General features: G+C 45.6%; 5 protein-coding genes across 9 annotated transcripts; 4 read left to right on the forward strand and 1 right to left on the reverse strand.

Annotated features, from left to right (window-relative positions):
- Positions 1-34,539: 34,539 nt before the first annotated feature.
- On the forward strand, positions 34,540-36,397 carry LOC130387939 (uncharacterized protein K02A2.6-like). Its single transcript, XM_056597230.1, has 2 exons — positions 34,540-35,719; positions 36,393-36,397. The coding sequence occupies exons 1-2, from the start codon at positions 34,540-34,542 to the stop codon at positions 36,395-36,397; spliced, it is 1,185 nt and encodes a 394-aa protein (XP_056453205.1).
- A 12,997-nt stretch (positions 36,398-49,394) lies between these two features.
- On the forward strand, positions 49,395-89,114 carry LOC130388167 (protein FAM110B-like). Its single transcript, XM_056597536.1, has 4 exons — positions 49,395-51,268; positions 81,112-81,737; positions 82,418-82,830; positions 83,161-89,114. Exons 2-4 carry the CDS (start codon positions 81,615-81,617, stop codon positions 84,062-84,064), a joined length of 1,440 nt encoding a protein of 479 aa, XP_056453511.1. The 5' UTR covers positions 49,395-51,268; positions 81,112-81,614; the 3' UTR covers positions 84,065-89,114.
- Positions 89,115-89,200: 86 nt separating this feature from the next.
- atg10 (ATG10 autophagy related 10 homolog (S. cerevisiae)) lies at positions 89,201-99,206 on the forward strand. Of its 4 annotated transcripts, none has more exons than XM_056597537.1 (8): positions 89,201-89,370; positions 89,961-90,067; positions 90,343-90,462; positions 91,874-92,036; positions 92,277-92,374; positions 96,257-96,354; positions 96,524-96,691; positions 97,960-99,203. In XM_056597537.1, exons 2-7 carry the CDS (start codon positions 89,963-89,965, stop codon positions 96,630-96,632), a joined length of 693 nt encoding a protein of 230 aa, XP_056453512.1. In that variant the 5' UTR covers positions 89,201-89,370; positions 89,961-89,962; the 3' UTR covers positions 96,633-96,691; positions 97,960-99,203. The 4 variants fall into 4 exon arrangements, with proteins under 4 accessions (XP_056453512.1, XP_056453515.1, XP_056453514.1 ...); XM_056597540.1 differs by having other exon boundaries at positions 89,263-89,370; positions 92,280-92,374; positions 97,960-99,206; XM_056597539.1 differs by lacking the exon at positions 97,960-99,203 and adding an exon at positions 97,276-97,952 and having other exon boundaries at positions 89,264-89,370.
- A 10,427-nt stretch (positions 99,207-109,633) lies between these two features.
- Positions 109,634-120,578, forward strand: cnpy1 (canopy FGF signaling regulator 1). 2 transcript variants are annotated; one of them, XM_056596963.1, is made up of 7 exons: positions 109,634-109,843; positions 110,269-110,327; positions 110,444-110,546; positions 110,795-110,910; positions 116,124-116,336; positions 117,109-117,205; positions 117,421-120,578. In XM_056596963.1, the coding sequence occupies exons 3-7, from the start codon at positions 110,453-110,455 to the stop codon at positions 117,459-117,461; spliced, it is 561 nt and encodes a 186-aa protein (XP_056452938.1). In that variant the 5' UTR covers positions 109,634-109,843; positions 110,269-110,327; positions 110,444-110,452; the 3' UTR covers positions 117,462-120,578. The 2 variants fall into 2 exon arrangements, with proteins under 2 accessions (XP_056452938.1, XP_056452939.1); XM_056596964.1 differs by lacking the exon at positions 110,269-110,327 and having other exon boundaries at positions 109,640-109,843; positions 117,421-120,577.
- A 3,403-nt stretch (positions 120,579-123,981) lies between these two features.
- Positions 123,982-127,067, reverse strand: LOC130388273 (homeobox protein engrailed-1-B-like). Its single transcript, XM_056597703.1, has 2 exons — positions 126,305-127,067; positions 123,982-124,474 (listed from the first exon to the last, which is right to left on the reverse strand). Exons 1-2 carry the CDS (start codon positions 126,861-126,863, stop codon positions 124,155-124,157), a joined length of 879 nt encoding a protein of 292 aa, XP_056453678.1. The 5' UTR covers positions 126,864-127,067; the 3' UTR covers positions 123,982-124,154.
- Between the last annotated feature and the right edge of the window lie 17,112 nt (positions 127,068-144,179).

Raw genomic sequence — 144,179 nt, forward strand, 5'->3', positions numbered from 1 at the left:
TTCCTTTTTTTTTTTAAATGTGTTTTTGATAGGCTATACATTATTTTAATATGTGGGTGTTGTGTGTGTTTTTATTTTCATATTCTAATGGTATATTTTTGATACGCTATGCAGCCACAGGTCAATGATGAACATGTGCAAGGTGGGGGTGTGGCTATGGAGACTGCTGATTTAAAGGCTTGTACAACCGGACCCCACTGGCTTCACGAGTATGCCGTCTATCTGACCGGATTGAAATCTGACCCTTCCTACACACCGGCGAGGACAGGAGTGGAGGTGGACACTGCTATGAGAGATGACGGATGGCCTGTATCAACACAGATCAGTTTAAACCCTGCATCGCTGGCCTGTTCTGCGATTTACCACGGGGCTCTGTGTGGTAGCCATCATCAGCCATCAGAAACAAGCGGTCTGCTGGGGATGCCAGTGTGATTGCCCAAGTCAACGACGCCATTCATGCCTGCAGGGAGCGTCACATCATCACTACGAATCCCACTACCAGTACATTTGTGTTATCCTGGACAGACACCCCTTTCCTGTTACTTTTAGAAACTGTTTTAAAGAAGACTACAGGGTGACTGTGTCCCCCGGAAAAAATCTATGGCGTGGTCGAATCTTATCTATGTGATTTAATAGGCAATACCTATGATACCGAAAAACTGGATTCACTGCACCGCCCGAAGGAGTGTCCGATGAACATCTGCTTCTGATACATGAAGCCATACAAATGTGGCGTCCTACATTGTCATTTGGCAAACCAAAGCTGGTTGGTGGTGGGTGGCGTTTATAATGGGGGTGTTGTTTTCTTATGCCTATGATGCGGATAGCAAGATTGTATCAGATAGACTATCCGTTTTGATGTATGCTGCCAGTAGTTAATACTTACCACCACTTGGGCAGGTTTTTGAAAACATCAACTTCCGGTTGGGGGGAGGGGGGGCGGGGTGGTGTTAATGACGGCACTTCCGGTTGGTGTTGTGGGTGTGTACCTCAAATAGTTTAAAAAGGGGTGAGACGCCTGCTGTAGGGCCATAGCATTCAACAGATTGTCGTCAGTGTTCTTTTCGTTCAAACATGGACTACATCAGAAGATACCCAAGGATCAAACAGCGCTAACTGGATGTATAGGGACCCTCGCACCCTGTCGCCACTGTCTTCTCCCGCCAAGGCACTACTCTGCATCGAGCATTGTGGACGGTGAAAGCAGTTGTCTGAGGGTATGTCCTGGCTTTAGTACACCGGTGTCTAACTATGTCAATAGGTGTGGTGATGAGGCAACTGCTAAATGCTCCGCTCAAAAAGTCGAGGCCTGTTCCAGGATTGAGAGGGACCTGATGCTGGGGATTCATTCACACACGTTGGCGAATACGGCTTGGAGTACGTAATATCGCGGGTCGATGGATGGATATTTTGAGAGTTAAAGATTGTGCTACAGAGTGGCGGTTGAACGTTCATGAGTGGAATTTTTCTTTGAGAATTTTATGCCCCATGCTAGACGGTGTCAGGGGCACTGGCATGTAGGAACCCATGTATTCACATGGACTTTTCAGCATGAATCGAGGATTCATCGCACTGGATGCAAACCATCATACAAAGAGACCCAGGAGAGTTCATTTTTTTCCGACGCGGGTTTGTGATACAGACGCGCTACCACAGCACTGCTATGTATGCATTTGCATCCGGTAGATTCCTCTACCAACAGTGGTTAAAAGCTGCTGATTATTTTGATAATGTCTTTTTCATACAGTGGGCTGATTTGTCATCACTACGTGGAATTTTTGCAGAGATTGATTCATTGGTTAAGACGAATGAAGAGCCAGGGCGACATCTGATGAATACAGAATGCGCCTGTTTGAGCCGACTGGTGATGATGAGGGGTATATGGTGTGTTTGAGTATGTTTAGGGCTATGTTAGCACTAGAAAATGTCTTAGAGGTATAAGAAAGTGGGCTACATGCTAGTATTACTAAGTGTGTTTTTGATAGGTTGTTTATAATATGCGCATTGTGTGTTTTTGTTTTTGTTCATATTCTAATGGTATATTCTGATACGCTATGCAGCACAGGACAATGATGAACATGTGGAAGGTGGGGGGTGTGGCTATGGAGACTGCTGATTTAAAGGCTGTACAACCCGGACCCCACTGGCTTCACGAGTATGCCGTCTATCTGACCGGATTGAATCTGACCTTCCTACACACCGGCGAGGACAGTGAGCTGGAGGTGGACACAGCTATGAGAGATGACGGATGGCCTGTATCAACACAGATCCGTTTAAACCCTCCATCGCTGGCTGTTCTGCGATTTACCACGGGGCTCTGTGTGGTAGCCATCATCAGCCATCAGAAGCAAGCGGTCTGCTGGGGATGCCAGTGTGATTGTCCAAGTCAACGAAGCCATTCATGCCTGCAGGGAGCGTCACGTCATCACTACGAATCCCACTACCAGGACATTTGTGTTATCCTGGACAGACACCCCTCTTCTGTTACTTTTAGAAACTGTTTTAAAGAAGACTACAGGGTTGACTGTGTCCCCCGGAAAAATCTATGGGGTGGTACGAATCTTATCTATATGTGATTTAATAGGCAATACCTATGATACCGAAAAACTGGATTCACTGACCGCCGAAGGAGTGTCCGATGAACATCTGCTTCTGATACATGAAGCCATACAAATGTGGCGTCCTACATTGTCATTTGGCAAACCAAAGCCTGGTGGTGGTGGGTGGCGTTTATAATGGGGGTGTTGTTTTCTTATGCCTATGATGCGGATAGCAAGATTGTATCAGATAGACTATCCGTTTTGATGTATGCTGCCATAGAAAATGATACGTATGCCCAACATAATGCTTATATCAAATGTACGTATAAGGGTTGGAATGATCTGGTCATGAAATTCTTGTATGATAAACCTACTGATCAAATGTTAGCTGAAGTATTTACCCATTTCCCCGATGGTGACTGTTTTACCGTCGGACATGTCATGTGTATATGTGCTTTTGTATCGGATGTCTTGAAGCTGAATAATGCCTCAAACGCCGAGGGTATTAGAACTGCTAGAATGATGGCTTGTATAATGGTGCAGAAAAATAAAACTTCATGTAAACTTTATCTGAGATTTGTTTTGAGCGGACAGACATTTTAAATAAAAGGATGGATAACTCTGAGCAGTGTTTCAGTATTCATTTTTGTCGCAGACATACGACATGGATAAACGGCTGCATAAGACTTATTATGATCCCTCCGGACCAGGGGGTTACGGCGGCATCAATAAACTAAGAACGGCCCTCGCGCATAGTGAGGGTGCAGTACCTCCACTAAAATATATCAAGAAATGGCTGCTGAAGCAGGATCCCTACACCCTGCATGTACCTGCACCGATACATTTCCGCAGAAATAGAGTATTGGTTAGTGGAATAGATAGACAGTTCCAGGCTGATTTAGTGGATATGGCAGAGTATGCATCCGAAAATGATGGTGTGCATTTTCTGTTGACGTGCATCGAAGTATTCTCAAAACATGCATGGGTTCGTCCGTTACCATCCAAGAGGGCTATCGACGTCGCTAAAGCTTTTGATGATATTCTCGGTGAAGGGCGTACCCCCGATAAACTGCAGACCGACGCCGGCAAAGAATTTTATAACAAGATCTTTCAGCGTTTGATGGAGCGGTACAACGTCAAACATTTCTCTACATCTAACGAGACCAAGGCCAGTATAGTGGAACGCTTCAACAGGACTCTGAAAACCCGCATGTGGAGATATTTAACAGCTGCCAACTCCAAACGATATGTGGATAAGCTACAGGACATGGTCCATGCTTATAACCATTCATATCATAGATCGATAAAAATGACCCCGGTCAACGTTGATAAAGATAATGAGAAAACAGTGTTTAATACGCTATACAAAACCACTCAAGAGCCGATGGTGGTGTTTAGATACGATGTTGGTGACACGGTTAGAATTTCAAAAGTCAGAGCTACATTTCGAAAGGGGTATGAGCAGACATTTACGGATGAATATTTTGTAATATCGCAGCGCATAGCAAGGTGTCCTCCAGTCTATAAGCTGCAAGACTATGCAGGTGCCCCTGTCCATGGAACATTTTATGAGAAAGAGCTACAAAAAGTTATAGTGTCTAAAAACAAGGTGTATAAAATAGAAAAGATTATAGATAGAAAAAGGGAGGGGTCTAAGAATCTGGTATATGTCAAATGGCTGGGCTGGCCGGAGGCATTCAATTCATGGATAGCTGAAAAGACACTAGTCGATGCATAAAGAGACATACAAGAGACATACATTCCATTATATCCAGAGTGTACGATGGATAAGGAGGTGTCTGGAGGGTTCTATGTGACTCTAGCGAGTAATGCATCGGCAGGGATCTACCCACAAAATAAGATATGGAATTTAGAACTAAATTAGCAAAATCTATACACACCAAGCAGGCCCTATGAAGTAGGCCTAATTGAAGCACAGTACCCATGCAGCTGGCATAGTTTCCTGCCGAGGACGCTACTATGACCGTTGCCAATAGTAAAACGGGTCATAGGACATCATGTCTATTAGTTGGTGGACTTTATGAGATGTTGGGCAAAATAACCTGCTGAGCACATCACATGTACATTATAAATATAGCTAACTCCTACCCCAGCCTGATCAGCACATCACATGGCAGTCACCTTACAATAGTCAACTCTTAACGCCTGATGAGCACAACACATGGCAGTCACATTCAACTTTTAAACACATAACACACACATGATAACATAGTCAGGTCGAGGCCAGAGCTAAGGCCCCATTTCTCCGCCAGGCAAATGGTAAACACTCAGACAATGCACTGTTTCATCCTCAGAACGGGAGGGCCACAAACAGGAGACTCTTGAGGCGCTCCCCCATCAGGAAGAACACGAGAAGATACACTAGGGCCTGAGAGCCAAGGTCACGCAAAGACACACAGAACCACATACGTCTCAAACGCACACACCTCACCAAGAGGAAGATACAGCATAAGAGTGTATCACACAGGGACTCTTGCCCCTTCTTCTGAAGCAGACCTTCCACGGAGGCGAAGCTCTGGACGAACCATCAGCGCTGATTAGGGACTTAGACATATTCGATTCTCTCACGCTTTATGACTCTGTATAACCGTTGCCACTTTACTTAATAAATCCAAGGTCCTCGTGCCGACAGACTTTATTACCTCTCCGTCTCATTTCATCTGGTCCAGTAACTAGACAGACCGTTTTTCCCAACAATTTGGTGACCTCCGACGTGATTTTTTCTGAATTGAACACGCAACTGGGAAACGAGAGACGGAGAGCGGCACGACCTCGGGACCCCGGAGCACCGGACCGATTCCTGCAGTCTCACCTCGCGTACGCCCAACAAAAGGTAGGCAGAACCTGTTGATAAAATCCAAACTCTGCATAGTTATATAGGAACCACATTAGGAGGTGAGACTGTGAGAGCGGTTCGCTACGGGATATCTCGTGGGGACGAATAGGACGTTGCATTCCAGCATTGCCCCATAAACCCAATTGACCCTGAACGCGTGACACATCGAATATCGGCTCGTTGCATGGTGAAAGAATACCCTCGAGACCATAGGGCCTATAAGAATCGGTCATAGTGATACAAGACTACCGATGGCCGAATAATGTATGCCTGGGCCAAGAGTGGAGCCCAGAGGGATGCCTGGGCCGCGGGTGGAACCCAGAGGGAATGAGAAGGGCCTATAAGAATCGGTCATAGTGATACAAGGACTACCGGATGGCCGAAATAATGTATGCCTGGGCCAAGAGTGGAGCCCAGAGGGATGCCTGGGCCGCGGGTGGAACCCAGAGGGAATGAGAAGGCCTATAAGAATCGGTCATAGTGATACAAGACTACCGATGGCGCGAATAATTGTATGCCTGGGCCAAGAGTGGAGCCCAGAGGGATGCCTGGGCCGCGGGTGGAACCCAGAGGGAATGAGAAGGGCCTATAAGAATCGGTCATAGTTGATACAAGACTACCGATGGCCAAGTAATGAATGTGTATTAAATAATTCTATGTGGTAAGAAGGTTAGAGTCCCTTTGCAGAGGAAACCGTATGCCTGGGGCACGAGTGACACACAGAGAGACAGTGTGTGTATGCGTGAGAGAGGCTGTGTGGTGTGTGTAATGAGGCCCAGAGAGATTGGGAGACTGTGTGTGTGTGTGGTAAGAGGCCCAGAGAGAAAGCGACGAAGTGGCTGTGTGTGTGTGTGTAAGAGGCCCAGAGAGAGAGAAAGAAAGAGAACGAGCGTATTTGTGAGCCGGTTAAATATAGAAATAAATCAATTAATGATAACCCGGCTATGTGTGCAACGCTTGCCTGCTTTGTTATGCCCAACGCTATTTTGCCGTGTCTGATGATTGTGGGTGCGGGACACAGAATGAGAAGTCTGTTGATATGTGTCTGTGTACGTCTGCGCGAAAGAGAGGAATCTGTGAGTGAATCAGTGAGTGTATGCGTGGTCCGCTCTATCTTCGCCCGTTAAAACGGGTAAAGGAAAGAATAGATAGATTGATGAATAATGAATAATGTCTCTCTGACGTATTGCTTCGGTCTATGGCTTAACCTGCGGAAATAGATAAATTGACAATGATAGATAACCTTTTACTGTGTTGCTTCAAGTTACTGTTTGACCCGTTAAAACTAAACCTAGATAAGTTGACAAGGATAAGAGATATCTCTTTTACTGTGTTTCATTGAATTACTGCTGGACCTGTCGCATAGATAAACTGCGATACTAAACAACATCTCTTTGCCGCGTGGGTTGATGGTTTAGTCTGTTGAAGCGGATTAATCAATAAGGACAGATAACGATTATTGTCTATAAGGAATATCTGGATGTATTGAATAACGTCTCTAGGCCTTGTGGTTGTTTTTTGCTTCCTCCCCCTCTGTTTTTTCCTCCTTTTTTCTCGTTCTCCTCCTCCAAGAGTGACAAGGGTTACCCCCTAGTCTCTCATCCGCTCTCGTGTGTTAGACAGGCCACACAGAGTTATAGCATCACGGCCGCCATTTTTTGAGTTCTCTCACTCAGTCCCAAGCCACACCTCCCCCTCCGCCAAATCTGGACCACTCCAGCTCTGCCCTTCCCCAACTACACCGCCCCCTGCTGGAACACTCCAGCCCTACCCTTCCTCAACTACACCGCCCCCTACTGGACCACTCCAGCCCTGCCCTTCCTCAACTACACCGCCCCCTGCTGGACCACTCCAGCCCTACCCTTCCTCAACTACACCGCCCCCTACTAGACCACTCCAGCCCTACCCTTCCTCAACTACACCGCCCCCTGCTGGACCACTCCAGCCCTACCCTTCCTCAACTACAGCGCCCCCTGCTGGACCACTCCAGCCCTACCCTTCCTCAACTACACCGCCCCCTACTGGACCACTCCGACTCTGCCCTTCCTCAACTACAGCGCCCCCTACTGGACCACTCCAGCCCTACCCTTCCTCAACTACAGCGCCCCCTGCTGGACCACTCCAGCCCTACCCTTCCTCAAACTACACCGCCCCCTACTGGACCACTCCAGCCCTACCCTTCCTCAACTACACCGCCCCCTACTGGACCACTCCAGCCCTACCCTTCCTCAACTACAGCGCCCCCTGCTGGACCACTCCGACTCTGCCCTTCCCCAACTACAGCGCCCACTGCTTGACCCCCAACTACAGCGCCCACTGCTGGACAACAACAACCCTGCCCTTCCCCAACTACATCGCCTCCAAATAGACAGCATCAATACCAATCCAACCCCGACTCTCGATCACCCCCTGTTAGAAGAATTATCCCAGTTACTAATAAAGGCAAAAAGACAAACCTCCCCGCATCCGGCCTTCAGTGCAAAGGCGTCCACAACCCCGACCACCCCCATACCAGGCTGTCGTAAGAAGAAGCGGCGAACGCGCCCACGATGTCGGACGAGCAGCGAACCAGAGCCCTGAGCTGGTTGTGCCTCAACGCTGAACCAGGGAAGATATTGAAAGGCCAAGACCGGAAGAAATGGGAGGACCGATGTGAGGTCTACATCAAAACCTGGCAGAAAGAGGGCGTGATCCGAATGGGACCCCTCGACCAGGCCGGCCGGGCCGCCATACGCGCGCACATTGGCAGCCAGTATGAGCAGGCAAAGGTCCGCCGCGACAACGCTGGAACCAAGGCGGGACGAACGGATGCACTCGAAGCCCAAGACCGGATAAAACAAAAGAGAATCTTAGTATTAAATGCATTGGCCTCTTGCCTCCTGCCCCACACCCTAAAACCAGCCCTCTCCGCCAGGAACCCCTTCCTAGCGGACCAAGAAACCCCTGCCCGACCGAACCTGATAGCCCCAGTCTATCCAACCCCTGGCCAACCAAGCCGGACAGCTCCGCTATATCCCTCCCTACCGGAGGCCGATGTGCAGGCCCGCCCACCTCCGTACTCCCTCCCCTATGCCCCGACCGACTTCCCGCCCCTGCCCACCCAGGTACCCGCAGATGGAGTAAGTGGCACCGAGATGGGTCCTACCCAGGTCCCTGCGCCCCCCCATCTCATGTACCCAGTTATCGAAATAACCCACGCCACCCCTCAGTCCCCGGTCACGGTGACCTGGCAAAGCCCCGCCCCCCTGGAACCAGAACGAGCCAAAGAAGGGACCCACTTCACAAAGAGAAACCATCCACAAAGCAAGGAAAGCCTGAAGCTGGCCACAGCTTCCGCCCCATGCCCGATGATACCAGGAAGAGCCGGACCATTGGGGCAAGAACCACCCAGCACCGAGAACTGGACACCCCCCTCCTCCAGCCCCGGCCATGCCCAGGCCCCCGAAACCAGGCCACCACTACCAGAGCAAGCCCAGTCGGAAGCAGAAAGGATGATGACGCGGATCGGCGTCCCTGGCGCCAGAGCATTGGACTTGGCCGCCTTCCTGATCAACCTATCTTCTAAAGAAGAAGAAGCAGAAGTGGCAGGAGCAACAAAAGAAATGAGGAGACACTCCGGAATTCCCCAGGGGAGACACGGAAGACACAAGGAAAGCGATGAAGAGGCCGCAGACACCTTGGAGTGGGACCCACAGGGAACAAAATGGAAAGAAGAAGCGCTGGAAAGAATGACCCACAGCATCGAGACAGAGACCCAACTCCTGTCTCGACAGATACGGGAAAGGGAAGAAGGCAGAGACCAGAGGTGGGGAAGAAGCTCAATCCACAGGACAATTGGCTCGGGCAGATCACGAGCCCGAAGTACCGAAACCCCGATCACGACCCCGGTCGCCACCAGCACTCCACAAACTGGCCCCCCGACACAAAGGAGCCAAGCCCCCAGCCGCCGGATGAACCACGACCAGGATGAGGGCCCAGAATCAATGTACCCACTAATGGAAACCCCTGCAGGACGAGCCATGTACGCTCCCTGGACCCACCGCGACCTCAAGGGACTAGTGGAAGACCTCCCCTCGCTCAAACTGGGGGCGGGCAAGTGGATCAGGAACCTCGAGCGACTGACCACAGCCGACCGGCTCACCATGGGGGACATCCGAGCGGTCCTCATGAGAGGAGAAGGACCCCGAGCAGTCAACGACGTGGAAAACGCGGCCAGAACCACCAGAGAGCCAGACGACTCCCCCTTCGACCCCTTCCGCCCCCTATGGTGGGATGCCCTGAGGGGCCTCTACCCACCCCAGAACTCAGCAGCATGCATGACCGGCCTGAAAAGAAAACCCAGTGAATCAGCGGGCGAATACCTTACAAGAGCCACTGAACGATGGAAAGACGGATTCGGAACCCTACCAGGAGCCTCCGCCGCCACCGAAGCCATGTTCCGGATCGCGGTTGAGACGGGTCTCTGCACCAAGGTCCGCAAAGGCCTCAAAACAGTGATTGGACTCGGAAGAATGAACGCCATGGACTGGGAGGAGGCCATTACACACCACGTGACCCAGGAGCAAGACCGAGAAGACGAAGACGTCAAAGAAGAACGCGACCTGAAGAAACGACTCTTGCGCATGGACGTGAAGAAAGCAACCCAGGAACACAACCGGGACAAGAAAGAGTCCAACAAAGACCACGCCTCCGAGATCATGCCCCTCGAAGTGGCCCAGCCTCCGGCCCCGCCGCCTACCCCCAACCCCTTGGTACAGCCAAGTGGACCTCCTCCGACCCAGGTGCAAGCCCCTCCCGCTCAAGCATGGGGACCCCAACCCCCGCCGTACCCGTACCCATATCCCACTACCCCCACCCCCGAACCCAGCAACACAGATGGGACCCGGGATGTACCAGAACCAACAGTCCCAATATAGAGGCGGATTCCAAATGGAGAGGAAGGAGCCGGGGCCCAAACACAAACCCTACCCAGTCCTACCCCTGCTTCGTTTGTGGGCTCATAGGGCACTGGGCGAAGGACTGCCCCCAGTCGGGACCAGCCAGGGATGCAACACGGCCAACATGATCGTCAACAGCAACCCGGTCCGCCCTACGGTAACCCTGGAAATGGATCAACGCATGCCTCAAACCCCGGAACCCCGATGTACCCTCTCTGGAGGGACCCGGGATACGACACCCAATACTGACGGGACCCGAGGACCTCGAGAGGGACCCAGGTGGTGAACCTGGGAACGGGAGCCCCAATGGTGGATGGACTTGTAAACCAGACCCCGATTCGATTCATGGTCGACACCGGAGCCACAGTCTCCACCATCGGGGACCTGAACCATGAAATCCCACCCCTCTCCACTCGAACCCTGACTACCATGGGGTTCTCGGGAATAGAAAAAACCAACCCCCTCACCACCCCCTTGCCGCTCACCATCCTGGGGCAAACCTTCTACCACTCCCTCCTATATGCCCCCGAGTGCCCCACCAACCTCATGGGTAGAGACATCCTGAGCAAAATCAACTGCCACATCAGCTGTTCCCCCGAAGGAACTTCAATGACGACAGAAGCCGACCAACCCCTCCAGATGATGCTGGTGCATGAACCCCCGCCCCTGAGCCCCCCGTCAGACGTGTATTGGATCCGGAACATGACTACCCCGGACGGACTCAAGCCCCTAGAAGAAACGTATCAAGAGTGGGCCCCCTGGATCCATCAACAGGGGGACTCCTCCCCACCGCACGACCCCCTCCACACGACCCTTAATGTCCTTCGTGACCCAGACGAAAGCTACGACGAACAATGGAGACGCACAATGGAGGGAACCGGCCAGAAGTGCTTCTATGAAGAAATGTACATCGGACCTGAGGGGGTGGCGGCCCCCACCCTTCTCACCCCAGATCAACAATACTGGTACCGTCTCAAACCCGAGTCCCGACCACACGTGACCCTGGCAGTGGCCAGGCACCACACGGCCATGAAGCTGGGGCCCATGGTCTGCCGAGCGGCTCAAGTACGAGAGTGGGCCCTCACCGATAACCCACACATACACATAGCCCCTGGCACAGGCTTGATCCGAATCTCCTTTCCCCGGACGGCCTCCTGGGGGGTGGCAGAACGAGTGGAGCGCGACCGACCGCTCGCCCCCGAGGATGTCAACACCCCCAGCCCCCTGGACGCCGAAGACCCCGACGTAAAGAACATGCTAGACGACCTCCCTCAGAAGCTCTGGGCCACCGGCGCCTACGACATGGGGTTTACCCCCCAGCACAACATCCGAATACCTCTCAAACCCGATCAAACCCCGATACACCAGCCCCAGTACAAGGTCAGACCCGAGGCAGAAGTAGGGATCGCAGCCACCATACAGGGACTCAAAAAGGCAGGAGTCCTCCGACCCTCTCAGTCCCTTTGGAACACCCCGATTCTCCCAGTAAAGAAGGCGGACGGACTCACGTGGAGGATGGCCCATGATCTCCGTCTAGTAAACGACGCCACGGAAGGACCCCCCGAGAGGGTGCCAAACCCGCAGGTGGCGCTCCACGTGGTTAACCCCGACCACCTCTGGTTCTCTGCAATAGACCTGGCCAACGCCTTTTTCTGCATCCCCCTGGACAAAGACTCACAAGACATCTTCTCTTTTACCTGGAGGGGAGAAAAACTCACCTACACCCGAATGCCACAGGGGTACCGATCGACCCCCACCATATTCAACGACTGTGTGCGGAAGGACCTCAAAGACACTGTACTTCCCGACGGAGTGGTTATGGTCCAATATGTAGACGACATCCTGCTCGCTGCGCCTACCAGACAAGCCTGTGTGAACGCCACCAAGATCCTGCTCGAGACCCTAGGGAAAGCAGGGTACAAGGTCAAGCGGCCCAAACTACAGGCTGTGCGGCCCACGGTGAAATTCCTGGGGAGGTTAATCGGAGGAGACACCAGAGACATAACCCAGGACACCCGAGAAACCATCCTGAATTACCCAAAACCCGCCACGGTTCAGCAAATGTTGGCCTTCCTGGGCCTGTGCAATTACAGCCGCCAGTACCTCCCGGAATTCACAGAACGAACGTCCGAACTCCGCCAGATGGTCACCACAGCCGGGGCCCGACACCTACGAGCTCCGCTGGAATGGGACCCAGGAAAAGACACCGCCTTCCATCAGCTGAAGCAGGCCCTCCACTCAGCCGCCGCCCTCCAAGCCCCCGACTATACGACCCCCTTCCATCTGGACGTCACACAGAGGAACGGAAATGTAGCGGCCACCCTCTGGCAGGCAAAGGCAGGCACCCGAAGGATCCTCCACTACCACAGCTCGGCCCTACCCACTCCGGGCCTAGGACTCCCTCACTGCGCCAGACATCTCATGGCCATCGCCATCGCCCTACGAAAGACACAGTTCCTCACCATGAACAACCCCACGGTGGTGCACACCACCCACGGAGTTAAGGCTGCGGTGGATAGCTCACTCTTCACCCTGTCGGCCGCCATCACCCAGATCCGGTTGACCGAGGCCCTGACAGATCCCTCGGTGAGCTACTCGACGAAAGGAGTGAATATGACCGGAGAGTATCCCGCAGACACGGACGGCACCCCCCACAACTGCACGCCTCGCATCCTGTCGGAACTCCGAGCACGACCAGACCTCCAAGGGTCACCCCTAGAAACACCCAAAGCAGTGTGGTACACCGACGGCTGCTGCTACAAGGATGCCCTGGGGACCAACATCGCCTCTTGGGCGGTGGTGGAACAGGGGCCGACAGGGGTCTGCCACACCAGACACTCGGGGATACTCCCGGAGTATCCCTCGGCCCAAAGGGCTGAACTCACGGCCATGGTCGTAGCCCTCGAAGCCGCGAAGGGCCTACGCCTCGACATTTACACCGACAGCAACTACGTGTACGAGCTCTGCCATCTCAACGCTACCCAAGCAGAAAGGCGGGGTATGCTGACCTCTACAGGGGCGCCCCTGAAGCACAGGGACCTCGTCGTCCGCCTACTCCTCGCCATCCAGCTACCAGAGTCTGTGGCCATCATCAAGTGCCAGGGCCACACAAAAGGAGACTCCCTGATCACCCGCGGTAACAACGCCGCCGATGTCCGCCGCCAAGAAGGCGGGGGGCTACACACCGCCGCTAGTCCTTTCCCTGCTGGACCCCCTAGACGGGGAGCCCTACCCGAGGAGCATGAGCGACCTCCTGATATACCTTGGCGAGATGCAAGAACACGCCGGTCCTTATGAGAAGAGCTGCTGGATCGCACGAGGATGCACTCGGGACGAATCCGAAATCTACCGCTACTCAGATGGCAAACCGGCACTCAGCTCCCGAGCTCTCTCTCTCATGGCTCGGTCACACCACTCCCGCACCCACCAGGGCACCAACGCAACAATGGAGACAATCCGGCGAGACTGGTGGCACCCCGAAATGAAAGCCAGCATCCAGGAAGTGATCAAGGACTGTCACGCCTGCCAAATACACAACCCACGCCCAACCCACAAACCCCCCAGAGGAATTTTCCCAGTTCCCCAACTACCCTTCCAAGAACTCTACATAGACTACACCGACATGGGGCCGGACAACCGCGCTCAAGGGAGACGCTACCTCCTGGTGATCGTCGATAGATTTACCAAATGGGTAGAGGCCTTCCCCACCAAACGTGAAGACAGCGCGTCCGTGGTCAAAATTTTGCTAAATGACATCATTCCCCGTTGGGGCTACCCCAAGCTACTCTGCTCGGACAACGGGTCACATTTCTCTAACGCCAAATTGCAGGAGGTAGAGGCCGCGTTAGGAATAGCACACCGGTTTGGCTCCGTCTACCATCCCCAGAGCCAGGGACTGGTGGAAAGGGCGAACCGGACTCTCAAAAGCGTGATCGCAAAGGCAGTTCACCCGGGGGACACAGGTCCCCAGCAACAACAATTGCTGCAGGAAGAGCTAGCGGGCTACGCCTCTAAGAAAAAGATGAGCTGGATAGAGGCTCTCCCATTGGCGTTGTTCAGCGTGCGCTCCCATCCTAGCTCCCGGTGCGGGCTTAGCCCCTTCGAGTTAGTGACAGGTAGGCCCATGCCCGGGCCACATTCTCCCCCCAGGGGCCCGGTACTAGACCATTATGATGAAGCCCTCTTAGAATATGTACAGGCCCTGACTCTCGCCTCCCGAGCCTTGTACACACAGGTCACCTCCCTCCCGACCCCCGCAGATCCCGACCCCGTCCTCGTTAATCCCGGGGATTGGGTCTGGGTCAGGGTCCACAAGAGACAATGCCTTCAGCCACGGTGGGAAGGCCCCTATAAGGTACTACTGGCCACCCCCTTCTCTGTCTCCCTTTCAGGAAGGAGCGGCGCCCGCTGGCACCATCTGTCTACCACCCGCAAGGCCGACAACCCGCATGACCGCACCTTGGCGACCGTTCAACGCGACCTCGCACGGCTGCACCATGAGACTACCACTGACGCCACAGGAAGCCCGGACCAGTAGACGTTGCATCATCGGCATGGTAGGAATAACCGGGGCCTTGATGGGTTTCTTCATCCTGTGGGGAATGGACTTCCATACGGCCATCCCGGAAAAGTCCTCCACCATCACGCCCCCGTCTACGACGACACAACCCTCATCGGGACCCCCAACCCAGAGTCCACACCGCCGCAGGAGACAGACACCCCTGCAAGCCGCCAAATCCCCCAGCGACCCCTGCCTCAACAAATACGGTGGGCTATCCCTAACCTATACTTATGGTTCCAGCGCCGCCTATACCTTCCTCCTATGCGACGTCGTTCCGTGCGTAGGCGGACCCGCAGCCTGGGAGAAGTACGATGCATACATCTGCGATGCTCCCAAGGGTTCCTTCGCGGGAGTCCAGGGCAACGGGGTAATGACGTCCCCGGACAACAGCCAGAGCTGGTGTCGAGGATGGGGAAATGTACTATGGATGACAGGGAGGCACCAGGGGTACTATGTGACTAATCGCTCTCAGACTCTCCACAGGCCTGACGCGACGGCCGCACTACAGGCGAAGGGCTTCCTCTCGGGAGGCAACGGCAGAATCACCCTTACCCTCAGGAACATTACCAGCAACCCGTACCAAGGATGGGGCAACCCCACATTAGGGTCGACTCGGGCGTGCGGTGTAAATACTGACTCTGCCTACTTCGTGTTCGGGGTATCCCAGTCCGGCCCGGACACGACGGCTTTGTTGAAAATAAATTTCAGAAAGGCCCCCACCACACCCACCGCACCAGCCTCCAGGGCCAACACGACAACTCCTAAACCCCCGGTCCGACCCATAATGACTCGCGACGGCCCGGTCACGATTTTTGATTTAAATTCCGTGGGGCGACTCCCCACCCACGATTCCATCGCGCTCGCGACCGGCTACGCAGACGATAATGCATGGCTTAGCTGGATTGCTGCTACGGTCCGATTCCAGGGGCTGTCCGACTGCGTAGCCTGTGCGTCAGCCCGCCCCCATCTAATCTCGACCCCAGTACTGTTCGATTTTACCAGCGACCCCATCGGCTCTCACTGCATGTTAGCTCTGTTTGTTACCCCCGAACCGGCCGGCTGCGGCCTCCTTAGCTCTCTGTTTCCACCCGGCCTTAACGACTCAATTCCCCCGGTGTACTCCCCTGGGGAGTACACCCACTCTTGCATCACCAGGGCCGGAGCGGTAAATGTTGGGGCGGTACCACCATCGTGGTGCCACTCCATCACGAACGTTACGCTTTGGCCCAACATGACCGAACCGGGCCTAGGACGCCAAGACCTATTCTGGTCCTGTGACAAATTCACCCTTAGACTTACACTCCCGGCACAATGGTCCGGAACCTGCATTATAGTGCGCCTACTTATGCCCGTCACGCTCTTTACCCGGGGTTTGCCCGGGCCCGATAACCAAACTACCTCTCGACACCGCCGCGACTCCGCTCTCACCGACCACTTTGACCTAACCAAGAACACCCCCACGTACATGGATAGCATAGGCATTCCCCGGGGCGTTCCGAACCAGTTTAAGTTAGCAGATCAGATCGCCGCGGGTTTCGAGAACATACCCCTTATCTCTGCCATATTTCCAATCACCCCCAACAAAAACGTAGATCGCATTAATTACATTCACTACAACGTCCAGCGCCTATCCAACCTGACTCGCGACGCGGTAGAAGGCTTGGCCTCACAACTGGCCGCCACCTCTCTAATGGCGTATCAAAACCGTCTAGCCCTAGACATGTTGTTAGCCGAGAAAGGGGGGGTCTGTTCGATGTTTGGGGCTCAGTGCTGCACCTTCATTCCCAACAACACGGCCCCTGACGGGTCAGTGACAAGGGCCCTGGCCGGCCTTCGAGCTCTTTCCGTCCAGATGGCAGAGGACTCTGGGATCGACAACCCCATGGAGAAATGGATGACCGACATGTTCGGCAAGTGGAAGGGCCTTCTCATGGCCGTCCTGACATCCCTGGCCTGCTTCGTCGGGATTGTGGTCTGCTGCGGGTGTTGCTGCATCCCCTGTGCCCGCACCCTCTGCTCACGCCTCATCACCACGGCCCTCGAAAAGGAGAAACAACAGCCCCCTCCCTACTCCGAAGCAGCCCCCCTCATGCCCCTTCTGGATTGCCTGGACGAGCTTCCCCTGGACGACCAGATGGTGCCTGAGTACGAGCTCGACTGTGTCTTCGCCGAGCCGGACATCTACCCGTGAGTGCTAGTGGCCTCTCCAGGTGCACGGCCCCGGCGTCCTGTTTCCACCACCGTATGCTGAAACCCCACCACGACACCCCCTTTTTTTCCCCCCCCCGCCTGTGACGTGCTAGTAACCTCTCCAGGTGGGCTGCCCCATTCCCGCATTCCCGTCCCCGCCAACGGCACCACCCCCCTCCCACCTGATGCACCCACGTCGCCCGGACCAGGGATCTGCGTTCCGGCACCAGGGGCTGCGGCCCGTTCCCTTAAGGCTTGAGGGCGCCCCTGGCTGTATTCGCTTCTGTACGCTTCACTGTTTTTAGCCGCTCCCATATCTATGCCCGCGTCTACGCAACCGACGCCGGGAACGTAAATGTTGTTGTTTATATCGCTGTCCCACTAGATGGAGCTCGGGGATACACACGGGCGAGATTCCAGGGGCCTTGATTGCCCGTTTATCAGATGAGGTCCTGAGCGCAGTTGAATAAAAGGGTCTAATGCTCAGGTGGCGCCTTGCGACCACCTGCCCGTGATGACGCTCAGGACTATTCCGTGGTTTCAGTTGTTCCCGTGCCCCGTGCCTACCCTGGATACCCCATGCGTGTGATTGCTTATTGTTACACGACCAGCTAACTCCTCCTCACATCCTTAGTGTGTGGTCATCTAGGGATGGCTTGAGGGGGATTGCCATTCGTTATCTACCTCATATCTTTCTATTATTATTACTATTACTTAGGGACACGTTTCATGGTTGCATTTCTTTCCTGTGATCATCAGTGTAGTGTTTGTGTGATTGTTGCATTTTGATATTGTTATTTTTTAATGTTAGTCTTATTGCTGCTTTTTGCTGATATTGTTTTTGTTTGGAGTTTGTTTTATTGTTGCATTTTGTTGTTGTTATTATGGTTTGGTGTTAGTTTTGTTGTGTGGCCAGCTTTGTTGTTGATTATTGTTTTTTGGTATCGTTTGATATTTGTTTTTTGTATTATGGTTTGCTTGTGGTATGTTTTTGTGTATTATCTGCTGCCAGTATTGTTGGTATTGCTGCTCGCGATGTACGGCCGGGGTGGATGCCACCCCCTAGGTGGGGTGTGTATGGCATACCCATGTCTGAAGCATGGGTGGCGTTTCTCCCACGTGGTTCCCCATACACCCGGTCCAGCGAGTTGTTTTAGTCCCATGCTCATGGTTGTTTGTTTTTATGATAATTTTGCCTTCTTTCTGTTACTTCTAAAAGTGTTATAATGATAGTCCCGCGCTGAAGTCCTATCCCTCGCATCCCTAATGAGTAAAAGTCGTCTTGCGACGACTTGAGGGGGATATGTTGGGCAAAATAACCTGCTGAGCACATCACATGTACATTATAAATATAGCTAACTCCTACCCCAGCCTGATCAGCACATCACATGGCAGTCACCTTACAATAGTCAACTCTTAACGCCTGATGAGCACAACACATGGCAGTCACATTCAACTTTTAAACACATAACACACACATGATAACATAGTCAGGTCGAGGCCAGAGCTAAGGCCCCATTTCTCCGCCAGGCAAATGGTAAACACTCAGACAATGCACTGTTTCATCCTCAGAACGGGAGGGCCACAAACAGGAGACTCTTTGAGGCGCTCCCCCATCAGGAAGAACACGAGAAGATACACTAGGGCCTGAGAGCCAAGGTCACGCAAAGACACACAGAACCACATACGTCTCAAACGCACACACCTCACCAAGAGGAAGATACAGCATAAGAGTGTGTCACACAGGGACTCTTCCCCTTCTTCTGAAGCAGACCTTCCACGGAGGCGAAGCTCTGGACGAACCATCAGCGCTGATTAGGGACTTAGACATATTCGATCTCTCACGCTTTATGACTCTGTATAACCGTTGCCACTTTACTTAATAAATCCAAGGTCCTCGTGCCGACAGACTTTATTACCTCTCCGTCTCATTTCATCTGGTCCAGTAACTAGACAGACCGTTTTTCCCAACAGGTGTCTGTCCAGGATAACACAAATGTCCTGGTAGTGGGATTCGTAGTGATGATGTGACGCTCCTTGCAGGCATGAATGGCGTCGTTGACTTGGGCAATCACACTGGCATCCCCAGCAGACCGCTTGCTTCTGATGGCTGATGATGGCTACCACACAGAGCCCCGTGGTAAATCGCAGAACAGCCAGCGATGCAGGGTTTAAACGGATCTGTGTTGATACAGGCCATCCGTCATCTCTCATAGCAGTGTCCACCTCCAGCTCACTGTCCTCTCCGATGTGTAGGAAGGTCAGATTCAATCCGGTCAGATAGACGGCATACTCGTGAAGCCAGTGGGGTCCGGGTTGTACAGCCTTTAAATCAGCAGTCTCCATAGCCACACCCCCACCTTGCACATGTTCATCATTGACCTGTGCTGCATAGCGTATCAAAAATATACCATTAGAATATGAAAATAAAAAACACACACAGCACCCACATATTAATATAAGGTATAGCCTATCAAAAACACATTTAAAAAAAAGGAAAATAAAACACCCCTAATACTACTAGTATGTACCCACCACCTTCTTATACATTGCTGACATTTTCTAATGCTAGCATAACCCTAAACATACTCAAACACACCATGTGCCCCCTCATCAAACCCAGACGACTCAAACAGGCACATTCGGCATTCATCATCAGTTGTGCTCCATGGTTCTTCATTCGTCTTAGCCATAGAATCAATCTCTGCAAAAATTCCACGTAGTGCAGACAGATCAGCCCACTGCATGAAAAAGACATTATCAAAATAATCAGCAGCTTCTAAAACACTGGTGCGTAGAGGAGAGCTACCGATGCAATGCATATCATAGCACTGTGGTAGCTCGTCTGTATCAACACCGCGTCTGAAAAAAATGAAATCCTGTGGTCTCTTCTTCGAATGATAGTTTGCATCCATGCGATGAATCCTCGATTCATACTGAAAGGTCCATTCCATGCGATGAATCCTCGTTTCATACTGAAAGGTCCAATGGAATACATGGGCTCCCCCATGCCATGTACCCTCGTCACCGTCTAGCATGGGGCATAAATTCTCCAAGAAAAAATTCCACTCGTGAACGTTCATCCGCCACTCTGTAGCACAATCTTTAACATTCAAGATAACACAGCCATCGACCCATGATATTACATACTCCAAGCCGTATTCGCCAACGTGGGTGAATGAATCCCCGACACTCCGGTCTCTCAAGCCTAAAACAGGCCTCGTTCTTTTGAGTGGAGCATTAAGCAGTACCGCATCTCCACAACTATTGGCATAGTTAGACACAGGCGTACTATCGTCGGACATACCATCAGGCATCTGGTTTTCAATGTCCTCATTGCTCGACACAGAGTCGTCCATGGCGGGTGAAGACAATGGCGACGGGGTACGAGGGCCCCTATACAACCAATAAGGACTATCTGATCTATGGGTTTCTTCTGATGAGCAGTCCATGTCGAATGAAAAGAACACTGCAGACAACTTGATGAATGCGGGGACCCTACAGCAGCCGTCGCCCCCTTTTTAAACTATGTTTATGACCCATCATAAAACGTGAACAGGAAGCGGTACCTGTGAATAGGGATCCCCCTTCACCCCCACCCCCTCCCAAACCGGACACACACACACATACACACCTCTGACTATACAGATCCCGCACCCCAGCGACCCCTACAGGTTCACCACTGGCATTACACCGTCATAAAACGTAAACAGGAAGTACCTCTGTGAATAGGGGTCCCCCTTCACCCCCACCCCCTCCCAAACCGGAAGTGAGTTCAGATAGGAATGGACCCTAACAGCATATAATATCAACTACTTCTGTTGTCTTGCACCAAACAGCACCCCGTACTGAGGAGGGAGAGAGAGCGTGTTCTCCTGAGGGAGGGAGAGAGTCACAGGGAGACACACAGTGGATATTCACATTATGGCTAATTTGTTTTAGTTTTAGTTTTGTTTTTTGTCTTCCTAGGACAACAGTTATCATTCGTGATGATGAACATCGAAGTTCATGAGGAGGTTATAAGGACAATAACGTTGATACTTTAATAGGACAACAGTGATGATAATCTAATGCAATTGGACTAAAGAAGGTGTTGCTATTAACTAAGTGATTAATATTATTTTCACACAGGAAAGAATAATTGAATAAATATGGATATGATTAAAGAAGGAGAATAATAATAAAATAAAGTAATCTTGATAAACTGTAAAAGTAGGACTACACCTATTAAAATATGGGGTATATCTCTTTGGTCAAGGATGACAGGTGGATTAGCGCTACATCTGCTGGGAAGGGATCCTACATGCTATGTTGTCAATTTGGATTCGGAAGTAGTGGGTTTACCTTTCAAATGCCACTACTGCTGCTGCAACACTTTAATAATTTTAACTCTGATAAATTACCTTTTGTTTTATAGTTTCCCTGATGTGTATCCAATACGCACACACTTGGCTGCATAGGGCAGATGGGGCTGAAGACTCTGTCTCCATCCCTCCACTTTGCGATCTATACTACCATATGGGTGGGGGTTGATTGTATTCCAGGTATGGCATCCTGCAGCGAGCCAGTATGGAAGGCTGGTTAGCCAACGACGGGTAAGATCCCACCTTGACACCCGGGACGACCTAAGGCAGGCACAGTCACGATTACTTGGCAGAGTCGCTGTGGGCACTGGCTCACTTGATCATGAAGTGACGAGCTGCAACAATCATGGGAAGTGCCGGGTGGGGTGTATGGTGGAGGAGAAACAGGAGTCAGATATGTCAGCTCTGGCAGCAGAGGTGGTCTTGGAACGGGGCATGTCGCGTTTTATTTTATTTTTATTTTATTTATTTTATTTTTTAGAAGGCCACTAACGCATGTACGTTTTTTCGGTTTAGTGCATGACTTTGGAACAGCGTGGTTTCAGGCGGCTGATGGTAAACCCACCCATATTGGGCTTTGGTTTTGGACATACTGGGTTCGATTTCCCTTCCCAAAAGATTGGTTTTAGTTTGCTGATGGTTAAGGTTAGACGTTTCGACGTTGGTTGCACCAACGGCGTTCTTAGAGTTGCTTATCATTTAATGCGCATGGTTTTGACCATTGCGCAAGGGGGGAGGTATTGAGGAGAATTAAAAAATATATAATAATAATAATAATAATTAGAAAACAAGGTTTTTCTTCACCATACTTGCAAACAATGATTGACATCCAGCTAAAATGAGTGTGAAATATATATAAAAAACAAAAAACAAAAAAAACTGTGTTCAACAGATGGGTAGAAGCAGTCCCATCGAAAGACCAAAGTGCGGCTACAGTAATCAAGTTTCGGACTAGAGAAGTCATGACAAGGTTTGGAATTCCATCAGAAATAAGCTCAGACAAAACGTTTATTCAGAGAACACTCAAACAAGTGATTCAACATTTGCATGTCAAATAAAGACTAGATTACGCCCCAATCCTCAACCACAAGGTATGGTGGAAAGAGTGAATGGGACGCTCAAGACAAAAAATTAACAACATTTGTGCAAGCACTAAATTGAATTGATGCACTACCACTGACACTAATGAGTTATCGCATGACAACTAACAGAACGACACATCTAACCCCGCATGAAATGCTTAAGGGTCGACCCATGCCTTCACTTAACATTCGAGGGTGCCAAAAGGGACTTCCATTAGAGTAATTAGAAATAGAATTAAGGAAAATATGTTTGAACATCTAACTGTTGTACATAAGTTTGTAATTCCAGCAAGAGAAACACAAAGTTCCAGGGCCGGAGGAGGAGCCAGATGCAGACACGCCCGGAGCTGACCAACCACCCAAGGATGAGGCAATCAGATTTCGCACCGGATGGGTCGGTGGCCAGGGTGCTGGCAGGGTTACAGTCCCTCAGATTAGAGTTGGCAGAGAGCTCCGGCATTAATGACCCCTTCACAGGATGGATGGAGAGCCCAATGAGCGATGGGCGCTACAGGTGCAGCAGGTGCCATCCAAGCTTACCTGGGGATCGAGTATACACCGGAGAGTTTGGACGAGGGACCACCAGAGGGGCCCGACCTGATCCGGCTGGAGAACATGGTGGGCTGCCCCATTCCCGTCCCCGCCAACGGCACCACCCCCCTCCCACCTGATGCACCCACGCCGCCCGGACCAGGGATCTGCGTTCCGGTACCAGGGGCTGCGGCCCGTTCCCTTAAGGCTTGAGGGCGCCCCTGGCTGTATTCGCTTCTGTACGCTTCACTGTTTTTAGCCGCTCCCATATCTATGCCCGCGTCTACGCAACCGACGCCGGGAACGTAAATGTTGTTGTGTATATCGCTGTCCCACTAGATGGAGCTCGGGGATACACACGGGCGAGATTCCAGGGGCCTTGATTGCCCGTTTATCAGATGAGGTCCTGAGCGCAGTTGAATAAAAGGGTCTAATGCTCAGGTGGCGCCTTGCGTCCACCTGCCCGTGATGACGCTCAGGGCTATTCCGTGGTTTCAGTTGTTCCCGTGCCCCGTGCCTACCCTGGATACCCCATGCGTGTGATTGCTTATTGTTACACGACCAGCTAACTCCTCCTCACATCCTTAGTGTGTGGTCATCTAGGGATGGGTTGAGGGGGATTGCCATTCGTTATCTACCTCATATCTTTCTATTATTATTACTATTATTTAGGGACACGTTTCATGGTTGCATTTCTTTCCTGTGATTGTTATTGTGTAGTATTTGTGTGATTGTTGCATTTTTGTTTATTGTTTACTGTTTGTTTTATTGTTGCATTTCATTGTTATTATTATGGTTTGGTGTTAGTTTTGTTGTGTGGCCAGCTTTGTTGTTGGTTGTTGTTGTTTTTTGGTATCGTTTGATATTTGTTTTTTGTATTAGTGTATGCTTGTGGTATGTTATTTTTTTTTTTTTTGTGTATTACCTGCTGCCACTTTACTTGGTATTGTCTGCTCGCGATGTAAGGCCGGGGTGGATGCCACCCCCTAAGTGGGGTGTGTATGGCATACCCATGTCTGAAGCATGGGTAGCGTTTCTCCCACGTGGTTCCCCATACACCCGGTCCAGCGAGTTGTTTTAGTCCCATGCTCATGGATGTTTGTTTTTATGATCATTTTGCCTTCTTTCTGTTATTTCTAAAAGTGTTATGATGATAGTCCCGCGCTGGAGTCCTATCCCTCGTACCCCTCATGAGTAAAAGTCGTCTTGCGACGACTTGAGGGGGATATGTTGGGCAAAATAACCTGCTGAGTACATCACATGTACATTATAAATATAGCTAACTCCTACCCTAGCCTGATGAGCACATCACATGGCAGTCACCTTACAATATAGTCAACTTTTAACACATAACACACACATGATAATATAGTCAGGTCGAGGTCAGAGCCAAGGCCCCATTTCTCCTCCAGGCAAATGGTAAACACTCAGACAATGCACCAGTCATCCTCAAGAACGGGAGAGCCACAAACAGGAGACTCTGTGAGGCTCTCCCCCGTCAGGAAGAACACAAGAAGATACACATGCATACACTAGGGCCTGGGAGGCAAGGTCAAGCAAAGACACACAGAACCATACACATCTTAAACGCACACACCTCATCGAGAGGAAGATACAGCATAAAACTGTATCACACAGGGACTCTTGGCCCTTTTCTTCTGAAGCAGACCTTCCACGGAGGCGAAGCTCTGGACGAACCATCAGCGCTGATTAGGGACTTAGACATATTCGATCTCTCACGCTTTATGACTCTGTATAACCGTTGCCACTTTACTTAATAAATCCAAGGTCCTCGTGCCGACAGACTTTATTACCTCTCCGTCTCATTTCATCTGGTCCAGTAACTAGACAGACCGTTTTTCCCAACACTAACAGCAGGTAAACACACACACACACACACACACACACACACACACACACACACACACACACACACACACACACACACACACACACACACACACACACACACACACACACTGTGGTTGAGTGACTGAAAGGTTCAATTATGTGTGAGATATGTCAACAAACTCATTGAGCCATCCTTTTTGTTTCATTAAGGCCAATTGCAGAAAGCTGCCGAGTTGAAGGACGACCAAAGTATTCTTTTGCATATAAAAGACAAAGATTGTGTGGCTCTGGAGGTGCAGTACCACAGATGCTGTTACAATCGGTACACCAGGTTTTTGACGAAGCCTGAAAAACCGGAGAAAGAACAGTAAGTTATTTTTTATATTGCATTTCCAGGAGCTACTAACTTTACATTATATAAGTAAACATTTCATCTGCATTCTGTTGTATGTGCACACAATCACAACACTTATTCATTTCTTTACTTCTCATTCATATGTGTTTTAGGAATTAGCCCATGTTTGATGTCAGCTATAAGATATTTAAGTAAACATTTCATCTGCATTCTGTTGTATGTGCACATAATCACAACACTTATTCATTTCTTTACTTCTCATTCATATGTGTTTTAGGAATGAGCCCATGTTTGATGTCAGCTATAAGATATTTTGTGAGCGGATCATTCGCCAAAGGCTGCTTGTCAACCAAGAGGTGCTCAGAATGGTCCAGCTGAGGAAGGCCTTCATTGAACTGGTGAAAGCAAATGAAGGTCTTGATGCTTCAAACTACAGGTAACTGCAATGCATTTTTCTTCAAGTCTTATTATTTGTCATGTGCAAGTCCAGCTTTACACAACCTGTGTGTGACAGGCATGAGAAACTGTTTTTAAGTCTGCTGTTGCACATACATGTGCCAGTTGGCAACCAAGAGAACAGCTGATGTGTGTGTGTGGTGTGGTTTGTGATCTTGTGTGCCTTTCTTGGGCATCTTTGCTGTTAAATGTGCTGTATGGCAGATAGGTTCTAGCCTGTAATGTCTTGTACCACCTCCACCACTCTCTGCTTTTTCATGATACTCCTGTGACTCTTAATTGTCAATGTTTTGTTGTATTGCAGACAGGATATGTTGAAGCACCCAGCTGGTGTTTCATATTCCCACCAAGCTCAACATCTGCGAGTTGGTTTTTGCAGAGACCCTGTCAACCGGTACACTCGTGGACATGCTACCTTCTCCATCAGGTGCGGAAACCACACAGTCTAGTGAGAGCCAGGAAGACAGTGAGACTGAAAAATTGACAACAAAATGGCAAACAACCCAAGAGGACGGAAGGACACTATATACAGCAGCGTTGATCTTGAAAAGACATCTTAGTGACACTCCTGGCATGTCATGCCCATGGCTTCCAACCTCTGAAAATTTGAATGTCACTGAAGCACAAACTGTTGTTCCCCTTGCGCTTTACAATCTAGTAAGATGGATTATAGGCGCCTCTGAGGAGCCAACACTGGATAATTTTGTCAACATTGCTGATGACTTGCATTTGAAATTTCTGTCTGTTTGTCAAGACATTGTGTACCTTGCTTCCAAGGGCCGTAAGCAGACACCTAAGTCCTTGACTTTAGGTTTGACTGTCCGGCATTTAACTGGATCATCCCGCCTTGTGTCACTGCTTAACAAACTGGGACATTGTGCATCATGGGACACAGTTTTGAGTCTAGACACTAGCCTTGCCCAACTGACTCTAGTAGAAGGCGGAGACAAAATTCCAAAAGGATTCTCAAAGAGGGCACCCACAATGCTTGTGTGGGATAACATTGACTTTGGGGAGGAGACTATCAGGTCGTGGAACTACTCACCATACCAATGGAATCATGCTCCAGAGTTTTGCCATCGAGCCTATGTCCACAGCAACCAGACAGCCACTAAGGAAGGGAGTTTCCTCATTCAAAGCCCCCCCCAAAATGCCTATAGCACCGTACCATCAGTCCAAAAGGCATGGGCCAGAGAACTTGCGTCACCAACAGTCAACAGCATTATGCAGAATGCACACCGACCATGTTTCAAAAGCTGAATTGGCTTATGTTTTTGTGAAGGCCACATATACGGATAGCTGTGCAATCCCAAGCTGGACAGGGTTCCATACACTGCTTCAAGGTGAAAATACTCTGCAGAAGTCAGCATTGTATTATCTGCCAGTAATTGAGGCTTCACCAACAGAGATGTCAACAGTGAACAGTATTCTGAAGCGAAGTGTCCAGATTGCTGATCAGCTAGAACTGGATCATATAGTTTTAGTGTTTGACCAGGCTATATATGCTAAGGCACAGCAAATACGCTGGAAGAATGATGACTTCACAAAACGTTTAGTGGTTAGATTAGGCGAATTCCACACATGCATGTCCTACCTGAGTATTTTAGGCAAAAGGTTTGGAGATGCAGGACTGCAAGACATCCTCATTGAGTCAGAAGTTGTTGCCCCAGGATCCATCAATGGGGTAATAAATGGGCATCACTACAATCGCAGCATGAGGGCTCATAAACTTCTCTATGAGAGTCTGCAGCGCATGAGGTTCATCAGCTTCTTGGACTCATTGCCACCACATGAGAGTGCTGTGTGCATGGATGTCATCGCTAACATGGAATGTGCCTTTCCAGACGGATTGATGGATGTTTTGAGTGGAGATAAGAGGTTTGACAGTACGTGTTCCAAATACGCTGACTTTGTTGAGAGGAAAAGTACAGAGAATGCAACATTTGCTTTCTGGAGCTCGTACATAGACATGATGCAGCTACTCCTCCTGTTTGTGAGAGCAACGCGAGAGTCAAGATGGCAACTTCACCTGGACACAGTCCGATTAATGATGCCATGGTTTTTTGCCTACGATCGAGTCAATTATGCTCGATATTTACCTGCGTACTGGCTGGAAATGGTGAATTTAACCCTCACACATCGCTCTTGCCACAGTGAGATGAATGTGAAAGGCCAATAGACTGTCCAGCGACAAAGTGTTCCTGGATTTACCTCCATTGCTTGCGACCAGGCTATTGAGCAAACACTGAACAGAGATGCCAAGACAAAAGGTGGTTGGACAGGGATGACACAAAATCGGTCTGCAGTGTATCGCTGGATACTGTCACAGCATGAACGAGCCGCTATAGCAAGACAGTGTGAATCAATGGCAGGGATATCTCCTGAGCTGAGAACTCGAAAAGACCTTGACACCACACGCATCTATGCTGATGAAAAGGCTGTGAGCAGAATTATTTCCACCATTGATTCCATGCTCAACCCTTTTGATGTATACCAAGACGGCATTGTGTGTCTTAGCTCTGGAAGAGTAGCAACAGAAGAAATCGTGAAGGATTTGCTTGTTGCCTCAGAAAAGGGTGAAAATGCTGCACAAGAATTTATTGAGCAGAGACTGTTATCAAAATCTGTTGACATATTTGCCCCCATAAAATCACAAAAACTCAAGACCTTCAAAGACCAGGTTAAGCAAAAAAAAAAATCTGCAGCAGGCAAGGAAGTGATTTTACGTGCTGACAAAAAGTTATTTTCCAGGCTCCTCATCCTTGGTCAGAGCAGAAAAGTTGAAATGAGGGAAATTCTGTCATATTCCTTGGGAACTGTGTCCTATCCATTAGCAAGTGCTGATGGTTTACTTGCCAAAACAAATAAATCCGCTCTCATGGATCTATTAGAGAACAAAGGTGGAGACTGCTTGGTTGACCAAGTTCCAGTGGATGGTGCCATTCTTTTTGATGGTATGGCAGTCATACAGGCCATGCGATCCAGCCCAGGTACATTTGGAGAGCTTGCAGAGACCATCCTTCAGAACACACTGCAACTCGCTTTTCACACTGTACACGCATTGACTTTCTCACTGACCAGTATCCACTCATCAGTATCAAAAACCTAGAACGGTCACGTAGAGCTGATGCAGGGTCACAACGCATGCAAATCTTTGGCCCAACTCAGAAAACCCCAACCCAATGGAAAAAGTTTCTCTCGGAAGGAACAAATAAGGAAGCACTTGCAGAATTCCTGTATGTTGCATGGAAAAATGCAGACCTTACAAAATTGTGCAAAAACATCTGCTTGTACATAGCACATCAAAATCAGTGTCACTGTGTGACTGTTAAGGAGGGTGTACAGTCTGTTTGTGTTGTTGAAGACCTGCAGTGTGATCATGAAGAATGTGACACAAGGGTGTTTTTACATGCACAACATGCTGCACGGGAGCATAAAGCTGTAATTATCAAGAGCTCTGACACTGATGTGGCAGTCATTGCTGTAAGTGTGCAGACAGATTTGCCATGCACTCAGTGGCGGGCCGTACTATTAGGCAAACCAGGCATTTGCCTGGAGCCCCAGGCCCCATAGAAGGTTTTTGGGGCCCCCAAAATGCCCCAATGCATATATTTTGTCCCCATATTTATTATTTTTTATAAAAATCTCTTCAAAATAGTAGCATCGGGATGTCTAATTACTCATATTTTGACGATCTTTCCGTGTGCACCCCCCTTCAGTCTGCACTACATGGACTATTCCATGTTACGCGCATCACGCTCATCACGCGTATGCAGAAATGATGTCAAATTCAAAACAGTAAGCGGTAAGAGAGAGAGAGAGAAATCGAGTGAGACATAAATCGAGTGAAACATGAAGCGATCGTACGAAAGCGGGTCACATAAAAATAAGAAGAAAGACCAAAGGCAGGACTTGCTTTTGAAAGCTGCCAAAGCTATCCAGCTTTTTTACAGCCACCGCAGTGTTAGCGGGACCGTTGGCGGCTCAAGAGCAGCCGTCAACGTCGTTTGCTGTCACGTTACTGCTCCTTTCATTCCAAGTGGCTCTGGCTCAGCCAGCAGCGATGCTAATGACGTGTGTCAACAAACTGACGGAGATGATGCACAACTGGTAGTGAATATTGCTCATTCTCCTTCTTCCACTTCGGTTATTGAAGTTGATGACAATAACGATAACAATGACTGCGAGACACATATTCTTGTGGATGACCCAGCACTCTGGCCCAAGCTGCTGTGTCTTGGGCAGGTGCACACATATTCTAGTGGATGACCCAGCACTCTGGCCCAAGGGCCGCAGATTCACAAAAGCATACTATTACATAGTAATGAAAAATGATGAGAGGGTGAACAGGTCTTGGTTAGTCTAGTGAAAGTGCAGACCGTGTTTTTTGCTTTTGTTGTTGCCTTTTTGGAAAACAAAAACAACTGAGTGAGGAAGGATTTAAACACTGGAATAACCTTGCAATGCATCTAATCAACCATGAAAGGTCTGAAGAGCACAGGAAAAATACTGATAGCTGGAAGCAGCTATCAGTAGGTTTCCAGTAGGTCACAGCATATAGCTGCTGTGACCTACTGGAAACCCTCAGGTAAATGATGACATAAGGTTAACAGTCAGTGTAATGTGTCAACATAACTAATCTTATTGTTTTGTATGTTATTCTCAATTTGTAAATAGATAATTAACATTTGCATGAAAGAAGGATAGTGACTTTTGTTCATCCCTTGTATGGAGTATCTCATTATGCGACATAAGGTACAATAAACCGGTAGATGCAGGGGCCCCTAAATTACTGTTCGCCTGGAGCCCCCAAAGGGCTAAGTTCGCCACTGCATGCACTTTATATGTTTTCACAGGGACTGGCAACAGGACACGTATCATTGACATTACCAAGGTGTCATCGGCTCTTGGAACCAGTGTGTGTTCAGCCTTGATCGGAATTCACACATTCTCTGGGTGTGACACCACAAGTGCCTTTTATGGCAAAGGAAAAATAAAGACATTTTCTGTTGCATGTGAGAAAGATGAGTACCTAAAGGCTTTTAAAAGTTGAGGTACTAACTTTAACTTGGAGCAGTCAACATTTGCATTTCTTTGCCAGTATGTATGCCACTTATATGATCAGCCAGCTGCTGATAATGTAAATGAAGCTAGGTACAAGGCTTTCTGTATGACATCATCAGCCTTGCCAGAATTATCCATTCCCCCTACCACTGATGCCCTCCATCAGCACTGCAAAAGGGCAAACTACCAGGCTGCAATAATGAGGTCCTGTCTCAAACAAAATATAAGTGCTCCATCACCTGCTGGATATGGTTGGCAAATAGAGGATGGGAACTTGCACGTCACCTGGATGACTAGAAATCCGGCCCCTGACAGTGTTTTGCATGTGATACACTGTGGCTGCAAAGGTGCCTGTGAGACAGACAGATGTTCCTGTTTTTCTGCAGGATTGTGTTGCACAGACCTATGTCGTTGCCGTAGTTGTGCCAACACAAAATAATCTGAGGAACTGGAAGATAACTGTCCTGACACTGACACTGACAGTGAGGACTGAGTGTCCCTAATCTGTTATTTCTTATTCAGTTTTGTACAGTTTTATATCATATTTCATGTTTCATAAAGAGTGTTTTTATGGTTCATTAGTGTTGTTTTCATTTGTGGAAGAATTAATTAATGAATGAATGAACAAACAGATGGTCATTGGTATAAGTACAATTACTGCCTTTTATTGATGCATGGAGGTTTATTTGTCACATACATAGAAATACTACTGTTTTTTCTGTGCGAGTGTGAAGAAAGAAAGATCAAGAAATATTTTTCATAAATAGCAAGAGGGAGTTTAAAGAGCATTGTGTGAAAAAAGGTGTAATTTATGTTTTATAGTCATTGTGTGTGTTCAGGATAAGGAATGCTTGAGGAAAGAAGCTCCTCCTCAGTCTCTCTGTTCTGGTCTTGTAGCAGCAGAGACGTTTGCCTGACCTCAGTGTTTTGAAAAGTCCATGGTCAGGATGTTAAGAATCCTTTACAATACCTTGGGCGCTGGTAGGTAAGTCTTTTCTTGTAGGTCTCCTGCAGAATATGGAGAGATGCTCTGATGATTCGGTGCTGCAGTCACAGGCTGTACAGTTCCCATACCAAGTGATGCTGTCAGGACACACAGCTGATGGGTGCGGATGCTCTGAACTTCCTCAGCTGATGTAGGAAGTACAGTCTTTGCCTTGATTTCTTCGGTGTGCTGGGTGTTCACAGTCCATGTAAGATCGTCAGTAATGTGTGTTCCCATGTATGTCAAACTTGATGTAAATGACTTAACATAAAAATAACATTATCGTATATTTGCCTCATTGTTATTCTTGGACGCGGCTATGTATACAGCACTAATTAGAATTAATTTAGCCCACTTTTGAGGATGTTCGGGTGTTTTCCTCTATCATTAACGTTGTTTCTAACCACACGGGAGCTGCCATTTTTCCATTCTGTTGTCATAAAGCAGCCTTCTCATTGGTGTAGCATGATCACGTGTCGAACCGTGGCACGGCTCCCGACAAAAATCGTATTACGCTCTGAAGTCTCTAGTTCTGCATAAAACAAAGCCACATAGACAATCGACTGGAAAATCAGCGACTTTCTTTTTTATAAGCTAAAGATTGTGTAGATGCCAGTGAGTGGAACGGGCTGAAATGAAAACCGTGTTCACCTTACGGCCTATTATCTTGAAGACGCACTACGGGACAGATTTGTCTGTGGATTAAAGACTGAAACAGTTCAGAAGCGCCTTTTAACCGAGAAGGATCTCACTTTTCAGAAAGCAGTGGATTATGCGGTGTCGGCAGAGACAGCCACACGCGACGTGCAGCAATTAAGCAGTTCACTTAAAGTGCATGCAATAAGTGCCAACAAAGGTGACCAATGCCGCAGGTGCGGGAAAATGAACCATACAGATGAAGACTGCTGGTACAAAGATCGCGACTGTTACCAGTGTGGGAGGAAAGGCCATACCAAACACATGTGTAAGAGTAAAGCCAGAAGCAGCCAAGACAGAGAATGGAGACAGAAAGGTAATACAATGAAGCGCAGTGTTAAAGACAGAAAGAAGAGAATTCATCATGTTGATGCTAGGAATGTTAGTGAAAGTGATGAGACTAAATCTGACACTGACTCTGAGTTGGGACTTTATGCCTTGTCTGAAAAAGGGAAATATTCCAGAATCTCTGTGCTGCCTAGAGTTAATGGAAAGAAAATGGAAATGGAATTGGATACTGGGGCTGCTGTGTCTTTAATTTCTTGGGAACTGTATAAAAGCAAGTTAAGTCAATTACCTCTGCAACCCACTGAGATAATGCTTAAAACTTACACTGGAGAGCCATTGGCACCAGAAGGGGTGATCAAAGTACAAGTTAAGTTAAATAAGCAGTGTGCTGTTTTGCCTTTGTACATAGTGAAAGTTGATGCACCTCCACTGTTTGGCAGAGAGTGGCTGAGAGTTATCAAACTGAATTGGAAAGACTTGAAGACAGTGCATGCCTTTGAGCAAAGAGAGAAAGACAGCTTGAAGATGGTGTTAAAGAGACACTCAGCTGTGTTCTCTACAGAGTTAGGCACACTGAAGCAGATTAAAGCCACACTGACTGTTAGACCTAACAGTATACCTAATTTCTGCCCCCCACGTAAGGTGCCCTATGCACTTCGACCTCGAGTTGAAGCCGAGCTGAAGCGCCTAACTGAGCTTGGGGTGATCTCACCATTGGAGAATAGTGAGTGGGCCACACCAGTGGTGCCAGTTATCAAGAAGGATGGCACAGTTAGACTGTGTGGCGATTTCAAGGTCACCCTCAACCAAGCTCTCTGCTTGGATAGATACCCATTACCACACATTGAAGACATTTTTGCCTCTCTAGCAGGAGGGCAACGCTTCAGTAAGTTAGACTTATCTAATGCCTATCTGCAGATGGAGGTAGAAGAGAAGTGAAGGAAGCTGCTAACTATCTCCACACAGAAAGGGCTATTCCGCTTTAATCGCTTGCCCTTTGGAGTAGCGCCATCACCTGGCTTGTTCCAAAAGGCTATGGATCAAGTACTGCTCAGACTACCTTACACACACTGTTACCTGGACGACATCCTCATCAGTGGTCCTGATGAACAGACTCACCTTAAAGCACTGGATTCAGTCCTAGGCAGGCTAGAGGAGTATGGCCTGCATCTCAAACAAGAGAAGTGCCAGTTTTTCCAGGAGTCTGTGAAATACTTGGGCCACATCATTGACGCGGCCGGGCTCCACAAATCACCGGAGAAGGTACGTGCTATTGTGGAAGCATCAGCACCACGTGATGTCAGCCGTTCGTTCCTGGGAATGCTGAACTATTATGGACGCTTCATTCCTAATGTATCCACTGTCCTTAAACCATTAAATGAACTGCTAAACAAAGGGAAGCAATGGCAGTGGACAGTAGACTGTGAATCAGCTTTCCAGAAAGCAAAAGCACTCCTAGTATCACAGGAAGTATTAACGCACTACAATCCTGAGCTGCCCCCTCGCCTTGCGTGCCATGCTTCACCATATGGGGTCGGAGCTGTGCTCTCGCACGCTATGCCTGATGGAGAGGAACGACCTATAGCTTATGCTTCACGAACACTCAGTAAGGCAGAACAAAACTATGCCCAGATAGAGAGGGAGGCGCTAGCGATAGTCTTTGGAGTTCGCAAGTTCCATCAGTACCTCTATGGTAACAAGTTTACCCTACTCACTGACCATCGCCCGCTGACCTCCATCCTGAGTCCAGTGAAAAGTACACCATCAATGGCTGCAGCCCGAATGCAGCGCTGGGCACTCCTCCTATCAGCGCATGAGTATATCATCGAATACCGTAAGGGTGCACTACATGCAAATGCAGATGGACTTTCACGCTTACCACTCTCCCACACTCATAAAGAGAAGCTAGGCGCAGTAGAGGTGTTCTACACCTCTCAGTTGGACACACTACCAGTCAGTAACACCGAGATCAAACGTGAGACCCTGTCTGACTCCACTTTATCTCGTGTCCAGGAAATTGTCTCCACTGGTCGTTGTCCATCTGCAAAGGATGCCGACGAAGAGCTGTCGCCCTATCTGTTGCGCCGGCATGACCTCACCATACAACAGGGATGCCTCATGTGGGGTATGAGAGTGATTGTGCCTCCTAAACTGCGCCCCCGGGTTCTGAAAGAGCTCCACTCAGCACATCCAGGAGTAGTGAGGATGAAGAGCTTGGCACGCAGTTATGTGTGGTGGCCCGGCGTCGACTCTCAAATTGAGCTTCACGCCAAATCCTGCCCCCCGTGTCAGAGCATACAAAAAGCACCTGGGTTAGCTCCTCTACACCCTTGGATGTGGCCATCCAGTCCTTGGGAAAGGATACATGTGGACTTTGCGGGTCCATTCGAAGGTCATATGTACCTGATCACTGTGGACGCCCATTCCAAGTGGCCTGAGGTGCATATCATGGACAGCACCACAGCCAGCAAGACCATACAAGTGCTCAGGGGACTTTTGAGTCGCCATGGAATTCCGCACATCCTTGTGAGCGACAATGGACCTCAGTTCTGTTCTGAAGAATTCAGTGCCTTCCTGAAGTCCAATGGAGTCAAACACACCCGCTCAGCGCCGTACCATCCTGCTACCAATGGCTTGGCAGAGCGTTTTGTGCGCACATTCAAACAGGCCTTAAAATCATCTAAGGGCACCGGGATGGTGCAACAACGCCTTGATACGTTCCTGCTGGCATACCGCAACATCCCCCACACCACAACAACGGAAACGCCAGCCATGTTGTTCCTTGGACGCAGGCTGTGTTCTCGTCTGGATTTCCTGAAACCCAATATTGCTGGAACAGTGCACAGATCACAGGATGCCCAACAACAACGCCGCCACCAACACTCAAAGGACAGGCAGTTTGATGTTGGGGAGCCAGTCCGTGTGCGGGACTATAGGAAGGGGGAGGAGAAGTGGACACAAGGTATTGTTGTGGAAAAGACAGGTCCAGTATCGTACAGGATAAATGTGGGAGTACCAGGGGTATGGAAACGCCATGTGGATCAGATGCTGACACGCCCCGATCCAGAGCTGCAGCAGACTGCAGTGAACCTTCCAGTACCAGAGGACTTACCCCCGAGTGATATCTGCACCACACTCCACTCTAATACACCTCACACACAGGAGCCTGACTGTCAAATTTCTCAGCACACACAATCTCCACACCAGTCCACTGACTCACCACAGACTGTGCTAACCGGTACTCCGGTAACAGAGACAATGAGACGCTATCCTGTGAGGATTACTAAACCGCCCGTACGTTACGGTGCGGAGTGACCACATTGTTTATTGTAATATAATGTTCTGAGACATATTGTTTGCAGTATAAGAAGACATCCCCTCATTATTATTTGATGTAAAAAAAAGGAAAGCTATAATCTTTTCTGTTGTGTTAAAGTAAATATCCTTTGTGTTGATTGACAGCATATCTTAGCGGGGAGGAAATGTTATGTATGAAGCTGAAGGTGCTTCGTTTATGGTGACCACTAGGTGGCACCTCTGACTTGTATAAATTCCTGTGCACAATAAACCAGCCTCGCTGAAGTTGTAGAACAAGATAAAATGTTTCTGTGTTGATCTCTGTATGGGCTGTGAAGGATAGTCACGTACAGGGAACATAACATAAACTTAATTACTTTTATTTTATTTATTGAAGGCTTGCACAGGTGAACTAGGCGATCGCCTAGGGCGGCAAATGCGTTGGGGGCGGCAAAAGTGTTGGTGGCACCCCCTGGTGGCAGCCTTAATTGATGAATACATTTTAATGAAACAAGCGTGTTTTCTAAACACGTTTCGAAATGGATTGGAGAATGGGGGATGAACAGTTATTGAATCGTAACAGACCAGCAGCAGTAACAGACCAACTGACGGATTAAAAAAAAAAAAGAAAAAAAAAAAGAATACATATATTCTCCCCTTATCACCCGCGGGCCGGATGTGACATACAGTAGGGCCGTGTCCGGCCCGCAGGCCGTAACCCTGGCATCCCTGCCTAAGGGTCTCTTATATATCAAAGGGGGTCACAAAGGACGCATGCGCATCAACCTGTGGCTCCAGCCCTGCAGGGAATGACTCAGAAAGTGCTTCATCTCGTTGCACCTCACCCAGCGGCTCGCTTGCAAGATTTTGGCCTGAAGTTCTTCCCAGACCTACACCGTAGCCATCCAACATGCATACCTGAGAATCAGGCCTCTCTTTAATAATGACAAAAAGTTACGAGAGAAATACACATTAACTTTTAGACTTTTAACCACTAGTTTTTCACCCACTCCGTATCCAGCTTGTTCCTCGCTTAAAGCACCCAGGCTACTATATGCGGCGAGCTGGGGCTCTCATGTTCTCCCCTGCGGTGTATTCCTTGTCCGCATCCCCTGCCATCCAGTTGTCATACGATTCATGCAGACTGGTTTTGAACGGCTGATTCCATGGATGTACTTTGCGTGTGCCGTGTTTTCCCGCCGATGTGGCGTAGCTGTATGGTTATGCTGTTGAGAGCTTAAATAAATGCACTATATAAGTTGACTATGAACAATTATTGAAGTTTAACATTTTGACTAGAATTTGGCGTTAAAATCGCCAAATTCTGACTTGTACATTAATGGGCAAATTTAGAATCATTAGTTGCAAAATGTTGCAAATTTGATTCTCTATGCAAAGCCCATCATGTCGATATTGCTGTTTAGTGCTGCTCTAGTTTGCACGGATTCAGGAGACCCGCAGTGAATTCAACCCGGTCCACACGACATTTGGTAGGCGCATGAGTGTTTATTTGACTACAGGCTTTTCTAATGTCTCATTTTGGCTGCTGTATGTGGTGCACTTTCCTATCCTTAACATAAACATTAACCTATTCAGTTGGCCTGCCCTGACGTGAGTCAGACATGACGATTTGTCTTTCCTTTACTTCTCAAACTACGTGACAATTGCATGTTCATCAGCCCGATTTTCAAATTTCCTCGGGAGTAACCCCCAAACCCCAGTTTTAAAAGGACTCTAGCTTCTGGGCAACAGCCCAAAATATGTGCTTAAAATACGTAACAGTTATTACTCTCGATCTGAACGAGCTAGGAATACTCAGCTGTGCCGAGCGCACGCCCCCTTGGCGATTTATGTATGCTGCTGTCGCCTTGTTGTCCGTGCGAATCATAACGTGTTGATTCGTCGACATTGGGGCAAAATGTTGGATCACTTTCAACACAGTGAGGAGCTCCAATGCGTCTATATGCAGGGTCACGGGGGGGCGGCCAAACGCCGCCCATTACGTAAAACTCTCATGTTCCTCCCCAGCCCGACAGAGAAGCATCCGTGAACACTGAGATGTGTGACGTTGCTCTGCCCAACGGCACCCCTCTCATGAGAGTTCGGGGATCGCCCCAGTGGGTCAAATCAGGGCCCACTGATAGGGGAATGGTCACCGGGTCGATGCACAGGCGAGAAAGCCATCTCTGAAGCCGCCTCATGTGAAGCAGCCCCAGCGGCACCACCGTGTGAGTGGCTGACATCATGCCCAGCAGCCTCATGACAGAGAGGGCTGTCACGACGCTGCCCAGGGAACAGCGGCGGAGGAGAGACCACAGCGTCTCCATCCTCTGCTGTGAGAGCCGTGCTCTCATTACGGCTCAATTACCAGCTTTTTTGTTTGAATAGCTGCTTCCTCCTTGTACGAGCCATCAAAAGCAGATCGTCCAAGTAGAACAGTACTCTCATTCCTGTTGCGTGCAGCGGCCGGAGAGCCGTCTCCACGCATTTGGTAAACGTTTGTGAGACGGTTGTACTGGTAGTGTGACCCTTGGAATGAGAAACGCAGGAATTTTCTGTGTTTGGGGATCACTGTGACGTGGAAGTAGGCGTCCTTCAAATCTATTGAGGTGAACCAGTCGCCCGGTTTACACACTGTAACACTCGTCTGATTGTTAATGTGAAACGGCCTCTCCGCAATGCACTGTTTGAATAGGGCTAGATCGAGAATCGGTCTCAGCCCTCCTGTTTTCATGGGTACCAGGAAATAACAGGAATAGAATCCCTGCATTTCCTCTCCCTTCGGGACTGTGGAAATCACTTTTTTTTCGCTAGAAGCTGCTGGAGCTCCGCCAAAAGTGACAGCTGTTGACCCTTGGATGACAGCGTTGTTTCCACAATCCCGTTGAATCGTGGCGGAACGGAGGTGAACTACAGGGTGTGACCCTTGCTGATCAGCCTGTCCATCCATTTGGCCATGGCACATGCGTTCAGCCATTCTGAGTAATGCTCTGAAAGTGGCTGTGCAGCCTCTTGTTGTGATGCGGCTGACATGGAAACGAGCCACGCTTGAGCCCCTGCCGCCGCGGCAAGGGGAGGGCGGGGATTACAATTTTTTCAGTGCTACGGCTCACGCCTAGGGAAAACCCAATAGCGATAGCCTTAAAAGGCGAAGCCTATGCGACATAGAACTGGCCTCTCTGTGATGGTATGGCAGAGGCAGAGCACGGCGTTGCTTTTTTGAAAAAACTTCTGAGAGTTTTCTTCTTTGGGGGCTCTTCTTCATGAGGCTGTGAAACAGTGGCCTCAGCTGCACCCTGGTCAGACAGCATTTTCTCCACCTCAGCCATGGCTCCGAGCTTGATGTCCTCAATAATTTCCTCTGCAATGTATGTCGTTTTGAACCTGGGATCCATGAGAGAAGCCATGTCCAGCAACTTGTCTGTTTCAGGGTCGGCAAATTTCTCCTTCAGATAGTCCAGGATGGAGACTTTGATCGACTTTGTCAGTGGAGTGTCATCCTCCTGAACCGCCGAGATGCTGGACTCAAAGAGATGGAGCACAGGCTTGACGTAGGACACTGTGACATAGTCTTCACCTGATAAAGCATCGGTGAATTTGACTAGGGGTTTTAGAGCCCTATGAACAGATTCAAGGACTTCCAGCTCCTGCCAATGAAGAACAAGATGCCTTGTTTTTTTGTCGGAGCCCAAGATTTTGGAAACGGCACGCTACTGCTCCAGCACCCTCTCTATCATTTTCTGGATCCCCACCTGGTAGGAGACTCGCTGATCAACTGGTGTTCAGGAATGTTCAGCTCTTGCTGAGCTTTGGCGAGGTCTCTCCTTCTCTTCCAGCTTAAAGAGAAGCTGCTCACCACCTTTTTGCATAGGCTGACAGCACGGTCTATCCGGGGGTCTTTCATACTTCTCTCTGAGATTAAAAATAAACAAACATTTTAATGTTATTATATTTGTAAAGAAATCCATAATTCAGCAACAATCATTTAGATTTTTAAATGAACTCAAACTTCAAATCGTTTTTCTTTCAATATACACATGAATATGCATTCATACACTTATTGGGGCCATATCTTTGGCCATGTAGTGTGTGACAGCGGCAGCAATTTCTTTCCATTTCTGACTTTTTTTTTTAGACGGGACTGCTTTGAAAAATGACGAGCCCAAAGTAATTTGCTTCTGGGCTGGTTGTTATTGTGTTTTATTTGATGTGGATGGAGATTGGGCCATGCGCTGTTTTTGGCATTCTTCATTTGGCAGCGGGTGGCTTTTCAAATGGTGAAATAAATTTGTGGTGCTGCTTGCTCTGGTGGCAATGGTTTTGCGGCATATTTTACATATTACCGTTTTTTGTTCCACATCTTCCTTTCTGTAGCCAAACCACTGCCAGACGACGGATCCAGTGCTATTCTTTTCGAAGCCAAATCCTCAGACTCCAACCTTTTTTCTCTCTCTCGCTGTTCTCACTCACCGGTCGCGTGTGTGACTATGTCACACACGCGACCGTCACACACGCGCGTCCATGAGAATCTCGCGGACTCGCAATGGGCGTGGGGAGAAAGTGTGTTTAATGCATATGAGTCTGTGAGGCAGAGAGCCACAGGAAAGAGCGAGTGAAGGGAACACTAACGAGTATGCAGGCGGCGGCAAAGGAACATATTACGTGCCAATTTGTATTCGATGTTCGCGACAGGGGCATTTTAAACATCTTGCGATACATCGCATATATTCGATATATCGCCCAGCCCTATCTGGAAGTATGGAGACTGTTGAACCAGTATCTACAAGCAGATCTGTGGTAAATTACTGACCATCTTTTACGTGAAGAGACACGGGACAGGTAAGACGTTGGGTCTGCGACACAGTTGGAGTGGGAACAATGCTTAAAGGGGACCTATTATGCTTTTTCGACTTTTATGACCTATAAATGTTGTTATAATGATTGATAGTCATGTTTAACCATGCACAAAAAACCATGTAGATTTTCGGGAAACTCTTCCTCTCATCTGGGCGCTTTCAGCATTCTCTGTCAATGCTCGGTTTTGTCCTATGTTCCCCGAGCGGGGAACATAGAACCCGGGAACATAGGACCCGGGGAACATAGGGATGACCCCAGCACCACTACCCAAATCCCCCCCTGGAACCGCGGAGCCGTCACATTTACATCAGCATTAAACGCAATAAACCACCAATGTGTGAAGGTAAATTGGGGTTCTAGCTCAAGCAGGCAATTTACCTTGGACCATGCGGCGGTAAAATGCGGACCGTGCAGCGGTAAAATGAACAGTAATGGGCTATGGGCGCACTCACACTAGGCTTTCTGTACATTGCCCAAGTCCGTTTCAAACCTATACCGTGCTCAAGTTCGATTGCTCCTTTTTTTCAAGTACTTATGACACTACCCGCAACACGTAAACTGATCAACACGCATTCACACATCTGTTTTTGTTGAGTATGACGCACGGTGCCGGCAACAGCGTCTCGTCATGAGACATATTAATCACAAACAACAAAACCTTTCAGTTACTTGCATGTAAACATCCTCGTAATCGGTTAGGTACCAGTCGATATGCTCCATAACCAATTCTCTGCCGTTAACCCATACATTTTGCATGACACAAACGGACACTGACAGCCACACCCACTTCCTGGGTCCCCAAGCATTTTGAACCCCGGGCAACACGAGCACCTAGAAATGCAATCATTGCCTGATTGGGATGCAGGAACATGACTGTTTGTAAGGGGGGACGGACGTTATTTGCTATGTTTAATTATAATGGTATTTTGCATTGTGCAACAGTGAACTTTATCATCAACATTCAAACTGTTAACATGTGTAATGAAGTGTGTGGTTCAATATGACTTCATTATAAAATATAAATGTATTATGGTACTTGGGTCGGTGAACCCCCATGGTAGTTGGTATCTACCATTTTAGTTAATTGGTTGGCTTTATTTAAGCCCTGTATTTTCTGGTTTCAAGGGGGTTGGTGGAGGTGTCACGTTAAAATTGTACCGGGGGCGAAAATTGTACCGGCCTACGTCTTCAGTTGTTTACATCTTGACAACCTGCCTGGCAACAAACGACGGGATCGTCTGTTGCCGGGCAGGTTGCAAAAAACTTTCGGCTCATGTTTCCAAAAGACGAAATAACATAATACAGATAACGGATCGCTAGATAACACTTGTTTTTAATTTATATTTGTATTGTATTTAATTGGTTCTTGAACATTCGCGTCCTACGTCATTTGACGCGATCGCCCGTTTCCCGGCAACAGACGATCGCGTCGTCTGTTGCTATTCGATTAAACAATTAAATACAATACAAATATAAAGTAAAAACAAGTGTTATCTAGCGATCCGTTATCTGTATAATGTTATTTCGTCTTTTGGAAACATGAGCCGAATGTTTTTTGCAACCTGCCCGGCAACAGACGATCGCGTCGTTTGTTGCCAGGCAGGTTGTCAAGATGTAAACAACTGATGACGTAGGCCGGTACAATTTTCGCCCCCGGTACAATTTTAACGTGACAGAGGCATAGAGAGACGGCTTGCTGTGAAGCTGGTACATGTTCGGTGATTCTCATGTTAATGGAACTTTGCAAGTGAGCAACCCTCTGGTTGATTTTTGGTTTTGTTTATTAAAGTATTTTGTTTGGCGTTGCCATTTCACTTTTCAAGCGTGGAAAATAAATAACAGTTTCTCACCTAACTTATGCTGCTGGCTGAATTTTTGTGGCCTACTCAAGATCTTCATTGCGTCCTAAACGGCTACATCCCGAAGTGGAAGTGAGTCGGGAGGCTCATTGTCACAGAGGCGCACGGAGCTTTTGGCCGTGATATTATCTATACAATTATATTATATACTATTTTATATATAGAGCTCCGGGAGTCGCAAACGGCAACAATCACTTTCTCCACAATGCTGCAGTTCACCACGGACTGCACTGCACTGAGTTTGCCGGTTGAACGCTGATTGGCTGTTACGGTACATATGTCACTCAGTGGCCACGATGTTGCGCGCTGATTGGCTGTCATCACGCGAAATTCACGCCAAAGTTGAAATATTTCAACTCGAACGAATTTGTCGCGCCACAAATCCTCGTGAATGCGCTCGACTGTGCAGGGCGAAAGTGTGGTGTGACAACAAAACTTGTCGCTGGTTTTCTCTAGCGAATAATTCGCCCGATACGCGTCTCTAAGTACACTTTCTATGGGATCTTGTCGCCCCGTCGCATTTGGTGTGAACGCAAGATACACTCGTTGAATTTCAGCCAATGAAAGACAGGAATGCATCACAAGTTGCAAGGGTCGCAGCTCTCGTTCAGTCAGTCACTCGTTCTTGGCTTGTAGGCTGTAGCCCAGAGTGAGCCTGAGTAGAGTGATAAATTCAGATGCAAACATACAGGTGTTTGAATCAATATGGATGTTAAAGTTGCCGAGCAACAATAAGCGAGAGGAGAGAGATGAGGCTATTATGAGGACTTCAGAGAAGAAGGATGAATTAGGTTTGGGTGGCTGGTAAATGAGGATGACATTCATTGAACAGGCTTAAAATGCTAGAACTTCAAAAGATGAGACTGTAGGGAGAGTGACTTCTGTGACGCTGAAAATCGGTTTGAATAGTAGTGTTACTTCCCCATGGTAACTCTTACCATGGCAGTGTTTCCCACTTGGGCAATTTGGCTCTTCCCTTTTTGCAGCAGGTGCACCTGATTCACCTGATAGGCCTATAAAAGGAGGTAGACATCCAGCCTTTCGGGCTCTCGCTGCCTGGGTGACAGCAGCTTCTGCTGCCAAACCCTTTTCTTCTCTATTTTGGTTTTGTTGCTCATTCTCACTACACAAGTCCAAACACACTACACATAGTTAAGCTGCCATCTACACTGATACTTCATTTCCTTGTTAGGGCCTATATTTTGAATGAATATATAGAAACTTGTTCACTGCGTGTCTCCCAATTTGTTATGTCATGCTTGAGCCATGCGGTAGTGGTGCCGAGATGATGCCTCATGAAACGTCAAAGCCTCTCAGCCAGATGAACCACCAAAGTGGTTCATGCTCGAAGCTTCAAATGAGTACGCTAGGTACATCTAGTGGTGAATGAAATTATGACAACCCAACCCAAAATGTGATTTTTGCTTCGTGTGCCGATACAACATTAAATCATTTGAGAATTGAAGTCACTTCAGTGATACATGTGTGTGAGTGTGCCATTCATAAAATGGCACAGAGCTCATGCTAGAAAATAAATCATTTGGCAAAAGTGTGTCTTAGCAGACGCTTTTATCCAAAGCGACTTACATCGGTAAATACACACATTGACACACCGACGGCAGAGTCAACCATGCAAGGCGACAGTCAGCTGTCAGGAGCAAAGTGACAGGGACACAACAACATAGAACTCCTCCTGAGCTAGGAGGAGCTGGGGATTGAACAAGCAACCTATCAGTTACAAGTCAACTGATCTACCTCCTGAGCTAAGCCGAGCCACCCTGCAAGATAACTGAGAAGGAGTTAATTGAATAGCCATTAAAGTGTTCTGGACAGTGGTTATTTAATTCTCTTTTTGGCAAACTCCATGATGAATAATGAACGTGATATTTCGATTGATATTACAGAAAATGCAATGCTCAAACTACTACGATCACAGACTAGTGGTATATTGAATATACCACAAGGTTGTGATCGTATACGGGACATCTTTATAGTCGAAATCTCCCGCCAATACTGAACCCATATTTCGAAGCAGTAGCCCGAGGCGAAGCCTCGAACGTCACACCCTACGTCATTTCGCCAACGTGAATCCTACTCGAAGCGGAGCTTCGCTGGGGGAGGAGCCGACATACTCGACACACGCCTCGATGCCTCGACGCAAAACGTAACATCACTACCATGCGGTCATAACAACAGCAAGACCACGACGGAAGGGGCGGGGTTTGCAAATGTAACCAAAACCAGCGGGGATGTTTGATTAAAAAATCCTCAGGTTGATGCCAGGTTTCAGTTTGGAGAACATCTAGTGAATTGTGTAGAACTGGGTCATATAGGATGGGGGCTTTGTTGTTTATTGATCAGTTGTTGAGGGGAGCAAAGTTGGGTAAATGACAGGGTGGTGTGAGGGGGACACGCTGAAGAGGTCTTTCTGAGGTTATCCAGGTTAACAGTGCGAGCAGGTAGAGTGGAAGGGGGGCAGTGGGAATGCTTAGTGTGGATGTTGGATACCGTATGGATGGTGGGGTTAGTGGAAAAATGTAGGTGGCTGGTCTTTTTGCGGCCGCGATGGAGATGGCGACGGCGACAGAGGTTACCAGCAGACTTAGGCCCCGTCCACACGAAGCCGATTACGTGGCGAAACCGCAAAGGTCTTGTACGGTTCGGCCTTCCGTCCACACGAAGCCGGCAAATCCGCTGACCGAAATCGTAAACTTCTGAACTCACCCCTCAAATCTACCCGGTTTCGTTTTGGATTCGTGTGGACGCCTGAATCCGACTGAAACCGTAAACCATGACGTCATCGCCACACCCCTCGACCCTCTAGCCAATGACTGCTAAGCCCGCGGAGTCTCAGAACTCACAACAACAAAGATGATGGCGGACTACAGGCTTGTAATCGTTCTGCAGCAGATCATGTCCCTTGTTGGGTTGCTAAGCCATTATTTATTGAGACTGTTGACTGATTGTTTGTTTGTGTTGTTAGTGGTTCGGGGGGCAGCCTTTATGCGCATGCTCGCCTCTTCGTCTTATTTAATTTTCTTCTGGATTTCTGTAGCAGAAGCAGCGCCCCTTATGGGCCTGGCATGTGTACTACAGCGTTTCTACAGATCTACCCGGTTTCGCTTGACTCCGTCTTTACGGAGATACTCCGAAACCGGATAGATCGAAACCGGAACGGCTTCGCCCGTTTCGGCTTCGTGTGGACGGGGCCTCAGTGGAGATAAATGCATTATGGGATAACCGGTAGTTTTTATTGAGGCAGGGAGAGTAGGGGAGGGGAATAACAAATATAAAGGAATAGGGGGACCAGCTAAATCCATTTGATATCGGGGGGGGGGGGGGGGGGGGGGTAAAGTTAGTAAAAACAGTAAAGAGCTGAGTAGTGGTTCCATTGCAGCAGTTGACAGGTGGGTTTAGTGAAACGATAGAGGCAGCTCGGAGTACAAACGGGATGATACATTTAGCTACTCATGGCACTGTTGATTGAATGATGGGGAAAGCATCCAGGGATGGGGTTATCCAGATATTGTTTATTGTCCAGGGAGTCCAATGGGGGAAAGTGTCCAGGGAGAGGATAGTCCAGGGGAAATTGGGGACACAGAGCAGAGGCAGGGCAGCTCCACCATCTAACCAACAAACCATGTGGTAATGGCTAACGCTAGCTACTCAGCAGTTAGCCAGTTAGCAGGGAGGGCTGGGCAGCTATGGACGAAGGCAGGGGAACAGAAAAACAGCAATTCAACATAGCCAACGACAGACGCTAGGAAGAAGGAAAGCAAGAAAAGAAGAGACAAAGGGAGAAACGGCAGCCAATCACAGCGCCAGCAGTGCTCGCCGACACAAACACCAGCGGTAGGTCTGTTGACCTACCGCTTCGAAATCCAGCTTGTTCTTCGGGCAGCTTGGGGTCGATCACTGGGTTTAGACATGCCAGGATAAGATGTTCAGGGCGATAACCTTAGCTCGGCGCCAGATCTTTGTTAGATTTCTGCTTGGATGTTGTCCTAGCTAAAGGACATTGGTTTCGCTTAGGAAGGCCACATAGAGGCTGTCTTCTTCCCGTTTACTTTCCCCGTACTTTCATTGAAAACAGTTTATTCAGATTCATTGCGTCGATCCTCAACCTCATCGTCATTTGCCTCGTCCTGGGTCTTCCCTGAGGTCTCCTCCCCACTGGACGTGCCGGGAACACCTCCCAAGGGAGGCGTCCAGTGGGCATCCTTAGCAAATGCTCGAACCTCCAACTGTCTCCTTTCTAAGTAAAGGGGCAGCGGCTCAGATCTGAGTTCCTCACGGATGGCTGAGCTTCTCACCCTATCCCTATGGGAGACGCCAACCACGCTCCTGAGAAAACCCATCTCGGCCGCTTGTACCAGCGATCTTGTCGTTTTGTCATCACCCATCCCTCATAACCATAGGTGAGGATAGGAGAGAATATCGACTGATAGATCGAGAGCCTTGCGGCTCAGCTCTCTTTACGTCACAACGGTGAGATAAAGCGAACGTAATATCAACCCCGCTGATCCAATTCTCCGGCCAATTCTCAGCCACAGGAGGCATACTCAGTTGGCTAAGGGCCATCTCCTCAGCCTCTGTGAGGGCTGCAGGTGGTGGACCCCCTCCAGTCTTCCGGGCATCTGCTTTTTTTTGATTTGCTAACCTGGAGGAAAATGTTACCCTAATATTCAGTAAGCGTTCTTTTGAAGACAATTTTATATATATATATATCTATACATATTTTGCCTAGGTGTAGCCTTCTAATATATCTAAATCCTATTAAATATTGGCAGTGTTGGGGTGGCTGAGAAATGTACTACTTACATTTACTGCTTAAATATAGGCCCATCACATGTTGAATATAGCTGTTAAATTAGGTAGAGCAGGAAAAACAGAATTAAACATTAAACCTGTTTGAACTATATTTTTGTACTTCATCTTCATTTGCTGCCAGGTCCTCTTGGGGCAACTACTCGGGTTCCTGCATAAATTGACACACACACACACACACACACACACACACACACACACACACACACACCACACACACACACACACACACACACACACACACACACACACACACACACACACACTTATTGAATAAGTGGAAGATATTAAACTTTTATTTTTATTTTATTAATTTATTTTGCTCACGCATTGACTTGTTCAGCTATTTCCTGCCAAGCTCTCTCGCGCGCTCTCGCTGCCGTGGCGGTGTTGCTTTTTTTTGTTAAAATGGGTAACTGCTCGGCATACGCGTTCATTAGAATTTCCAATTCCGTGGGGGGAAAAGTAAGTGGATCTACGCTTTTGTTCCATGTTTCATCATGTTATCAGAGATCCATTGATGATGGCTCTTTATAGTCAACTCAACAGGCACGCCCTCAACCCAGAGTATTCATGAGGTCGTTTACATTGACCATTTATGGTTAAAAAGGGGAGTGTACAGGGCGGAACGTGAAGCTGATTCAGCTGCGCACACTTGTAGGCACTCTTTTTTGGCGCACGCAAAACTTGGCTTTTGGGCGTACGTATACTTTTAGTAACAATCCCACGCACAGTTTTATAAATGAGATCCCAGGTCTGTCCAGAATGTTCCCCCATTCCCTGATCCAACTCACCACCAGATGGTGGTCGGTAGACAGTTCCGCCCCTCTTTTACCCGAGTGTCCAAAACACTTAGATCGGATGACATGATCACAAAATCGATCATCGAACTTCGTCCTAGGGTACCAGGTACACTAATGAGCACCCTTATGTTCGAACATGGTGTTTGTTATGGAAAATCCATGACTTACACACAAGTCCAATGACAAACGACCGTTGAAGTCTCTCAGCAGAGCTATGGAGTCCCCTATTGGAGCCCCATGCAGGACTCCATTCAGGGTCTCCAAGAAGGCTGCATACTCTGAACTGCTGTTCGGTGCATACGCACAAACAGAAGTCAGAGTTCCCTAGACGTAGGGAAGCGACCCTCTCGTCCACCTGGGTAAACTCCAACACTGCAGCACTCAGCCGGGGTTTTACGAGTAGCCCCACAGCCGCCCGGCACCTCAAGCCCCTGGCAACTCCAGAGAAGAATAGAGTCCAACCCCTATTTGTACTGTCTTGTAGGAGCCTTATAATGAGTGTATTACATGAAACATACCACACCGCATCATTATGCATCAGAGAAATTTTGGCCAGATGGACACATCAAAATTTGCATCATAAATAAGTATCCTAGAATTGTTACCCTCTACCGGCTCTTACCTCTGCCCCATCCTACGGATATACAGTGACCATAATGGCATGCAAATATATCTGATTGTGATTGGATAAACTTTGCAGGCTAATATATTTTCATTTTTATGGCTTGATCTGTCTAGAATTTTCTGTAATGCAATTAAAATTAATGTTGCCTTTTTGCAAAACACAAATGCCTACTTGCACCGTATGTTTCAGTACAGGCCACAGTAGCCATTGGAGATGATGTTCAGTTGGTCTTCAACTCCACCGCTAGAGGCTACTTAATCTACACAAATGAGCTTTAGGGCACACTCACACTAGGCCATCTGTACCATGGGGGGAGGGGGGGGGGTAGAGGTGTTGCTGCGCTGTCTCCACAGAGACAACGCAGCGATATGATCATGAGCCGAAGACGTTGAAAGATGGTGTGATTATCTACGAGAGAGACGAAGAGGAACTGTCCTCACGAGGCTTTTGTTTGGATAAAAAACAAGTGGTCAGCAAAATAAAGAATATGATGGCGTTTTTGCACTTGTAAATAGTTAATCGCGTGTGTAGCCTACAGACGTGAACTTGGTTCTTGCATGCAGGTGTCTTCAGGTGAGCACACCTGTCCAGAGTGTGCTCAGGCCATGGAATTGAACTGTACTTGAGTACGGTTGGCGTGCACACTAGCCAAACGATGTAGACTTTCGGGGCGTAGAGGTGTCAAACGGACTTGGGCACGGTACAGATGGCCTAGTGTGAGTACGCCCTTAGCCCAACGATGGCCAACAGGAAGAATAATGGGCCTCAGTATATTTTTCTTCCCAATGGCTGTTGCCACCGTTATCACTGATCCCCCCCCCCACAGTATAATAACAGCATATATTGGCATATTACCATAATGGGAGTAGCATAATAATGGAAACTGATGACGAATTAAGTAAATTAATTTAGTTAATTTGCATTTTTCCTTTTTATCAGTCCTATATTGCTTCAGACCTATAAATGACACAAACTGACTCAAACATGAGTCTGCCGACTCAGTCGGGAAGAGGGTTGGGAGAATTTATCAGGGCTGAGGGACAGCTCTGATTGTCGTGTGGTCTGTGAGTGAGTGGACACGCACACTCACATACACTCTACTATAATCTGGCGCGGGGAGGGATTTAGGAGGTATATCGGTGATTACAGTTGAAACAGCCAATGGGAAGAAACAACCGGCCCATTCCAATGAATGACTCGGATATCTGGATTTAAATGTTTATATTCAAACATACCACAGCCCACTCACCCTTTTTGCAATCCTTCTTTAATCACATGATGGACAGACCGTGCTGACTGCTGGCCATCCCATGATGGCCAGCAGTCAGTTCGATTGCATTCCGTCTTGATTGGTAAGGCCTTGGAATATCCTGAGACTTCAGTTAAAACTTGTATTGCTTGAATTATCTGATCCATATATTCACCACTTGGATATTAGAAATGTATATTGATTTAAACCAATTTTGAATATCTGCAACTTATAAATATATTAAAAGGTGCCATTGGAAAATATATATTTTAATTCATGTTTTGACACGGTAGGCCTACAACTTCAAATGCCATATTTTAATTTCAGAGGTAAATTCAATAACCAATAAATCCTGATCAACCTGGTTCATTTAAAAGGTATAATATTTAAATTTCAAGGGGTTAACATTCTCATATACAGAGTTCATTAGCTTTTAAAATTAAAAAAAATTAGAGCAATAATTTGCTTCTATACCAAAGCTGATTGGTACGACGAGACGATTTCGCCTGTATTCAGCCCATCTGTGCGGGGAATGAAACACTGGCCCTTTCAGACAGAACTAGCCCTTTAAGACAGAACGGACCCCTGCATTGACCGTCGTAGGGAATCACTCACTGGTTTACATTTGGGATATTTAGCAGACGCTTTTATCCAATGCGACTCACAATAAGTACATTTGTCATAAGAAGTGAAACAATATCGCTGTCGCCTGTCGGTACAGTAAAGATGTTCTCCGTCCCCTTATTTGTGTTGCTCAAGTAGTGTTGCCAGATTGAGCCTGATTTTCCGATCAATCTGGCAACACTGGCTGAAGCGCGCTGCAGCCAGTGTTGCCATATTGGGACCGATTTCTCGCCCAATCTGGCAACATTGTGCTAAAGTCTATTCCTGTGCATTGCAGAGCGGCTTTACCGTTAACTGGTCTGGAGTAAGATGATCAGGGCCGAGAAGATACCGCAGCATCCTCCTTTGTTTTCAGTTCCAGGGTACCAAGGTAAGCAGATCTGAAATTATTTTAGAGGACTGGCTGTCGTCATTTGAGGAATAACTGGGCGTCATTCGTCGATGACTGCACATGAACGATGTGTACCTTTCTCCTCGTTGTAATGCCTCCATGTCGACACCATGGCTATTGTTGGGATATATTGTCACATGAGCCACATTTTGCAATAATTAACTGTTCCCATGCACGGCACACAATGTGATCTGCACAAGTATCATATCGATACTGAGAGGCATCTTTCTCCTGTTGCAAAATACAGTAGACGTCATGGTACAGGTAGGACCGCCATGCTACAGAGCTCAGACATTGGCAATTCGTGTTGTGGTTTTATTTTATTTGTGGGGCTTTTTGATCCCTTTGCACCACCAGCAGTGCACACACGTACATACACATTGAGATGCGGACACATATTGCATTAGATATTTACCTGGATATAGTGTATTAAATATGTATTGGTTGCACTCAGTCTCGCTTGAGGACGTCATTTATTATGACTTTTAGGATGCAACCCCTTCTAGGGGTTTTGTATTGTCATTCCTAGTTTGTTAGTGATTTACAGCCATATTTGGGTGGTTATTCACCTTGTTTTGCAAAAAATTTGAATTCACAAGACCAATGACGTTTTGTTTCTCTCTCGCTGGCATCATTTATCACGCAATACCAGCTAAATCAAAATAGTCCTGGTCGAAGTATAGGCCTATCACTACTATTATACTTTTCTTTTTATACTGTGATTAATCTTTAAATGAAAAACGGATGCATTATCATTCCATTGCTTGACTTGCTCTACAGTAAGATAACACACAGATCGATTGACAGATGCACATGGGTTCACTTCAGGTAAACAACTGATGATAAACAGTATCTAGGTGGCTAGGCTCAATTGTAATGTTGACATTTATCATCACCAGTGCTCCTGTTAGATTATGTAGGCCTAACAGTTAATACTACCGACAGTTCATGCATCAATATAGATTAATGCAAATATGTATATTTGAGTTGTATGTTATTTAAAGTGGTATTCTTAGGAATGAAATATGTTTTAAAATTGGTTTTAAATCCGGGTTGTCGAAGTATGTAAAGGTCAACCTCCTTGGGAGTTCTTCTTGGATGCAAATATGTCAAGCCTCAATCCCCGATAAGCACAGCAACATGTTTATTTGGATAGAACATAGTTGACTGAGTGAACTGGAAAAATCAAGCCTGACAGATATTTCAACAAGATTGCTATGGCAATGAAATCAAATGATGGGATCTAATCAGATTCAGATTAGCCCCATAATCTAGTTAGTCTAGAAGTTAGTATAAAAGGGTAATTGTTCATGGTGGTCAAATTATACTTTTAAATTGTATATATGGAGGCTAATAGGGCTATGCCTTGGTTTGTATCAAATTTAGGACTCTCTTTCGTTGCATTGCTGTTGCATTCTACCCAACAGGTGTCCATAAAAAGTTTAGTATTTGGTTGAATTGTACTCAGAGGTGGGAAATACAGCAATACTTTTTTAGTTTTTATTCTTCCAACAACTTTTTACCTTTACTCCCTACATTTTAACACAAATATATGTACTGTACTTTGTGGATGACTTTAGCTTCAATGCATTTGGGGGGAATTATCGATCATTTCTTTATTTCGCATCATTGTAAAATGGCCTTCCCATCATAAAGACATATTTCAACCTAAATGGATGGGACATAGGAAAGACAAAAACACACCCTCATCAGTGCATTCAGAACACGACACACCCGTAACAAGAACAAAACAACTTAGAAACGGAGACAGACCTTTTGAATCGAGATCTAATTGTTCCTCGAAATCAGTGGCGATTACACTGCCCGTGGTAAATTGCCGTCTTGAGCTAGCACCCCAATTTACCCTCCTGGACCCTACATTGGTGGTTTCATTCTGATGTAAATGCGAATAGCCGGCTCCGCGGTTCCAGGGGCGGGACTTGGGTAGAGGTGTTGCTGCGTTGTCTAGACAGAGAAAACGCAGCGAAATCAACATGAGAAGTTCTAAACTGGAGAGACAGTGAAATCCACAAGCTGCTGAGAAAGACGCTGAGGAACTTTCCTTACGAGGCTTTTGTCGGGATAAAAAAAAAGTGGTCAGCAAAATAAAGAATATGTTAGCGTTTTCTCACTTGTAAATAGTTTATTGAGTTTGTTGCCTACACTTACACTCAGATGTATACTCATTCTTGCATGCGAGTCTCTTGAATCATAAAAAAATAAAAACATCTATAGAATGCAAATTATTCTAAAGAGATCTACTCTCCGTGCGTAGCCCCATTGAATCTAGAAAGCCCGCTCCGTGACGCCTGGGGATTTCACCCCCTCGGTTTTACACAGGCAATGCAGTGAAATTGCCGCGACCGAACCGGCTTGGCAGTGTAATAAGGCCTACTGTTTGACAGCATGTCGGTCTCAATCATTCGGCACACCGGCTTTGTGACGGCCTCAGACTGGTGCACGCTACACCCTCTCCCCCCGGCTAGCAGCAACGTGACCTTTGGTTGTGAGCCATCCTCAGACATGGAATATGCGGTACCACATTGGCTGTACCAAAAGCACTGGGGGTGCTTGTTCTTAATGTAGTACAGCATATTGCTAGCACTACTACTAAACTGAAGAGAAGCATCACACAAGTTAGATTTGACTTTGTTGCCTTTCTTGAGGAAAGTTTCGTTCAGCGCACTTCATTTTTTACCTCTTAGACTGTTATAGACCAACATGCGTAACTGGTCAAAAATATTCACGGCGGTTAGTAGGGGTGTGACGATTCACTCATCTCACGATTTGATATGATACACGATATTGGGTTCAGGATTCGATATTGTAACGATACTTTTAACAACTTGAATGAAGAAAATGTATGACTGAAAAAATATTGTCGTTGATTTTAAAGACACAAAATATGCAAAACAATGCTGTTGGCCCTATATTTCCATTTCTTATGAAATTGTAAACAAGAAACATGGTACGTACTAATCATCTTGTCATAAATGGCATTAAACAAAAGTTTTTCTTATGCTGCTTTTCCACCGACAGTACTAGCTCAACTAGCCTCGACTTGGCCCGCCTTTTTTTAGTCTCGCCTCTGTCGAGGTTCCATGAGAGCTGGACCGGTACTTTTGTGTGATGTTAACAGGCTGCTGGCCACTGATTGGCCAGAAAGTTAAGCCACTGGACGAGCGCGATGTCCGAGACTGACGACCGATACCAGATGTTCTGCCGAAAATGGAATCCCTGCCTGAAATTGCAGCCCCTCTCCGCGATGAGACACTTATCGTAGAAAGCGATATGTAAGATTTCTTCTTCTGACGAAAAGAGGGTTCATAGTTTATAGCAGTATTTATATCATGTCATCACAAGAAGAAATGCAAGATTTTATAGGCGACCCACAACATAAGATTTCCCATTCACGATAATGAACTACGAGGGCACTAAAATATGTAATAGTTGACAAGTCATACATGTATAAATGATGTGATCCTAATGAGCATGGACGAAATAAGAGAGCGCGTTCAAGCGGAGAGTGGGTGCGATTTCAGACCGGGATTCCATTTTCGGTACAACACCGGCATCTTTAAATACTAGCATCAGTGTTCAGTCAACAATAGTGATTGATTATTGAACACCGCAAGATCAGCGCTCAAGAACACGCCGTGGACTGTGACAGAGGTGGAGATGCTCCTGTGTGTAGCCCTGTTTGTTTATGTGTCTCATGGATAAGCATGCGCAGTTTCGCGCATGCATACTTTTTTAAAATGGAAACACGACGTGCCTGGAACCAAACAAAGTTGTGCCGCGCTAATTCGTGGCGAGTTCAGCTGGTACTGTCGGTGGAAAAACGGCATTAGTCTATAAATCTTTAGGGTTAGGGTAAGTGCAAACTTGTTTCCATAAATAAAGTCTGCAAAAAATATATATATATATATATCGTGATTAATTTTTTTCACCTCAACGCATTTCATCACGTTTTAATATCGTGATATTTCGTGGCACAAAATATTGTCACACCCTAGTGGTTAGCGAGGTGGTGGTTATCGAATGGGGGAATCGAAGGGTAGACGCAGACAACGGAGGTTGAATTAAACAGGTTTATTGTAGGGAGGATGTGGGCAGTAGGGAATAAACAGGAGATGGAAAAGATGGATGAAAGGCAGGCAGGGCTACTGGCAGGTAGGCAGGAAGATGAGCACACTGGGTGGATTGCAGGCAGGTACTGGGAGGGAACATCGAACACAAAATCTATTTAGAAATACAATATTCACTAATGCCGACTAATGGTTATTTACCACTATGGTTGAAACAAAAATCTGCCGTGAGGGGGTGAAGAACCGGGGTTTAAGAAGGGCAGGATGATGATGGAGATTGACGGCAGGACTGCATTTCCAACAGGTGTAGAGCTCGGTCTCCCCCTAAGAGAGGGAGACGGAGCAGAGCATCGGCTGGGTACGGGCACGGCCGTTGACTTCCCTAGGTTCAAGTTCTGACATTGAAAACTTATTTGCACATTGGGAGCGAAGTTAATGTTCATTATTAGGTGAGTGCTGCATGCAGCCCTCAACTATTGTTCTTCATAAGTTTTAAGTTTTATTCTTTCTTTCTTTCTTATTCTCTACAAACTTTGGGACCTATCTCCTTCCTCAATTTTTCATCCAGAGATTCCATTCAAATTTTAAAATATTCAGAATAGCTTGGAATCGCGCATATCTTTTCAGAATTTTTTAATATTTTATACTTTTTAAGATATTCTACTTTTAAAATATTCCCACTTATTCTACACCTCTCATGTCTCTTCACAGTACCAGACTAGAGTCAAGATCAACAGGGTCTTCTTTCCCCGCTGATTCTGCCAAGCCCGTTCCCTTGGCTGTGGTTTTGCTGGATAGTAGGTAGGGACAGTGGGAATCTCGTTCATCCATTCATAGGCGTCACTAATTAGATGACGACGCATTTGGCTATTTACGATCGGAATGAACCACACGATTCAATATCCGGCGGGAGCAACACTTCGTGCCCCGACACCTCGGAGCTGGCAGTATGTTCGACACCTAATCCTGCGCGTCTCCCACACCGGGCATGTCGACCGCATCTCAGTTCTGACTAGTCGATGCGGGTGACGGGCAGTGTGGGGCAAGTTACTTCCAAATTGTAATATATTTCATATTACTAGTTACTTGCATTTGAAAGTAATAAGTTTCTTTCCAATATTGCCTTCTGTGTAGAGTAATAAGTAATAAGTTACTTATTACTTTCACCAAAATCAACATTCAGGACAAGGCGGATGGGGGGGGGCAAACATTAAAGTCTAATGAGGTCTATATTGCATCTGCATGTAGTGTGTACTGTGTACCATGAATAGCTGAATTACAATAATGTTATGATATAGAATAATTAAACAACCAAAACCTTTACACAACAAGACACAAACTCTTTTTCTATGCCTCATTTATTAGCTCCTGAGTTACAAAGTGCAGCCACACAAACATTTAGCAAAAAAGTTGGATTCCCATGAAATCAAACATGTTAATAGTTTATACTATTTCAATAATAAAATAAAAGTGCACTTCAAGAATGACGTCTAACAGCCACCAGACAGGGCATGTTTTGTAAGTATTTTAGAACCTGAGCATATATCCTGCCCTGAAATAGCAGTAAATAGCAGTAATAAAAAAGAGCATGAGAACAGCATAAATAATGAAACACATTCAACATTTCAGTCCCACAGAGACTTTAAACTTATGCTTAGAGCCTATTAATGTTTTGGTTAGGACCAAACAACAAAGTCTTAATAGACAAAATATACCGCCAAACAAGGGCTGGAGTTTGTGTGGCTCGGATTGTAACCAAGCCCCCAGGAACACTGCATACTTCCGCAATCCACCAGTGCTCAGCGGCCAAGCCTGGTATTGCAGCTGTTTAAGCGGGCTGTGGACGGGTCCCTCAAATCATGGGGCCCAGAAGTAGATATCTCCGTTCACTCCAACACAAGTGGGTAACAGGAATGTGTCTCCGCAAAAAATGTCTGGATATCAATCAAAGGCTAATAATTACCTTCATGCCATGTCCTCAAAACGCCACCTCAAGCGTTTTATTAGCCGTTATCTCGCTGGGGAAGAGGGGTGTGCAGCTGAAAGGAGTCGTGAAACAAATGGCATCCGAGAGGGCCTAGTTCAGTGCTCCGTTAACGTGTCCGATTTTTGGACTGGTTCATCTGCTGCTCAATAACTCTCACGGTACTCTGCTTGCGATCATTGTGATTCATCATGTATTGATCCATTTATTCAAAAGATCCAAAGACAAAGAACAGGTGCATTACGGTATCATTTTATATTGTTGTTGGACCGGAGTGGGGGGATGGGCACGCATGCGTTCTATATTTCTGCATCCGGTATGTCACGGACTAGGCCACGTGTCTTGGCCCCATAACGCGGAAGCAAATCGCTCCTGTATGTTACCCTGCGCCACTGAGCAGTTTGTATATGAATGAATGGGCGGCCACTTTCCAGTCCGTGGTCCATCCTTTATTATGTCCATGACTGTAACGCGTTACCGGACTCAGTAACTGTAATAATATTACCGAAATATAGTTAGTAATGCGTTATATTACTCCGTTACTGCCTAAATGTAATATATTACGGTAACGCGTTACTTTTGCAACGCGTTACGCCCAACACTGGTGACGGATAACTGGACGAGAACCGTTATGCTTCAACCGCCCCCCTCCGCTTTTGCTAGTGGACTGTTGCATTCAGCATCGTCTAACATCGAGACTACTCTAGACCATCGAGACTACTCCAGGACAGCTGTTAGACCTCAACCACATGCCCGCCTCGTTGCAATAATCTTTGCCCCCTGCCCCCTTCTCCGGCAGTCAGGGAGCGTGACGGGTCGTAGAACATTCGGAGAAACGATAACCGGGCCCCTTTAGTACATAACCAGGGAATACAGACTCGGGAATGTGTCAGGTTTCGAATGACCCAGGGGCAGGATTATCCATTGATCCGCTACTGAAGGCAGTAAGAGAGACTGACAAGAGCCCCGAGGCTTCACCCCTCCACACCCCCCAGGTCCCTAGTCATTTCCGCCTGCACACACTTTACAAGCCGGCAGAACAGCTGGGATCGAATAAGCACTGTTCACAACATGTCTGTCACTTGCCCCTCACGATGGATTTTCCCAGCCCCCCCCCCCCCCCCCCTCACTTCCCTCCCCGCCCTCGTCCTTCCCCACCCTCCCTTCCCCCTCCTTAATGTCCCGTACCTCCCTACCCTTCTTCCATGTCTCCCGGCAACACCTCCACCCTCTGTTGGTTTCAGCGGTGCATCCGCGATCGACGCCACCATAGCCAGTACTTCGGCCCCCAGGTCGGGCTGTTTTATTCCTTTCCACGGGCATATCTCTAACCCCAAGTACTTTATGTACTCTCCCGCCGCCACCATGCTTATTCCTTCACCGCATGACCTCCATTCCGGGCATTCATTAATCCCTCCTGCCGTTCTTTTCCCTTTTGCAATGAGGAACCCTTGACATTTTGCTGGGTTAACCTTCAGGCCTGAGAGCTCGCAAAACGCCTCAAGGATACCAATATTCCTTGCCATTCCGCTCCAAGTCGTCTGCGTACGCTATTACCGCTATACTCTCCTCCCCATATTTGAATCCCCTTCCCAGGCCCTCCAGCGCCCCCAACAGCGGATCAATGGCGAGATTGGATAGTAGGGGCGAGAGGGGATCTCCCTGCTTCACCCCTATTTTCATCCCGATCTCCGGTGTGAACCCCCTTCCTGTCCTTACCCGGGTGCTGCAGCCGTGATAGCAGTCCCCGGTGAGGTCCACCACCGCGGGGTCTACCTTCCTCTCCGTGAGGACCCATTGGATATGTTTGTGAGATACTGCCAATGGTGTCCCCTTCTGCTTGCTCTTCCTCAGCAGCCCATCTATCACCAGCAGGTTCTCGGAGCACCCTTGTGCCTCCTTGAACCCTTTTTGCCTATTGCTGGTGGGACACGCGCTGGCCAATCTGCGATGCAGAATCGAGAACAGCCGCAGTACCATCGAGCCAATTGTGATTGGCCTCCAGTTGGATGGGGATTTCCTCTCCGTAGGGTCCTTCGACTTCGGTAAGAGGGTTGTACTGTTGCGCTTCAGCGCCTCCGGGATATTCATATTCACCAGGAACCCGTTTAACAACCTCGCCAGCTTCTTCCCTTTCGGATCCCACCTTACCAGGCCCACCTTCGTGATTCCATCCGGACGCGCCGCCGCCTGTCTTAATTCCTTTCTTCGTTGTCATTGTGTCGGCCGGGGTGATGGGCCTCGCCAGCAGTTTATTATCGCACGCCTGGGTCGAGCCGAACCCCCCTAGACCTCTGAACTGGTCAACCGACTCCCACTTTCCTTTAAAGTACCTGGTTACCACACTGCTCTTAATTGGACACAGCCCACTGTCGCTGCCGTCCAACACCAATCTCGCCGCCTTCCCTTTTTCCTTGTTGAAACTTCTTTGCATTACCTCAAAGTTCATCTTCATCCCGCTGGAGGGCCTGCGTCCCGTGAAACGCTTATTCCTTAACGCTTGTCCCCTCTTAGTTAACGTCCTTGTCCTCCCCACATTGCCCTCACTCCTGACGAGATCGTCCAGGATGTTCCCAGTCTCCACTTCGTCTGGAGTGAGGGTCAACCACTCCCTATCACTTCCCTTCGCCCTAGCCAGCGCTCTTTTGATGCCTGCTCGTACTGTGCTCGGTCCCGCATTGCACGGCACACTCCTTTCAACCATGAGATGCTGCTTCATCTCCCTGGTTTCCTCTTCTTGGCTCGGCCCAGCCTGGGCTCGACCCTGCCTCGCCATGTACCTGATTTTGCCCCTCACCTGCTCCTTCGTGCGCCCTGGGATCAGTACACATGCTTCGGCGAGGATGCCCCTTCTCTCTTCTCCTTCCCCCATCAACCCCCGAAGAACCGCCACTTCTACCTCAGATCACTTCCCTTTTTTACTCTCGTCCTGCTGTTTCTCACTGCGTACTTCTGCCTGTGCCACATATTCCTCCATATGGGCAGCCCTCATGTGCAGCGACAACCCCCTGTTGGTCTTGAACGCTCGCTCGCAAATGGAGCATCGTATTCCCCTCTCTGGCGCCCTTCTGGTGTTCATGCACTTTGCCACATGACATGCCATTTCGTGTCTTCCCCTTCGTGACACTCCACACCTGGCGCACAACAGGATCGTTTTATTTATCCTGTGCGCCCTCCTTAGGTGGTTCACACAACTCCCTGCTGTTTCCAGCCTATCCTCGCATAACTCACACGCCTGCCCTTTATACGGGAAGCTGATCTCCACCACCGTTCTTCTAGCGAGGCGTCCTCCTCCACCACCTGCATCGTTCCCTTCTTCGACATACCCAGGCGCTCCAATATTTTGTTGTTAGTGCGCAGCCACTTACCTCTGACGCCCATAACCATTCCATGGGACGACGTGTTCTGGATCCCTGGAAATTCCAGAGCCAATGCTCCCAAAACAGGCCTGTATTTCCTCGCCTTCTCCTCCCACGCCTACACCGCCTTCTCCTCCCTTCCATCAAACCGAACCGTCACGTCCACCACCAATAGGTCGGGCCCTTTCACGAACTCCAAGTCCGGCACTCCCATTCTCCCTGTACTCATGGTGATGTGCTTTTCCCGCATCATCCGCCATCCTTTCCGTTCCCCAACTGCCGCCAACAATGCGCACACATGGTTATGCCTGTTCATCCTGTTCAGCTTTGTCTCAGCACACCCGCCCAGTATGTGCGAGCTTGTTTCTGGTTGCGTACCGCACGCCCTACACGGGAGGGGTTAAATGTAAAGTACATTTGCCCTCATCTGCCATGCTCGAATGATATACGCCTGTTTCCAGAATCTCCTTCCTTCGATAGATAGCCACGATTTGCTTATCTTATCACCTTTGAGCAGGCTTACTCCAAACCCTTGTGGTCCCATCCTTGTCCACCTCTTGAACTCCATATCTCTCCATGGTTCAGGCCCCACAAATTAAATTTGTTCCGGGTCCAACAGGTCTTCCCGTGCCCTCTGCACGCTCTCCCTGGATCCACCCGCGGCCTTCCATTGTTTGATGAACTCCCGGGGAGTCATTACATATTTCGCCAACCCCTTTGTGGTTTGGTCGTTCGAATGGTATAGCGTTGAGATTCTCCTTGCGATGGCCACCGGCACTGCCTTGCTAAGACATGGTACAGCTAGACCTCCGTCCGCCTTCCTGCTATACAATATCCCGTTCGTTGTACCAGGGCTCAGGTGCAACCATCGCTTGATCGTCCTCCTTATCTCCATATCCGCACTACGCAAATTTGTCTGTTTTGCCGAGCAGTGCACCGCTTTATACATCAGCCTTGGCACCGCATATTCACACAGCACCTCCACCTTCTGTGTTGGCTTCAGCGGTGCATCCGCGATCGACGCCACCATGGCCAGCACTTCGGTCAGCAGGTCAGGCTGTTTTATTCCCTTCCACGGGCTAATCTCCACACCCAGGTACTTTATGTACTCCCCCGCCGCAACCATACTTATTCCTTCTCCGCACAACTTCCACTCCGGGCAGTCATTGATCCCTCCTACTGTTCTTTTCCCTTTTGCGATGAGGAAACCTTGACATTTTGCCGGGTTTACCCTCAAGCCTGAGAGCTCGTAAAACGCCTCCAGGATACCAATGTTCCTCGCCATTCCGCTCCAAGAGTCGCTGAGCAACACCAAGTCATCTGCGTAGGCTATTACCGTTATGTTCTCCTCCCCATATCTGAAGCCCCTTCCCAGACCCTCTAGCGCCCCAAGCAGCGGGTCGATAGCCAGATTGAATAGTAGGGGCGAAAGGGGATCTCCCTGCTTTACTCCGATCTTCATCCCGGTCTCTGGGGTGAACCCCCTGCCTGTCCGTACTCGGGTGCTGCAAACGTGATAACAGTGCCCGATGAGGTCTACCTTCCTCTCTGTGAGGACCCATTGGATATGCTTATGCGATACCGAATCGAATGCCTTGGCAAGATCAATGAACACCATTGCCAGTGGTGTCCCTTTCTGCTTGCTCTTCCTCAGCAGCCCATCTATTACCAGCAGGTTCTCGGAGCACCCTTGTGCCTCCTTGAACCCCTTCTGCCTGTTGCTGGTAGGACAAGCGCTGGCCAATCTGCGATGCAGAATCGAAGAGAACAGCCGAAGGACCATTGAGCTAATTGTGATAGGCCTCCAGGAGGGTTGTTCTGTTGTGCTTTAGCACCTCCAGGATATTCTTGTTCACCAGGAACCCGTTGAACAACCTTGCCAGCTTATTTCCCTTCGGATCCCACCTCACCAGGCCCACCTTCATAATACCATCCGGACCCAACGCAGAGCCCCTCTTAATTATTTTCCTCAGTTTAAGTATGTCGGCCGGGCTCATGGGCCTTTGCTAGATGTTTATTATTGCAAGCCTGGGTCCAGCTGAACCCCCCCCTAGACCCTTGAACTGGTCTTCCGACTCTCATTTTCCTCTGAAATACCTGCTTACCTCACTGCTCTTAATCGGACACAGCCCGCTGTCACTGCCGTCCAACACCAACCGCGCCACCTTCCCCTTCTCCCTGCTGAACCTTCCTTGAATGTCCTGGAAGTTCAGCCTCCTCCCGCTGGAGCCCCTGCGTCCCGTGTAACGCTTGGTCCTCAAAGTTCATCCCCTGCTCGTCAACGCCCCTGGTCTCCGCACGCTCCCCTCGTTCCTGACGAGATCGTCTAGGATGTTCCTAGTCTCCTCCTCGCTGACCCATCCATATCGCTTCCCTCCAACCTAGCCAACGCTCTCCTGACGCCTTCTCGCAAAATGCTCAGACCTGCATTGCACGGCGCACTCCTTCCCACCATTAGATGCCACTTCATCTCTCTGGTCTCCTCTTCCTGGCTCGGCCCCGCCTGGGCTCGGCCCTGCTTCGCCATATACCTGATCTTTCCTCTCACTTGCTCCTTAGTGCGCCCTGGGATCAGTGCACCTGCCTCAGCAAGAATGCCCCTTCTCTCTTCCCCTTCCCCCATCAACCCCCGAAGAACCGCCACTTCCCGCTCTTACCCTGGTCCCGCTGCCTCTCCCTGCGTACCTCCGCCTGGGCCACATACTCTTCCATATGGGCCGCTCTCATGTGTAGCGATAACCCCCTGTTGGTTTTGAAAGCCCGCTCGCACATGGAGCATCGTATCCCGAGTTCCGGCGCTCTCCTTGCATTCATGCATTTTGCCGCATGACACGCCATCTCGTGTCTCCTCTTCCGCGACACTCCACATCTGGCGCACAACAGGATCGTTCTGTTTATCCCGTGCGCCTTCCGCAGGTGACTCACACACACCCCTGCTGTTTCCAACATATCCTCGCACAGCTCGCACACCTGCTTTCTATACGGGAAGCTGATCTCCACCACCGTTCTCTTAGACAAGCGTCCTCCTCCTACACCGCCCTTGTCGAACTACATTACGTGCAGACTCTTCCGACCCCCTCCGGCCCCCGAAAAGCCCCTTCCTCAGTGTCGCTACCGCCCCCCTTCTCCCCCAGCCTTCGTGTGGCTGGCCTCACCGCGCTGGCTGGGCTCCCTGCTTGGAGGCACCCCCAACACCGTCGATCTTGCACCCTGCTGTGCTCTCCCTCCAGGTCTGGCGCCTGCCCCGGCCGCTTCCACACCGCTAGGGCAGCGCCTAGAACCCCTTGGCTCTTCCGACCAACTCCTGTTGCTACGCCCTCTCTTCCTCTGTGATCCCCGTCCAAGGTCGGGAGTCCGACTACCGACTAAGTTTTCTGAAGCAAATGTATAAATTTGATGTGTGTTGCCACGTGGGCGTGCAGAGTGCATAAAGCAAATTAAGTGTATCAAATGTATGTGCGCCGCGTGACGTGCCGTGTGCACAACGCCAGAATTAAAAAAGTTAAGAGATGGCGGAAGAGCGAAGCGCAGCGAAGTATTGAAATACTTTGCAGAAATAGGAGATCATAAGGTGAAATGTAAAATATGCCAAGCGAAATTGAGTACTACAAGTACTATGCGGCCAGGCGCGTGCCGTCCATATGGGCAGGTGGGACGGTAAACTCCCAGCAAAAGCATGCTCCCAAAAAAAATAGTTCCTCAGTAAATCATTGCTCCAAGTTTATTTTTAATAATGTGATTGTCACATTAACTATCTATAGTTTCTGTAGGCTTTCCGACTATTTTTAGTCTGTTGATATCAAATTGATGGTGGCGATTCTAGTTTAGTTTAACGAGTCATGCAATGTGGGGCAGGGGAGCTCAACAACCGCGTCCCTCCGTATGTTTCTCGCATAATCCTGCAGGCTGCAATAAGAATTGCAATCCGCGCTATAAGACGCCCACATGGTCTTAAAGTAGTCTGCCCCATGGTTATATTCTAGGACTGTTGTTTAAAATCAAATAACTCTGCCTGTATCTTTCGGCATTGAAGCCTATTTATTTATTTATTTCAGCAGGTATTAAAATGGTGTACCTGATTTCATACCTGATTTAAACAGCTGTTATTGAGAAATATCTGATTTCAAGTGTTATTGAGAGATTTGCACACATCGTCGGGCCAAGTTCCAAATCGAAGGACTGCTTGATTGGTGACTTGTATTTCTACTTTTCATGTATTTGCAATGCACTCGCTAAGCCTGATGTTAAATTGTTTTTAGATTGTTAAAATAAAAGAAAAAAAAAGAAATAACTTCCCTATAATGTCGAATTTGTCCATTGAAATTTTTGACTTTGCAGAGTTGGTGTTTCCATTGCACATAGGCTATTCTAATTAGCCCGACATCATATGACGAGTGTTGATTTCCCAACACACACACAGAAACACCCCCAGAGGCATTAGTCGATGCAATGTGATCCATAAAAAAGGCCCCTTCAGCTGTTAAGATCCAAGGCTGTTAGTTTTTTCCTATTTTCATAAACAGGCATCTGTGAGTACAGTCAAACTACTTGTTTTGCTTCTGACATTACCCTTTTTTTTCTCCTGTTTTCCCTTCTGTTATATAATCAACTTGAATCCTCAAAATCTTTTTCTTGTTCTCTCTTACACACAAAACAAACTAACCTGAATCCCTTACCCAAATGTTGTCACCCTAACGTAATTTGGTGGGATTAATTTAGCAAACGAAAAATGTAGTGTACCTACATTATGCAGGGTTTTCCTCTGAAAGTCAACCATATGTGCTGACAATGACCTGAGTTTTATCCCTGTATTTTTGAAAAACCAAACCAAAATTTGAGTTTCTATGCCATTTGTTTTTGCTATTTCGTAAAAATGTCTGACAACCAGGCAAAGGAGCATAATATTATTCTTACACTGTCTACACACAACTATGTGGGTCACCAATCATTTTTCTTTATTATTCCATGCATTTCTCACATGAATTCCAGTAAGCAAGTGGCAGAACGTATATTGGTATAGTAGGAGGGATGTTATAAAAACCCTACCCTCTAGAGGTACACCAAGATTAATCCTTTAGGTCTCTCACATAGAATCCAGCCACCTCCCGTAACATTCATCTCATCCGGTCACTGATGCCGCCAGCTCAACATGCCTGCCAAACATTCTTTCATTGTGAGCATCGTGAAAATCATTATTTGCACAATTTCAAGTGAGTAGTTAGCTAATTTGTTTGAATTCCGTGATTTGAATAAGTTTGTTCTTTGTCATCATTACTACAGGCTACAGATAATTTTGTCCTGCCTCCCGGGTATTCTCAATCTTTTTGAGGGGTGGGTATTGTCCGGAATTTGGCGGTATGATAGGTGAAAAATCTTCAATGTACAATACTACTAACAACACATAAAGGCCAATATGTCGTACACCTAATGTAAAAACCAGCAACAACATATAAAGGCCAATGTGCCATAGACATAATGCAAAAAAAAGGAACAATACACAAACAGCAATATGCAATTCACATAACATGTAGTGTAATGTAGTGCAACGTTAAAGTATGCATGACGCAATGTGCAGACCATGTTTTGCAGATCCATATATAAATAACACACCAAACAGGTCTTAATAACTACAATAACCTGGTTCAAAATGATTTGGTGACAGCACAGCTATTTTACAAATAATCCAATTCCAAACTAAATTATACCAGTTCAAATCCCTCATACACCACTTTATCATGTGCGTAAAACACCAACGCATTGGAATGTACGCCAGGATAACATCAGCAGATTCAGCAACTAAATCACGACGAGAGCGAATAAAACTTGATATACATTTCAGAAGTGTAAACGTGGGCCTTCATCATAGCAAAGGTCTTAACTGCCTACCCTACTTCGATTCGCTGTGACTGTTCATGTACAATGGAGATATGGTGCGTTTTATTATCCATCTGTCTCGGAGGTCCGAGGACGTTGCCTAGCGACACGCATGAACATGCCCCTTTTCCCTGGACGGTGAAATTGCTTGCTCTGATGAACTCGGAGAACGCCGAGCAAGGATTCCGAGACAGAATTCAAGATGGCTGCACCCAGTGTGACTTGAAGAATGAACTGTTTTCATTGCACTTGGACTGCTTTGGTGGTTTAAATGGGAATTTCAATCACCCATATTACTGCAATACCTTACTGCGTCCATATCTCTGCCTATGGCCTATAGCCTACTTATTTTGGAGCGCCTGGTACTCTGCCAATGCTACCGCGACAACAGCTTTCCGGGTGGCGTCCATGTTTTCCTCCAACGACCGAGCAAAACATAATAAAACGATTGAAGGGTGAACGTGACGTCACATCCGAGGTCCGAGTCGGTTCGCAGAGAATACTAAAACGCACCAATAGTTGCCACTCCTTTCTGTCTTGCTTTATTGTTAGTCGTTTTGTATTAGTTTTGATTAAGAGAAACTGCGCTCTCATGACTCAACTGAAAAGGGAGGGTGAGAAGCACTGGTATTGCTATAAAAGCATTAGGGGACGGATTCCATCCCATTGTCACATGTGCCCTTAAATGTGTCTTGTGGTTTCGTCCAGCTGCTCGACGTTGACTCAAAGCAGTCAACTAGGCAAAAAGTTTGTGCCCATCAACATCTCTTGAGACAATGTATGTCAGGGCATTTCAAGGGCTGTGCATTCTTGGGGAACGGCCAGTCTTTTTCTCCTTGATGGACCCAATGTCAAACAACACCCCAGATATGTCCCTCTGTTCCTTGAGTTGGGGCAACCACTTTTCGTCTTTACAAAGTGTAAGGCAGTGGATCCCTCACAGCCTCGTCACCTCCTTTGTAGTGAAACACATTTTTCCTCTTTCCTGGTCACACTGCACTTTGTGGACGAAAGCAGGCCTTCCAAATCCTCTGCCAATGATCTTGCATTGGACCGCACTCTCTCAAAACTGCTGTCAGTGCGATTGTCAAGCAGGAAACGTTTTTTTCACTTACAGCTGTGCCACTGCACGAGGTACATACAGGCTAGTTGTCTGTAGTGTAGGTTTTGATCTGATGTGCAATGTCTCTGGCTTCACATCTAGTTTTAGGTCCAAAAACATGAGTTAGACTTCATCTTCTGCAAGGAACAAAACGGCATCATATACATCCCCTTACTGGTGTTGGATGTTTTTTGCCTTTACCTGACTTTCCCATCACGTGTCACTTAGACACATGACTGTGCCTACAGACACCATGAGGGTGCATCATGAACTACCAAGTTAAGAGGATGGGCACTGCCAGGCACTGGAGTCTCGCACTCTTCTTTGCACACCATTATGTTTACCTCTCATATTTAATCCATTGTCGTAGCCTTGATCGCTCGTGTGCATAATGTCAATATCCAGCTCCCAGCTCTGAATTCCCAGAAATGCTTTCTAGTATTCACCCTTCCACCCTGTGTTGTTACAAAACATTCAATCACGGTCATCTGTTCTGTTCCACTCACATCGGGGGTACAATCTAAAATGTTGGAGTCGTATTTAGCAGACCTCATCCTCGTGAGAATTTCCCTATTGACTCTGGGAAGCAATCATGGCTCTGATTTAATTTTGAATGTCTTTGCCTGAATAATAAAAGTTCATTTTATAGACACACTATATAAAGACTTATTTTATCCTTATGTGGCCAGCCATGATGCTGTTAAAAAGACAAAGGCAGAATGCCAGGTTTTGCATCGCCATTACTCTGATAAGACCGATCAACCACTGTAAGACATTTTGCCAATGCCTTGTCTCGGCAGCCAGTGGCAACTGATTTTGTGCATCTATGGTGTTTTGCGAGGCCAAACTTATGTCAAACTCATTCAATCATTCAAATGATCCTCACTGCGTACAGTTATTTGGAGCGAGGTCACCAACTGAGTAAGCAAAAATGGTAGGTGTGCTAGCGGTCTCTTGAATAGGTGTTGGACTTTCTCTCTCAATCAATATGGCTTGAAGTCCTTGGGTTTCTGTTGTTGGGTATTTGCTGGAATCATTCAAAATAGCCTCACAGTGTACAGTTATTAGTTCAGGTGTCTGCCCTCTGGTGATGCTGCTAACTTCTGTTTCTTGTGGAGCTATGTTGCTAGCTGAGTTAGCAATGGCTGAAAGTGTGCTTTCTCTTGGTCCGGTGATGGACTTGAAGGTGTGTTATCCTTGTGAACACTCCCAGGATCAATGTATTTAAAAAAACAAATCCCTCTGTTCTTGGAGTGCTTGATCCTTCAATATTCTCCCCCCCATTCATCAATCAAACATATTCTCCATCTTCACACAGTAGGAAGAAACGGCCTGGTAGTCACTATTAACTAGGGATGGCCAAACACATAATTTCCAGCTTCCGATAAGTTTAGGTTCCCAAACAAATATTCAAAACAAATTTCGGTGAAGATAAAAAGAAAAAAAGACAATCCATTCATCTGCTTCATCCTTCATCCATCCTTCATCCTCTGCTCCCTGGCACTCTCCTCTAGAAAGAACTCCATGAGGGGATTCATACGGCGGGGTTTCGGGGCTTGGGGGGTATGCTGCGGTGGTGAAAGAGGTGTCTGGGGTGGTAGAAGAGGTGCCTGTGGTGGAGGAGCATGAGGGAGAGGTAGGGGGGCTGGTGGCAGTGTACCGTATTTTCCGGACTATACGTCGCTCCCGAGTATTAGTCGCATCAGTCAAAAAATGCTCCATGACGAGGAAAAAAACATATATACGTCGCATCGGTGTATAAGTCGCATTTATTTTTAAACATTTAAACAAGAACGTTTAGTCTGGAGAGACTGAATAAAATTGCAATAGCAATATAGGTGTGTCGGTCCCACTCGTAGTTCTGAGAGTATACCGAATTCAGTGACACCGGGATTTCACCGGACGCGTATGTATGGAAAGCCAAGAAGGCCACAATCCGGACCTAGAATGGCGCGGTAAAAGTGCAAAACCGCACGGAATCCGTACGGAAACCGTACGGATTCCGTACGGTTTCCGTGCGGTTTTGCACTTTTACCGCGCCATTCTAGGTCCGGATTGTGGCCTTCTTGGCTTTCCATACGTATGCGCCGCGGTCCTAAACCTGAGCGCACGATCGGGAGGTGGAAGTTTCGCTTTAGATGCCTTCACAAGTCCAGCGGAGGGCTCCAGTTTTCGCTGGCCAAGTCATGCGCTGTGATATGTGTGACAGCTATGTTGCACAACATTGCAGCTAAGGCTGGGGTAGCTTTGGTTGAACCGGAGAACATTGAGGACGATGACGACGAGAATATAATTTATTCGGTGGTGCAGTAGGCTTGCAGCGTTCAATTGTAGGCCTAATGAATGACGGTGCCATCTTGCGGCCGAAGATTATGTACACACAATTTTGGCATATAAGTCGCTTCGAAATATAAGTCGCAGGGCAAGCCAAACTACAAAAAAACCGCGACTTATAGTCCGGAAAATACGGTACTCAACGATGTCCTGAAAGAAAACGAATAAGAAGGAATTAGGAATTATTTGCCAGAACTGGGTGATGTGGCCATATGTTATGTACAATATATAATAGCTATGTAAACAATATAATACAGCCAAAAAATACATTGATTAACCATGTATTGGTGTGGATAAAAACCCACAATCTAATATTCCAATATGAGTGGTCGAGAAGGACTAGGTTTGAAATTACCAGTTGTATAAAGTAACAAAACCTGAGTTGTGTGCAAAGAACCAAAGGGCCTTGATACCGGACACCTCTTGTGTTTCCCACTACCGTTCCACATTTACTTAGCATACAATTAGTAATAATAATTTTCACCACCGTTCCACATGCGTAGATATACGCGTGTGGTTGTCCGGGAAGTACGATGTCTGCAGGCACAATGGCACATGCCTCGCAGAGTCCATTCTCTGTCAATAAAATCAGACTCAGTTATGGGTTTGTGGTTTGGCTTGACCATATGTCGGTATTGGTGGAATAATAAGCTATGTTTTGCAGCGGCTCTGCGACTCTAGCTTTTTTCTGTTCATATAAATTGGGCAATTCAACTGCAGTGAAGTTCTTGCAGATGGCCAGCTGATATTTAAGGTATAAATGGGGACCATATCTTGGTCGCTTGAGCTGGCTTCTGCATCGCCTTGGTGCTACACACACCTGCCATTCCACAGCATGTCTCCATCGCAGGTGGTGGAATAAGTTGCTTGTATCTCCATGTTTTGCAGCAAACGACTTTCTCATAACTTTCACAAAACAATTTTTTTGTTCTATATCTGACTGCTTGAACCCAAACCATTTCCATACAACTGAGGTAACACAGACTTTTTTAGGAATGAGTTCTTCATTTGTGTTCGTGGACATCTTAATGCGCGTCTGTTGGGCGAAGTGAATGTGATTGTATGTGGCTGAGTTTCTGCGCCTCTACTCATAGAATCTGGAGTTACAATACGTAACAATCGTTTCAGCCATTTACTGTACAATTCAGTTAGTTGAGGAGGGCTGTCAATTAAATATTGCGCTTCAGAAACGGCCAATCAACCCTGCCTTGGTTCACTCCCCCATAGTGCCAAAACTAAATTTGCACGCGAGAGCAGAACATCATTCGCGAGAGGCTGTTACGCGCGAGAGGCTGTTTTGCACGCGCAGAGGTAATTTGCGCGCGCAGAGGTAATTTGCGCGCTGTGGCAACCCGGCCCAGGCCAATTAAAGATATTCAGAACACCTGAGGAACAAGTGGAGAAGCAGGGCTTAAATAGCCCGCTTCTCCACTCATTCGGGGCTCTCCCAGCCCGGGAGCTCCTGCAAGGAGAGACCGGTCCTCGTGGGTGACGGGTTTCCACCCACGAAGAAGGGGGACCGCTGATTCCTCCCGAGGTTTAAGTTATTTGTGTTTGGAGAGACTTTATTTTCGGTAATAAACCTGCCTTTTTGGCTTTCACCAAAGAAATGCTGTCCTGTTTGGGAGGAGTTGGTGCGCTCAACGTGCCGGGTTGCCACAGCGCGCAGAGGCTGTTTTGCGCGCGCGCAGAGGTAATTTGCGCGCGCAGTTAATATCTACGCATGTGGAATAATATAATACGCCCAAATGCATCTTTTATCACATTAGTGAATTATGCCACTAATGTGTCGCCATACACCACCAGTTTTAATTTAATTAAGAGAAGTATACGTCATTACACAGAAGATTTTTTTCTTTGTTAAAGTCTCTGCAGTTACAACATTATGTTGTATGATTACACTTTTGCACAATAAATGTTCTCAAAACGACATACTAAATTTCTTCTTTTGTTTAATACATTTAGTAGTTTGGCTTTCCTTAGAGTCTATGTAACCTGTTCTGAAATGGTTATATTATGATTTATATATCGTGATATATATCGTTATCGCAATAGGTTTTAATGTATATCGCAATATGGATTTTAGGCCATATCGCCCATCCCTAGTTTCAATGGGGTGAAGGTAATTATTTTCTGGTCCCAGTCTTTATATGCCTTGGATAACATGTTGTTTGTGGATTTAAATGAAAATGTTCATGTCAAGAGTTTGACTGTTAGAGGAAACACAATGAGAAAGACCACACGTCTCGTATGTTACATCACGCTCCCTGGGACTGGCGTGGACAAGACCGACAATCTCCCCATCGGCATAACTGAAACTCTCCACATGCCCCGACTTATAATGGTTTTCACCTCTTCCGATGCTTTTATCCCATGGACCTATAAAGTTTTATCCTCCCCTTGGAAAAAAGCGGTTAAGTGGAGCAGAGAGAACGCCATGTCTGTACCGGAGTTCCAAGTGCGGGTGGTGACGTATATCATTTGCGTCGAGAGCAGCAAGGAGCTGTAGTTCACAAAGCGGCCTCACACAAAACATTATCAAACTTCTTCACGTACATTTTTAGTTTTCTATGCATGAGAAATTATCATTTAAATCCACAAACAACATATGTGTAATCCAGGGCATGTACGTCACGCATATACGCATATACATACTGGGATCAGAAAATAAAAACTTTCTCTCCATTGAAACCCATTCATATTTTTCGATCTCATAGGTCCCATGGGCTCTACCGGAAGGGGTCTGACTTCTCCACTCTATTGACTATGTCCAGACTCTGTGCAAATGAAAAAAGTACGAGAGTCTGGTAGGACCAGGCTATACAATTTCTGGATGTGCCCCTAAAATGTTCAGTTAGGGGCCACAGTGCTCCTAGTGAAAAAAGTTAGTGTGGAGACCTGTCTAGTGTTACCCCAAAGCAGTGGTCCACTTGAAGTGGAATCTAACATTGATTTGATTGACTAAGCATTATTTCGAAATGTTTGAAATAAAAAAATAAAACCTTTTAGACAGTTCATTTAAGCTCATTGTGTTCCTTATTATTTTTATTAGCCCGCCAGATGAGAAATCAAGCCAGCGAAAGCAGAGGTCCCCGACCTTTATTATGCCAAATGTACTATGTCAGACAATATTTCTGTAGACCGGTGTTACACCATATTCTGTTACCCATCATAAAGTGTGACATCAGGGGTTGCTGTTGCTGGTTTTCTGCAACATGCACGTGCTTAAAGGGTAGCCTGAGTTCACTTCTAATAAACATTGTATCGCCATTGCTTTGTTACACTGGCCAATTGGCTTAGGGAAAGCGGTTGATATGCATCTTTAGTATATGCTACACGTGAACCTCTCAAACTCTGGATATTGTTTTCATCGCAGAATATACTACACGTGAACAATCCAAAAACAAATAAATCAGGGCAAAAATTGTTGTCTTGTTTATTTTTGGAGTGTTCATGTGTAGTATATACTAAAACCGTTTTTCACCTCAGGCTCCGTGGATAATGGGGAATTCCTAGAGGTGTCAAGTAACTAAGTACAAAAACTTTGTTACCTTACTTAAGTAGAAATTTTGGGTATCTATACTTTACTGGAGTAATTATTTTTCATCCTACTTTTTACTTCTACTTCTTACATTTTCACGCACTTATCTGTACTTTCTACTCCTTACTTCTTAAAAAATGGCATCGTTACTCCTATTTAATTTCGGCTTGTTTTTATTCAGCCGAAAAAACACAAACAAAAAAATATTTTTTTTGTTTGATTCTAGGTTTGCACACCTATCCAGATAATTCAGGCATCGGATAGAGTGAATTTGATTGGTTGGATGAGAATAGAAACATATACCATTCTGACACCCTATTGGTTTATACGCGATCCATGGCACCTGCGCACGACCAGAGCCCATCTACATTCTCTGACATGACATAAATCGCACCATGTTCCAGCTACAAAATAGCAGACGTAGATGAGCGAAATGTCCGAACCAAGCACCAGTGAGGAGGTTGGTAGCCAAGAAGACCAGCCAACCATTCTACATTCCTGGCTGTACCTGGAAGAATTTTTTGAAATGGTTGGATGCAAAAACAATTAAGTTCTTACTCGTTACATCTAAAATCTAGCCTTCAGCTAGCTTGGATACATACATTTATTAGATGGCCTTTAGAAAAAAAAATTGGGGAAGTGGGGCAGTGTGCTATAGAGGTGTGCTGTGTGTGTCACTAATTCACGGATGGGATAATTGCAGAATTCCTTGATTCCAAATTCATTGTATGTGTGAGCATACTTGGCGAATAAGCTGATTGTATTTCTATAGACCCCTGTGGCACGGCCTAAGCTTTTGTCCTTAATGGCGTTTTTTCCCCCTTGCATTACTTTTACTTTCATACTTTAAGTAGTTTTGAAACCAGTACTTTTATACTTTTACTCAAGTAAAAAGCTTGAGTTGATACTTCAACAGAAGTATTTTTAAACGATAGTACCTATACTATACTTCTACTTAAGTAATGAATGTGAATACTTTTGACACCTCTGGGAATTCCCCACTTTTCACTTATTCACTAACCCTTTTGTTGAGTCCAAGACCAGGGCTTTTCAAGTCCGTGTCCAAAGAGATTTGGGTCAGTGGCATAAAAGTAGAAAGCCAAAAAGGTGCAAGTAGTCGGATGATGGTTATAGAACACCCTTAATATTTATATTTAGCAAGTTCATTCACTGAGCTGAAGGAGATTAAACCATGGGACAGAAGAGGCTTAGTGGATCGTCCATTTTTGAATCACACAAAGTGTTGGACCTGTGTTCCGCTAGTGGAGCTGTTTAGATGGTTTTGTTTACAATACATCGCAATCTCTATCTATTGGTTTCTGACATATTTTGAGTGGATGTGGAGGGATTGTCGTAGAGCAGTAGAATCAACGGCTGAGTAGTGTTCGCTGCCATCCTTAGCCACCTTTTTATCACGTTAGGTACATTCAGTATACTGTTATTATAGGGATGGTCATTCAAGGTGGAGGCATATGGGCTTCACCAGATGGCTGCCCCAATCAGATTAGTCGAAGAGGATCCTCTTTGCCACCCAAGGAAACAAAAGACAGACAAGATCACCACAGGCGTCTTTAGGTTTGCCCACCATTAGGTAACAAATTGTTTAAAAGATGTCCAACCCAAAGTCTTAGTTGGGATTCAAACACTGTGATAAAAAAATATCAGAATTGGGCTGAGCATTCTAGGAAGGGAGGCGTGTTACGACCCATTGCAACTTTGCGCTACTTTTTTATTGTCGTCACGCTATCGTTATAATGAGCGATGTTTTATGAAAGGCGCCACACGCTGTGGGATTAGACTTATCCTAACCTTTCATCGGACAAGGACATCAACTCGTTTGAGATTTGTTTTAGTTTGTCACTTCCCTTGAATTTAGATTTTATCTCCTGACACTTGTTCTTCCTCCGACGGTTGCAGACATCCGCTTTGTTTCCCGCACCTCTAGTGAATGTAAAGCAGAGTCAGAGTGACGTAAAATACTGCCGTAAAGTAAAACATCGATAGGAACGAAAGAGGGAAATATCTATTAGAATTTTCCCTCGTTCCCCGATATATATCATCATACCGCACAGCCCTAGTTCATGCTCAAAGCCTATGAAGCATTAAACAGGACTGTTGACAGAATCACAGACATCATGAACAAAAATATATCTTATGCCCAACGATGTTAGATGATACTTTTTAGATACTTTGACTTCCTTTACAATGTGCGATAAAACCTCTCTGTCTTCAGCGTGAATCTCGGCTCTGCAGTCGCCAGGAGCCGGTTGAACCCATCACCTTCCACCAAAGAAACAGTTTGGATGTCTGTGTGTATCATCTCCATCCGTGTTTAGTCCAGGTGTTTGCCCTTGGATCTGATGGACCTCATTTGGTTACATGGTCAAATGCTTGTTGCAAGGTAGGGTGCTGTGTTCTAACGGTCCCTCACTGGGCCCCTGTGCCTCTTCATTGGCATCATTATGTTTGTTCTTCAAATGAGCCCACAAATGGGAATTGTTCTTCTGGTTCCCTTTGCTTGACCCCTCGCTTACTTCATTTTGTATTGCAGACCAGTACATTAAAGGATTTTTTTTTGAAGTACCGTAATCCCAAACTTATGCCCTGTTTACACCTACCCGATAGTGGGCCCCGATGGTGCCCGATGGCTAAATCAGCAGCTATCGTTATAACATCGGCAAATAGCGTGGTTGCATCGGGAAACATCGTTACTCTTCCCGGGAACATCGTTAGACAACGGGAAGAAACGGGAAGAAATGCTCAATGATCGGGCAACATCGGGCAACATCGGCAAAGAACGAACATGTTTGTTAATTTTGGGTCTATCGGGGTAGAATCGGTTACCAGGTGTTGCTATGGGCTAATCGGCTATAATCGGGAATAGAACGGGAGTATAACGTAAGACATCGCAAATCATCCGGGAATTTTCCTGGGCACATCGGCTATATTCGTTAATCTTCCGCGCTTTATCGTGCTTTATCGTCTTTATATCGGCAACCTCAACACACGAAAGACCCTCAAGAACCCTAGACAAATAACGATTGTGAGTGACCAGATTGTGTTAAGGAAGACCCTCAATCTGCCACTTGGGTATAAATAGGGGGTGATGGATGGATGTCCTACTTTTATAATTACAGGGTACTTTATTATAAAATCGCTATTGTAATATAAATAAATATATAAATAAATATCAGTCTAAACCAGTCTCCCCTTTACCTTCTCCCGAAATGACGTCAAATGACGCCAAACGCACTTCGGGTGTCTTCCCTGGCATAAATCTTTATGTTATCGTTATAACATCAGGTATGTGTAAATGCTACCCCGATAAATTGACCCGATCATACATTTTTAGCCCGATGTCACCCGAATCACCCCGACTTCCACATCGGTGGTCCATCGGCCATTAGCGGCCATTAGCGGGATGGTGTAAACGGGGTATTAGCTGCTACAACATGGAAACCTAAAAAAGAAAGAGCAGGATATCGCTCCAGCTTTATGGTAAAATTAATTGGCTTGCATCCGCCCTGGTTTTGTTAGCTCTGGCTACAGTAGGTATATGAGCACAAAAAGTATAAACATCCTACCCTGGAAAGAGCAGGAAGCTACAGCACTTTTGATATCGGGCTTTGTATCCAAAAAATAGATTTTTTTTTTCACAAACTTGCATGTAACTTCCTTAATAATCAAGATAACCCCACTACATTTCCAGGGAAGATAGTTAATTGTTTGTTCTAATTAGTAAACCCATTTAAACATCATTTTGAGGGCCAATATTGTCCGATAATATTGGCCAACCGACATACAGTATGTTGGTCAGGCTCTAATATCTATGTAATCATAAAGTGGCCCATCTCTGTGGAGACACTGTCGCAAGTTATTCACATCCCACCATGATAAAACCCATCAATAAGGAGAACGTAGAAGTGTTTGATTATTACAATTATGTGAAGGAAGCGCTTCAGAGCAGAGAACAAATGCAGCACCATTCAATTTAGAGAACCAACATAATTCCACCCGCACCTGTACGTAATCCCTGCCCGTTTTGATGTGTGTTTTTAGTGTACGCCAATGTCCTCAAAGCTCACAAAGTGCATTAAAGCGGTCTTATGCAAGGAGAGAAAGGCTGACTCAGCGTTCCAGGTCCTCCGGGTCTAGCGGTGATACCTGCTGCAGCCCAGGTATCGGCCCACTTTAACGCCATGTTTCTGGCTTTCAGTTTTCAGTTGACACTGCTAGTCTCGGACCACGGATGTCCTGTTAGCTCCCGGTTTAAGATCGCTTCTGTACTGGATCGAAGCACAGCTTGTTTTAGAGACTGGATTATTATTGTTTTACCATTGCAGAGCGTCCACAAATCAATGTTTTTAGTTGTAGGCATATATTTCTCATTAGAGCCAACATATAATATAATTAATAATTAGTATAATTTACTCTTACCCATGGTTAATGGCCTATAAACTTCACTGGCTCCCAGTACACTACCGCATCCAATACAAAACCCTACTCCTCACCTACAAAGCTCTCCACAACCTAGCCCCCAGTTATCTCTGCGACCTCCTCCAAGAATACACTCCCTCCCGCTCCCTCCGCTCAACCTCTGCTGGACTACTATGTATCCCCACATCACGACTCACTTCAATGGGTGCCCGGTCATTCAGCTGTTCAGCACCCAGGCTCTGGAACTCCCTCCCCCCACACATAAAACAGTCAGACACCATTACAACCTTCAAGTCACAACTCAAAACTCACCTGTTCAAACTCGCACACAACGTCTAACTGATCACTGTTTTGATTGTTTTTTTTTCTTTGTTTTGTTTTGTTTTGTCTTGTTTTTGTTTTATTTATTTCTTATTGCTTATGTTTATTTATTTATTTATTTATTTTTTCCACAATGTCTTTTTTTTTTTAAATGTATGATGACTATATGCTATGTAAGGTGACCTTGGGTGTCTTGAAAGGCGCCTCTAAATTAAATGTATTATTATTTATTATTATAAAAGCCTCCTTCATGATGTAGGCTGCAGAGAGAATGTGCTGTTGCTTCTATAGCCTAACTATATGATCTAAGAGCTATCATTTGAGTTGAATTAGTTAGAAATGGAAGATCTGAAGATCTTCTTACATTTCTCGCACTAATACTGAATGTCTTTCATCAGGTATTAATGTGTGAAATGAAGAAGGTCTGTTGCTAGGTGTCTGTGCTATCAGACAATTCAGCTTTTCGACTGTTCCCGATCCATTTCTGACCAATGAGGTCATTTGTTCTCTGATTGTTTCAAGGAATTCTATCATGTGCTATTATAATGCATATGACTATACTTTATTTCTGACTGCGAGAATTTGAGTCTCGTCGAATGATGATTACACTATTACAATTTGAAGGTACAGAACAGTGCCACTGCTTGCTACTTTCTCAGAAGCATTGCCCCCCCCCCCCCATTTGTATAACTTATACTGGTCATTTACCATAGTAAACAGTAATAATGATATCGATATATTTTTAAAGGAACATATTTTGGTGTTTCCCAACAAGTAAACATAGTATTTGAGTTCCAGGAAACTGCTGGAAAGAGCTCCTTGCTAGAAATAGCTTTTAGGAAAAAAATCTCGCCTCTGTTTCAGTCCCTTCAGATTGCGCTGTTTCTGGTGTCTGTAGCTTTAATGCAAATGAGCTGCTGCCCATTGACCAATGAGCTGTCAGAGTGAACCACAGCATGAGGGAGAAGTGATTGTTTCTGTTTGCGCACTCCCGGAGCTCTATATCTATATAATATAATATAATATTATACAACGGGGGGCCTAAATCCAGCGATCTGATTGGTTCCTAACTGTTGTATAATGAGCGTATACATAACTGCTATGACGCCCGATCATTTTGTGAAAGTTTGCATATCACTCCGCGCCTGGAAGTAGAAACAGTTACAAAGTAAAACATATGTTGGATGATGGTGGAGAGGGTGTAAATGTTGTTACTCCGGGAGTGAGCAAGGCGATGGAGAGACTAACGAAAGCTTAGGCACACGGCGAGTGAACTGCTCCGTAGGATAAATTGCCGGCGAACCGCTCTAGCCGAGCCTTCTCTCGGAGGGACGCTAAAGTGTGTTGCATAGCGACTGTCTTGCATTTTGAAGGCAGCCAGGAGGGACTACTTTTTTGTATTCTTTAATAAAACGGCTACTTTGACTTTCTTGGTTTCTTTTTAAATGTAGTGTGTCTATGACTTTCGTTTCGCCATAATAGTAACCGTTGTATAAAAGCTATAGATCACTTCAGTCAGTGGTATGTGCTCATTATACCACTGTGAAGGGGGTCGCCGGCCCTGCGCGTCGGGGCCGGACAACGCCCCTTTACAGTGGTATAATGAGCACATACCACAGCCTGTCGTGATCTATTGCTTAAATATAATATATAGGTATTTATATAATATTATATCTAATATCACGGCCAAAAGCTAGCGGCTGATATTATGAATAATAAAGACTGCATCTGACGTCTCTGGTACTTCCACAACAAGTAAAGACTCGTAGTGGGGGTAATCTCGGCGATGGTTGAGAAGAATTGGGGGAAAGGAACTTTGGCCTTGACTCTCTGAAGTCCATGTTGAACCGCGACATGGAGGAGAAAGGGATTGTACTCCCCGAGCTCGGCAGCAGCCCGGCATCCCAGCTCCGGGAGTACAATCCCTTCCTCCGCTGGAGTTGCCGGACTGCCGCTGAGCTCCCCCCGCCAGAGCTGCCGGACTGCCGCCGAAGCTCACCCGCCAGAGCTGCCGGACTGAGCTTTCGCCAGAGCTGTGGTGGCAGTCCGGCAGCTCTGCCGGACTCCCTGCCAGGCAGTCACATGGCAAACTGACAAATTAGACATGGAATGCACGAACATCTCCGCCCAGCGCACGTCCGCTGGTCCACAAAATCTTAGCTATACTCTTATTGGAGGGGGGTGGGGAAGTGGGAGGTCATATTCAACTGTGCCCCCTTCTTACATAGGAGGGGGTGCCAAAATTGACTCGCTCGTTTGGTAACTGTAGTCGGGGTACTCTCAGAAATGCATATCTCACTCAAGAAATCATATACAGACTCTTTTCAAAGTTTATATGCGTGTGGGAGCACCAGAGACCAAAAACAACCCCCCCGAATCCCAGGAAAAGTTGTTTTCATAATATGTCCCCTTTAAATATATATATATCTATATCTATATATATATAGATATATATATTGGGATTTAGATGTGTGTTCAATGAAAACTCTCTCCCAGTAGTGTGACAGCAGCATTTTTTTTATGTTGATAGTTGTCGTGGTCAAGCTTAAACATTGGTGTTTGGATTTCCTTTAGGTTGCAATGTTGTGCCATGAGGACAGTAATGCTGGATGTTCACTTGGTTTGAATGGTAAATACAATGAATACGTAGCTCCGGTTGTCTGCTCACATGTTTCCTTGTGTTGGTGTGTTTGGAGGGTTTATCCGGCTGTTCCTTGTGTTTCTAGTTGCGTGATGTCGTCAACATTGGCTGAGGTTGGTTTGTTGTTTCTTTGTTCTTTAGGTTGTTTGGCCAACTGAGGGGATGGCGGTGACCTAACATTCATCGCTCTGACCACGCTTCTCATCTTCTTTCATGTTTCCCCCACTTGCATGTAATTATTTAAGCTATCGCTTTCCGGCTTTCTCAAGTTTTTACTACTCATGCATGCCCCCTCTTTCTGTTGTTCTTGGGGAGAGTAAATTCATAAAAGCTGTGGATTTTTGGCAAGCGTTTTTGGTGTCAGAGTTGAGGTTTATTACCCAGACACAGCCAACCTGAGGCCAGTAGTAGAGCCAGCGATAGGGACCACCCCCGGGGATCGCCGCCATGCAGAGCCCAGCAGGGGTCTGTTACCTTTAGGCCCCCCTCCATCTCTCGCCATCTCTCCCCTTCACTGTTCTCCCCCACAACACCCCGCCCACCTTGTGTCTTGATGTTGGGCGGGTCCCCTGGTACCCTCACCCTCTGTTGGCCCCCCCGCACCTGCTGCCACTACGGCCACCTCCCGCAGCCACGTTGTCGCCATGCAGACGGAGGCGCTGGCTCCAGCCCTGGCAGATAGCAAGGCCCCCGGGCCGCCCGCGCCCTTCAGCTCCGCGGTGCCCCTCCGGATCCTCAACAAAGGCCCTGACTACTTCCGGAGACAGGTAGGGGTCTTCTGGTGGCATGTGCTGTTTATAAAGCTTGTTGCTTTGCAAAGGCAAATGTATGTGTGTAGCTTTTGTATTTTGAGTTTAATATTTGTAAGTCTTTGTAACTATCATAAATCATAAACATTGATCAGTGAGAGGGGAAGCCTGTTTATAATGGGCTTATTTTAGTCAAGTAGTCAAACTGAAATTCAAACACATGCATGTTTGACCTGATTGTTGATTATTCAAATCAATGTGCAGTTCTCAAGTCCTTTGTCCCAAATATACCATAAAGCCATGGCACGAAGTTGAGGGCTCTTGCAGGAAACCCCAACAACTACTCCCTCGATTCATCCCCTCTCTGATCCACTCAGAACAGTGAAAGACAGAGGGCTGGCTGGGAGGAGGGTGAGAACAGGGGGATTTAAAGAACTGTTACAGGGATTTGTACATTCTTCATTTTCGGTTAAATGGAGGACTCAAAGAGATTTGGTTGTTTGAACTCAATCAGTCAAAGGGAAAACGTATTGTTCATACTCATGTTAGCTTTTAGTTCAATTCATATCTGGTGGTTGGGTACATTCATTCATTTCAATTTCAGAAAGACTATTTTCTAATAGAAGAGATTAATGAATTAATAAGTTCCTAAACATAACTTAACATTTATTTTCTGAAACAAATCTAATTGTATTCAGGTCGAGCCGAACCCAAAGCGCCTGAGTGCAGTGGAGAGACTGGAAGCTGACAAGGCTAAGTATGTGAAGAGTCATGAAGTCATCAATGCCAAGCAGGAGCCAATCAAACCGCCCATTCTGGCCAAGCCCCTCATTTGCCCCGCACAGCTTGGCAAAAGAGGCTCTGTGGGAGGAGTTGGGAATGGAGGCGGGATGACATTCAAAGCCTCTAATAACAACGCCAAGGCGGACTCCTGTGCCACTTCTAGCGGGGAAATCTGCAAGCGGGAGAACCTGAACCTGGAGATGCTGAAGAACCTCCTGAACTCCTCCTCCTCCCCGGGGGCCGGATCTGAGGGTCCAGGGGGAGGGGCCAAAAGTGCTGTGATGCTGAGGTCATCAGGAGGAGGGGCCAGGAGCTATAATCCATCCAGGTAAATGCTCAGAACAAACCTGACAACAACGACAAATCTGAAAGCAATAATAACGTTACATCTAAGCCAGGTGTGGGCAATAACTTTTCCTAGGGGGCTCGGGATTGTTGTTGAGGGCCAAACAAACACGTCAACATCACAGACTAGAATTAAACAAATGCAGACTACGCCATTGTTTGACATTGAATATAGTGTACACTACCTCCGGAGGTGGTTTTGACAAAATCTCTGGTAGAACCAAATCTACATGTGTGGTGGTTGCTCTTTGGTCGCTTTCCTCTACCTGTTCTTCATATTGCATCTAATTATGCCTTTTATCTCCATTTCCAGGATGCCATTGACATACCGGTCCACCATGACCCTCAATGAGCATCCACTGGAAACAGTGCCCAGCCCCAGCACCTCTCACTCCCTCCGCTCCTTCTCCCACTCCCTTAAAGTCCCTCCAGGCCATAGCAGTGGGCGTCGCAGCCCTCAGCAGGGAGGGAACCTCAACCTCAGCAGACAGGTTCTGGACGAGAGAGGCATAGGAGGAGGACGGCACTCCGAGCGCTCCCACTCTCCGCTGCCTCCCCTGCTGACCTCCCACTCGTCCTCAGACCTCCTGCGGCTGTGCAACGGCAAGCCGCTCCGCACCGCCCGCTCCGGCAGCTCCTCCGCACCTCCCCTTCCCCCCAAGCCCCACCCCGCCTCGTTGCCGCCTCCTGCGTTGTCTCTTTCTCTGCCCTCCTACCGGCAGAGCCAGTCCCCCGCCCCCTGTGACGCGGCGACACCCCCTCTGTCCCTGACTTGCGAGCGAGGCGACCCCTCCAACGCGTCCAGCGACCCAAACCTGGAGCTGGGCTGCTCAGTGGCCCGCCGCCCGACGCTGCACCGCTCCAAGTCGGACCTGTCGGACCGCTACGCCCGGGCCGGCGCCGACGTGGAGCGCTTCTTCAACTACTGCGGGCTGGACCCCGAGGAGCTGGAGGCCGGCGGGCCGGAGAGCTTCACCAGGGCCAACTCCGACATCGTCAGCCTCAACTTCCGCTCGGCCTCCATGATCTCGTCGGACTGCGAGCGGCGGTCATCCCACGAGGGGCTGTCGGACGCAGAGGAGGGCGAGGCGGAGGAGGAGGAGGCGGGGGAGCGAGTGCCTTACGGGATCTCGGCTGTGGAGCGCAACGCCAGGGTCATCAAGTGGCTTTACAGCATCAAACAGGCACGAGAGACGCAGAAGGTCTCTCATGTCTGAGAAGGGGAACACGAAGCAGACTGTTTTCTTTGTGTCTGAAGAACAAGTCATGGGAGGAGAGTCAGAGACCTGGGAGTGGCCGCCAGTTGAATTGAGGCTAATGGCAACATTGAGAAATGTGCATCAAAGCAGTTGGTCCATGTTCTTTGTGTGGATGTGAATAAAAGCATCTGTGCAGACAGTACATGTACAGACAGACAGCATATATAGAGCTTGACAGACCACAGTACTACCAAACCATGAAATAAAAGGGGAAGCATGAGAAGTAGATATAAACTAGCAGAATGACAGCTTGGTTACATACACAGATCCACTAAAGAACGCACTCATTTGTATTACAATGGACGTTTCTTGATGGACACAAAATCTGCCGTGCACAAAGGCAGTTGGGTTGTTTCTTTGAATAAATCTCTGATTCCTGTTGCTTAACCAATGCTGATAGACTACGGGGCAGTCACTTGGTCACCAAACAGAGGGATTATTTAGCTGAGAACATTCTTCCAACCATCGATTACCCTGAGAAGAAAATAACACTCTTCACATCTATTCAAAGTTATGTCGGACTTCAATCTGTATAACTTGCTGAATTATCTGAGTAGTGTTACCACACTTGAGCTACCCTGCTAATGAACACTTGTTAGACTTGACGATCACAACTCCATCAGACAACTCCAATTTGACAGGCAGGTGGCGGTGGTGTGCTAGTAGAATTTTGCAGAATAATCACATTGCTGTATGTGTTAGGGTTGCCCAAATTACATAACCAACTCTGTACGAGGCAACAAGTTTGCCTTTCATTATCCAGTTCACTTTTAACGAAAAGGCCCACTTGAAACAATGACATAAATCCAAAATCAATGTTCACAATTTAGAGATATAGGCCAAAAGTACTGTAGCAACAAGGAAAGTAGATTTTGAAATTACGTTTTGGGTGATTATTTTGGTGTGTTGCATTCAGATTTCTCTATTTATCCAAGGGGAAAATATTGATTTGGGAACAGTTAGTCCCAATGCTAATGATAATAGTTGATCATTGATCACGATATGCGAAAGGTAAAGGTTAGCCCCTTTATGCATGTTTTCAAGGATGGCAATGAGGCTACTTGGGGTATGACTCAAATGTCCTTTTTGAATTTTCAAGTCAACATTACTTACAATATGGGCCAGAATGAGTCTTCCCTCCCTATGTTTCCCTTTAAAGATTTTGGAAACTAGCAGCTTGACAGAGTGTTTACCTTTCAGAAGGCAGAGATAGTAGAAAAGACTTCTGTAATTTGGGGAAACATGAAAATGTTGGACTGGAATCATTTGGTGTGTTATAATGCACAATGTATTAACAATTTATAATTTCACGCACTTTCAAGCTTAATTCTGAACCAGTTTACTTTCATTACGCTGCGTTAAACTATAGCTCGCCTTGTTCCTCCTGACATTATTTCTTGTGTTGTATTCTTAAGAGCCTGATAAAATTTGTTTTATTATTTTCAAATGATTATGTGTCTGCCATTGTGCATACATTTCACATGACTGACAAATAATATGTTTGAAATACAAAAAAAGGCCTAGAATTTAGGTCGTCGTATGACATTGGTTAATTTAGAAACATAAAAGTTAATAATTTGGAATGAAAAAGGCCACATTGTCCAAAATGGTGGATCCTAGAGACCATATTGTGTTCATTTATATTAATTATGAGTAACAGGTGAGAGATCAAAAGACTGGCTGAGATGGGGGTAGATTGGCAAGAGAATTACCGTATCATTAACGTCAAAGGTCAACCTTGTGGCAAACATTAAAGGCACAGCTAGAAATATGTTTATTGCAGCTGGTATAACACCTGCAGTGCATTTCTCCCCAACCACATATGCCTCATTATTTGACCTACAGTGCTGAGCTGTTCCAGAGCCATGCATTCAATGGCTCCCCAACGCACCACCATTCTTATGGATCAGGGCTGTTAATGTGTTTGTTATGTAGGTTAAACATGTTTTGCTTTTTAGGAAATTATTGAATACAAACCTGTACATACTCATTACATTTGGAAAAAGCTACCTCCACACTTTTATCTCTAAGTTAGTCTCTGAGACACATACACCACCACAGTACCAGCAGTAAACCCCAGCATCTCTTGTCATGATGAATGCCCTGAGCTTTTCTAAACCAGCTACAGTTTCAACATTGCATAAAGTACAAACCTTGACACTTTTTTGTGGATGTCACTTTGGTGGCAACATATCAGAAGGGCCAAAAGCCATATGTAGTTGCGATTTCTCCCCTGTCCTTAGTTCTAATAAACTCACAGCTCTTGAATCAACTACAATAAATATGTGATGGAAGTCGAGAACACACATCCCTAGACACTGAAACCCCTACAGGGCTGTGGGATCCTGCTGCAGTCTATGGTGCCCATGTTCTCCCTGTGGTCCTCGCTATTGCCTCAATTTGACTTATCATCTATATCACCTATCGTCTCAATAATGTTTAAGCATTGACCAGGTTTGTGTGATCATAGAGTACACAGGTAACAATGACTTTAGCCCCAGTCTAGCCCTGCAATACAAGTAACAGCTAAGTTATCACCCAATTCACCAAGCATTCTGTATGACAAAACTAGGCTGGAATTTAGCAGTGTCCAACCAGAAACCTCCCTGCTGGGTTGGATATCAATGTTTGAACGTTTTAACTTTCATATTTTAGGGGAAGATGGTAATATGTGTGCATTTTAAACAAGAAGGCAACAAATGTCAACAAGGTTTGGTAACATTCAGAAGTATTGTGCGGGTTAAACCTTGCAGCAGATCAGGGTTAGATCTCCTCCAGGGTTAGCCTAGCGAGCTTAGGCATCCGTTACCCTTGTCAATATAATGAACTAATCTATCTGATCAGGATATCCAAATCAGATTCTGCCCAAGCTGTGATCTAATTGGAGTTTATAGTATTGTGATAGAAATTCAGGCCTAATGTGGAAATATAACAACAATAGCTACATGATTTAAACTATGAGCCATGCACACAAGTTTTGTGTCAATTTCAGGTGCTGATGGCAGGTCTGTCACCAAGTGTATCTAGGCCCTAAGCGGAGTGTGAAGTTCAAGACTATCATGTAGAAACCAGTCCACCAGGGCCAATGTATTTCCCCCACGCATTAAATTGTGACGATGACAGCAGTGTTGAGCTAAAAGAGCTACATGAGACCACAAGACAAGGGGAAAGGTCATGACACGGTTTGAAATATTCAGAGTGCACATCTCAATGACGATTGATAACTGATTAGGACCAAGAGTTGAGTATTGTGATCAGCACAGCAGTCTGAATGAATGTGGATTGTTGTTATGGATTCTCCAGGTATGCAGGAATTGATGGTACCGCTTGTCTAGAACAACGTCCAACTGAGGTGAGCTCTGATTCCCTCTAGTGTGCTTTGCAGCGTGTTGGTCAGCACTAACACACTATATAATTCCCTTAAGCAAACACACTTTGAAAAGGGACTCCTGTCTGTCTTTAATGCTTATCTTGGACCAAGGCTCTGGCCCAGTCCCTCTAGGGCACCAATGTCTCACTCTGTTGTGATTCTAATGACAATTGTCAATCCATCACCTTGCGTTTGGTTCAATCTTGTCATCGATGTGTTTTTTTTTTACAGATGCATTTCTTCTGTGGTACTTGCTTTGTTTTTTAACGTGTAAATGCTGTAAGAAAAAAAAAGTATGATTTCTGACTTTTGTTATTGCTTTGTTGTCTTGAGGTTTGTGTAATGAAAGAGTATCAACAAGTGAATACATGGGGTCCTCGTCTTTGTTACGTAGCTGTCAAATCAGACACAGTCCTTCTGAAGATATTCCTGATTGTTTCTCACCTTGGAATCACTTTACATTTGCTTTAATCAAATAAAAGTGTGTCTATGTTTAGTTCCTTAAACATTATCATTACTACATTCTGAGTGTGGTAGATATAAGGGATGTTATGTAATCGAGCAGTAATGACTTGTGCCCGTCTCTGTGGCCATAGGGGATGAGCATCCAATGGGCTTGGGTCGGGTTCTCTGATGACGTCATCTGTCATTTCTCTGATCACGTCATCTGTCATTTCTCTGATGATGTCATTTCTCTGATGACGTCATCTGTCATTTCTCTGACGATGTCATTTCTCTGATCACGTCATCTGTCATTTCTCTGATGATATCATTTCTCTGATCACGTCATCTGTCATTTCTCTGATCACGTCTTCTGTCATTTCTCTGCGCATGGGATTGTCATTTGAGGAAAACCGAAAAGCAGTGCAACAAAACCAAAGTGAATCAATTACGCAGAAGTATTAAAGGACCAAAAAAGGGGCGGAAGAAGAATATGAATAATAAAGATTTCAATATATCTAGAGTGTGACCTAGAGCGGTAGTGAAGCCCCAATAGTTCACAACATTGTTAAATATCTTGTATATTCTTCCATGTAATCATTCATCATCCACAATCCTCAACAATTTTGTCACTGCTACTAAAATAAGACATAGTGAGGAAAAACAGGAGTCAAATCGTGTGTTATTGTCAGTCTCTGCCATAGACAACATCACATGTCATTATAACGTGATGGTTCATAGACAACATCTCAGATCATTATAACTACACAACGCAGTACTAAAAGATGATCACGATTGGGTCGTAACCATGCAACCATCACTCCTTCCTAGAGCTTCCAAGCATTTTTTTTATTCTAATAGTATTGTACCTAACTGAACTCTAAGCTCTTGTTGAATTTGAATTTGAATTTAATTTTGTTTAATTTTTGGAAAATACACTATCATCAAAATATTTGGATAAACTATTAATATTTGCAAATGAATCCAAATGTTAGATCTTTCGACCGGCAGATGCAACTGTTTGAATTACGAATCTCAAGTTTTACATCAATAAAAGAATAACAGATAATTATTCTTCAGACAACACTGAATTTATAGCCATATAGTCGAAGTAAACTATGTACAAAAGGTAGGAAAGTATAAAGTGTGTCATCGTCATGGTAGGTATAAATTGTGTTTTTTAATTTAAAAAAATTATGAAATATATTTTTGGAACAGAAGGAATATAGATTTATTTTAAAGATAATTTTTTCATTTCCCATTTTGCCCCTGGCCCTCCAGTCCAGCAGGGGCGGCAGTGCACTGAGGGCTCGGGGCTGTGGAGTAGAAGAACATCAGCGACCAGCCTGGACTGTCTCCAGACGTTTCCAGCAGTCCTCAGCCACCGTCTTCAGCCTCTATCTTCATCAAGGGGTTGCATGCTGAAAGATGGGTTGATAATCTGAAAGAGGAGGTAAAGTTAGGTTGGCACATTAACTGTGAACTTGTTTCCTCAACATAATAGTGGGGTTTAGTTCCGTGTATCGGGCGAGTCCAGCGACCAAATCTAACTTTGTACAATGTCAATATTCCTATCTATTGATGGTTGGCTTCTTGCTCAGATGGAAGTCATGCTAGTCTGTATTTCAACTGCAAACCTTCTAGGTGTGTTGGTTTGGACAAGCTATTTGTGCACATACAGAATATGCAAATATTTGTAATACTATTTAAAAGCCTATGTTTTCTGTTGTATTCGCCTTTCATGTTATTCACTTCAGATAGCAGCAGAACATATGAACATATTGTTAGTTGTTAGTCACCCCATCTGGAAGGTAGTGTAATGGGATTGGGGTTGGACCGTTGTGTCTCAACACTCCCACCATCAGTTGAAAAAATACGAATGTTTAACCAGGATGCTTTCAAAGCAACACTTCGTTGCTGGACTCGCCCATCAGAGGAACAACGTTGAATTCAAATTGAATGTTACATATATTACAATTACAAGTTTGTTGTAGTTTAGGAATGTCACACATAACCCATTTCCATCAAATATCTTCACTTCAGAGATGAGTAGCTGTTCCTTTGACGAGAAACACTTCAGCCTATGCTGTCAGCACTTCCTGAAACATTCCAACAGTCTGGGAGATGGCTGGAGCTGGGAGCAGTGGCAGGTCAATTGGAAGAACGACACTAATATCAGTACTTAATGCTACCTACAATTGGTAGAAGGGAATAAGCCCCCTCATATTTTTCCAGTCCGTACATGTTGACTTTTGCAACCATTTGCTGAATTTTGGATAGGTCTGCATAGTTGGAAAAAAAAAAGATAATATAATAGCTAAAATGTATGTTTAATTTGCTAAAAAAAAAGGAGTGTTACAGAATGAATTATAGAAAATGTCAAAACTCTAAACACAGTACACGGGCAAATTGTTTCTGTGTTTAGCACTCTGAGGAAGGCTACCTGAAGAAGACATCCCTGAGATCTGTCACAATTACCAGCAACAATGCTGCTGAGTCTGGGGTCCCAGAGCAGGCAGACCCATACCCTACTCGGGAAGAAAAGGTGCTTTCTCTACGTGTGTGTGTGTGTGTGTGTGTGTGTGTGTGTGTGTGTGTGTGTGTGTGTGTGTGTGTGTGTGTGTGTGTGTGTGTGTGTGTGTGTGTGTGTGTGTGTGTGTGTGTGTGTGTGTGTGTGTGTGTGTGTGTGTGTGTGAATCTTAAATTGAAATTGCTCCACATTGAGCTTCTTGATTTTCCGTTTTCAACGCATGATCAGATATGGTTTACTTTGTCCCATCTTTGATTGGTGATGGTTTTTTGTGGGAAAAGTTAAACGTATTGGTGGACACAGCCTGCTCTGAGACTCCCTCATTGGATTGGGGTTGCTCCCGATGTGACGGTGGCGCAGGTGTTGCTGGCTGTCGATGGCAAATCATCTACAATAAACTATCGTGTTCTTCCCGCATACCTAAAGCTGTTGTCTTGTTCTTAAAACTCTGATTATTGAGAGTAGGGTGTTTACTCGCGATGCGCTTGTGTGTGTTTCCCCACGTGCCGACTGCCAGGGTGACGGTATCAGGTGAACCGCCGTTTATTACACGCGGCCCTTGGGGAAGACCTGCAGTGATTTGGTTGAATTCGCGAGCCCGTTCAGAATATTAAACTTGGAGGAAAATATCCTATCTAGCCCATGTTCAGTCTCTAAGGAGACCGCATGTATGTTTCTAGAAGACCCATCCCAGGCACCCATCCTTTCTTTTAAAGTCAATCAGAAATTGGCGTCCTGTTGTTTGGGTATTAACCCTATTTAAATAACAATGACTTATTGACAAGAGAAATTGGTCTGATAAAACATATTTTACTCAGAATTAAGGGTTCTTGGATACAGAGTTTTTTGCTAGGGAGTGACATGCAGGCTCTGCATGCACAGCGAACCACCAATCACTGATCATGTTGATCGGTTGATGATCAGACAACCAAAGATGTCACAGACAGCCCCCACTAGTCATAGAACAAAACCTCAATATTAGCCAGCAAAAAGAAAAAGAACAATGTCAGTTGTATGGAATTATTTTGGTTACAGAAAAGACGACTTTTACCAAAAACAGAAACGTTGTTGAGAATTCCTTTGTTGCCACAATAAAAGGCAGCTAAACTTACTTATTTACCAATTTAATTTGCCACGTAAAGCTCTGTATAACGAGTGTATAACGCTACAAAATCAGCCCAATTATAAAAAATGATCATTCATTTCTTTTTAATGTTTTTGTCATATAGCAAAACGTATCACAGAAAGACATCACAATACGATTTATTTCCAGTATGGTGCAGCCCTAGTGCCCAGTCTACTGTCTTTGTTAGCTTTGTAGCTTTAGCCTTAGCTCGGTATGCAGTACTATGAACCCATTTGTCCCTCACCTTGAGATGGCTAAACAATAAAGTCTAATTATTTCATCTTTAATATTTCTGTACAGCTATCTGCCGGAGACGTATCAAGTGATGTCCGAAGTGATCTTGAAGAGGATGATGCGTGTGTGCAGGCCGCCGCCAGCGGCGTGGTGCTCCAGCATGAGTACCACGTCCTGTTCAGCTGCAGCTTCGGGGTGCCGGTGCTCTACTTCAGAGTCTTTGATTTAGGTCGGTGTTTGGATGCCCACGTGTTACACAGAAGGAAGCACTTTCTGATTGTGTGAACATTGTACCTTGTCACATTCCACACGGACATTTTTGTAAAGTTAGTTGAATGTTATGTATGTAACGGTACTAAAAACTCTGTTTTGGGTCAAGCACTTAAGTATATACACATAGAATTTGACAAAGATCAAATGTTTAGAAGAGTGCGTTGCCAGTAAGGCTGTTCTCTGTGTAACTCTTCAGAAGGCAGGAGCCTGTGTTTGGAACAAGTGTGGGACATAGTCCGTCGAAACTCCAGGATGAGGCTACAGCAGAGTCCGTGGAACACCATCACTCAACAGGTACCCCTATAATACACACCTTAAAGGTTGGGTACGCGATTTGCGAAACGCCAGCAGATTTTGAAAATACACAACTCAAATGGTCCTACCCCCTCTCCTTCAACGCTGACTCTGACTCCACCCATTCCAAGTACCTGGACGCGCAATCATGCACGAGCGCGAGCCAGGCTAGCGTAGGTTTTCGTTTAACAACATGGCACTACATTCACCTGTAAGTTGCACCCAGTACCGCGGGAAGTAGGGGTGCTGGGGGTGCTGCAACACCCCCTGTCCGAGGCTCTGTCTTATCACAGAAAACGATCATTTCTAAAAACTCCGGCCAAAGTGGAGATTTCTGAAAACGCCGGTTCTATTTCATGTAGGCTACGCCGTCTAGGCTTCGCCTTATGGGCTTGTCCCGTAAGAAAATTCAAACTATGCACCTATCAGCGTGGGCACCGCCCACATTTCCCACGGTATCGTGTATATAGCGCGGTGAATACCGTCGCTCATCCTCCCTTTTCTTTCAGCACTTGTGCTTATCAGCGAGAAATTGAGAACTACTATTAAGAAGAAGATGAAGACTTAAACACGGATCTCCCGAGCCGGTGGCAGCGGCTCGGGCGAGGCCGCGGACAAACGGCCCCTTTTCAGGGCCACCTGAGAGCGCTCCTGGAGCTAGGTCCTTTTCAAGACTCCTATGCGCCTCCTGTCCCGCCTCCCTGGCACCGGGTGACGGGCACTTGGCGTGCTCTGTGTGCCTCGGCACCGACCACGCCGACCACGCCGAGGCTGCTATGGCGGCCCCCGTCTCCTGTGTCGCCTGCCGGGAGCAGCCTGAAGAGGGGGTCCTCTCCAGGCATCTCTTCTTTTCTCCTGCGGTGGACCTGACGCGATGGCATCATCGACGCCGACGACGACGCCTCCATGGACGGTGACTCGGCGTCCGGTTTTTCCCGCTCTCGGGTTACAACCGCCACCGTCGCGGGGAGATCATGGGTGAGGCGGCGGCCATCAAAGGGTTTCCCATGCCGGCCCCGCCTCTCGCCCCCGTATCTGACGATATGCAGGGCGAGTGCTTTCGCACCCCATCTGCTTCCCGGCGGGTTACCCCTTGTTCCCGCCTGTGCAGCACTTGTTTACTGCTGCAGGTGGGGACCCTTCTACCGTGAAGGCTCCGGTAAGCGAGGGGGATCCCTCGCCTGGAGCCTCCACTGGCAGCGCTTCTCTGTCCGGGCGCCGGATGGCGCCCTAACGAAAAGCCGCTGCCCCCCGACCGCCTCCAGAAGCAGATTGTCGGCCTAACGGACGTTAGGCCGACAATCCGCGGCGGCGGTCAACAACATCGCCCTGCTCTCCTCTGCCATGGTCTCCTTGTTTGCTGACAGGGAGGCCTACGGCCCGGAGGAAGCCGCGAGATGGCTGGCGGTTTCCCGCTTTTTCCAGCGCCATCCTCCAGCTATGCCAGCCGATAGCCGTTTCGGCCGGCCGGCATATGGCGTGGGCTACCATGATTCAAAGGGTCATATGGCTCTCCCACACTGCGGTGCAGGAACGAGAGCGGGCCAGCCTCGTCCAGGGTCCACTAGCGCCTGATGGCCTATTTGGTCCCCGGTTCTCCGAGGTGCTCGCGCACCAGCAGTCAGTCCGTGAGAATCGTTCCCGGTTCGGGGCGATTCTCACGTGCTCCTCCCACCAGCAGGCTGGGAGGAGGCGGGGTCCAGACCGGTCCCAGCGTTCCAGGGGGCCGCCTCCGACTCCAGCCCCGGTGCCGCAGCAGCCGGGTAGAGCAGCGCCACGGACCGGTAAGTTCCGGAAGCTTGCTCCTACTTTTTTCCCTATTAAAAAAAAGAAAAAGTAAAGACCGTTCGGCCGAACAGCGGTAGGCTACATGGTACCTAAAGAGCGATATTCCTCAGGCCACCTGCGTCCTACGCTTGTGGTGCGTTCCTCCATGTTGCCTCTTCCCCCCTCTCAGCCCTGTGGCTGTAGGGTGGCGGTCGGACGGCGTGTTCACATGGCCTCTGGTTCACCTGCTTCTAAGAAGCGGCGTCCCTTGGAGCCTTGTGGACGGATCAGAGACTCGTTGCACCTGCCCGTGGATACGGCCGCTTGTACCGGTCTCCCAGTTCCCCACATTATAGGTGAGGAGACGGGTCCGCGCGCTGTGGCTACAGCATGCGCACAGGTGCGCCGGCCGGACGGCTCGCTCCCTGTTTTGGAAAAAAGATTTGAAGACCAGATCTTGTTTTTATGAATAAATAAATTGTATTCATTGAAATAATATACGAAAATAAAAAGGCATAGAATAAAACACTGCATTGCCACTAAACAGTAGTGCAAATAGGCCGTACTGATGTGTACACCAAAGACTTCCTGACACTCCTCTGCCCCGCTGCGTTCGCTCTGGCTGTGGTCGCTCCGAACTGTTTCGGCCCGTGGCAAAGCGAGTCATCCTCGCTGCTGTTCAAGGCATGTTGAGACGCAGCATTTATTTACATATGACCTAGTGCTGAAAAAAGGTTATATGAAAAAGTGTGAGGGTAGCGGTGGTGCGCTAAACTTGTTCTGTGAGCAGCTGGATGTGAACCATTGTGTGAAGGAAGTGAACACAACGATCGATTTTCAACTGTGCGCGCATGCACTGGTGTAATTGAGCTGCGCTGCTATATATCTTTTTTTTATCAATGTGACGAGTTGCGAGTCTAGTGCAGGCCGGTTTTTTTTTTCCAGCACCCCCTGCTGAGAATACGTTCTCGCGGCTATGGTTGCACCAGATGTTATAAACATTAAACGGTCACATAAATCATTACTATTTTTAGAAAATGTATGTTTGTTTCATATAATTGTATTGGAAGTCCTGGTTTTCACTAGGGTTGCCGCGGTGTGGACATTTTCACACCGAGTAATACACTCGTCTCAACACCGGTATTACCGAGTATAAACGGTATAAACTTTGAAACTAGGTCAACCGCCACACAAGCATCGGTTTTTAGACCCTTCTCGTCCTTCAGTGGCCGCCAACGTTCGAAAGCAGCGCCTAGGATTATTCTTGATTTCAGTTTTTCTCTTTCAGCGTTTTTATTATCAATTACTCTCTGAAAAAGAGTTGTCCTTCTCTTTGCTGGTGGTGGTGGTGGTGGTGGGGATGGTGGCGTCTTGTCTGCCATGGAAATTGTCTTCTACTGCTAGGTCCAAATGTGGATTAACTAGTTCCAGTAGCTACCGCAGGATAACAACAAACAGGAGCTTGCTCTGGGTCACGAGCTCTTGGTCACGAGTATAGCACGAAGGGGTCGCGCGCGGGGCGCGGGGGGGGAGGGGGAGTGCAGTACGACCGTTTGATTGACGTACTTACTGTCCAATGAAACTCGGTGGCAATGGAAATGATTGGCTGGAGTTTTTCGAGCCCTGCCCGTTCCACAGATGATTGACAAGTTTAATTTTCATGTCAGTACTTCTAACTCAGTGGCTGTAAGCGGGTTATGATAAGGATTTCAAGTAATTTTGCAAAAATTGCCAAAAAAGCGAATCACCTACGCAACATTTAATACAAACTGCAAAGACGGAGTATTCAAGGCATCTGCATAACATCTGTGTCAATTGGAAATGATTTTTTTAACGATTCCTTTTTCCTATACAGAGAACCTTATAGGTAAATCATATTGTGAACACCTCTTTGGCCCTTTGTATTGTTCCACATGCCTGTGTTTCCTGTTTGGGGCCTCTCAAGTTATGCTATGCCAACTCCTACAAATGCTAAACAATTGTGACATAATTTCAGAGCATGGTCACATACTGTACAAAATGTGACAGATTTCTATTTATTTGGAATGGATGGCTTTTGAAATTTTGTTCACGTAGCAGCTGCCACTAATGTGCTGGTTGGTATTTTAATGCCAGGAGCACCCGATGCTGGGCCAGCCCTTCTTTGTCCTGCACCCCTGTAAGACAGAAGAGTTCATGGGGCCTGTGGTCCGAGCAGCCGAGGCGGAAAACAGGTGTGTGTGTGTGTGTGTGTGTGTGTGTGTGTGTGTGTGTGTGTGTGTGTGTGTGTGTGTGTGTGTGTGTGTGTGTGTGTGTGTGTGTGTGTGTGTGTGTGTGTGTGTGTGTGTGTGTGTGTGTGTGTGAGCGCGCATTCTAACGTGTGTTTGTGTGTTGGTATTGCAGGAAGGTGAACTATGTGGTGACGTGGCTGAGTGTGGTAGGCCCACTGGTAGGACTGGAGCTGGCGTTAAGCTACTCCACCCTGCTGCAGCCTGCTCTATGCCCTCAATGAAGGAACAGGGCCCCTGGGAGTGACCTGATGGATCTAGTTCATGAGGACTGGAGAGGAAGGTACTTGACATACTATACTATCTTTGACACTTTGTGTAAATAGTGATGCTCATCTGTTTTCTGACCACCCTCATGGTGGGGCACGTCGGTTGAAGGCCGTACTACTGCCCTTCTAAATGAGGTGGACAGCTCACTAAGGGGGGGGGGGAGTGGGTAGCACCCTCATTCTAAATGTCAGGAAGACATCGCCCCCCTTACAAACCATCTACATTGGTGTATGAACTGCAGATGACAGTGACCGTGACAGGGTAACATATAATCACTGCCATGTTTGTTTAATGACACGAGTCACGGTGAGACAAGACGATACTTCATGTGGTATTGTTGACCAATTGCAGTTGGCAGTGTATTGGGGTTCAACAATGTACAAAAAAAAGAGAAAAAATATTCCAAGAGAGGCAAAGCAAAGGCTGTTGGGATGAAGGGATTCAGGGCAGCAGGTAGAATGAGTCAAACCAGGGAGTTATATTAATATAGACAGTGTTGACCTCTTTTCCTAATGCCGCTATGTTGTTTATTTAAAAAATTCTAACTGGTGTCAATATGAAATGATTCATACGTCTGTTTGTTGTTTTTTTATGCAGATTTGAAGTTATTGGGGAATATTAAAGGACCCAGCCAGCTTTGTTGGTAGTAGTTATGATAGTTACATTTGTTTAGTTCATCACCAATGAAATGTGAAAATGTATTTTTCCATCTCAAACACTTTAATGGAAAATGTGTGCCTGGTTATCGCATGGTACTAGACAACAGAAGTCTACCACGCTCAAACTACCCATCTTGTTGCTGATTTCTAGAAATATTGGACACCCTTTTAGTGCCTCTATCCTACCCTTACCACATAATCCTTACAAGTGGTTGGTTTCAGTTGCATGAAAGTGCTAGGTGTAGAAATACACTTAGTTTTTGTACTATGGCCTAAGTATTGAGGAAGTCAGCAGTGAGAAATGAGCTTGCATCCTGCAGTCAATCGTAGCCAACTAATGCTGAACAAATATCAGCCATTAGGTGGTGCCATTGCAGGTGTTTAATAAATAAGTCATTAACAAGCTTGCCTGTAACCATCCATAAAATGTTAAGGGTAGAGAAGGGCCAATAAAAGTGAAAAGGGGAACCCGATAAATGGTGAAGGTTAGACATCTGTACTTAAATGCCATTATCTATTTTACAAATGTTAACGTTATTAATATTTCTTATTAGCCGAGGATTACCTTATTATTTATAATAAATGTTTTTAAAGAAATGCAATGCCCCTGTGCTCTGGTCAGACACTCGGTCTAATACCAGGTTCTGACTATCTGCGGGGAGACGCACCAAGGTGGCTCTGACTGCCACGCCCTGACCTGTGGACGGGCTCTCACTACGGGACACCAGCAAATGATGGAGGAAGACCTTCAGCTGACAGAACGGGACATGGACTGGGCTCCGTGCCCTCCCTCTAAGCCCTCATCGTTCATTAGGTCGATGGTTATGTGTTCATCATATCATTTATTGGTTGACTATTACTGCTTTCACTGCTGGTCATTTGTTCTTCACCTTTCTCCTGCACGTGGCCCTAATGTTGGCGTGTCTCTCTGACACCTCATTAGGATGCATCGCCCCTAACAACAGGCTGGCCGGCGCCTTGCTTTGTTTAATGGAGTGATGAGTGGCTTGGCCTCCAGAGCACACAGCTGGGTCCACATACAGGTGTGGCCAATGGGACTGATTGGGAGAGCCCATTCATTTTACTCAGAGGAGAAATGGAATGACCATTATGTTTAAGGATGTATATTTAATATAATTAATCGAATGATTACATATATTATTCATAATAAAAGGATAAATATGGCGGAAAAGGTCACGTTAGATTTTCAATTCTTGATTGACTGCTGGTATGTTTTATGTTCAGCCTCATTCACCTGTCATTAAATTATTTGAGCTTGTTATTTTTTTTGTTAATTATTTCCCACTACACGTTTTTGTATTTTGGTAAAAAAAACACCTTGTTGTTAAATCTGCCTGCATTCCTGGATTCAGCATCGCCCCGTCACAACATTGTTTCTCTGTTTGAGAGAATCATTCGCAACAGCATTCATTCTTTACAAAATGTATTACTTAAAGGACATTAACTACCACACTAACCATTGTCCCAGAGACATCAGCTCATTAGTCACCCATTCATAGATGTATTTCCGCTGGTTTCATTCCGCTTCATTTCCACCATTTCAAAATTGTCAATAGCTTATTTTAGGAAGCTGTTAGGTTGGATTCATATGCTGCGTTATTTAAACAGTCACAGAACTTAGTTATTGCATTTTAATAATTGCAGTTACAATTACTGTAGCCTGAAATACATTTCACTGCCTTAATCTGACTAGTCTCATTAATAGAGCTCATTATGGGATAGTTTTCAGAACAGTTCTGTGCTGTTTTTTTTTATTTTTATATCCTTAATGCTTGTTTTCCTGTTCTTCATTAAATGATGAATCAGAGCCTCTCTTTCAGACCCTCCCACTTCCCCCCTCTCCTTCCCTTGTCCGTCCGTCCCATGGCAGGCTGCCCATCTGTGCCTTCCATAACCTCTGCCTCCACCCCCCCCCTCCCATGCACACAGTCAAACTGCCATGGTACCTCTGGGCCGGCCAGTCAGCTCCACCTCCCTCCCCTCTTCATCTGTTCTGAAGACTCCTTTGGGGTGTAGTTAGGCAGTGAAAGAAAAAGGGAGAAAAATAAAGAATGTAAAAATAAATAAATAAATAAGGAAGATATATCTCTTATGGAATGATGAAATATATTTGCTAAAATGAGAAACAATCACTGCTTACAATCAGCAGGTACCTCCTTCTTCTCAGAACTCAGGAACATGATTATATTATTTGAGGTAACTCGCCACACTAAGGCCACTCTACTCAAAGTTCACCTGGACTCGGCATAGCCTCTTCTCTTCCCCGCTGCCCGTCTCTTCCTTTACTCTCCTAAAAACACCCTCTTACACACTTATTGTATAAGAGGGTACATCGTGGAACTTAAAAATATTACTTTGTTGTGTAGCATATTATCCTAAATATCTTTGTTGTATACAGGGAATGGGTAAACCTAGCGATTATCAGTGCTTGGTACTTGGTTCTATGAACATCCTTACCTTACCGACAGCAATATATTATTGTATCCCTTTTTCCTGACCAATGTACTTATTGTGTCGCTTTTGATAAAAGACAAGTGTCTGCTAATAGCCCTTAAAGTAATGTACGATTATGGGGCTTCTGTTAAACAAATTCTCATCAAAAATATTATTTTTGTCATTTTATTTTGATTATTATTTAAATGCCTTTAATTTGAATATAGTGTACCTCTTTTTTAGTGTATGTGTAACTATTGAATGTACCACTTTTCCATAGTTCTTACTATAAAAGCCATCACACCCAGGGTATAGTTGCTTCTACATTGAATTAGGCCTACTTCACTCAGGTTTTAGCTATAGGCTTACATGGCTTGGAAAATAGTTTTCCCCACTAGTAGCATGTGTACTACCAAGGTTAATGAATTTAGTTCTGATCCCGTCCTCTAGCCCCATGGATGGGATCAGAGCCCTTCCTAGTAGCCGGTCAATCTTCCCCAAATAAACCTTTAGGCTGCAGTCAAATCATATTTTTTGCTCAGGAAGGTTCCTCACAGAGCGAAGTATGATCTAAGTATCTTAAGTGGCAGATAATAAGAGATAATAAGGAAAGGTGCTCAATGCTTGTTCAAGAAACCGAACATGATCTTCATCAAGATGACCGTGGATTATTTAACTACAAATCATGGTGATTATGAGAGTCATATCGACAAATATTAGTGGACAGGAGATTGAGCGTGAGCAACTATTCTCAATGGCACAGCCGTTTTACTTTCAGGACTGGTAGCCTTCATTCTTTTTTTATTTAAATACCTTTTTATAATTAAGTAATGAATGAAGTGATATTCTTCACCAGGTTCTCTACGTTCTACGCCTTCAGGAGACCACACGGTGAGGAAGCAGGGATCTGAGTTTTAGCAGTGAGTCTTCGGTTTTCACCACGTCAGGCTCACCTGCATAAGGACGGAGCCTAGTTGAATTGCAGTCGGGGTCTCTCAGCACAACGTGGTTTTCTTTCCCTCTCTTCTTTACCTGACCCCATAACGTTTACCATCGAGGTCAAGGAAAAGTTTTTCGGAAAGGAAAAGGAACTTAATTGCTTGACTATTCGACCAGAGCCCTATTATGAAGCCAGCGCCAAGCCAATCCTCAGGATTAATGCTTCATTCCAAATGGTTCTCTTTATGACCTTGAGATTTCTATACACACCTCAGTCTAATTTCCCTCTCACATCCACCAGCTAGAGTCTCTTGTGTGCATTGGCACCCATCCATTACCACTTGGCACAGGCCTCTGACAGCTGTTCAGTGAGGAGCCAAGCCGGTCTGCTCGAATACTAAGTCAATTTAAGTCAGTTTCATATCAAAGTCCACTACACAAGTAGATAGATTGTTATGTTTCAATATTGTCCAATTGCCATACACACTAGTGGAATAATATCATTGGATTCTCTGGTTCAGGGTAAACGATTTCAACATGAATACACTAATCACTGTCAACTGTTGTAAGGACAGCTGAAGCCCAGCTGTGGACATGGGCTCGAGCAGTCAGCCACTTCATCCTAACCTCCTCTGACGGCCCCGAGCCCACAGCGGCCCTCCTGAGGCCAGTGGTTGGGGAATCGAACACTGTGCTCACGCAGCTCCACTACAAACTGAGACTGGAAGCCCATGGGGCACTGCTCCCTTTGTATGGTGAGGCTGCACCCAGGTGTCCTCACATCCAGACGGAGGGTCTGGCGAAGGTCTGGTCCTGTGAGAAGTTTGAAAAGTACCCCTACGGACAAGAATTATTCAAGTTATTCACAGACCATAAACAAGTCTGGTCTCACTGATGAACTCTAAAGAACAGGATAACAAACAAAGGGTATCCATCCATGCGGCTGCTGTGGTTTAACCCAGAGGCTGAGTATGCACTTCTACAGCTAGGTCTTTCACACAGATGTGGATTGTTGTGTAGCAGGCGTCAGCAGCAGCCAACTCAGAACCTTACCTTAGAAGATGCACAGAACTCGACCAGCCACAGCAGCAAGGCAATAAGCTACGGTGCTTGATCAGATAAACACATGCACCATGAGAAACAAAGCATGAAAGACAGCTTGGTTTCCTTGGGTTTATATACAAAACTTCTTGCATTGGGACATCACGGTTTGACAATTAAACACATAATTGGTACACAAACAGCAAAGTTCATAATAAACTGAAAAATCCTATCCATTACAATCATTCATGAGCTATATCGATCTAATGCATGCGACAGTACATCTTGAAGAGCTCGACCACCCTGCCAACCATTAACACCAAAGCTGCCAAAGCAGCCTTTTAGAAACCTCAAGGCCAAGAGGGCAGTGGACAGGTCCCAGCAGACCAACAAGGCAGAGGACTGGTCCCAGCAGACCAACAAGGCAGGGGACTGGTCTAAGCAGGGCTACTACTGTAGCCACTGCCATGGAAAGGGACTCCTATCAGCCTTCAGGCGATCACATGCTCCAAAATAGACAACATACTCCAAAATAGACAACCCTAATCTTGGGTTTCATTTTGTATAATGAATATACATGTAAAATGTCCCAACTCAATTATAGACGGGGAATTATAACTAAAGAACATGTGACTGTACGTTATTTGAATATTTACATATTAGGGCATCTTATTGTTTCTGCTCCACACTTGTATTTCTTGCCATTGAGCATGTACAGAAAGGTTCGATTTAGGAAGAATATAGTGTTATATATTTTTTTATTTCTTTAAAACAATGTACCCAATCAAATGGAAAAAAAAATCAGGTGATAAATCTTGTGTGTGATTGTAAGTGTTGTTGAAATTAACAGTTTTATGTTTCAGTCTATCGGCAGAATTCAGATCATGGTCACCGTCATGTGTCAGTGAGTAATAATAAAGAATAAAGGAAGAGAGTATTAATGATTGAACTAACAAACTTTGGGCTGGACTATAGTGTTAAAATTGCACTCATATCAAGAATGTGACACATGCACCTGTTTTACACACACACACAGTGTGTGTGTGTGTGTGTGTGTGTGTGTGTGTGTGTGTGTGTGTGTGTGTGTGTGTGTGTGTGTGTGTGTGTGTGTGTGTGTGTGTGTGTGTGTGTGTGTGTGAGTGTGAAACAGGTGCACTCACACACATAGTATAATGTAAATTATTGTTATCTGTCTGTGTGTGCTCCCTCTACCAGGGCCGACCTCTTCCTGTTACCTATGACCCTATCAATACACAACCCTGAGCCTCTAATGACTGCTGACATGTGTTCAAAAATGATACTAAAAGCATAGCTAAACGATTAATATGATGTGACAACAATGAGCACAAAGGACCTACTCACATGAGCTATGAGCTATGCACTATGTGTAGCTAGGACCTCTTGCTGCTCCAAGGTGCTCAGAATATCAATCTGAATGTCTGATCAGACTCCCTTCTTCATCTCATTATTCCCCTTATATCTTCTTATCCTCTTTATAATTACATATTATAAGCTATATTATTATCAACTTATTATATTATCAAATAGTAATAAAGCTTATTACCGATATTATTATCAGCTATAGTATATATTAATACATATCATCACATCATTATTACCTAGTCATATTATCATTTTATACTATTGTATATCGCAGATTGCATCATGGGATTCTTTGGCTATGATAATCCGCTTTTTTGTGTTCTCGAGAGTAGTAATAATGAAATATGAATATAATTTATGTCATTATTCTCTACTATATTTTTACCACCTATATCGTTATCATAGATATTATTATATCATTATCACCTATATTATTATCACCGCTATATAATTATCACCTATTATAACAATTTTTTTTTTTTATATATATTATTACTATATTATCTCTTTCTTTCTTTATGCCTGTCGACTAACTCTGTTTATTACATACTCTATTTCACAAAGACTACCATTTATATTACAATGAAACATATGGACAACATAAAAACATCTACACTCACACACATACAGAAACACAAGCACACCTACACACAATGCATAACACATGTGCTTGTAACCTTTTGAGCATGTGAAGGCTTAAAGCATACGATTGTACTCAAACATACATGTGGCAGCAGCCACTGGATGTGGTGAAGTTCTGATGCAGGAAACATGGCCTATAACGGAAACACTGGCCAGCAATGTTGATGATTCTCCCTTTTGACAGGTATATACAATAAATAGTATATATATATTGTGAATACATTAACATTTCTTATACGTTTACAAGTTGTGGGCAGGTTCGATTAGATGAAGAAAGGATGCCATCACGTTTGCAAATCAATCCCTTTAATTGAGAAATGGATTAAAACTAATGAAAGAGGAGCAGATATATTAAAAATTTTGTTGACTCTGTTTATAAAACCAATGACATGATGAACGCAAGATTTACCTTGCTCTTAAGCAGCAGCACCTTATGAAGTAATCCATCATGTTGTATTCCAGTCAACGCCAGTTTATGTTTTCAGGTCCTCAAAATAACTGCTTTCCAAATCCTCCGGTATTAATCCCATGTCCCAACAAGGGGAGGATGAGGTTAATTGGTATTGTGAGGAAAACAAACTCAGACGGCATCAAAGACCATGATTTTCCTAATCCATTAACAACCATTGATATTAAAAACAAACAAAAGCTAATTATTCACCGTGCTTTGGTCACTTCTATCCTTTTCAGTATACATTTGTCATGAATCATTCAATTATTTAAATAAAATAATAATAATGGTATGATGTGTGTGTCTTTGAAATACAAACATTAAATGTTAAAGAAATAACAAGTTGGTTCTATAATTCACAATCTAGATAGGCAGGGTGAACCTAGACCACCACACACAAATAACTCATCACTGGGTGGCACTTAACTTAAACATCTTTCAATATTGTTTTGTAAATGCAGGTCCTAGCATCAAACTGGAAACCGGAAAGAATGGAAAGAATTCAGATCAACTCTGGCAGGCAATCTTCTTTAATGCCGGGAGCCCCAGATGACACCCCTGCTTCTGAATGTCCAGGTTCATTCTCCCACGCAGTGTAAGGAAAGTATTCCACATGACATCTCAAATAGGGGCCTTTGGAGGCCTTCCCACCAGTAAGGCTGCCTGCCCACTAGTAAGTCTGCCTGCCCACCAGTAAGGCTGCCTGCCCACTAGTAAGTCTGCCTGCCCACCAGTAAGGCTGCCTGCCAACCAGTAAGGCTGCTCGCTCTGCGACAATTGAAAACAAATCAAAGAATGTTCATACAATTTCAACAGGGGAATATAAACAGCTGACGCTTGTTTTATTTGCAACCTTTTCTTTTAAAAAGGCATTCAAAGTTTTTCATATATGAGGTCAAAAGGTCTAAAGGGGCCTGCGCCAAGCCCTTTATGGGATATAAAGTTAATTTTTTTTATGAGATAAAGGTGTGATGCTCAGAAGCGGGCCGCGGGTCATGAGATGAAGCATTATCTGAGGCTTCTTAAATAACTCTCTTTAGGGCTGGAGCCCCCCGATTTATAATCTTAATGTCATTGAGGCCGTCTTTCATATAAAAGAGACCCCAGGTCAGGTTTCCTTGACCCCTATCTCACCTACTAAGTACGTTGTACATCACTTCCTGTAGGACTAGATGTACAGTATGTTATCTTCTATTTCAGTAAACCTTAATGCCCTGACTCATATTAAAGAGACCGGACGTTTTGATTGCCGCGTTTCCACTGCAGGGTGCGGTACGGTTCGGTTCGCAGACGAGCGGTACGGATTGCGTTTCCACCGCCAAAAGTGGGCGTGACCTGGATTTAGCCGTACTCGTTTTGCCCTCGTTTTCAGTAGGCCTACTCCTCCGTTTGGGTACTGAAAACGAGACGAGACGCCTGAAAGGGTACCGGAAAATTCGAGCTACACCCCCCCTCCGTTGATTGGTCGACAGAACCGTCACATCCGGCCTACCATAAAGGGTACTGTCGGCGGTGGAAACGCGACCTCGGAACGGAGCTGGGCTATACCGCCCCCTCCCTACTATACCGGACTGAGGCGAACCGAACCGTACCGCAACCTGCAGTGGAAACGTGCCATATCTCAACCCCATTCTGTGTCCCTGTGGCTTGTGTCATCCCTCCAAGTAGGTCTACGACCCCCATATTGATTATTTATAAAAATATATATATATATATTGATGGATTAACACTTAATCCTGTTGAAGTGGGAATAATCATGTCAGGATCATCTTATTTAACAAATCATCATAATTCATAAAACGTCATATGCACTGGAGATTACTGCAATTCAAGTCCCAATTATCTCTATAAATAAAAATAAAAAAACGCATTTTAAGTCTGAAATGGTCTCAGCATGCTGTTTTTCCAAAAGGCGATATAGGTGGCTAAAACGTTCATTGGTCGTTTTTTGACGACATAAACCATCAACCTATTCTGTGGTTTAGGTTGGAGATCTCTTTGCAGATGGTGCAATGCATAAATAAAGCATCCCTTCCTGATTCTAATGTAGTGCAGCTTCAAACAGACCCTTCCCCCTCCCTGTTCGTTTTTTTATTATAATTTAAAAATTCTGTTATTTGTTTTGCAATCCTTTTTTGTGCTTTAAATTGTTTTTATTTTATTTGTGTGTTTATAACTAGGTAGTTGATTTGTAGAACTTTGGTCAACTGCTGTTGTTTTAAAGGGCTCTAAAAAATAGACTGCACCTGATATTTCCCTAATATTGTTGCTTTAGGCCACAATATGCACAGCAATACAAAGCATAGCTAGTTTCTCCTTTAGCATTTCCTTAATAGAGAGAGAAACTCCACGTGTGATTACTCACGAATTATATGATATATTTGATACATTATTTTAAATAATGCAGAGATCTGAAAATCCTATTGAACCTCTGCATGTGCCAACATTTTAGAGGCAATTGTTTCCTTTCTAAAATCGGTCCAACTGAGTACCTGCATTAACTTAAACAAATAAGTCAAATAAGACACCCTTGTCTGAAAGGCATAGTACTGAGGGTACATAAAGGAGGATGGGTTGTGATACTTAGACAGCCTTTGCCACCAAATTCATTTAAAAAAGTACACTTACATTTGAGAGCCTTAGTTCACATAATTATCATATCACTTCTATTTAATTAACTTTTTAACCTTGAATAGCGGTCAACACTCAATCAATTTACTGTCGCTAGATGTTTGGATTTCTTATTGGTCAAGATCTTTGCTCCTATGGTTTTGAAATGTGGTAAATGAATAAAGCATTTGAAGAACATGATTATCTTATACGACTGTATTATGGAGCTTTGTATTGTGGCTTGGGTCTTTTTCGTCCCTACTGACATCTGGTTTCTTAAATAGTAAATAGCCCTCCTCTGCTGGTTGCATAGTGCCGTTGCACTGTATCTAAACTCGTATACATTTTTATTCAAAGCCATTACACATTCCACCACATTTAACCATTTTGGATCAGCCTGGATCTTCTTTACGATTCAGTCTGTGCGGAATTTGGCTAAGCATACATGAAAGCGAAGATGCACACTGTAAATTATAATGAAATTAACCTCAACACAGTCCAGTCCATAATAACAAACTGCTTGATGTCATCTCCCTCTGATGCATTTATCTTACGACCTATCACTTTATGTAAGTCCTTTGGGTCGTCAGCACCAATTGAAGCGCAGATGTGTGTAGAAAGCCTACTTGTTTAAAATTAATTTAATGGCTTAATGATTTGGCTGTTCCAGGGTGAATTTGACCTTTCCTACATTATTTAGGAGTCGCTGCTCTCTAACAAACACACTTGAGGAAAAGGTTGACATATTCCGTTCCTACTTTTCAGACCTAACAATCGTTCACCTTTTTTTTTTGCTTATCTTATCTTCTATTCAGTGAGTACACAATGTTTACAATAAACAAGATGCTTCCGTAATATAGTCTGCAAATATACCCTTACCATACAATACACAAGCCCAATAAAATCTGAGAAGAAAGAGTACACATTGTATAGGCAAAGGCTAATGTGCTATCTGATGGTCTAGTCAGATAGTGAAGAAATAATTTTACATGATCATCCTAGAGCATTTCTTTCATCCATTTTTTTCATAAAAGTCACGTATTCCTTGTTCACCAATTTGTCAGCAGACACACGCTTAACTTGGTTTCTCACCTTGACCTTGTATGTTGAACGAGCAACCTTTACCTAACTGTCTATTACACCGTGACACTCTCACACACACACACACACACACACACACACACACACACACACACACACACACACACACACACACACACACACACACACACACACACACACACACACACACACACACACACACACACACACACACTCTCTCTCTCTCTCTCTCTCTCTCTCTCTCTTCCTCTCTCACTCACGCACACACACACACACAAACACTCTCACAAACACACACACAAAAAGACACACACGCACACACACACTAACACACACATACACACAAACACATACAACAAACAGACACACACACACACACACACACACACACCTGTTTTCCGCCTCGGCTGCTCGGACCACAGGCCCCATGAACTCTTCTGACACACACACCAATTGTTAATATTAAGCTGTGTTGACAGCTTCTGATGAGATGGGAAAGTTCACCTAACCTCTTAGTTTGGTCTTTGGACTTTCTGCGAAAGGTCAACATTCAGCTCTCCATCTAACAGAGCCCACTCCTGGCTCAAGAGTTAATTACAGTCCCTGCAGTTCTTCCAGGGGCCTGATGTGGTGGAGGGGCTTGTGCCTGATTGGGCCTGACTCGCCCACGTGTCCGGGCCGCTGGAGAGAAGAATCACTGAGCACACTACAGTCGACAGGTTGTGGCTGAAGAACGGTAAAGAGCAACTCGCAGGTTAGGCATGAAGGCTGCATGATAAGAATGAGTTTGCAAGCGGGATTGTAGCCATTAACGGTTTCCATGGAGGGACATTCACCCTGTCTCACCCTGGATCTGGAACACACTCCACAACTGAGAATGGGAGAGCAGGATAAACCAAGCTAATAAACCATGCTCTTCATGCACGCCGCAAGGATGGAAATATCTTGGAGGATCAAAACTGAGCCCTGGGGATGGCGAAGAAACTATAGGTGCTATAGGTGGCTGGTCGGTCTTGGCTGATTCACCTATACAACCTTGATTGGCATTTTTTTCAAAGTGACTACAAAGTTTGTCCAAATAACACGAGTGGTGAAGATTTATTTTATGCCTGATTTTTTAGGGGAAAAATGAGTCTGTTTGACAGAACTCGCTAATAGTGATGCCATTGGTTAGCAGATGGTTGTGCAATTTGCTTTCAACCATGTAGTGAATTCAGGCAATTTTCTGCCAAATTATTTTCATACATACATACATACATAATGCCAGTATAAGTGTATAGATTATAATAATCATTGTATGATTAAACACATTGATGCATTGGTAATACACATTTGAAGAAGTTGTTGATAAAATCATGAAAATATATTATATAATATGGATAATGTCATTAATAATGTGTATATTGTCGACATGAAACTTGTATGACTGCAAACTGGTATGCTGCTTAATGGCTGATCGATACAGTATATGTTTCTTTATGTATTACTTTTATGAAGAGTTTGAAACTAAGATTAGGCATACACTTTTACTTTGACCAGCATAAAAAATCATTAAAAACACGTTTTGTGAATTTCCGTTGAGGTCTGACAACCCTGTGAACTAAATCGAGTCATTTGGATTGGATACTCGTTTCTTAAACAAACCACCTGATTGGCTGCTGGTGGTGGGTGGGTCAGTGCTTATTGGTCGCTGCTGTCAGGACGTGGCGACGCCGCAGGCGAGCACGTAGCAACCACGCCACTGAGTGACTGAGTATATGTATTATAGATAATATAGACATATATAAGAAGCGCTTACTCTGCGTTGTCATCATTTATGAAATATATCACCCAACGAAGTGGAGTCATTTATATATCCTTGTAGTTTCATCTGGAACAAACTGTAATTTTCGTCTTCCAAACTTTTGCTCCAACCCCTCTCCAGGTAAGGGGATTCCCGCACCTCACCTTACCTTACCTCTCCTTACCATACCTTACCTTGTACTTTACATGTATCAGAACACTGGTTCGGTTAGTACTTTAACATATTACATATTATACTAGTTATAGTCGTTGGTGATGGCGATGGTGAAAGGAGTTAAAATTCACTGAGGAGCCTCTGATGAAAACTGAAGAGTTTCTGGTGGCATGTATTGGAGTAGAGAGAAACTCTTGAATGAAAGGTTTCTGGTGGCATGTGTTAGAGAAGAGAGAAACTCTTGAATGAAAGGTTTCTGGTGGCATGTGTTGGAGAAGAGAGAAACTCTTGAATGAAGGGTTTCTGGTGGCATGTGTTGGAGAAGCAGGTTGGCAGGTGGTGAGGTTGCAGGTTAATACACAGCACTAACTAGTATTATTACTCTGTGACAGAACGCGGATTTACACCATATCATTCACCACCAGCACTCATTTCACTACACATTCCTTCAGTAAGTCATGACATTTATTTTAATATGATTTCATTTATTTTTTATTGTGATGTATTTGGGGTTATAACACTATTAATAGCACTGGTTCTATTGTGCCTCTTTTCTCCCCATACTAGTTCCCCAACATGTCCTTATGGATTATTCAGATCGCTGTAGTCATGCTATCGCTCCTAATCAGTCGTAGCCATCAGAAGAAAGACCCCGTGCTTTACTGTTCAGGTAAGACCGAGACTTTAATATCTGTTTTTTTAACGATTGGGAATGAGGTCCTTCTCCGATTCAGCCTGTGAGGTTGAAGCTGTCAGTATAGCAAATTGTACTTTTTTAACTGATGAAATATAATTTTTTTATGAATTTCCAGATTTGGTTTGCTGTGCAGGTTTGATTTAACTTAATCAAGTAAATAAGCAAAGCTAGTGAGTGAATTGAATCTGGTGTTGCTTTGGTGTGTTTGGTTGTGTTTGCAGCGTGCAGAGCGATCGTCGATGAGCTCAGCTACTCCATCAGCCAGGTGGACCCCAAGAAGACCATCAACGTGGGAAGCTTCCGCCTGAACGCCGACGGGACGCTGCAGGACAAGAAGGTAGGCTGCTATTAGGACGTCTACGTTTCTGGAAACACTCAAAACACTTAAATGACAAACATTGTGCTAATGTGCTCGTAGAGCTGATAATATAAACAGGGTCATATTATTGTCCTACCACGACACTTATTGTGTGTCATACTTGGTTATAGTACTTAGTTGTGTGTAGCATCTTATCCTAGCTATCTTTGTTGTATTCGGGGAGTGGATTAACCTAGCGATTGTTAGTGATTGGCACTTGGTTCTAATGACATCCTTACTGAACGGATATATCATTGTTTCTCCTTCTTCTGACAAATTTACTTATTGTAGGTCGCGTTGGACCAAAGTGTCTGCTAAATGCCCTGAATGTTAATGTAAATAGGCTGTAAGCATCCAGGGCGACTGCGTGGCTCTTGTACTAAGACAAAGAACGGGCGGTTGGCTGTCTGCTCCCCGGGGACACTGTCTGTGGATCCAGGTTCTTCCTACAGACCTAATGAGGTCACCTCCCAGTGGAGGGTGGACAATGGCAGCCACCCGGGAGCAGGTTATCATGAGGTGTTGGTTCCACTATTGATACTTCGCAGCTCAGATTACAGTTTAGTGGCACTGATCGCTTCAGGAGACCATCGCCTTCAATTGAGAAATTTATTAGGGAATGTACAACTGGGTATCAGTGGAACATTCTATTCATTACATTGTGCAGTGAAGTTTAAAAGCACCATTTTTTTCTCATCAACAAATCTACCAATACCAATACCACTCAGTCCCGACTCCAACCATTCACTACCCACACCTTACCTCAACCTCTGACCCTAGACTGACCGTCTTGGTTGATATCCCCACCTACCCCTATCCTCCCCCAACAACTCCCTACTCACCCTAAACCTGACATTCCTCACCCTCCATACCTCTCCCTACTCACCCTGACGGCCCTCACCCTCCATACCTCTCCCTCCTCACCCTGACCCTGACGTCCCTCACCCTCCATACCTCTCCCTACTCACCCTGACGGCCCTCACCCTCCATACCTCTCCCTCCTCACCCTGACCCTGACGTCCCTCACCCTCCATACCTCTCCCTCCTCACCCTGACGGCCCTCACCCTCCATACCTCTCCCTCCTCACCCTGACCCTGACGTCCCTCACCCTCCATACCTCTCCCTCCTCACCCTGACCCTGACGTCCCTCACCCTCCATACCTCTCCCTCCTCACCCTGACGTCCCTCACCCTCCATACCTCTCCCTCCTCACCCTGACGGCCCTCACCCTCCATACCTCTCCCTCCTCACCCTGACGGCCCTCACCCTCCATACCTCTCCCTCCTCACCCTGACGGCCCTCACCCTCCATACCTCTCCCTCCTCACCCTGACGTCCCTCACCCTCCATACCTCTCCCTCCTCACCCTGACGGCCCTCACCCTCCATACCTCTCCCTCCTCACCCTGACGGCCCTCACCCTCCATACCTCTCCCTCCTCACCCTGACCCTGACGTCCCTCAGCCTTCTCACCCTGACGGCCCTCACCCTCCATACCTCTCCCTCCTCACCCTGACCCTGACGTCCCTCACCCTCCATACCTCTCCCTCCTCACCCTGACGTCCCTCACCCTCCATACCTCTCCCTCCTCACCCTGACGGCCCTCACCCTCCATACCTCTCCCTCCTCACCCTGACGTCCCTCACCCTCCATACCTCTCCCTCCTCACCCTGACGGCCCTCTACCTAACACGCGGACCTTGCCCCCCTGTCCTAGAGGGCCACGTTGTGGTTTGGTGGTCCCCGTCGGGCGGGGTGGTCATATCTCAGGACCTTCCCCCCCTGTCCTACGGGCCACGTTGTGGTTTGGAGGTCCCCTTCGGGCCCTAGAGCAGGGTGGTCATATCTCAGGACCTTCCTCTCTCTTTTCGGCAGAAGCAAAGCGGACATAAACTTATGGTTTGCCCCAAAAAAAAACACGTCCGCCTAGTCAATCTCGGAGAAGAAGAATATATATGTCATCCGTGGGTCACTAGAAAAATCGAACATATTAACTCAGATTACTTGCATTGCACAACACAAACACAAGGATCCAAACATTATGCAGGCTGCTTGATTTCAGGAATAGCAGCATCTATATGAATCACAATGGGAGATCTAAAATGTTGCCTTTACTAACAAAGAAAACATCATATATCATCATATATACAATTTACATTTACTTCACTAGAATTGTTATCAAAGTGCATTTCCATGCCAAAACTTAAAATATTGCTTTATCCAATGAGAACATTATGATTGTCAACAATTTTGTTTTGGCAGACAGAATCTTGACATATTGTTGTTTCTTCTAACGTTCATAAGGGTAGTTTTGGACGATACCAACGACCTATTCTATCGTTTAGGTTGGAGATCACATTGTTGTTGTTTGTTTTAAATACTTGAAAGCTACATGCCACTGTTGTTGTATTTTTGGTACATTCAAATGTTTTTAACAAAGGTGTGTATGTTGAAGTTCATGGGATTATTGTCTGGCCCTAGATTTTTATCGTGGTATTGAGAATTGCTCAATTTAACTGGTATTGGCATCGATTTAATAAGTTCCTGTCCTCTGGTACGTGGTTGAACACGGGGTGGGTCACATGCTGTGTCCTTAGCTTGGCACTTTAAAACACCACAGTCCGCTACGGCTCCAAGCATTCTGGCTTGTTGATGAAACCCTGAAGCGAGACCCCTCCGTGGCAAACCGCCGCGAGGCCGGCGCAGGGCCCCTCCCCCACCTGGATTGACGCGGTGCTTTGAGTGGGTTGTGCACAGTGTCCAAATGGATTTCAAGGGAACACGTTGACGCGACGATCAGTGGGACTAGGCAATCAAATGAAACGGCTATGAAACAGCTACACTGTCTCCCCACAGCCTCCAGGCTCACTCTGCGGCTGATAACACTAGCGGTCCGAAGAGACCGCCGCAGCGATAGCAGCACATATGAGACCCTCTCTGTGTTAGAGAAAACAGGATTCAAGAACATTTGTGCTTACAAACACGACCTTACAAACCCATTACTTCCAGCATACATATATATATATATATATATATAGATATATAGATAGATAGATAGATAGATAGATAGATAGATAGATAGATAGATAGATAGATAGATTATCTATCTCTCAAATATACTCAGTTGTGTCAGTCAAATGGCTATTTGCTTGCTCTTTTTACTGGCTGGTTGTCTTTTCACAGCGGTCTGATCCCTTCCGCTGCGGTCCAGTAAACCTAGCCTCCACCTTTTGCATTGTTTGGTCAATCATCTGCTGCTCCCAAAAAAAGGGACTCGCACAGGAGAAGGCAAACCTTGATCCCTGTGCCCTTTGTGGCTTCACCCCTTTCAGCCAGGTTGACCCAGCCCGATTCAGAGAGGGTGGAATGTCACAGCTTAGATGCCATCATGGCCGAGGATTTGCTGGTTTGTATTCTCTTCTCTTTGCCCTCCTAACAGTAGGACTTCCTGGGGGCATGGGTTTTGTCATTGCTGACAAAAGTTAAACCTGCCTGGCACCACAATGAAACGTTTAAGTCCTCCTAAGACATTGAACTTAGGTGGAGGGACCACATGCTAATCTTACAGAATGGGGGGGAAGTCCCGCATTGCAAATGCGACGGTGCATGAAAACATACAGATGAAGTTATTCTTTGGGACACATCTTAAACAGGTGGAGGGGTATGATTGTTCAATATTTTATTTGTTTATCATAAATGTTTCACTGATCGCCTTGTCTGTATTGTCCTTGGACTCAAATCCAAACTGTGCAATAAACAAAAAATGCCAATATTGGTTAACTTTTGAAATGAATCATGAAGCCTCTGGTGATAATATTATTGGTTTTGTCATTATTAATAATAAATTGTTTTTCACCATTCCACATTGCCTCGACAATTCCACTGGAAGGCTCAGTTTAATGGGGATTCAATAGGGGAGCATCTTTAGGAAAGGCCAGTCACCTCCAACCCCCCCCTCTCCAATTCATCAAAGCACACTTTGAATGGCAGCTTCCTTTAAGAGGCTGCCGAATGGCAATAGATGAGTTTAATTACTGACAGCATGGGATGATGATTATTGGACCAACGCCCAGTGATTCATGATGGTCAATTTGGTGTGTGTGTCTCAATAATTGCATTCATTTAAGCATTAATTTTATGTTAAAATCTCTTATCACCACAAGCTTAGCAATATGCTGGCTGTAGAAGCCACCCACACTTAGTAATTAAAAAGGACTTCAGTGATTGGCAGATTACTACTGGCATCAATGTCAAACTGTATTCTGAACCCTATCGTCTTTAGCCAATGTGACCCCACGTTTCTCCACCTTTGTCTTCAACCTTTGGCCCCTTGCTGTACCACACTCTTGTTGTTTCACATTGACTTCCGGCTCAATACACGTTGGCCTTGTCAAGCTCAGAGGAGGCCTTGTCAAGCTGAGAGGCGAGTAAGTGGAGGAAAGTAGGTATGAAAGAGATAGAGGCAAACGTAAGGGAAATCCTCAGCCATCCCATACCCATGCAGCCTATGACCAGAAAAGTCTATGGAAATGGAAGGTTTCCCCTGTGATCGGTAGAGGACATCACCGGGGGAGGGGGGAGGGCTGAGAGCGGGGCTCTGGGGGGTTAGTGTTAACCCTGCACTTGACGTTTTTTTATAGTAGACGGAAAAAGAGAAGCCTTGTGTTGTAGTTCAGGAAATAAGGATTCCTCCCATGTTGCCCTACCCAAGAGAGGGTTAAAGATGGCTCTGGCCACCAGCCGGGCTCCTTTCACTGCTCCTCAACCTCTGGTCCTCTGGTCCCCCCCCCACCCCTCACTTCCAGCAGCACCGGGCTTTTTCACCCACTCCGTTTCACCCACCCGTTCCACAGAGGGAGGCAGAGCAGGGCAGCACCTGTCTGGACGCGTGTCTAGACCCCGCTGCTGTTGCTGATTATTACCTGATTAAAAATCTGACTCTTTATGAGAAAGGGAAAGGATAAATATTTTTATTTATTTACTTTTCCTTTCAAGGATTACGAGGGCAGTATTGAAAACACAGCGGAAATAAGGGGTCATAAACTTTGACCCTGGCGGGTCATCTGTTTAAACATTATAACTGCCTGATTGGACATTTTTTAAATCGTTCAACATTTTGACATTCAACATTTCATGTTTAGGGGCTCTTTTTTCCGTTATGTGATACAATCTATTTAATGATGTACTTTTTTAGGTTCCTTTGGCACGGTCTGAGACTTATCTGAGTGAGCTTCTGGAGGAAGTTTGCAGCAGCATGAGTGACTATGCCCTCTATGTAGACCCCGACACTCAAGAGAAACGTTATAAGAGGTTTGCTCCCAGAGACAATGGAGGCACGGAGAGCTTCCCAGACATTCAAAACTTCAAGTTTGATGGAATGGATTCCTCCAGTGCCTTGAAATTTGCGGTGAGTCAAAAGAAGATTTATATCTTTACCAAGAAGTAATTAAATCGATTAAATTCCTTTCCAGCTTGGAAGCCACAATCTGCCCATTTATTCAGATTCCAAAAAGAAATGGCTTATCAATGTGGGATTTGAAAACAGTTCCTCATGGCAGATATTAACTGTTGCATATTTATATAATAGACTATATAATAATAAATGTACTCAACAATATCTCTCTCTCTCTATATATATATATATATATATATATATATATATATATATATATATATCTCTCTCTCTATATATCTCTCTTACTCTGAGAGAGAGAGAGAGAGAGAGAGAGAGATATATATATATATATATATATATATATATATTCTATAGACTATACTTCGCCCTGATAATCAGGCAGATTTAAGTTCTTTAAAGAACCTTTTTGGCCTGGCTTGTGTGTAATGCATTTTAAAAGTCGTGTGATAGATGCCATAGGTATGCACAGCCATGGTGCCATGATGCCTAAAGCCGGATTTCTGCTACCTCTTGCTTTGGACGTTGTCAGACCAAAGAGTTGATATCCTAACTTTCACAAGCGAATGGGAAGAATTTACGGTACTTAGTGAAAATATCAGTTTGCTAGGTGCCGTTGCTGCACCAGCCAACCGCCCCGTGACAAGATGGCTGGGTGGCGGCTGCGGTATAGGGAAAGAAAAGACTGCCGCGTTCAGAAGACCAACTAAAAACACTGAAGGCCTAGGTGTGCATGGCTGACCCCTTTCTCTCCTCTCACATGCAGTGTGAAACCATTTTAGAAGACCTAGATGAAGATATCATCTCGCTCTTCAGCCAGAACACACAACATGTTGCTGATGAGTTATGTTCCGGCGTGTCAGGTACAGTACTAGGACATATTGGACCATCGGTGTGTAAATACCAGTCCCCGTTCACTCCCCTTCAGAGATATCAGAATAATGCATTTTTTCCCCCCTTGTTCTACATAGAGCTATAATCATTCTACCTGGCCCTTCAATTTACATGTAATCGAAATGTCAAATGTAGCAACCCAATTCAATTTTCTAATAAACATCTTCTTTGTCTTAAATTTCAGACTACTGTAAAGACGCCAAACACACAAATGAGGAGTTATAGTTACTCTATCATTTTTATATACATAATGTATGAAGATGAGACCAGGATATTCATAATTTATCAAATAATTGTTTGGGAGGGGGAAATCTCATTTGGACAAAATTATTTGTTATTTTAATCATTTTAAATGAATGACGTTCCGCTTTGCCTCTGTTCATACTATTTGAAACACACTCTATACACGGTCATATCTATAATGCAATTACGATAGCCCTCACATTGAATAAAATCAAAATGTACTCATCACGTATTAAAATAACCATCATAGTGAATAAAGAAAAGGCTCATAATGCTAATTCTAATGCATACGTTTTTTGCTAAATATTGTCATGTATAAACCATGACAACTTAATTGTATAACCAGTATTTTGATCTAGTTTTTGGATAGGCTTCCTTTGACATGTTGTGTATTGTGTAAACATAACTTGAGGCCTTCTCAGAAAAGCTTTTCCTGGCTCGACTGTAGGCTGTAATGCTGTATTATTAGATTTGTAATACAATAGTAATAAAGAAAGATTTTGCTCATGCTTAATCCTCCACAATGACCAACTTTGTTGGCCTAGTAAATGGTATTTGGAAAAAAATTAGACCAAGGAAACTTTGAACTACATCATGCTCAGTTCAGTTTATATATGGGTACAATTAAGTATTGCCCAGTGTGTTATATATATTGGTTATATTTCATATCCAGTGTTGACAACTCTTTAATAAATTCCTTGGGTGTATATTTTGAAAGGGAACTTGAAATTGCTCCCAGAGCTATATCTTCGTGTGTTCTTAAGTAAAAGTAAGAAGAGCACTGTATTGCAAAGGATAGATTTAGGGTTAAGGTTAACGTTTCCACAAGTACCACATACTTGTTTTCATCCAAGGGAGTATCCTATAATGTTGGATGTTTGGGATGTTGCATTGCAATAAAATAACAGCCTTTTCGCTGGCCACCATCCATTCTTCCATCTTCTTTACTCGTTCTATGGAAACTTGTGGGAACCCTTGCAGCTAGACCATGAATGGGCTGCCATTCTATTGCAAGGGCACAGACGCAGATTGCAAGGGCACAGACGCAGATTTCCCGACTCATGCAAACATAGGGAGAACATGCAAACTGCATGCACACAGGACCCCCCTTCTCATGGGTCCTACATTATCTTCACTTATGGCAATATGGCCAATACTGATGTGGGCCTCTGAGTGAGAATATTAATAAGGCATATGCAAACTATTTTTGCATAAGTAATGCTTAATATTTAATGTGGGATTTTAGGAGAACTTAGAGTTGTATCGCCACAATTAAAGGCCCTTTAACTATGACTCTGATGAAACAATTTCCACATTTCACACACTTCTGTTAAGACAGAAATGTTAAATGAAGTAGAACTATTATAACAGGCATTACTTTTGGAGTTAAGTTGAAGCGATGTGATGGCAGCAACTTGTTCCCCAGGATGACAAGTGTTATTGCTGCCATTAATGCTGGAGCGCCAGAGACATGAAGCTCTGACAGTACGCACTGCTGAAGACACTTCCCACCCAGCCACTGTTTCTAGAATGCTTTTGTCACGTCTCGAGACCCCTTCCCTTCCTTACCATCAATCAATCGCAGAAAAAATGGAGAAGGGTGCAACTACTGGAATATTCTGAATAAAACATTAATATTTACAATATTGGTAGTAGCAGTAGTATACTGGCTTTGGATCAAAACCACTTACCATCCTCATTGCATACTTTATTATTTATTTTAATGTATAATTTAAATATTCTACTCTGATGAGAAAATAGACATCCATGCCACCGCTCAATGTTTTTGAAGGCAAACTCAAGTCATCCTAAACCCTGGGGATAAAAGACTAAAAAGTCTCAAGGTTTTGATGATTAAGGATAATATAAAGTCTGACAATGTTCAACCAAGCCATTGAAAAGGCTATATTATTTATTTTGCCTCTTGAGAAGCGGGGACAGTCGTTGTTTGGGGCAACACTTGAGTGAATACGGTTTCCCTTTTAATCAGAGAATAATGTGTCAGCAGCAGCAGGATCCAGCCCCAGCTTGGCCCATTGTGTTGCCAGCCGTCGCAACGACTCATGCACCCCAAGCTGATACCCCTGACAGATCAAGGGTTACCAAGGTGGATGGTTGACTACTAGGGGACAGGCAACAGTCATGCCAGCTAAACATTCATTTCCTGTTGCAGGATCTCTAAGCTATGGAGGGGTACTGGCTGAGTTCCTCCTGTCCATTTAGATCACAGATATGATATACTGTATGAAGCTGTGTGTTGCTCCAAATGGGGTTGAAGTAAGTTTTAATTACTAATTATTAAAAAAGTTGATTTCATGACTTCAAATGAAATAATACCTACTATTTTCTGTATTTCAATGTACTTTAAGATGGAGGAGCAAAAGAGTTGGGCATTCTAAATGTGTCAAAGATATATGAATCCTCACAAAGTGAATTCAAAAAATATCTTTGGAGGTGTGTGTGCTTGGTTTACCCTAATATTATTCTAACTTCTATCTTCCCACCCTATACTTTTATACCGTAAAGTTTTGCCACTGAGCTGTGGCATTAACTTGTATTCTAACAAGATTAAAATATATTTGTCCTGGAGATTAGCATAGTTAAGCCTCCCCTCTCCTTGCCTTTGGGGCCGGCTGCAGCAGGCTTTGATCAGTGTTGCGGAGCGAGGGCCAGGCTTGGGCGCAGCCATCCAGGGTCCTGGTGTGAAATCAGCCTGATGTCATCCCCCATTCTCCACCTCCACCAAGCCTTTAGCAGCCGTAATTATATTTCCGCCACAAAGGGCCCCCGTCCCCTCATTCCATATTCCAAGTTTGACTAGGAAACGTTTTGGAGAACTATGGCTAAATTACCCAGTGGGGGGAGAGGAGGACAGGATGGGTCCTCTTTTGTCTGCCACAGACACATGGAAACTTCTAGATAGCACTTGGATGTACTTTCTTTTCTCTGCCCTCGGCCTCTGCCTTTTCTGCACGGTTTATTTTCACGACATGGGGATTGAGATAAATAAACCCATGTATATTAACTTATTTGTGTTTTGTTTGTTTTGCAAGGACACAGTCACAACTGTTCAGTGAAATACAAAGAAACCATACAAAAGCATTCGTCTGGTAAATGGCCATCAACATTTTGGAGTGGAGGGTTAGGGTATGGGGTAGCTCAGGCTGTTACACAAAGTGTAGGGGTGTGGGGTTGGCATAGGGTAGCCAGTTTCCATGGAACACTGGACCATAAATATATGATCCTTTGCTTGACAAAGTAAAAATGTATTTCCAATTTGCCAGCAGTTCATTATATGAGGCCACTTACATTTCATTAAGTCTGGTGTTATTCTTGTTTAATACCTTCAAACATTACTGATCTCACTATTAAAGGTCCACATTAGGCACAACACTATTGCAGTGTATACTATTTTGTGATACCATTTTCCAATTGTAATGATTTCAAATGAAATTAAGTAAGTTATGAGTATACTAAATAGACCAAAAATAACCCTATACATTTATGTGGTAAGTATTAAATTTATTCAGGCTGAAAGGCGTGTTTTTCTTTGTCTTTTTTTAAAGCCATTGTGGCATGAGAACCGTCACCTGCTGCTTTTGGTGTGTACAGTTAGTTTGACCATGGTCCAGGACTTCTGGCTATTACCCCTATCCACCACCATTACCCCACATATCTGGAACGCTTATTCAAAATATTCCTTTACCAATAGAGAAAGGTAAAGCCACACAAGCCACTATTTGTATTCACCCTTTTCTTTCCAGCGGAGCCGAGCTGTCATTGTCAGGACAAGGTGCAGCAGATCGTTCAGTCAGAGACTGTTGCCTGTTTACTTCCACATACAAGTGATCACAAGAAAGAAAATGCAGATGAGGGCTCCTGGAGTCATTCCACAGAAAGCTGAGGTCAATGCTGCTGTCTCTGTGTCCATTGCTGAAGCAGCCAATAGGAAGATCCACACAGATAACTCCCAGGCCTTTCTTTCACTCTCACTATTTCACTACTTTGCATTCTACTTTTTTCCATATTTTCATGTATCCCCTTCTTCCTTGATTATGCACTGTTACCCTGAGTGTCTGAGCTGATGTGGTCCGAAAGCTTTTCTGGTGTATGGATGGTTTTAGATGGATTTTAAGCGGCAACTGGGATTTTTAGATAAATTGTTTCTTTTTTTGTTGCAAATGGGTATGTCATTTGCAGTTAATTTAGTCAGTTGTGCAAGTTCTTGGGTCTTTGCAAGGAAAGGTTGTTTTTTTTCAAAAAGTCTGTTTCAGTTGTTAGCTTTTATTTATTTATGTATATGTTCTTGTACTCAATTTATGTTATTTGGAATTATAATTTAAATATCTTTGTATATATTATTTATTTTGGTAGTGCCTACTTCCATCTGTCTTAAATTATATAAAAAAGTTTAAATGATAATAAACAAGAAATATCTTTAAGTATGAACGATTTATCTAATTAAAAGTTAAGATAATAATTTGCTTAATAAAACGTTCGAATATCCTATTCTTACTTAATTTGAATAATACAAATAGGCTACATAGGGAATCTTAATTAGCAACACTTTAAAACGCAACTAAATCTTTTTAATTATGTTGATTACGTTTTTCGAGTAGGCCTATGGTATTTTAAATAAACGTTGTAGGACTGCATATTTCAAAAAGGCCTATAGTTGTATGAGCGATTAGGCCTAGAGCCTTGCAAAATAAATATCACTCATGTACAGTAATGAATGTAAGGACTAGGCTAGGCCTGCTAACTCCCTTAAACAAGACTAAGATCTGCACCGCGAATAGCTTCCCCTAACGATTCAGACATTTTAAGGCATAGCCTATAGACAACAGATAGCCTAACTTATAACATTTTCCCCAAAAAAATCTAAAATATTTGACTGCCTACTTTTTTCCCATCGGCGTTGTTAAAGGAACGTCTAGCCTATTGTTTAGGATAAATGGCAATGCATGGAAGACTTGAAAATTGGCAAAAGGTCTAATAGTCTTTATATGTTGCTAAATGCCAACGGTCTTAGATAATTTAATGAAGCATTTTATGAAGCATTCAAATACAACCGTCTTCACACATATTTCTGGCCAATTTTACTTCAAATGCTTTACGCAATCGCTTATCCTATGTGTGCCTATATTGGCTCTTGGGCCCCACACTGCAAACATTCACTTGTGTCTAAAGCCCTAGTTATTACTCGGACCCGCGCAGCGCTGATTCGGGCTCCTGGCTACACGTCACGTGCTATAAGAGATTCCCATATGCTAGATATTGAATTATAGGCCTTATTTATATTACTTATTATATTACTTTTAAGATATTTGGATTGGGACTCGATTATTTTGGGACGGTTGTATTTGCAAGTTAATTCGGAGGCTATTACAGTGTTAAGCCTATGTAAATACTAATATTGCATAATATATAGCCTAAAATAATTATACATTTTATTATACGGTCATATTGACGGTCATATTAAGAGGTTCGGTTAACCAAAAATATCGGCATACAAATGTTGTTGAATAAGAGCGAGGACCAGCTACCCGCCCGATCCCGGGGCCTAGTGGACCCGAGCCCAGCGGTTATCAGCGGCTGGTTCCCGGGGTCTGGTCGACCCGGGCCCGCCACTGATCCGCGGCTGGTTCCTGGGGCCTGGTGAACCCGGCCCCGGCGGTGATCAGGGGCTGGTTCCCGGGGCCTCGCGGACCCGGGCCCGGCGGACTGACGGTGATCAGGATGGTTATTCTGCACTGCTTGTGACTTTGAGAAATAAACTGCGACTGCTTAGATCGCTCTGTTGAAGACAGATACATCCCCAATTAAAAGGGACGCCGGTTTCGTAGGTCTAGTGACAATTGGGCAACAATAAATATCTATTTGAACGATGTTAAATGTTATGTTGGGCCAAAAATAGACACAAATATTGGGTTGGCGAATAATTATCCCTTGGTGGATTCGATTCGCTAAACAGATTCAAACACAAAGTTTATCTCAATCCTAATTGTACAGACACATTAGGCTATGTGACACAATGCGTAGAACATTTTAATTGAGATTTAAAATGCATCACATTGGCGCAAATTCGCGCCCGAACTTAAATCTTATGAAGGGAGGTTTTCCCTTACAGCTTACAACCACCGTCAGCAGAAGACTAACACCCTCCGTAGAAGACTAACACCGTCAGTAGAAGACTAACACCGTCAGCAGAAGACCACCACCGTCAGTATAACACCGTCAGCAGAAGACCACCACCGTCAGTATAACACCGTCAGTAGAAGACCACCACCGTCAGTATAACACCGTCAGTAGGAGACCGACAGTAGAAGACCACCCCCGTCAGTAAAGAGTCTATCTAGACACCACCGACTAGGGGACGCAGACAGTAGAGTTACAATAGGCTGTTGACCGCACGGTTCCAATGCGCAGCAGAAACGGACGTCTTTGGGTTTTAGCATATCAGTTCAGTATTAGAAACATTCACACCTGGCAGTGTTGTTTAACGGATTATAAACAAAAACTACAGGCTACATGTTTGCAACAAAATAGGCCTACATGTCCCACTAAAAACAGCGGAACGCTTACTATAGGGCCTACTTAAATATCAATGCTGGTATTTTGATACAATGATCCTTTGAACAGGTTGCATGGTGTGGAGGTGTCCCTGTAGTCCCGCTAGTCGCTGTCCGACTTGTCCTCCCTGGAGGCCGAGGCGTGGTTATAAAGTCCCTGCGCCATCAGCTGAGCGCCCAGCGAGTTCTTATTCCCGGAGGCCTTCTTTATTTTTGCCCTTTTGTTTTGAAACCAGATTTTAATCTGGGATTCGTTCAGTCCAAGTTCTCCGGCCAGACTCTGCCTCCTCTGCTCGGTCAGGTATCTGTTGGTCTGGAACTCCGTCTTCAGCCTCTGCAGCTGCTCTGCCGTGAAGGCCGTCCTGGGCCGCTTGTCGTCCTTGCTCGGCGTCGCCGTGTTCTTTGGTTTCCGTGATCTGGGCCCTTGGGTCGTACCAAATAACATACAAATAACTTTAATGCTGGAGCTTTTTCACCCAATAATTTTACCAAATTGGACCATTTAACCACATTTGACCAAATCACAACCAATATGAACTCGGACAGAAACGTTGACGTTATAGGCATAGTACTCGTTTATTTGTAGTAAGCTATAGAACAGAAGGAGCACACACTTTGAAGTTACTTTAACCAAGCCTAACATTGTAGCGCCATGCCTAATGCGAAAGGGCCTTTTATCCAGGACCACTTTTAAAGACCTTTAAAATAAGGACTATTGTGTGGAGGAGTGTGGGGGATGTGGTGTTGGCGGGAGGGATGGGGGTTTTCCGCTTATTCCTCTCCTTAGAAACTAAACTCACGTTTCATAAGCAAAAATAGAAACCTTGTGCTCACGCAAGATGAAAGAAATTAATGGAATTCCGTGTTAGATTTATTTTTTTGCTTTCTACGTTAACATGAGTGGCCTAAGCACGTAATTAATTGTTCTGTTAATATTTGTGAATTAATAAAAGAATCACAAATATCTTTGTGAATTATCTGTTTTGCAAGAGCCATAGTTTTCGGTTTTATATTTATATTTTTCAGATTAGCTTAATTTCCACAGTGCTTTGATGCTCTTGTTGATGGTGAGGAACTCCTCGAGGGAGATCCATTGTGAGCTTTTCCTTCAACTTGAAGATGGAAGCTGAACGGTCGAGGCTTCTTCTGAGTTTGGGATGGATGGTCCAACCGTTCAATAGCAAACCCAAAGTGTGGCTACTATGATCATTTCATTGATTAGGCCTAAACGCGTTTCAAGCTGTCAGTTGTCCATTATAATACCCTTAAACTACCGTTGGTCTTATCTTGCGTGTGCGATCATAAATAGTCCCAGTATGACAATAGGAGCCTCTTCTGAAGGGCTAACATAGTCTGTTCATTTAAATGAGCTATGCTATGTAGCCAATGTCTTCCGTGTAGCCCAGGGCACATAGGTCCACTTCATGGGCCTAGGTCAATAGCTATTGATTGTTTTTTTTTAAAACAGACATATAAACAGGAAATGTGAGATTTTATTTCGATCACTCGACAACTTTTTAGTATTATTTATAATTTGTCTTTTTCCTTATAGCTCATTTTAGCCCCGTTCCCATTGTTAAAAATATGCTAATTAAACATTAACAAAGAGCAGTGAGGAACAATGGCGTTAAACTTGATTTTAGTTCAACGTCCAACTCAAACATCTCGTTCTCCAAAACCCAAGGCGTCCTGCTTCAAATGTGGAAACCATTTGAAACTTTACATTAAGCGGAAGATTCCGGAAAACACCTTCGAATAACTCGGAGATTAACACTTATTAAAACTAAAAAACACTTAGGCCTATTACAACTATCATAGATAAGTGATAGGCCTAGTTCATTTTCGGCCAAGGTATTGAAACCATTTGAGTTTATTATTATTGTGTGGATTAACGAATAGTTCTTATTATAACCTGATAGCCTAATGGCTGTTGTCTTTCTATCGAACGAATTTTCAAGTAGGCCTCGGAAAATACGATGGAATAAAATGTGGAAACATATATATTTTAAGGTTATAATTTATAGTCCACTTAGGCCTTCTAACGTGATATTGTTACGGCACGATTTGGAACGTTAACATGAACAAATAGGCCTAATATAGGTATCGGCCTGTGCAATGATGTGTTAACAATGAACAACAGGCATGAATATTGCGGCCGAATCAAACTCTTAACTTCTTAGTCCTGCTACGTAATAACATGTTTTTCTCCATAGTCCTCCTAAACTAAACCAAAGCAGCAGATACTAGACGTACCTGATGAAGGACGATCTGAGTATCGGGTACAATAAACCCAGGCGGGCCACAGCATTGGTTTGGACGAGGACACGGAGCCGGCCTGGGAGCTGCTGTCGGAGTCCGAGCTGGGGCTGTGGTCTTCGCGGTCTCCCGGGGCGTCCCGGGGCGCGCAGTCCGAGCTGGGGCTGTGGTCTTGGCTGTGGTCCCCACTGTCCCCCGGGGCCAGGTCCAGAGGCGCGCCGACCGCTCTCTGGTCGCCTTTGTCGGGGCACGAGTTCCCCGAACATTGTCTCCCATCCTTACTCCCTCGGTCAGGTTGCTGTAGGGTGCCACTTTTCGACCCCTTTCCACTGAGATGTTCCTGTCTTAGTACTCCAATTCTATTTCCCTCTGTGTTGAAAGTCCAACATTTCCTTCTACGTCCAAATTCGGGTCTCAATATGTTGTCTATGTAGAAGTTGGTGATCGTGAAGGGCGGCTGGTGGCCAGGTGCCTGGCGGAGAGGCCGTAGGTCTCCGTCTGACTCCTCTTCACACTCTTCATGGCGCTCTAGGTTGCGAACATCATTTTCTTCCATAGCTGTTCAGACTCTTAATAAAGGTTCGCTTTCCCCACCTTTCAGATTACTTCTCCAAAGTTGTTAATCCAATGATGCTGCCCTTCTGTTGATTTAGGCTTTGTCTTTATTCACACGTTGTCATAAAACGAATAAAACCAAATGGTTCATTCATGCTTTCTAAAGATACAAAATCATTTTTAAATGAAACCCATCAACGCGGTGTGGATCTTAAGTATAAAACAAAAGTCTCAGCGCTTCATCGAATCCAAAGCTGCTGCTTGGAGCTGAGCTCTTAAACTACCATGGATAAAGAAGCGCTCAAAGATTTTTACTATGGAATTTCGTTCTCATTTCTGATAGGCTCAAAGGTTTCTCTATGACGTCGTACTACGGTCTTTAAGACACGTGCCTTTGACCAATAGCCGTTGCTGATAGTGGCTCGTGACGCCGCTGGAGCGCATCCAGGAAGTGATTATATAGGATGAAAATCACAAAACCTCTTGATTCCGTCATGATGCCAACAAAATATCTAACTCACTTACTATATAAACATGTTTATATATGTGTAGTTATATATCTAAATATTTATATAGTGATTATTTTTCTCGGTTTTATTTCCCTTAATATCCACTCTTGAATGTGGGTAATAATATCTAGGCCTACTTATCGTTGTAACTTATAGGCCTTAAATAGTAGGCTAATTAAGGTCAAACTGACCTGACCCCCGGTGGATCTAACTGAAGAAGACCCGGGTTCAGCAACTGGTCTCTCCGATTATTAAAACCTTAAATTGTATTCAATGGCATATCAAATGAATTTGGACTTCACTTTTTAATTTTCTCGCAAATAGTTTGGTCATTGTTTTCTAATAGGCCTTCACTGTTTTTTAATACGCGAATTTAAATAGTTTATAACTTTTGGTATATGAAACTATATTGTCGCCATATTTGTAGATTTCATAAACAGCAGACACAATTTGAATCAACAAGCATAGACCCACACAACAAGCAGCATAGTCTAAATACTCTGCATGTCAATTATAAAATAATGACAATTAACGCTTTCAATAATAAAATCTAGATTTGGTTTTTAACAAATAGATTATGTTGCAGGCCCAATGCAACTTAATGTTATGTTGTTATTTTCCAAACCATAATATTATGCACTCTGAAGCACAGTCCTATAGACTGTCTATTCATCATTTCAATCAAAATGAAAGGCATGTAGTAGTGCTAATTGATTCATTGCCATACTGTTTTTTTTTATCCAGCCCTGCACTTTGAATTATGTACACGCTGTATAGTTTTATATTATCATTATATTGAAGAGTAGACTATTGTCAAATTGTTAGAAGCCGAGTCATGTATCTGGACCCGGGGCCAAAGTGAAGGTGATTCTCCTCCAGGCTGAATTCTGACCGGGAGGAGACGGGATTGGGTCTCTTTAGCTATTCCAAATGGACCCTCTCTAAATCGGAGGCTTGAAATCGGAGCGACAGGCTGCAGTAGTTCTGGTTCTGAGCAGCTGTCACTAATGTTTTGCCAGTTTGCTCCGAAATGATGCTAAACGAAATAGAGGGCGACTGAACAAAATGAGCCCCACTAATTGTTGGCCTGATACTGTCTGGGTGAATTCATTTAAATAGGACACTTTCACGATAGCGGTCAAGGACATCAGTGTATTTAACAGCCTTGTTCTAAGTCTCAATGTGGGGCTATTGCCTCCGATGATAGGCTGAATAAAACAGCCTCTTCCTCATTAGCTTTTTTACACCTTGACCTTTTTTATCAACCAAATGTTTTCAAGTATCCTTTCCTTCCGAGCGGGATTGACAATCCAAGTCTCCGGAGGGCGTCTTGGTTCACAGATGTTTGCCAATGAATGGCGCATAGCAGCCTGGAGACGGTGTGGGGGTCACCGGGGCCCTCCAGCTTCCGGAGGGCCCCTGGAGAAGAAAGAGCGAAGGGGCCGAACCGTGAGGGGTCCAGTGCACGGAGCTGGAGGTTAGAGGACACATCCTCTTCCTCTGCCATTGTGGACACTTTGGACAACTGGAATATTTACTGCCTTTGGGGGAAGTGACAACGAATTCTGTTGAAATTAAGAATATTTAATCACGACCAGAAATCAGTTGCCTTTTTATTTTTTCAATAAGGAAAAATAATCGACACTAAATAGTAACATTTCTGTGTTCCTAAATTGGGATATTTCTCAATTTCCAATTGTAACCAATAATCCAGACTTTATTTATTAAAATTAGGGCTAAATGTTAAAAAATAAATCCAAGATCGTCGTATTATCCCCGTGATTTTCTATTCGTATTATGTTCTGTGACCAAATATTTTTCCTTTGATCGTGAATAAGACCACGATCAAACGAACTTTTGGAATCCGCTTCTTCTCCGATATCTCTGTCGTTGATATGAGCGTAAAGCCACGCTGACGCTCACTGGAGAACTGTGCTGTCTGCCTGTCCTGCTCTTTGTTGACTGGATAAATGTTAAATAACTGATTACTGTATTGCTCTTTGTTAACTGGATAACATTTATATAACTGTATACTGTCCTGCTCTTTGTTGCTTTGCGCCTTTACGCATGGACGCATATTGGCGCCAAAGAAAACATTGAGTCTTTGTTTGCAGACTGGTAAAGAGTTTGTGGGTTCTTATGGGCCATGATGATCAGCTCCGAGACAACATATGTTAAAGAAAAGAAAGAAACGGAACTTAATCAACCAACTAAACAGTTGAACACTCTCCTGTGTTATCAGGTCAGTTTAAATTAGTTAACTCTATGTTTAAAATGTAACAAATGTCGTCTGCCTTCTCTCCCTTCTATCCATTACCTCACATTAGTCAGTATTCTTACCAGCATCTCTGTCCCAATAACACAAAGGGATTCATTTATCCAAACCGAAATAGTTTAATGTGCCCTAATTAATTGCAATTTCCTTCTCCATCTCCCAATCTCTCTTAATTGTATCTTTCTGATTGAATATGGATGTAAGTATTACCATCAAACCCCAAGGGAAAAGTTTTCGCTTGTACAGTTTGAAATTATTTTTTTCCACACTATAGAGAATAGAGGTCATTATATTTCCCCTGATAAACCCTTTAATGTAGACTATTTTGCACTAGACACTTTAAGACTTCAGTCTTCACACCAGCCAATTTCAAACCCATTATTCTTAATACACAATCGCTGTGGTACAGAGATGTTGAATACCAACAATATAGAACACAGTGATTAAGTAGTCAATTTGTTTACACATTTAAGAAGCCCCCCCCCCCCCCCCCCCCCACCATTTTGCATGTCCCTGATAGTTACATTACAATAAAGAGCTGAAATCATGCAAAACTATCGCCCTGTGTGTACCAACCGCATCAATACAGCTGATCCCAAACATCCCAAGGCCAGCTCCTATAGCTTTTTGGACTACTGTCAATCAGAATTCAACAGTTAATCTCCAACCTTTGTTGAATTCAACATTATTGATGGTTCAGTTATCCCTTCTGTTGAAAATACCGCTCTGTAAGTTCTTTGCTGCCAGTGTCCTTGATACACATGGTATGCTCATACAATACAGAGCTGCACTAAGTTTACTTTCATGTCTTCTAAGATTCTGACTTCCTTGAAGTATTTTAAAGGGGAAAATAAATGTAATCAGCAAACAGAATTCAAATTTGTAGGCCCTAATATAGATCCATAAAATATACAATTGTGTCTATGAATGTTGGCAGATTAAAGACAATTTATTATGCAGCTAGTATATATAGCTTTAGTGTTAAGTATTATTAAGTTATCATTTCAATGTGCAAAAAATCAATTAAATAACTAAAACATTGAAAATGTGCATAAAGGCATGTTAAGTATTTCTTTGACAAAATCATAAATATAGCCTTGTAAGTAGTTTTACCCTTTGCAACAGCTTTAACCTTTTAATCATCTAGATTCCCTTCAGGAGTTTATGGTAATGAAGGGACACTATTAAAGTAAATGAATCAGAATCAGAATCACTTTTATTACATCTTATTGTACAGTACACAAGAGTAAAAATCTTAGGCTTGGTTCCTCAACATTCACATAGCAGCAACAGTAAAAGATAAAATAAATAAGAATAAGAAACCATATGAAAAGGAACGAAGTAAAAAAAAAAATATATATATATAAAATAAGTATAAAAATAAATAAGTAAGTAGCAGCATCAATAATACTAAAAAGTAATGAGGTGTAATAAAGTGTGAAGTGTAGTGCGTTCAAGTGTTAGTGATAGCAGCCACAGGTAGGGTTATTGTGCAATAGACAAATGCTGGACAAATACAATAGATAGAAGTCTGTTGTTGTGGTGTGCGTGTGGATGGTTGGGGGGTAGTGTGTTTTTCCAGGAGTCTGACTGCTTGGGGGAAAAAACTGCTTGTGATCCTCTGGGTTTTGGCCCTTAGGCTTTGGTACCGCCTCCCTGACGGCAGTAGCTCAAACAGTTTCTGGTTGGGGTGGCTGGGGTCCCCAATGATTCGGAGGGCCTTCCTGACACACCGGGCCTGGATGGAGGGAAGCTCACATCCGCTGATCCTCTCAGCTGTCCGCACTACCCTTTGCAGCATTTTGCGGCTTTGGGCAGTGCAGTTCCCGTGCCAGGCAGTGATGCATCCAGTCAATATGCTCTCCGTTGTGCCTCTGAAGAAGGCCCCCAGGATCTTGGGCCCCACGCTAAACTTTTTCAGACGCCTAAGGTGAAATAGGCGCCGCTGTGCTTTTTTCACCACCTGGTTGGTGTGCCCAGGAACTTAATGCTGTGTACCCTCTCCACAGCAGACCCATTGATGGAGATGGGGTGTTGAATCTGTCTCTTCCTTCTGAAGTCCACTACGAGCTCCTTGGTTTTATCGGTGTTGAGAATGAGGTTGTTGTCCTGGCTGTACTGAGCCAGACAGTCGACTTTGCTCCTATAGGCCGTCTCATCACCATCAGTGATCAGGCCCATCACTGTCGTGTCATCGGCGAACTTGATCACTGCATTGGATCCGTGTGTAGCCACGCAGTCGTGGGTGTATAGGGAGTAGAGGAGGGGGCTTAGGACACAGCCCTGGGGGGCTCCTGTGCTGATGGTCAGAGGGGCGGAGATCTTAGAACACATCTTCACCACCTATTTTCGATCCGTCAGGAAGTCAAGGATCAATGCATAGGCTGGGATCAATGTCCCTGAGCTTCCTGTCAAGTCTGGAGGGGACTATTGTGTTGAATGCCGAACTATAATCCACAAACAGCATCCTCACATAGGTGTTCCTCTTGTCGAGGTGGGCGAGGGCTAAGTGGAGTGCTGTGGCAATGGCGTCATCTGTCGATCTGTTCTACCGATAGGCAAATTGGTGGGGGTCCAGGGGTCAAATGAGTCAATAAAACATTGATATGTTTAACTTGTTTTCTTCTATGCAAATACTCAATATTGAGATAGAGATGGGTATTCAGACAGGATTAACATGTTCTGATAGCAGGGGATTGTCTATGTACCAGACGACCTAACACACATGCAAAGACTATTCCAGAGCATTACAAATATTTCATCCTGGTGATGACACCCCTTTGAACGCTGTTCAATAGGTGAAAGAAGATATGAGTGACACGAAGGGTGAGCGTGGACCAATGGCTAAAAAGGTGACAAAAAAGTACAAAGATAATAGATGGACGTCTCTAGGGACGATGAGATGTTCTCTGCCTCCAACCTCCGAGAATGACCCTCCTGTGAACATGTGACCCATCATGTTCAGACTGCGGCTATCCTTTGCCATATCCTCACAGATCAATGGACCATTCGTGTCTTGGGAGACCAGCACGCCCGTTGTTCTGGACCAACACATGCCAGATGGAGCAGCAGATAGCACACAGATACTGAACGTGGCACAGGGGGTGTGAGGTTACATCAATGTCAGTCTTTCTCAGCAGAACAGAATCCATCTAGTCAACCCTGCATCGCCCATGTAACAGCGACCCCTAGTGGCCTCTCCAAAATATTATTTCCATGGAAATCCCCCATGACCAACGCCCCAGATGTTTTAAGTCATTGCATAAAACTAGCATGGCTGAACAGTGACTGATCTGATCTGTTAAAAGGGCTCACAGTCTAACAGACTTAGCCCGTAAGCTCCACAGGGTTTCTCCTACATCGAGAAGGGTCCAGCTGCAGGCTAGGGCGTTTCCGTCATGACACAAGAACACCCATTAGGCGTTCCTGGTAGCATCCGACCAATCACAAAGTGTTTTCGAAAGGCATACTGGGTTTCGCAAGGCACACTGTGAAGCATACTCCCAAGGCATACTATGCTTTCATTCTTTAATGGCAATTTTAGCTCTCTCCAGGCATGAAAACGGGTCAGGGGTGAAAAAGGTGAGAAGGATATTATCCCTCTAGGGGGGTCCAATATAGGGTCTAAATATCTTGCAAAACGTGAATCTTATAGTGTGGCCAGTCTTCCGACAGTGTGACATGTTAAATCGTGGTGGAATATCTGAGATTCGTGTTGTCTGAACGGTACGCACCGCTGGGTGACGAGTGGAAGACAGACTACGGAGAAGAGCGTCGCTATATTGAAAACATCCGGGGCTGTAGCCCAGAAGAGTCCTTTTAAAACGGGGGTTTGGGGGTTTCTCCCCCGAGGAAATTTGAAAATCGGGCTGATGAACATGCAATTGTCACGTAGTTTGAGAAGTAAAGGAAAGACAAGTCGTCATGTCTGACTCACGTCGGGGCAGGCCTACTGAATAGGTTAATGTTTACGTTATGTATAGGAAAGTGCACCACATACAGCAGCCAAATTGAGACATTAGAAAAGCCTGTAGCCAAATAAACACTCATGCGCCTAGATGTCAAGTGGACCGGGTTGAATTCACTGCGGGTCTCCTGAATCAGTGCAAACTAGAGCAGCACTTAACAGCAATATCGACATGATGGGCTTTGCATAGAGAATCAAATTTGCAACATTTTGCAACTAATGATTCTAAATTTGCCCATTAATGTACAAGTCAGAATTTTGCGATTTTCACTGGCTACAATATTGCATCTGTCAGTTGTCAAATGTGCTGAACAAAATGTTAAACTTCAATTATTGTTCCTAGTCAACTTATATAGTGCATTTATTTAAGCTCTCAACAGCATAACCATACAGCTTCGCCACATCGTCGGGAAAACACGGCACACGCAAAGTACATCCATGGAATCAGCCGTTCAAAACCAGTCTGCATGAATCGTATGACAACTGGATGGCAGGGGATGCGGAATAGGTATGAAGGTATTATTGTAGCAAAAGTCTTTAGCACCTGTAACTGCAGAATTTGAATGCGTACACTAAAGTCACAGTAAATTTGAAGTCGTATATATTTATTTTGCATGTGTACTCTAAAGTCATAAATGTGTAACAGTACATTTGTAGTCGTAAAAAAAATATATATTTTTTTTATACCATTGTAAACACAAAATAGGGTCTACGAGTACGCTAATCTGTGTTACAGGTGCACAAATCCTTTTGCTACAATTATTGCAGCGCAGTTGGTGCAAAACACATTCGCACACCCGTGTTTTATAATCTGAGAACATGCCCAAAAGGTGTGCAGTCGTAAACCCAAATTTGAACAAATGCATCAGAAGTTGCACATCTGTGAACGCTATGTTAATTCAGCATTTTAATGAGCGAGCACAAAACCATTTTACAACTGCTCGAATCTGCTCCTGCAAGTCTCAGCTGTGGGTTTTTTTGCAGGTTGTTTTGCAACACCCCTAGGTGGTAAATGTGTAGCAAAAGTATTCGTATCCGTAGATGACAGAGCGTCCGTGAGCGGGACAAAATAGTCCCGCCCATAATTTCCTAATCCAATGAAAATCGCCGGCAGGGATGCATTTCTCAAATTACACTGGGACCCACTGCGTGCCAGTCATGGAGCTATAAAGATCGCAGCATACCCACCGCGGGATAGGCCTACGTTTCTTTCTGGAGAAGTGAAGAGGGCGTCCTACTGAACGGAGATGGGTATCCTACATTATGTTAAATGAAATGATTTAGTTCAAGTGAATTGAATTCCCTCCAAAGTATTTCATTAACATGCCGCAAATGTCCTTGAATGTATTTTAATGGTCGCCATAATAACATCAATTCAGAAATGCTAATGCAATACTTTGGGGAGAATTCACTTATTCATTTCATTTTACATAATGTAGGATACCCACCTCCGTTCAGTAGGACGCCCTCTTCACTTCTCCAGAAAGAAACTTACCCGCGCTGAGAATGCTGCGATCTTTATAGCTCCATGGCTGGCTAGCGATGGGTCCCAGTCAGGGACGGCTGGTATAAATGGGCTAACAGGGCTAAGCCCTCTTACAGTGAAAATAAAAAAAATATTATTAAAAACTTAGAACATATTGTTTTAAATGTTGGTAGAACCTAAAGGAGCAACAGCACCAAAAAGTGACCCAGGATATATATATCTTCGTTTTTTTTCCTGTGAATGGGCTAAATGTATTCAGCCCAAGCGCAGTAGCGTAAGCTTCCATTGACGTTTGATTGACATGTGCCCTGACACGCCCCCTTCATATGCTTCCCATTTGGGCTAAATTAGTTTAGCCCAAAGGCTGACCTAGCACAGTAGCTACAGTACAGTGACCTTCGACTAATCACAGCACAGTCAGTAGCGCAAGTGCAGTATGGCGGGCGTTAGCATGAAAATTAGTGAAGTGGATTATTTACTTTCTAATCGGTTTTCTTTAATGTCTTTGGAGGAAAAATTGGAAGTGAAAAGATTGGGGACACATCAACCAAACGATGTACAGATTTACTGTCAGGAGTGCGGTCAGAATATGGCCGGTAATAGTGCATTTGTAAGCGGGTCAACTACGTTTAGTATCGAAACATTTAAAAAGCTGTCTAAATAACCCAACATGACGTGACAAGTGTGTAGAGATAGTGGCCCCTCTCCAAGCTGCATTTCAGCGACAGGCAGTAACAATAAGGTTCTCTAAGGAATCGGAAATGATCTCATTTAATGTTGCATACAACATTGCCAAAGAGGAGTTGCCATTCTCAATTTAAATCCGAAATTATTCTCATGAAGAGAAATGGATTAAACATCAACCCGACGTATAGCAATGAGATGGCATGTGCACAATTCATTGCAGTAGGCCTAATGGGCGACACCTTAAAGCAAAAGACAGCTGCGGACGTCGGAAACGCCACATAGGCCTACATGTCCTTCATGATTGACGGCGACACAGACGTCTCTACCAAAGAGTGTGTGATCGTCTACAGCTGCATTTTGCGCAAAGGGAGACCAGTCAACATTTTAATTGTGTAATACTTTAAGCACAAAAAAAGTTTTATTTTCCTTAATGGTTTAGTTCGAAATGTTCAATTTCAGCTCAGTGAAGCACTTTAAACACCTTATTTTTCTTCTATTTATAATTGTGCTTCAAATAAAGACATGCCTTTCTCTACACCTTAATCTTGTTTAAAAATCATTCACATTATATGAAAGTTATGAACAGAGATATAAAGGTGACCTCATGGCGTCTGGAGCCCTGTGAAGTATTGATAAATGTAATGCATTCTTTAGCCCACCCACCCAAAATCACCACCAGCCGTCACTGTAATTTGAGAAATGCATCCCTGCCGGCGATTTTCATTGGAGTAGGAAATTATGGGCGGGACTATTTTGTCCCGCTCACGGACGCTCTGTCAGCTACGGATACGAATACTTTTGCTACACATTTACCACCTAGGGGTGTTGCAAAACAACCTGCAAAAAACCCCACAGCTAAGACTTGCAGGAGCAGATTCGAGCAGTTGTAAAATGGTTTTGTGCTCGCTCATTAAAATGCTGAATTAACATAGCGTTCACAGATGTGCAACTTCTGATGCATTTGTTCAAATTTGGGTTTACGAATGCACACCTTTTGGGCATGTTCTCAGATTATGAAACACGGGTGTGCGAATGTGTTTTGCACCAACTGCGCTGCAATAATTGTAGCAAAAGGATTTGTGCACCTGTAACACAGATTAGCGTACTCGTAGACCCTATTTTGTGTTTACAATGGTATAAAAAATATCTATATTTTTTTTACGACTACAAATGTACTGTTACACATTTGTGACTTTACAGTACACATGCAAAATAAATATATACGACTTCAAATTTACTGTGACTTTAGTGTACGCATTCAAATTCTGCAGTTACAGGTGCTAAAGACTTTTGCTACAATAATACATTCATAGAATAGGAATACACAGCAGGGGAGAACATGAGAGCCCCAGCTCGCCGCATAGTAGCCTGGGTGCTTTAAGCGTGGAACAAGCTGGATACCGAGTGGGTGAAAAACTATGTGTGTGAGTGTGTGTGTGTTTGTGTGTCACTCTGTTCGAGCCTGCATGAGAGTTCAATGTTGTCATTAGCTGTTACGTCTTTCTGACCAATCGCAGTTCAAGGCCGACCTGGGCTGTACCACTTCGGGAGGGGGCGCTCAGTTACTCCCCTCTAGACAAAATCGAATTGGTTGCGACGTTGACCCGGCGCCCCCCGATTACGTTAACGGGCCACAGGGAATTCTCCCAACTCTCCCGATTACCACTCTGCGTGTGCGTGCGTGCGTGCCTGTGTGTGTGTGCAGGCGTTATTCAACTGCCTGGTAAACATGTAGGCCTACGGTAATATTCATACTGGTTTAAATAATGCATTTGATAGTAGGCTATTTCCCATCGTTGCTGAGCAAGAGTTTTGTTCGAAAGTTGAGTGATAGAAAACAAATAATAGCCCGGGCTATTGACGTTTTACGGTACCACTGTCATGCACCTACCCGATGTCAAGTGGACCGGGTTGAATTCACTGCGGGTCTCTCTTATATCCATCTTACCAAAGATATTTTGGTACTGTCCTTCTCAACACTCTCTGATCTCACTAAAAGGCTGGCAGCACGAAACAGCAATATCGACGAGATGCGCTATGCATAGAGAAGAAAGAATACCGACGTTGAATTTGCAACAAATTATTCTAAATCTGCCCATACATGGACACGGCAGGATTTTGCGGTTTTCACTCGCAACATCTGTGGCTGCTGGTAATTCAATCACAAAGAAGTAAACTCTACGGGGCTATTTTCAGCATTATGTTTTTTTTACGGCACAGCGATCCGGGGCTATTCCCAAAAGATCCGGGGCTATAGCCTCGAATGCCCAGGTCTACGCGCCGCATTAAAAGTTCTCCGTCGGGATGTCGGATGCGCATTGCAATTCTCCGCCCGATCGATCTTATATGTTGACAACAAAATATTTGTAAATAGTTTTGTAAATAAACTTCCAAAACGACGACTGATAGTTAAAAAATATTGGATGCGCACGTAAACTACGGAGAGGTTCTCCGACAGGCTCTCCGTGTCTAAGTACAGCACTTTACGGAGGACTATAAACTGGCCGGCCTCTGAACCTACCCCCCCCCCCCCCCTAAATATTTTTTCATCGAATCTACACGATTCATGGAGGTCACCTATTTTGGTTTCAAAACGGCGAATTTCGCCGAAAGGTGAGTGATTTTCATGCCTGTCTCTCATTAGATTAGCAATCATGGAGCCTCCCTTGGCTAACGTTACTTCTATGCTACCCGTATTTACTACTAGAACTTATTTTGAAACTTCTGTTTTTGGAAATCTAACAAGCGAATGTTCCGGATGTTGAGAGCCGAGCGAAGAAGAAGGGGGCCGGTGTTGACGGTGAAAGTTAGGCCGCTTTATAGTCCTCCGTAAAGTGCTCTGCGTAGACATGGAGAGCCCTCTCCGGAGCCGGAGAGCCTGTCGGAGACCCTCTCCGGAGCTTACCTGCGCATCCAATATTTTTGAAAGATCCCATGGCATGAAAATCTCACTTTTTGAGGTTTTCTAACATCAATATGAGTTCCACCAGCCTGCCTATCGTTCCCCAGTTGCTAAAACTTGCATTCGGTGTAAAACGAGCACTAGGTATCCTGCTCGCCTCTGAAAAAATGGAAGCTCAGGCACGCTGATTTGGAATGTGGCCCAATATGTCGTCAGAAGGGGCCAAGTTACCTCCCCTTTCTCTGCCTTGCCCGCCCAGAGAATTTGGCCCGCCAATGAGAGAATGAGCTACGACCGTGCGAGCGCCACATGTGTGTGTGTGAGTGATTACACACACTGTAACGCTGTACAACAGGAAAATGTTGTACACTTCTAGGTTATTTGGATAACCGCTCTGCTGTTGGTATTATGGCGCATAACACGTCGGTTATTTGATCTGGTATTTCCACAACGAGACTGTAGTTGGGGTTATCTCAGCCATGGTTGAGAAGGAAGTGGGGGAAAGGAACTTTTGATTTGACTCCCTGAAGTACATGAACCACGACATGGAGGAGAAGGGGATTGTTGCCCGCGATTGTCTCCCGCTTGAGCCCCGCTTCCCGCTGCGCACTGCCCGCTGCCCGCTGCTGAGGCGGTGTTCCCTCGGCAGCGAGAAGAGGGGCTCAAACAGGAAACAATTGCGGGCAACTTTCTCCTCCATGTCGTTTTTCAGTCTACTTTCAGATAGATGTGGACGTGGAAGAAACAGAGACGTCGGAGAACCCGACGCAGTCGTTTGAGAGTCATAATATCGTCTGGAGGCGCACACAGCTTTTGGCCCTGATAATATTATATGATATAGATATCTATGCATAATATTATATTATTCATAAAGAGCTCCAGGAATCCCGCCGGAGCACCCAGAGTGTTCTAGAATATTACAGAACACGGCCAAAGGCTGTTTGCGCCTCGCCACTGCGATACATCCACTGAAAACAGAGCGCAGTGTACCGTGGCCGCAAGCTGCTCAGGGCCATACACCCAACCTCCTCCTTGACCCTCCTCTCTCCTCCTCATTTGCATTAAAGCTACCGACACTGAAACGGGGCCTTCGGGGAAAGCTCAATGTGCGACTGGCTCCGGTGGCTGTAATTCTGCACCATGGTTGAATTTCGGGAACGTCTTCTAATACTGTGTTAGGGGCCCACTATTATCTATATTAAAGCGTCAATAAAGTAGCATACCATGGGACTTTGAACTATCCGTCAACGCAACGGAGACGGCTATGATTGTTCCTCCACAAAATCATTTCCGGAATTACTTCTCTGGTTTGACTTTGCACCTTATTTACTTTGTACATTGCTTACTTTGCACATTAAAGACCAATAAAACCCCAAACAAGATTTGAAAAGCTATGAAAGTTTATTTTCAACACTATTTACATGGTTTGTACACAACATATATGATTGATTGGGCGGCGAATTGCATGGTGTATCCGACATCCCAACGGAGAACTTTGAATGCTCGAGGGGTCTCAGTAGTTACGGAGTCGGATTACGGATAAGGAGTCGGAGTGGTATTCTTTGACATTTTGATACATTTTAGTAAGGAAGGCGACGAGGAAGAAGAAGGGGGCGTTCCAGTCTGCGTAAACGGGAACCCCCACCACACGAGAACGCCAATGTATGTCTCAACCCAGTCGCCAAAAGCATACTTTGGCAGTGTGTAACACTTTGACTAATCTTTTAGCCCAATTATTACGATAGAAACCTCCTCATCCTCATCCTCATCGTCATCCGCTTATCCGGGGTCGGGTCGCGGGGGGAGCAGCTCAAGCAGGGGGCCCCAGACTTCCCTTTCCACGGCCACATTGACCAGCTCTGACGGGGGGATCCCGAGGCGTTCCCAGGCCAGTGTTGAGATATAATCTCTCCACCTAGTTCTGGGTCTTCCCCGAGGTCTCCTCCCCACTGGACGTGCCTGAAACACCTCCCAAGGGAGGCGCCCAGTAGGCATCCTTACGAGATGCCCGAACCACCTCAGCTGACTCCTTTCTAAGTTAAGGAGCAGCGGCTCTAATCCGAGTTCCTCACGGATGGCTGAGCTTCTCACCCTATCCCTAAGGGAGACGTCAGCCACCCTTCTGAGAAAACTCATCTCGGCCACTTGTACCCGCAATCTCGTCCTTTCGGTCATCACCCAAGCCTCATGACCATAGGTGAGGATAGGAACTAAGATCGACCGGTAGATCGAGAGCTTTGCCTTGCGGCTCAGATCTCTTTTCGTAACGGTGCGGTAAATCGAACGCAATACCGCCCCCGCTGCTCCGATTCTCCGACCAATCTCACGCTCCATCGTACCCTCACTCGCGAACAAGACCCCGAGGTACTTTAACTCCTTCATTTGGGCTAAGGACTCATTTCCTACCCTCAGTAAGCAATCCACCGGTTTCCTGCTAAGAGTCATGGCCTCAGATTTAGCGGTGCTGATCCTCGTCCCAGCCGCTTCACACTCGGCCGCCAGCCGATCCAGTGCTGAAGGTCACAGGCCGATGATTCAATGAGGACCACATCATCTGCAAAAAGCAGTGACGAGATCCTCAGACCACCGAACTGCAACCCCTCCCCACCACGACTACGCCTCGATATCCTGTCCATGTATATCACAAGCAAGATAGGTGACAAGGCGCAGCCCTGGCGGAGACCAACACCCACTGAGAACGAAACTGACGAGGACGCGAACACAGCTCTCGTTTTGGGAGTAGAGATTGGATGGCCCTGAGGAGAGACCCCCTTACCCCATACTCCCGCAGCACCTCCCACAGTTTCTCCCGGGGGACCCGGTCATACGCCTTCTCCAGATCCACAAAACACATGTAGACCGGATGATCGGCCGAACCCTCCTTTCCAGCACCTTGGAGTAGACTTTACCAGGGAGGCTGAGAAGTGTGATACCTCGGTAATTGCCACACACTCTCTGGTGCCCCTTTTTGAACAGGGGAACCACCACCCCGGTTTGCCACTCCTTTGGCACTGTACCCGACTCCCACGCAATGTTGATTAGGCGTGTCAACCATGACAGCCCCTCAACACCCAGAGCCTTTAGCATTTCTGGCTGGATCTCATCAATCCCTGGGGCCTTGCCACTGCGGAGATGTTTGACTACCTCAGTGACCTCCACCAGGGAAATTGACGACGAAACACCATCAACCTCGAGCTCTGCCTCCAACATAGAGGGAGTGTTATTCGGATTCAGGAGTTCCTGAAAGTGTTCCTTCCAACGTCCGACGACCTCCTCAGTTGAGGCCAACAGAGTCCCATCCTTACTGTACACAGCTTGGATGGTTCCCTGTATCCCCCTCCTGAGGTGCCGGATAGTCTTCCAGAAACACTTTGGTGCCGACCGAAAGTGCTTCTCCATGGCCTCTCCGAACTTCTCCCACACCCGCTGCTTAGCCTCCGACACGGCAGCCGCTGCAGCCCTTCGAGCCTGTCGGTACCCTGCAACCGAGTCAGCTGTCCTCCAGGATATCATATCCCGGAAGGCCTCCTTCTTCATCGGACGGCTTCCCTGACCACCGGTGTCCACCACGGTGTCCGAGGATTACCGCCCCTTGAGGAGCCTAAGACCCTGAGGCCACAGCTAGCCGCCGCAGCTTCAGCAATGGAGGCTTTGAACACCGCCCACTCCGGCTCAAGTGCCCCCAACCTCCACAGGAATGCCAGAAAAAGCTCCGCCGGAGGTGTGAGTTGAAGATACCTAGGACGGGGGCCTCCTCCAGACGTTCCCAGTTCACCCGCACTACTCGTTTGGGCTTACCAGGTCTATCCGGAAATTTCCCCCATTCCCTGATCCAACTCACAACCAGATGGTGGTCGGTTGACAGTTCCGCCCCTCTCTTTACCCGAGTGTCCAAAACATGCGGCCTCAGATCAGATGACACGATCACGAAATCGATCATCGATCTTCGGCCTAGGGTACTCTGGTACCAGGTACACTTATGAGCACCCTTATGTTCGAACATGGTGTTTGTTATGGATAATCCATGACTAGCACAGAAGTCCAATAACAAACGACCGCTCGGGTTTAGATCAGGGAGGCCGTTCCTCCCCACCACGCCTCTCCAGGTGTCTCCATCGTTGCCCACGTGGGCGTTGAAGTCTCCCAGCAGAACTACGGAGTCCCCTACTGGAGCCCCATACAGGACTCCATTCAGGGTCTCCAAGAAGGCCGAGTACTCTGAGCTGCTGTTTGGTGCATATGCACAAACAACAGTCAGAGTTTTCCCCCCTACAACCCTTAGGCGCAGGGAGGCGACCCTCTCGTCTACCGGGGTAAACTCCAACACCGCGGCGCTCAGCCGTGGATTTATGAGTATCCCCACACCCGCCCGGCGCCTCACGCCCTCGGCAACTCCGGAGAAGAATAGAGTCCAACCCTTATCCAGGAGTACGGTACCAGAGCTGAGACTGTGCGTGGAGGTAAGCCCCACCAGATCTAACTGATAGCGCTCCACCTCCCTCACAAGCTCCGGTTCCTTTCCCCACAGCGAGGTGACGTTCCACGTCCCCAGAGCCAGCTTCTGCCGCCCGGGTCTGGTCCGTCGAGACCCCTGACCTTCGCTGCCACCCATGTGGCTGCGCACCCGACCCCAACGGGTCTTCCCACAGGTGGTGGGCCCATGGGATGAAGAGAGGGGGGGTGCCACGTAGTTTGTTCGGGCTGTGCCCGACCGGGCTCCGTGGCAAACCCGGCCACCAGGCGCTCGCCATCGAGCCCTCCGTCTGGGCCTGGCTCCAGACGGGGGCCCCGGGCTTCCTCCAGGCCGGGTCACATCTCCTCTTTTTCCGTTATTCATTGGAGTTTTTTTAACCATTCTTGGTCTGGCCCCTCACCTGAGACCACTCTGCCATGAGAGACCCTACCAGGAGCACAAGGCTCCAGACAACACAGCTCTCAGGTTCACAGGGACACGCAAACCTCTCCACCACGATAAGGTGACGGTTCCAGTAGAGGCTCTTGTGACATGTTGATATAACGTTGGACTATTAACATTACAATCAAACGTAGGCTACCCCCGAGAGGTAGGCCTATAGGCTGACAATAATGTGTTATCGATATTTAACATAGCCTATTGAGGATACATTTCAATTAAATGTATGTTATCCAAGAGGTAGCCCAAATAAATAACAAAAAATATGTTGAGAACGAACCTATTTGCAATATGCTTAATAAGACATCAGGGACAAAATACGTTAAATGAAACGTTGCCCAAAAGGGAAACATGCCTTAATGACAATAATGTGCTAAATGTTGACATTTAAAATATCTGGGATACGTTTCAACCAAACATAATCCTAGAGGTAAATGGCAAAAAATAGGCTGACAACGAACGTATTGGCGATATGTTCAATAAAACGTATTCACGGCCAAGATACTTTTTTCAGATAAAATACGTTAAATGAAACGTTCCCCGAAAGGGAAATATGCCTTAATGACAATAATGTGCTAT

This window comes from Gadus chalcogrammus, chromosome 8 (assembly GCF_026213295.1).
Source record: "Gadus chalcogrammus isolate NIFS_2021 chromosome 8, NIFS_Gcha_1.0, whole genome shotgun sequence".
Taxonomy (NCBI): domain Eukaryota; kingdom Metazoa; phylum Chordata; class Actinopteri; order Gadiformes; family Gadidae; genus Gadus; species Gadus chalcogrammus.

Bases quoted from the DNA above. Each gene is read 5' to 3' on its own strand.
- LOC130387939 (XM_056597230.1), top strand. From the start codon at position 34,540: ATGCAGCGCTGGGCACTCCTCCTATCAGCGCATGAGTATATCATCGAA.
- LOC130388167 (XM_056597536.1), top strand. From the start codon at position 81,615: ATGCAGACGGAGGCGCTGGCTCCAGCCCTGGCAGATAGCAAGGCCCCC. The intron at 81,738-82,417 runs GTAGGGGTCTTC...AATTGTATTCAG, and splicing joins CTGACTACTTCCGGAGACAG to GTCGAGCCGAACCCAAAGCG. The intron at 82,831-83,160 runs GTAAATGCTCAG...CTCCATTTCCAG, and splicing joins AGGAGCTATAATCCATCCAG to GATGCCATTGACATACCGGT.
- atg10 (XM_056597537.1), top strand. From the start codon at position 89,963: ATGAGTAGCTGTTCCTTTGACGAGAAACACTTCAGCCTATGCTGTCAG. The intron at 90,068-90,342 runs GTCAATTGGAAG...TTCTGTGTTTAG, and splicing joins GGAGCTGGGAGCAGTGGCAG to CACTCTGAGGAAGGCTACCT. The intron at 92,375-96,256 runs GTACCCCTATAA...TTTTAATGCCAG, and splicing joins GGAACACCATCACTCAACAG to GAGCACCCGATGCTGGGCCA.
- cnpy1 (XM_056596963.1), top strand. From the start codon at position 110,453: ATGTCCTTATGGATTATTCAGATCGCTGTAGTCATGCTATCGCTCCTA. The intron at 110,547-110,794 runs GTAAGACCGAGA...TTGTGTTTGCAG, and splicing joins CCCCGTGCTTTACTGTTCAG to CGTGCAGAGCGATCGTCGAT. The intron at 116,337-117,108 runs GTGAGTCAAAAG...TCTCACATGCAG, and splicing joins CCAGTGCCTTGAAATTTGCG to TGTGAAACCATTTTAGAAGA.
- LOC130388273 (XM_056597703.1), bottom strand. From the start codon at position 126,863: ATGGAAGAAAATGATGTTCGCAACCTAGAGCGCCATGAAGAGTGTGAA. The intron at 124,475-126,304 runs GTACGTCTAGTA...GTACGACCCAAG, and splicing joins CTCAGATCGTCCTTCATCAG to GGCCCAGATCACGGAAACCA.